A 118317-nucleotide genomic window follows, 5' to 3' on the forward strand; every position below is an offset into this window, starting at 1 on the left:
GGGTAGTAGTATAATTATATGTGATGATATCTCATAGAAATGTCAATAATTGAGGAGTATGGTGTACAATTGATAAGTTTATGAGAAGAGAAAAACAATATGATTTTTATTAATGTGTTTAATAATGAACAATGACTACAATATATAGGAGTTCAACAATCTCTAGAAGATATATATTATTATTAATACTTATCTAAAACTTATTGAAAATAAATCATAAGATAATATTTGCCTAAGATAATATTATATCCAAACAACTAATATATCCTACCGATATTTATCATATCTTTAGTATCCTACTCTATCTCTAACAAGAATTCAAATATTTTCGATAATATTACATAAAAAAAGTCAATAACATAAGAATACTATACAGATTTGTTAGAAAAATTTGCAAAAAACCACCTTATAAATTGTACTTTTTGCGAAAAATTAAAAAACAAAGATTTAGAGCCTTGCCGTAGACTTCCATTCATGGGTCAAATTAACATGAAAAATGTTTAGACGTTAAGCCATCCATCTCAATAAAACTTGGTCAGCTGTGTCAGATCAGACGGATAAGATGTGGGGTTTAGCTAAGCTTAAAGAATAAAAAACCAGCAATTTCCACTTAAGGGAGTAAGCTTAGTATATATAGTAACATACTAATGAAAGTAATAAATAAACTAGTATAAAGTTCAAATCTTTTGATTTTCTTCACGATTTTTTTTCAGAAAAAGGAGTGGGAAGAGAGAGAAAAATGGGAAAACTTCCTTGTTTATATCTATGTATATGTCTGTTATCAATTTCTACCGCCATAGCCAGCAGAGCTCGCCCACTTCAAGATAATTTTAATGACAATAAATTGGTGTTTACTTCAACATTTAATAATATCTTTGATACTTCTAAGTATGGCAAAGTTCAGCTCTTTAATGGCTTGGCTCTCACTCCTCAAATGGGGTAATTATATTTTTCTCTTATTTTCTTTAATATTTATGATTATTTTATTTATTTTTTATAGAAATGATTATTTAATTAAGATATGTTGAATACCCATAATTTATTTTTTTGTGGGAATATGATGTATTGAAAGTTGTGGGATAGACTTTTTTTTGTGTTCATTAATCATTATGATTTTATGTGATCAGGAGTTTTGGTAATTATCTGGGTGAGAATTATGGTCAAAGATGTTAATTTTCTGGTTTTGATTATGGAAATGCAAGTTCCTTTATTGGTCAATGCTGAGTTGTGCAAAAGATTTTTTTGGTTACAAGAATATTATTTAGGGTGTTGGATGATTATGTAGTTGATAATTGATATTGATAATCATACTTAATGGATTTTGTCAAGACTAATGATATGATTTAACGTGATGATGAACAGGTGGAATAGTTGGAACTTCTTTGCATGTAATATAAATGAAACAGTGATTAAGGAGACAGGTATTGATCCCTGAAATTGGAATTTGTAAATTTGTTTTTGTAGATTGTTAAAAATGTAGTTTTGATCTGCTGTGGGAAGAAAAGTTGAGATATGAAGTGAGATTATCAATGAATGATTTGTTCAGTTTATTAATCTGTTATAGTTCTATTATCTGCTGGGTTACATTCTAATTGAGGAAATTGGCTTTGGTTTCTGGGTGTATAGGATATTAAGTTCTGACTTTGTGGATTCTTTGATAGTTGACGAATTATGTTTCAATTGATCATATTTGAAAGCTCTCATTGGTTGGATAGAGAGCTCGGAATTCTCTTCTTCGAAAGAGTAAGGCAAGAAACTAGAAATTCTCTAATTAGAAAGGCAAGTACTGTTATGTTTAGAATTGTGTCACTTGACCTTTTTAACGTGAGATTTGGAATGGGGAACAGCTCCACAGTACACAATGTAATAAGAGCCAGAGGTATCACCTTATATAGGATTCTGATTTTTTTGTGTTTGTCTCGAGTATCAGGGAGATACTTGTTTAAGGGGTTGGTAGTGGGCTGGATGTTGGGTCTTGACTCTGAACGGTATTTTCTGATTGTATATACTTGAGACCATGTGACATGACTTTTTGGAGGTTGGATTGTGTGGTTTACTTTGGCCTGGAGAGTGCAAGCTGTGCAAAAGATTTGAGACTTTGAGCATGCGTAGCAAATACAAGGGAAAGATATGAAATGGGGTGCTAAGCGCCAAGTTTGAGTACATCAATCAAGGAAACAATTGAAAATTAATGTTGAACCGAAAATAGAGTTTGATCAAAAATTGATTCCTTAGAAACACGTGTATTTGAAAGTTTTAAGTAGGTGTTAAGTTTTCAATTGATACACCAAGATAGAGGCGTTTTTAATTTGATAAAGCTGCTCATAGCACACTCTACTTTGCAGTTAACTCATACTCCCTCCGTTTTCATTTATTTGCTACATTTTCCATTTATGGGTGTTTCTTTTTAATTGCTACATTGTTTAACCTTTCCTTATTTGGAGTACTTGGCCCACCATAAAGTATTACTATAATGCTTGTTTTTCTCTTTTTCCACCCAAAAGTACTACTTTTTCACTTTTCTCCATTATTTTACATTAAATGGATCAAAAAGTGCCCTCCTAAAAGCTTTAAAGTGACATTATCTAAATTATTGTTCATACAACAGTGTAGCAATTAAATAAAAACGAAGGGAGTATAACCTAGAAAACTTAATCTAACCACAAGACCACATCTAAGAGTACACATGCAGGATTTAACCAACAAGCATGGCTTAAAGACCTAGAAAGAATAAGGCAGACTATAACTCTATTTTACCTGGTTCATTGATTACCATGATCTTGCTTTTGACCTAATCTGTGTTGTTTCTCACATACTAACATGGAATTGCTCTTTACTTTTTGCAGCTGATGCATTAGTTTCAACTGGACTGGCGGATTTAGGCTATGTATATGTAAATATAGGTGTGCAATATGTGCTCGTTTTACACACATTATATGTTATGACCGTGGAACCATAGTTTGACTCATTTCACGCAGACTTTGTATAGCCGGGTTATTTTTCTGCCATCCTTTTGTTTTTCTTTTTGTCATTCACTTATGCAGGTGTTTAATGGCAGATGATTGCTGGTCCAGTGCAACACGAGATTCAAAGGTCTATAAGTCCTATTTACAGTTCTTATCTCGCTGTTTTTAAATTTCTTTTACAACTGTATAACTCCAAATTCTCACCCTTTTATGGAGTTGCATCTTTACTCATAGTAGGCACGTTTTTGGGCAGCTATGCCATTGTTTTGTTACATGTTTCTCACATCTCGTGCTTTATATGCAGGATCAGTTGGTACCTGATCCCAAGACTTTTCCTTCAGGAATAAAAGCTCTTGCCGATTATGTTCATTCAAAAGACCTCAAGCTTGGTATCTACTCTGATGCTGGGTATGCTATTATCTGTACTTCTGTGAACATATATTAAGGTTCAGAGAGTCGTTTTTCACTATGCTTTCCCAAGTTGGGTTCATCTGAGTTAGCTCTTAATATTGTCACAGGGCTTTTACATGTCAAGTTCGACCAGGATCGATCTTCCACGAAAATGATGATGCCAAGCTTTTTGCTTCTTGGGTTAGTATCTAATTATGCCAAATGTCGTAGCTCTTCAGCATTGTGTCTACTCAGTGGTTATTTCCGCAACGAGACATGCGGATGCAAGTAACAAATATGAAAAGTTATTAAGGTGCAAAAATAGGTAATAGTGACAAAAGCCAAATATATGTTGCAAACCACTCCGCCCAGCTGCTTTCCTTATGCCAGCCACCAGACGGATGTGCCAAATGTTGCACAGATGTGTTATCCCTATTTTCTTGCCTATATTGCTTCACGGTGACTCAACCTGAGACCCAAAACGTGTTTCTTGGCCACCATGATGTTGGACTTTTTGAGCTTGCAATCCAAACAACTTTTGATGCTCACCTTATTCGTACACGAAGTTGCGAAATTGTAAATTATTCTGATCCACTTCAAGTGCTTTAAAGCCTGTTAGATGCCATAAAACTTTTACTGGTGGCCATCTTGTAGATAATAGAAAGCATGTTAGATGCTAGAACAATGTGTGATAAGAAGGGAACCTAATGTGAGTGTCTACTAAGCTGACTAGGTCCAACATACTACCTAGAGAGAGGTATTAAGCAGCTTAACTATGCCAATACTAGACCTGTCTCACGTGGCCCTAGAAGGCCTTATCTTCTTTACTTAACTTCAAATGTCAAAACTATAAGAATTGTTGTACAGTATGAGCCAAGTATTGAGGAAAGCTGTTTGGCTATGCTTCTATTGGGAAAGCTTTAACGGGTATAACGACAACGCATGTAAAGTATTAGCTTCATATAGTTTTATCTTCAACCCCTTTAAAGGGGGCAACTGAATATCAAACATATATGACATAGCCTTTGTTTGACTATCTCAAACCCCTGATGTGTTTAAGCAAGTGATCTATAACTCTCCCTTATATGTCCAGAACTTCGGTTAGGGTCATACAAGAGTGAGGTGATCCACCATCACTCATCACTCATCACACATGCACATAATTCTTTTATGTAGGACACCCGGCTAAAAGCATATAAGTGGTTAGAAGTAGTAATTAGTAGGTAAACACCTCATGAAATGCCATCTCAAGGAAAGCACAGTATGATGCGCCATCTCATGGGAAGGCTAATGACTTATATCCATTTAATATATAATTGTCATACATGTACATTTAAATTTTCTACAGCTTCCTCTAAACTCCTTCAGAAAGTTTTGGGTCAAATTTGTGTATTGATACTTCTATTGAGTTATTCTTACAGCGAACTTTCCTTTATGTATGCTCTTCCAGGGTGTCGATTATTTGAAATATGACAACTGCTTCAATTTGGGTATACCACCAAAAAAGAGGTCAATAGTAATAATATCAGATTTTAAGCTACCTCCTAAATCTGTATTGAATACTTCAGACATGACTTGTAAATCTGTAAATTGCAGATATCCTCCCATGCGTGATGCACTAAATGCAACTGAACGTCCAATTTTCTATTCCCTTTGTGAATGGTAATCTAAGAATCTTCTTACAAAGCTGTATATAACGGTAAATGGGAGCAAGTACATCTCAAGAGAATTCGATTGGTACTCATTTTGATTTTACACAGGGGTGTTGATGACCCTGCTTTATGGGCTGGAGAGGTTGGGAATAGCTGGAGAACAACAGAGGACATAAATGATTCATGGGCAAGGTTAGCATTCTCTATCGTAATTCTGGTCATGTATGTCAGATTCTGCACTTTTCTTTCCACATACCAGTTAAAAGCAATGACAGCTTTGCTACCATCTCACTATCTTAAACTGAAGCATGATTGGCCTGAAACGGAAGAAGTGACAGATTACAGATAGTTTAATCCCTGGAACCATTTTGTACAAAAACTTTATTTATAAAGAAAGTCGGAGGCACAATATTTCTTCATGAGTATGCTTTTCGAAGAACTTGGGTTCTTTGCATACTCATTTACGAGCTTCCTGTGCTGACAAGTCTTTTCTACTTTTTTTGTTAAGCATGACTACTATTGCTGATCTAAATGACAAGTGGGCATCCTATGCCGGCCCTGGTGGATGGAATGGTAAGGGTCACAATTGTAGACCTAAGATCTTATTCCGGTAAAATACCTACTTTTGACTTACATTTGTATTGTAATTCTTACCAGATCCAGATATGCTGGAGGTGGGCAATGGTGGAATGACTTACCATGAATACCGTGCACATTTTAGCATCTGGGCTTTGATGAAGGTGACGTAAACTTTTTTGTCCTTTACTTTTGAATTTTTATAGTATTCATGTTAACTTTATCAGCACTACTCCAATTCCTCTCAAGAGACTCTCAGCTTAAAGCCTTACCCTGTGATAACAAGGACACTGTTTCTTTTAAGACTCTTGAACTGAAATGAACATGTCTACTAGTTCACAATTAAGAACAGCATGGACATTTTAATTTGTGTCATTCTGATTTAGTCCATTGTAAGCCAGAGCCAAATAATACTGAATCTTCAAGTTATTAGATCTGAATTGCTTTCTTCACAATCTTTTTGATTGATTGTATCGTCAGTCAACTAATACACTTGGTTTGATTATTCTTTTTACCTTTCTTAGCACTCCATTATTATTCAAACACTGACTTGCCAGTTGCCATGTTGTAGCCGTGACTTCCACTTGATTCTTTATCTGAACATGGGTTCTTGGGTTAGTTGGGTATGTTCGAAAATGTGTTGTGGAACTGTCTATCAATTCTGACACATCTGAAGTGTCCTAGTAACATGGCTAGACCTCGAAATCCTTTATATGGGTATTGATTGCTCATTCCCTATTGGCTAGACTTCTTATGCCTCTGTCTCTTCAATTGATTTGTTCTCAATATCTACCTTTTCTTGCATTCTCAACTGGTCAATTGATCCACTAATGTTATTGTTTCCGTCTATTGCCAATGCTGTGGGTACTGGCTACTAGTCATGTTTAGTCATATGTATATGCATTCTGATCTGCATTCATTTTCATTTGCAGGCTCCTCTATTGATTGGCTGTGATATAAGAAACATGACTGCTGAGACATTGGAAATTCTTAGCAACACGGAGGTGATTGGCGTAAACCAAGGTACCACTATTCTCTGTCTGTGGAACAATTAATTACCTAGCATCATAACTTTTTGATAGAAGTATAAAGAATCCTGATGCTTAACATTTCCCTTCGTAGATCCTCTTGGTGTCCAGGGAAGAAAGGTTCACGCATCTGGACCAAATGATTGTCAGCAGGTAATTCTCTGAAAAAACCTATAATGGCTCTCCCTGTTTGGCTGTCTCATATGCGTGTTGGAAGAGTTTAAATGTTCCGTCAGTACGTTCGAGTGACTGGCATGATTATCATTAATAGTACTCGAAGAGAGAAATAGTGAAATACTAAAAAACTTAAATTTCTTTTTATTTGGGTGAGGAGGGGGGGTTGTTGCCTTGTTAGCTTTGTCTGATTTGCAGTATATTGGGATTCCAGGTCTGGGCAGGTCCTCTGTCTGGGAATAGAATAGCTGTTGCTCTTTGGAATAGGTGTCCGAGTGCTGCTGTGATTACTGCTGGATGGAATGTACTAGGGCTTCAATCTTCAGTCAGTGTTTCAATACAAGACTTGTGGCAGGTACTTGAACATCTTTCATTTTATTTGTCAAGCTAAAAAGTCTTCTCCAGCAACAAGACTCTCTATCATATTTAATCGTTTCATCGAGTCAGTTTTGCGACTGGGGCCACATAGCATCAGACTGTGTTACACTTGAGAGTTACAAGAAGAAAATTTAAAGGATGTGTAGCTGTTAAATTATTTACAGATAACCAACTTTTTAAATGTGCATAACCAATGTTAATTTTGCTGCAAATCGACACCAATATATAATTTTGATAGCTGATAGCTTAGACTAATGATATATTGGTTTTGTTGATGGCAGCACAAATTAATTGCCAAAGATGCAGTATCGTCTTTTGGCGTTCGGGTGGAGTCTCATGACTGTGCAATGTACATATTCACCCCCAAAATATCACAGTTGCACTCTGCCATGTAACTCAACTTGGTTTCTGTTGCAAAGCCTGGAGCAGCTGTTGTATTAATCAGGGATATAGAGAACTTGAGTCATTTCCAGGTGCAGAATGGTGATGTGATATGGATTTGGTATATGATGTAAATTTGTAAAGTGGAATGTGAACTGGCAAACTCATTTGAAGCGATTTCTAAACCAAATATGACATTCTTGCTCTTTTTTTATTGGTGAAAATCAATAAAGCTTGTACCTTGAGATAACATGAAAAAAATTATAGCCTAAACAAACTCTTGCAAAGTCCAAAGAAAAAAGTTGGATTTATGGATGTGCAGACCATTGTATGTTGAAATTCCTTTAGAAGTTTTAACTTACATCGAACAATTTTTGTTAATAAATGTCATGTTCAATTACCCTTCTCAATTTGAATAAGACAATTATTAATATACCTAATAATAATATTATAGATTTCAGTTCACCAATAATATTCAGATTTTAGATATAGATTTAATAGTAATCCTAAAAATAATCTCACTTGACAGAATTACAATATGGATTCAAATAAACCTTAACTAGGTTCACTTATAATACTCAATTGGGAGCATCATTCTTGATGCTGGTATATATAGTTTGTCCAATTGTAGGGAAAATACCAAAATGCTTATGTCTTCCCATCCTTAAAAGTGAACCGAATACTAAATGGATGGTTTCCCAAGCATAATGTAAACAAAAAGCAGCTTTTTAATACTAAAAATTAAAGGCTCTTTCAAGATTTTAAATCCAATAACTTGTTTTTGTCCTAATGAATTTTTAGAGCAGAACATGCTCTGTACCTTTTAAATTGTTTGCCAAAACAACTCAATGAACATAATGGCTCAAATACAAGTATATAAAATCCTCTCGAACTCGAAAGACTTAACTTCCCTGGATTCAACAAACAACTATACCCAAAAGTTCCTTAGCACCTCATTCTAAGCTAATTGCACAAAATGCCACAAAGTTTACACAGCCGCGGCTTCTACTTCAATGGTAAGTTCAAACCAGCGATCACTAGTTTCTTCACTTTGATGATCATCATATAATTCAAATTAGCGTGCAACTTCCGATCCTTTTTAATATCAATCAGAGCCATAAACACTTTCCTGTCAGTCCATCAGGTATAATCTAAAGATTAGTGTATTTTTTTTCTGTTTTAGTACCTTATGTGAGCTTCAGTTCCTCTCTACACCCCCTTATGCACCTCTTTGAAGTCTTTCTTCCATTTACGGCTTTTTTGTGATTTCAAACATGTGCGAAGAGGAGGGAATTCTTTCCTACTAAACATTATCACAGGTTCTGGAGGTCGGCTTAGAGGAGGAAACTCCTTGTCATCTTCCAGCTGCAGCGGCTGCACTGGGACCGCCCTACATTTCCAAAGAGGGAGAGGGGAGGTCAAATGAACTTCAAATACAAAAGCAACTAGATCTAAAGGGCATAAGAAACTCATACAGTTGTTCCTCGCTCTTAGATGAATTTTGGTCTTCCACTACTGTCTCGGTTGTTGGGTCAATCACTAAGCCCAGAATATCTAAAACATCACAATCTGACTGCTTGCCAGCTTCTGACTGTGATAGAGATCTCGGTGAGGAATTTTTAGAGCTAGCACACTCGAGGCTATCCAATGAAGCTGATGTCTCTTTGACCTCATCAGGATCAAGGGAATCCGGTTGGCTGACCTTAATAGGTATGGGCTTACTACCAGGAAGAACAGGAAATTCATCTATGGAAAAATTGAAGATGCCAACATTTGCACCCTCATCGGAAGACAGATTTGCCTCTCGCGGAGTGCAAGCTGGAGAGTCCACTGTTTCAACCTCCTTTACCCTTTCCTGTTCCTTTTCACTTTTATGTTCCTCTTTAGTAGCCTCCAAAATTATATTCCTCCGGATGAGATGCTCCTAATTTCAATAAGATCCAATAATGAATTAGCCTTAAAAGAAACCGGGGGGAGGGGGGGGGGGATTCTGAGAAAATTAGAAGAAAATAACCACAAAAGAAAAGAAGTATTACAAGATGGGGTATGTATGTCCCCGTTCCCCTCGATTTCCTGTTCTCTTTAACAGAAGCTGCTTCAGTTAGTGGGATACTTCTAAGACCATTCACAGAAGATGGTGGGTTTTTATTGATACTGTAATACACGTTTTGATCGAACCGCGCATTATGACTCCTTTCCACCCAACGATAATTTAATACTTGATGATTTACTGATATATTAGGCTGTGCAGGATACATAACGCCATAATCATCGAACCACAGACCATACTGAATTCCAGAAAGAAGATGATCGCCACCATTTTCGCCAGAAGATATTTCAGAACCATATGCTGATACGGGAACTACAACATCTGCCCGCCATCCTTTTCCATTTCTCTCCAGTGTATCCTTGAAAAACAACTCGAGGCCATTCTTCATATTTTCTAGGGGTAACATCAAAATGTCACCCAACTTTTGAGCACCATAAGAGAGAGCACTTCTGATTCGGTAGAAGTTACCTGTTAAAAGTATCACAAAGGTTATTGGAGGAATAATATGTCTAAAAAAAATTGCAGGAGACTTTGACGTTTTCAGCACAGCAGTACCCTTGCTAACAGAGCGCCCTAGGTTGTTGTCTTCTCTAAGAGGATCCAAAATGTTGAGAAACTTTACAGGAAACACTGAATTTATGGTTACAACAACTCCCATAGAAGATAAGATTGCTTCTCTAGAACTCCTCAGAAAAGCATCAGTCAGCAGTAAGTCATCAGTGTCATGTGGTAGTTGCACTGCGAGGTGAAAGCACAAATGATTTGTCAGCAGAAAAGTGAATCATATTATAGCAACACTACAGACAGAGAACGAGCAGATATTGATGGAGGAGTAATTACCCACTATATTTGGAAGGGACGATATTAAGACAAGACCATCAATTCCAATGCAATAACTGTTCCAATCAAATGTGCTGTAGTATTCTAAAAACTTATACAAGACCTGCAAGAAGTATAAACTCCTGAGTTCTTCAAGAACACTCCTTTCAATCCAATTTAAGTTGTTCCAGCCAATATAAGATAAGTTATTCAGCAAAATCAATGCAATATTACATGTCAGCTTAAAATATAGACATAACATTCGTCATTTTGGAATATTAATGCTAAATGTCAATTTGTAATGCCAGTGCAGTTTCTACTCTATAGAACCGAATACTCAATAAGTGTTGAAATGGCTAAAAACCTATTTATTCAATCAGGAGTATTTCCTTGGCAATTAGTTCTTCAGTAATACTGGAAAAGACATGCACTTCTCAACTTATAATACTTACTGCTAAAGGACAATGTAATGAAGAATGGTAGAGATTGATAACATGTAAGACCATAGTCTCCAAAGCATATGTTGATATTAGACCATGGAATCCACCAAGTATCCGGCTCTCGTAATAACACCATGCTTTGATCAGAATCACACTGCGCTTGAAGAGATGATTTTTGCCAATATATCTGTCAACCTGGTCAATAATCAGATCAAGTAAAGGATGTGAAAAGTCAAAATTTAATGCAGTTGAAAAATATTCCTTAACCGTGTCTTAGCTGGTGCAAGGTGGGGGGGAAGCTGTTTTACAGGAAGCAAATTAATTTTCAAGCAGGCTACCCTAATAGAAATTAGTAATAACGGAACTATAATGTCGAAAATAATAATAATGACCCACAGGCCACAGCTATATGCACAATCAGCAAATGACTTCAAATCATATCCAGAATGCATAAGAATAGAGAGGAGGAGAAAAGATGAAGTCTCAAAGTGGACATACTTCAAACATCAAATAAATGTAAATATTAACTAATGGTTATCTAATGAAATCAAGGTCTTACAGCAAATCTTGCGCAGCAAGATAAAGGTTATGAATAGAAAGAATAGGTGAATATGCAAGAAATTTGAATAAAGGATATACAACTGAACCTGCTCAAGGAAGTACAAGGCACAAAGTCCGGCTGTTTGGTTGAAGGATATGTCTACACAAATACCACCCACTGTGCATTTAACAACTTTGACCTGCAATGACCATAAGAGTTGCACATGTTCAATACAATGATCAATCTGAATATCACTTCATGGTTTTTGAAAGTTTAGAAAAGGATATCTTAATATGCAAGAATAACACTTTGCTTGCACAGAAGTACAGTTTGGAAAAAGTAATATATTTTTGATGAAAGAGAGAAGAAAATCGTTTTGTACAACTTCAGTGGCGTTAAAGCACTTAAAAGATGGATCAGCAGAAAAAAAGATAACAATGGCCTTTGAGTGTCCTTTACCAAAAAAACAAATTGTAAAGGACTGAGAAAATGAGTTCCTGATAAAGCAACTTTGTTGGCTTGGACATTTCCAAAAAAAAGTCACAATGCTAATCATCATAATGAATACATCAATATTAGAGAGACAATCTCATTGAAAACAGGACCCCTTGCAGTAAAATGAAAGCTGCATAATCTCCGTTCAACAAGTCCATATGAACAAGCCTAAGGCCAACAGAATCTACTCATAAACGCATATACTACTGTGCTCAGATGAGCCACATCCACATAAACATGCATGTGGGTACACAATGGTGCACTTGAATACATTTTATTACAAAGGATTTGAAATAGTTGGACTTGAGACATAATGATAAGCGACACCAAAGATTCAAATCAATACTGCTTATATTAGTGTAGCATATCAAAACTACTTTAATCACAAATAATCTGAGTCAAGTAAACACTGATTATGTTTTTCAGACATGACAAGTAGCAGAATTTGCTTATTTCTTTAGGCACAGAGGAACGATAGCACGAGACAGCAGGAGAGAATTGAACTACTTTCGTCCTACTAAGCTAATTTAAGGATCATATAAAAGTAACTATGCTACTCCATGTCCTTGTATGGTGTAAACGAAGAGAGTCAAGAAGTGAAACGAATATGTAGCTCCTAGCAAAGCAATGGGGAGGACCAAGTAGAGCTAAGCACAAGGAGCTAGAAACTATATCCAAGCTCAGGAAAGGCAACAATAAATTAACTAGAACGAACAACAGCATATTAGCACAACAGGATCAAATGTATCTCCGAAATGGATAGTAGATCCCACAAGCAGGCCAACAATGATAGAATTAATTCATTGATGCAATCAATTAACACTAAGATTTCCTGATTGAATGCAGGGCTCGACACAATTTAATAAAGCACTACTGATTCATATCAACAAGATGCCAGAAGCGGGAACCAATCACAAGACGTACATGTTGAAGTTACGCAATTTAAAAAGAATGAGCATCGAGAGGAAGTCCATATTCCCTTGTAGTATCAACTTTTGATTAATCATATCCACATGCATATTCAAACCTTAACTTTTTTCCCTAACATAAATCAACGCATGGATAAGTAAAAATTATATTTTCCTTTAAGTAAAAACCAATCACAAGACGTACATGTTGAAGTTACGCAATTTAAAAGAACGAGTATCATGAGCATCGAAAGAATGTCCATATTTCTTTGTAGCATCGACTTTTAATTAATCATTTCCAAATGCATATTTAAACCTTTAACTTTTTTTCCTAACATAAATTAACGCATGGAAAAGTAAACATTATATTCTCCTTAAAGGGAAGTAAAAGCTCAAAAAAGCAGTGAATAGAAGCCAAACAAGCAAGAGAAAAGTATAGATCTACAAGCCTTTGCCACAGACAGACGTGTACATGTACTTGTGTCTATTTTTGTTCAAATTAGAACAAGAGGACACACTTGTAGGTCCACTTGTGTGTATTTATGCCTTCTTTTTTGGGCCAAAAAAAAGGAAGAGGTCTCAAATGAAGTAAGCAATAATGTGCAGCATGGAGTAAATCCAATCCTCAAAGATAATCAGATAAAAGAAAAACTAATACAACAATGATACCGTGTTCAAGAAAACAATGCCCTGGAACACGACATGGGAATTTATCCTCCTTCGAAAAGCTTCTAAAATTATCCAGAAGAAAAGCTACTAAAGCGGGGGACAAACAAACTATGCACCGATAACGCCAAAAGACCCTATAACTTTTTACCCAAAATTAACAGCGTGTTTGGTTAGGATTGGAAAAGAAAGGAAAGCATCCAAATGAGTTTATCATCTTTGGTTCTAAATATTATTTGGAATTTTATCAGAAAGGGAAGGAAGTGATGGGAGAATATTCTTATAAAATCTTCACTTTCCTTTCGGAAATTGTTAACTAACATTTCCATCAAGTTACAAGATATACTTTCTTTTTATATCACATAGGCGCCTCAACAAAGATAGTTGGACATATGATACGAAATGCAAATTCAACAGGAAAATGCAAATTGAGCTAGGACTCACTCTGTTGAAATGTACACTTGTACTATATACTATCAAACAGTCGGTTTGAGTAGAGAAAGTAAAGTATTCTTAATACAGCGCCATCAACTCGTACAAAAAAACAAAAGAAATTATGAGTCATAACTACAAAGAATTAGAGAGGACATTAAAAAAAATTATTTCTTCTGATAGAACACCAATTATGAAGCAATTAGTTGCAGTCTAGGGGGAGTGGGAATTTGATCGCGAGCACAATCTTACGTCTATTGAAGAAAAAAATGAAGTTTCATATATTAAATATTAGTCGTTGGGTAAATTTGGATATTGCCAGGTTGACATAACAGCTTCTATGTGAAAGATTAAGCTTCATATGGTATTTGCAAATAAAGACCATGTGACCAGGAATCAGAAGCTTATATTGGAGTACGGCTTAAACTTATAAATTCAGAGCGTGCTTACATAAAAGTATAGACCAATGGCATCATCAAACATCGAAAGTTCCCCTGATTCAGACTTCTTTTATCAGATCTCGGATTAAAGATTTCTTCCTCAATATTGTTTGTTCTCCTAAAGTTTGGACCGGATTTGGATTAGATTTGAACCTAATTGCAATAACTACCCATTACGGCAGGGTCCATTGAGGTCTAGATGTACCCTGAACCTCTAAAGTCATAGTATTAGATGTAGAGAATACATGCATTGATGATAAAATCATAAAGATAAGATAAATGTGTAAGCACCTATTAGTGTTGGCCGAATAAATTTTTCTATGATTAAACAGAGGATAAATTTATGACAGCTTATAACTATTGAATCTAGTCATTTATGAAAACTACAGGTATTCCAAATTTTCTAAATACCCCCCCCCCCCCATTAAGTTCACTCATCCACATAATTTAACAAGAGTCAAGGTAGATATCAATAATGAGATATCTATTGCCAAACTAGCCAACCTTCTGATTGAGGCCAGTTTATTTGAATTTAAAGTTAATAAGTTTCAGCAAAGATCAATCCATGTCGCCAAAAACCATTTCGGTTTAGACAGGGTCATCTTAGTTCACACATGACACATGTACAAGATATTTAATTTATCTACAATAAATTCCGTAAATGAATCAGTTTAGTAAAATTAAAACATTCAAAAAATTATTTCATTATAATTAATATTGTAATAAAAATTACTATTACTATTAACAACATTTATTGATTTCTTATTACTCTCCCTATTTTACTATAAGATAATATTGTCTTGGCACACAAAAAATGGTAGAGGGATAGATCAAAAGAAAAAGTAGATCCACGGGATAGGAAACAGAGAGAGAGAGAGAGAGAGAGATCAATAAGGTAAAGATGCAATTGTTATGGTTACTTTGAAGCAGTGTTAAGCTTATTGAGAAACACATAGAGCAGTACAATCATTCATTGGTCTGCCTGCAACTAAAGAATGAGAATGAGAGCTGTGTTTCTTTTACATAATTAAGGTAAGCTTCTCTATTATTGAACATGGAAGTTCCTATATAGAGCATTTATAAAACAGATAATGGTTCTCAAGAGGAAAAATATCAACATTAAAGCTCTGTTCTTCTCACTTATTAGAATAAATTTCAGCGAATATAAGTTCAGCAAAAATAAGTTTAGTTCAGCAAAGACAAGTTCAGTTAAGCAATGACATGTTAAGTTCAGCAAAACAAATTGTAAGAATAACCTCCTTAATCTATCAAGCTCTAGAAATGTAGATGCATATGACTAAAGGTGAACTTATTTAAAGGCTAATAGCTAACAGATAGCCCTAAAATTTATCCCAAATTCCATATATGAGCTAACATTTGACATAAAGAAAGAGTGGAGTGATAAAAATCAATTTTATACCCTTGAGAACAGCTTAATATATTGGGTAGATTTAACGGTTTCATGCTTCACACCAATGCACCATAAATATCTCTAAGCTTGTGATTTGAAAGACATACAGCAGTTGTCACTTATAAACAATAGACCATATTAGAGTGACAAAAATGACATATTTTCAGTACTTAAACTTTGGCAAATATACAAAAATACAAGAAACAAAACTACACAAAAGCGTATTTTACAAAAGTGCAAGAAACCAAGATACACAAGTCACTGAATTAAAATATAATGCAAAGTTTCATATAGGAAATTTCAGCTGTCATTCAAGTACTAATAGTTCAATGTTTAGTGCAAGTTCATTCACTATTCGAGGATAAGGCCACATATACATTTTACTCTCCCAAACTGCATCTTTGGTAAGATCCTTACAAGAAATCCAAAATCTGGCTAGACTGTATATTCTGCTTCTGATGATCCTGTTGTATAAACATCAAATCTAATTACCCCAAGGCTCACCTCCCCCCCCCCTCCCGAAAAAAGGACGGAAAGAAAGGGGTTAGGATGTTCTTCCTAGGACTTTAATAAGAAGCATATAGGTATGAAAATATAGAGCATAGCAAACCTTTCATTACATCTTCAGTGAATGGTAAATCATAACATAAGGTCAACCTAGAGGCAAACCTGTGCAGGAACACAAAGCACATTCTTCACTTGGATACCAGTGTTGTTCTTCTCTTCATTTTCTAAGAGACTGCAGATATCTGCAGCTAAGTCTTGGCTACTACTAGAATGACTTACTGCAGTCAAATCAATGTCTCCATGAGGAAGGTAAGTTTTCAGAGGCACAGAACCAAAGGGAAAGACCTGGAAAAGTTCAAACAAAGCATTGTCACTACTTTCACCACACTGAAACTCTGAAGGCTATGATAAAATCAAGTTACATCTGGGAAGAGAAAGGCCAGTACAGCAGATTATAACAGACTGTTATTAACATGCAGCTATGCTATCCTTTTCTAGAGTTATTTCTACCATGACTGCCATAATGATTTATAACATATTCTAACAATATCCTCTTGTAATATATAGCCTTAATACCAGTCTTGGCTAAGTAGGGGCAACTGGGCAAGGTTTAGGAAGCATGTATGTTTATCAATGCCAATTACCAACACTTAACTCAGGTCTCAACTGACAAAATTTGCTGCTGTTGTAGTCAATTTTAGTTATCAGGTTAAAAAAATATGCAAAAAACTCCCAACTTTTCAGTATATATATACAGATTAAATAAACTGCAATAAACATACTGATTGACAATTTTGATGTGAAAGAGAGCACTAAATATTATAGGAGTTAACTGTTCAAAGTTTTCCTATTCTTTGAATGCTTATGCAAATACTCCCTCCGACCCATATTAGCCTATACACTTTCCACTTTCGTGTGTCCAGCATCAATTGATACGGTTCCTAAAATGACCAAGTCCCACAAATTTTATATTCTCTCTCTCTTTATGGCGGATCCAAACAATAATAAAGAAACAATTCTCGTACTCACCCCTCAAAAAGTTAAGGCCACACAACCGACTAACTACAATAAAAACATATTCCACCAACAATAGAATAAGAAGTCAAATATAACACCTAAAACTTTGTGTCAGTCAAAGTGTATCAATAAATATGGACAGGAGAAGTATATCAGTCTATTGTCGAAATAATTACAAAAATCATCTCACATATGATAGCAACAAAAGTTTACATTCAAAACTGAATCTTCATGGGTCTGCACAATTACTCAAATGTACTAAGTCAGCAGCCTGATCTTTTGCCAAGCCTCAACGCTCGAGGTATGAATCTCCAAAACAAATAGCTTGCAATAAGCAAGACCACCAACTCTCCACTACCCTCATCGATTAGATAATATAAGATCCCTCATCAATATTCGGCTCACTCCAACTTTTGGGACAAGGATAAGCGAAACCCTCCAAAACAACCACCAATAGAACGAATACTTACTCCATAAAACTTATAGTGGAGGTATAGATGATTCAGGTAAAAGCAATAAACTTTTATTTTTATTTTTTTTTGAGGGGAGCAATAAACTTTTATATATGAACAAATTTAATTCGTTTATGTTTTCTTAGGCAGTGGCGACAATTATTGAATGTAGGAGAAGCAACTCTAGCTGTTTCATCTCTAATTTGATCAGACCAACCAAGCAGATGGGTCTTGCTACCTATTAAATGCTTTTACTTCATCCCAACTAGAGTGAAATTGGTACGTTGATTAGATTCTTCTCATCAATACATATCAATTTTTGCTTAGCGTCCTCTATCCAAGTCATCTTTAGCCTCCCGGTTCTTCTTTTTCGTTCAATTTAAGAAATCTTAACTTTAGACATTTAAGAATATAACGAGCCTGGGTAGACACCTAAACAATATTATATGGACACTCTTGATGTAGAGTCTCATAATGATATTATGATTCCTCACAATGAAATTTTCCATGGCAAGGTAAATAGGAAGGGTAATAGGATTACGAGAGTAAAGATCATATGCGATAGAAAGATTATGCACATCGTTGACCTGTTTAAGTGGCGCAGATACAACGCATAGACTTCCTCGTATCAAGGGTGTGGATAGGCGTAGTTGCCTTAATTGTTAGGTGATACCAGGGAGAGTATAGCTACTAACCATAGACTTCTAGTGTTAGATGTTCGTACAAGAGAAGTTCAAGAAAAAATTAAATGTCCATGCGAGCCTAAAACAATAAAGTGGAGTCCACGAGAAGATAGCGATCACGAAGTAGTTTAAGAGGCCAATTAAACCGCAATGGAGAACCCTCCCCAAATTCTGATAAATACAAAAAACTGTTTGTCTAGAGTAGCCAAAGAGATCTTAGGAAAATCAATACACAATGTACAGATGCAGAGAGTGAGGGACACAACATAGTGGAATGAAGAAATAATAGCAGCGAATAACATGAAAAGATAAAACTACTCGACTTTAAATAAAATGTATGATGAAGAAAATTTTGCAAATTATAAAGACATTAAGGTGAAGAGGAAAAAAGAACCCGGCAAGAAAACTCAAAGGTTATAAAAAGGTATATGAAAAACTAGACTCAAGGGAGGGTGAAAGAGAAATCTATGAGATAGCTAAAAGAAATTATGTCCCGAATATGGATCTCATTATTTTCACTATGGTGGAATAAGACACTAATCCAGGATAGAGAAATCAAGGAGACGAAGTAAAGATTTTGTGGAGTTATTTGATGAAAGCCTGAATGCTACGGTGACATCTCTGTTAAGGAGTGGGAAGTATGCCCTGAGAGAAAATAGAGATAAAGAAGGCATTGTAGATAAAAAAAACTGAAGAAAGAATCTGCCACATGGTATCCCTAATGAAGTTTGGAGATATCTGGGGAGGTTAGGTAACTAGGTATTGATTAAGATTGGAGAAACAGAATACTAAAAGAATGGAGAAAAGGCACCTCTGTATTAATTTAAATTAGAAACAAAGGAGTGATAAAGACTACTCAAATCATCGAAAGAGATGAAACTTATGAGTCGGGCCAAGAAATCATAGGAGAGACTAATAGAGTATGAGGAAATCTATAAGCATCTCCTAATTGGGTTTATGCCAAGACGATCTGCAATAGAACATCATTCATCTTATGAGACAGATGATGGAAGGATCTGCACATGACTTTCATTTACCTAGAGAAGACTTCTAATAAAGCTATGAGAGCCGTGCTTTGGTGGGAAATGCCAGAGAAGGGTATGAAATGTAAATATAAATACTTAGTTAGGGACATGCATCGCGATGTAAATGTCAAGATGTATGGAGGAGCATTTGAGGAATTTTCTGTTATGATAGGACTACAACGTGGACCAAGATAAAGTCTTTTCCTCTTTGCAGCAGTGATAGATTAGATAAGAAAATGGCCTATCGAAGACGAGATCCCGTGGTGTATGCTGTTTGCGGATGATAAAATCGGTCAGTGAGACTATAAATGGGGTTAATGCAAGGAAAATGTTCAACGTCACACTTTCCCATATCTCAAGTTCTTAATCATACGTCATTCACTTAGCATAATCAAGAGATCGTCCCCCTTTACAGCATCACAAAAATGATATCAAATACCATTAATTATGTAAGGTTGGTGATGAAGTGAAACACGTGTATGACTCTAAAGAAGAGTGAACATCAGTAGAACAAGGGTGTGAGGCCTGTGGGTGACTAATTGCCATGTTTCGGCATGATGGCATCAACAGCTTAGCAATGAAAAGGCGCGGATAGCCAAATAAGCGAGAAATAAAGGGGGAATAATTTAAACATGTGTTGCCTAAAATGCAGGACCTACCGACTTTTTTACCGCTTTAATAGGTTATCAATCAAGTGAGACCAATCCTGCATGACCCACCCCAAAATTGGAATGATTTAGAAATAGATGGAACTTGAAATCAATAATAGAAGACACCCTAAACTTGGGATCAACGGTGTCCATTTTTTCTTTTAGTTTTTAGTCTTTTAAAAAATTAGTCATAGGATGCATTATTTTCTTTGTCCAAAAACAAGTTCTTTGATTGAAGTCTGTTACAATTCATTTTAGAGGGTTTTCATAGCAACCACCTTATCACCTTATGACTCTCTAAGTGCTAAGTAAAGAAATTCATTAACCAAAACTAAAACCACAAGTGACATCTAAGAAAAATTAACATACATTATCTCATGTTTCACCCATCTTCTTGAATTACTCCCTCCTTTTAATCACCATGAATAAATCCAAATTTCAGAACGATCGTTACAAAATAGTCTGAAGCCTACATTTTCCTTGTTTATCTTAATTACTTTTAGGTCTCTTATACACAGGACAATACCAATTCCAATTATTTTAAGAACGCGAAACCCCCCCCCCCAACAAAAAAAAGAAATAAAGAAAAACTGCTTCGGTTTTTTTCTTGAATTATCAGTGAGTGGGATTATTCTAAGGTAGGTGGAACAACTGGAACTTAGCATTGTTCATGTTGTTATTCATGATAATGAAAGGAGAAAAACATATAATGAAACCAATGCATGAATGATACCCAAAAAAAAAGCACAAAGAAGAACAAGAAAACAATTTGAGATTGTCCATACAAAATATGAAACTTTTTACAAATTTAAGGAATTAACTCTCTTTTTCATTTTACGTGAGCCTTTACGGGCTCAACTCTAAACTGTAGCTAATTTCTGTCTCTCAGAAAAACGAAAAACTTGATCTTAAATCATTTAAGTCACCACGCAGTGAGCATCATATGGAAACAGCAACAAGTCAGCAAAGACTAGCAAATTGTCAATCCCAACCCAAAAGACAAACACACACAAGGATATAAAAAAAATGAAATTCAGACCTTAATTCCAAAAGCTTCTTCAATAAGCGTCTGAAGATATTCAATGATCTGTTTCCTCCTATTCTCAGAATCTGCATTAGCCTGGATGACAGACAGTATCTGCCCAGCTATTCTTTCACCCACTTGCCATCTTCTGACACTAATCGATAAAGGATGCAAGTCGCAATTAGAGCTCGAGGAAGATGAAAAAGATGATGGAAGAGGTGAGCATAAACCTTGGATATCCATCATATCCAAAAAACTGCGAACTTTTTCCCTAGGAAAAAAATCAACAAATTTTCAAACACGAAACCACCAAAACCTGTGCTAATCAAATGCAGATAGTGATGTACAGGAAAGCAGGTCAAAATCTTACTGAGAAAAAAAAATTAAATAAGTATAAGAAGGGTATTCGCTTTCTGCAGCATGCTATATACATTAGAAAGAAGCAACTAAAGCAGTGAAAAGCACGTCAATTAATTGATTGAGTTAGAAGGGGAGTGCAAATCATATATCAACAGCTCAACCTAAAAGTTTGAAGCAGCTCCACAGCCTCTTGACCAGAATGGTGAAAGAAAGTTACGGAGTTCTGTGTTTTCTTTATGTTAACATCCCCAGCCACTGTTTACTCTCTATGTTTAAAAATTAAAACTCTCTACTGTCAGATAGCAGTTTCTGAGTAAAAACTGTTTTGAGAAAAAAATGAGCAGAAGAGAATTTGAAAAGAACATGCTACTCTTGAAGAGATCCGCAGATTGTCAAATAAGTGCTATACATAGTGAAAGTGTGAATAAATAAGAAAATGGAAAAAAGAAAAAACGCAGAAAGAAATCAGGAAGATTAAAGTTGAACTACAATCTCACTGAATTGTCATGATGGAGTCGGGTGAAACCAAATCAAGAACGTACAAGTCAACATTTTCACCTTTAGCGAGAAAGGTCTCTACAGTTGCGGAAAAGAAAGTTTATCCTTAATGAAGTGTGAAAACTGACACAAAGAGACAAAACTTTTATGGTAGATAATATTACTCATGGGAACCAAATCACTAATATCAAGCAAAGGAAATTAAATTACTTTCAGAATCCTTTTGATAGCTCACTCACCACTGTTATTGCCATAAATGCACTCCTGTCTGATTTGAAAATTTTCTTTACTTTATTTAATACCTTAATAAACCCATAAATACATAAATCATAATCTGTTTGGGTATGCTGCTACATCAATGCTTACAGAACTAGACGTTAGACCCAGGTTCACTTTACTTTTTCTCGCAACAGGCGCCAAATTTTGCTTCTACTTTTCCACTGGTTAACGGCAAGGCTGTGTGCATCAAAAAACCCTAAAGGTAGTAGCAAATTCACTAAATAGTAGTGGGTTCACTGCCATGTATGTTTTACGTTTGGACCATGAAGCAAAGTTCAGCTGCTAATTACAGAATGGCCAAGCTGTAACAGATATTAGCAATTTCGTCCCAGAAAACCCCGTCACAAAACAATGACAAAAATCATGTCCTTCTCTCCATGTCAACCATTACATAATGGTGACTCACAGCAATAGAACGTTTATTCTGTTGCATCTAAGAAATTATATACCACATATATTTTACTAATTAATTATGTAATTAATGTAAAAACATTTATTTTAATAATCATTCAGTTACCAAATACATAACTCACTCACATTCTCATTGCTGTGGAGTTTGGTCATATTATGTTGTAAGAAAACTTCCTATATCCAACAAACAAACAAAATGCAAATGAGCTCATAAACTCATTAATGTGGATTTCTTGAACAGATTCACTCCCTCCATCCTTTCAATTTATCAGTTACACGCCACTTCCAAGACAAACATAACAATTACCATGAAAGCATTTCTCTTGGTTTGAACACAATTGATTAAGATGGCTGACTCAAACTAACTTCTACACCATGAACTATTTTAGGGTGAATGAAAATAAAATTTCATCAAACATTAAAAATTGTTTAGAAACCAATAGTGAAATAGAAGTAGCGTACATCAAAATGTTAGCTCAAACTAGAATCATAGACATAGTTTAAACCTTCTAAAGACGGTTTCTAGCATGAAAGTATTTTGTGAACCTTTTATATCAATATTTACTATATGAAGAATTGTCCGATACTATACTATATCACATATACATTAAGGTGCAGCCAAACATCGTTAGGATTGCAAGCCCAATAGTCTAACACGGGAAGTGGGGTCGGGAAACACGAAGAGAGTTTCGGCATTGGACAAGGTAAGTTCCTAGGCAAAAAACAAGAAGCAAGCAGAACGCTTCGAAGCACAAGGAAACTGAACCTAGGAAGCAGTGAATATGATACGGCCACTCCTACTAAATGGGACTGCCTGATCCTGTCTCCTCCACACGGGATTTTTTTGTACTGTTCTGTTTATTGCTCCTTCATTATGAAATTTCCTAGTTTAGTTGAGTTTGGATTCTTAGAGATTATTTACCGATTAGATTATAATTTAATAGGAAGATATATATATATATATATATATATATATATATATATATATATAGTTTCCAATTATTCGGTCTCATATTCTAGATTTCGTTAAAAGTGTTATGTGATTCTTGGAGAAGGGGTAGAACTCTTGTACTATATAAAAGGGTCTTGGGTCTTGACTCTTTCATTGATCACAAAGGCATCCAAACATGGAAAGAGATTACAAAACCTCATCGTTTCAAGATTAGAGTTCTTGAGAGCAAATGTAATTCAAGGAGTTTGTGAAAGTTGGTCACCAATATTTGTTGATGGATCAGTAATAGCTCGGTGGGGTTATTCCCCCTCTATCTTGTGAGGATATTTCTACATCAAATTGTGTTTGTCATGGTCTCTTATCTTTCACTCTTGAGACTTGATCATATTGTTTTTCTCGCTAATCGGTTCCACAAGTCCTTACAACATCTACACTTCACTACAAAATGCGTCCTGAATCTCATACAACACTTTTCCTCAACTCTACGTGAAGAAGAAAAGATCCATTTAGATACTCTATAAACAGTCATCAATTATTTCCAATTATATACGAGGAAAAAAGTCATGATAAATGACCAAATTGCCACACTCTAGCTTTATGCAATTTCTTCTACTGGATCCACAACGTTAATTTTTATTTATAAGTAATAAACAAGAAAATTAGAAAGACACTAAGGTGTGTCATCCATGTTGAGAAGGAGGGCTAATTTATAAGTAAACTAGCTTTATATGCACACTATGCGTGCGAAAGCATATAAAGTTATGCATAAAAATACATAAGGTAAAAGTTATGAAAAGGGAGAAGATGAAGATAGTGAAAGAACTGTGAGATGTATGTAACAATAATTCACGGGAGTTGTGCCATTAAATTAAGGTTCTAAAATAACAAGAAAAATATAGTTGATTTTAGAAGCATCTGACTTCCACATAAATTATTCAGTAATGTTGTATATTTTTTTTATTCAATTATGTTCTTAATTTGCTTTTTTTGGGTTTTTTTAATGTCCCCACCTCTTCCAGAACAGAATATAGATTGATGAATCAAAAGAGCAAAGTAGGACTATCAACAAGGATTTAATTTCCTTAAGATTTGGAGCACTTAATCACAAAATAAGTTTGAGTATGTCAAAACAAAACAACTTGTCAACAGACAAAACCAATTATTGGTTTCATAGTCCACCACTAAGATGCAATAAAAAATAAAAGTTCTTCAAGAGGATCCTAAGGATCTTCACAAAAACCATCAATCAAAAGCCTTAATGCTTGCATGATATATGTTGAGTGGCTGAGTGAACCCCACGTTCATCCAAATTGGACTTTTTACTTAAATTAATGAGTTTCTTATTCCTCCAATTCTTTAACTCAAATGTAATGTTTTCTTCCCCCCTATAAAAGTAAAGAAGATGTGGATGATATGTAAAAGGTGTTTGATTCCTTAAGACATTACTCACAAAGAATTCCATGCAAAGACCTCCAGAGGGTAACAACATAGAGAAGCAGGATAATACTCCCTCCATTTCTTTTTAATGCTTACACTTCACTTTGGGGGAGAACCAAGGAAATTCGGCGAAAAACAAGGAAAAAATACAATAAAAGAATGGTTTTGGGAAATGTAAGCATTAAAATAATGTAGGAGAGAGAAAAATAGGATAGGTGGGAAAGTTTTGGGTGGATTATTAAAATGGGTGGTGGGGTATATGAGGTGAAAAAGTGTGAAAAGTTAATGTGATAGGTTACCATATAAGGAAAAAGTAGAAGGGTAACAATTAAAAAAAGGAACTAAAGAGGAAAGCGTAACAATTAAAAAAAAACGGAGGGAGTAACTCTCTTTCAAAGGCTTGATTAGAATACCTACTTTCTAAACTTATGTGATTCCTATCCACCTATAGTTCCCACAAGAATAGCCAACCAGCAATGAACCTTCCTCCCCTTATTTTCTCCCTAAAACAACTACATTTGACATCCGGGTGCAACAAGATGATGGAAGTTCCAAATTTTAAACCCTCTCTTCTACAGTTTCCAACCCACAATGATTCCCAAATTTACCACTTCTTGAGCACATAACACATCACACGAATCTTGACCTTTTGGGGACCTTAACTTAGCAACATCCAAGACGATGGTCAACCTGTGCTTTCTCCATGACCAAACAAAGAAAAATCTCACAAAATCATTGCCAAAATCTTACTAGCACAAACTTAACAACACCTATCCTGAAGGATAAAAGAGCGACAAGTATTACAAATTAATACTAGACAAACAAGATTGGACAAGACTAATGTCCCTGAAAAGAAAAGTGTGCCTCTTTCCTGCATATAGTCTCATAAAAAATCTACCATGTGGTCCATCAACTAACAAAGCTACGGACCATCCTAGTGATTTTTATAGTCATTATTGAAACCCCAACAAACAAGCCTATCATACAAAACACCAAACCCTCATCCTCTTTTCCAAATAGCAGCAACTTATTCCTCTCATTTTCTCATATCCCTCTCTCCCTGCCAAAAGAACTGCATTATCCCCAATCACCATCTCTCTCAGACCCCCACTCCAGTAAACTCCATCTTCTTTATCAAATCTCAAAATCTTCTTTTTCATATAATTTAGCCCCAAATCATCTCACTCACTTTCGGCTGTCCTGCTATAGGAGAGGTCCGATTGGTTGAGGGCAGGGAAATACCCTCATCAAAACACCAGTAAGGACCTAAGAATCCAATTCCCCATAGGAAACTGAAAATAGTGATGGTGCACTTTAGCATGTCTGCAAGGAGAGACAGAGCGAGAAAGAAAAGAGCAAATTTTATGCTAAGCTCGTGTGCTTCTAGCCTTAATTTTCCCTCTATCCTTTTGCAGGCTTAATTAGGTGTCCTCTGCATAGTATTTTGCATCAGTCAGGCACTACTTCAGTCATTTCTAGAGGACATTATAAATTTGACATGACTTTCTTTGCATTTAGGAATTGACTTGTTTGGTTGTTCTGGAAATGCGGAAGTACAATGTCCCAAGATTTCTGTGCTTAGCAAGACAATAACAATATTTCTAAAGTTGCAATGATCAGTAAGTAGTTGAAGTATCAATTGCAGTTTAAAGAGAAACAAAACACCTTTACTCGACCCTAAGACTTTTTAAGTTTTAACTCAACCCAAGCTCACCTGTAACAATAAGTTGACTCAAATGTGGAATGTTCTAGTACATGGAACCAGTCCAGAACGTGATTCACAACCTATTTATATCAAACTAATCGAAAATTTATTAGCTGTACAATGTGCCACGTACCGATTCGCACATTCTGGATCATGGTCTGAAAGAAAGGACTCGCAGATTAGGTAATATTGTCTCCCTTAATCATCGGGAGTCAAGCCATACATGATAATTGATGTCTTGATGATACACACTCTCCAAGAAAAAAAGGGAAAGTGGACAAAAATAAAAGACATTGCTTTAGCAAGACCATGCTGAAAATCTTCATGATGAACCCAAAACATACAAGTAGTCTAGTGTTGCATCAAACATAAGCATCCAGAAGGGAAAATTAAAAAAACAATTACAAAGTCATAAGTAACTAAAACTATTTAACTTTATAGAGCAGGACCAAAAGAAAACACATATAATAACAAAGAAAATGCTGATTAATGGAGTAGAAACCAAAATAACAATAACCAGACTTAAGGCATTAATAGGAGGGGGAAGAATACCAACCAGGAATTGGACATTTGTATCTACAATTGAGTAACTGAAAGTGCAATGCTAAAAATTCTGATACCAAGGACTCAGTAATTCTTCCCACTCTATATTGCTGAAACAGAGTAAATAGTGGGATTAGTACCAAAAACCTCACTCAAAACACACACCCAAAAAAAAAAAAGCTCAAATTTAGCACAAAATTTTACCAATAATCACAATTAACAACATGGGTAGTCCAAAATAAATGGGAAAATTAAAAAAATGAGAGTGAAAAGGGTATTTAGTATTTACCCATCAAAAACCCTAAGTTTTTGCAGTGATGAAAACCCAGAGAATGAAAAAGCTTCCACATTTGGAGGTGCCCTTGTAATAATTGGGTAATAATGAAATTTCTCCTTCAGCATATCTTCAAAGAACAAAGCAGCAGAAATAGAGACATCCCATGAAATATGAAACCCATAATAAATACAAATGATTATGATAATAATGATGATGAAATCAAAAGGGCATGAGAAAGAGTATATCATGTTTAATGAATGAAATTGTAATTCCAAAATAAGGGAAAGAAAAAAAAAATCATAAGGGATTTCTCTCAAGATCAAAGTGAATCGGCTTGCAAATTCTTAATTGGCCCTAATTTAGAAGGAAAAATGTTCCATAAAGAGCAATGAGTGTGATCAGTTATTATGAAACGTTGAAAGCTGCCATAATTAGATAAAATTTTCCATTTAAAACCCCTTGTATTAAACAGGGAAACAACCCAAAGTGGATCTTGTACAAGGCAGCGTAAGTTTGGGACCCAAAAAATTGTATAAGGCAAGGAAGTAGAGGGTTTTGGGTGAAGTCTAGAGGGTTTTGGGTGAAGTAGAGAGGGTTTCGATAGTGTTTTTTTTGCTAGGTACGTCTCAATGTATTCAAGTGATAATAAGCCTGATCTATTTACGAATAGTTCGTGATCGTTTCAGTTAAAACTCGGTTCGTGGTAGCTTGACTCGAAACTTTAACGAGTTGAGCTGAGCTAGGCAAATCTCGGTTCGATTATACTTTTATATAGAAAAATTATATATTTATATATATACATAAACATGTTAACCTAGATACACACAATAATAAGTTAATAATTTCATTGTTTAAAAGAAGATCTACAAATCTAAAATATTAAAAAAGGAAAAACAAAGAAAAACATGTAAAAACTAGGGGAGAAAAGAGTCAAGTCTGTTCGTGAACAATTTGAGCTCGACTCTTTTAAATTTGGTCAAAACTCAACTCGAACAAAGTTCGTCTCGTTAAACTCAAATAAACTTAAACGAACACAAGCCGAGCAGACCACGATTCGGGTTCGACTAGACCGATAAGCAGCCCTACCTGATGACAATGTGAGTTACGTGAGTTTGAAAATGTATTGATTTTATCATTTATATATAAAAATAATTAAAAATATAGTCATGTAAAATTTCATTAGATTCGTTTATCTTCTCAATCTGTATTTGAAGAATATCTATCTTTCATAATATTATCAATCTATGATTAATATCTAATTGTTTTGATATGAATTACTAACTCCGTTTCCTAAAGAGTGAAGATCTTTTGGAAACGCACTTAAACGGAAAGAGGGAAGATTTTTAGGAAACGGAGGGAGTATAAAGATATTGAAAGTCTAATAAAACAATGAATGTCATCTAACTTAATTGGTAAAATCATATAGGATGGTACTCAAAATTAATAATCGTATTTCGTTTATATTAATACACTTAATTGCTCTTTAATACTACAAAAAAGTACAATGTGTAATACTATGAAAAGACGTGAAGTTTGAAAATAGGTTAAAGGTTGGTTATAGGGTCAATAAGGTCAGAATTGTTTCTTTCCTCTTTCTTTTTCCTATGTACTTAGAGTACAACCAATGGTTGTCCTATAGTTTGTGGTCATTAATTATTTTATTACTTTCTCACTCTTCCATCTACCCCACTATATGTTCTCTCTCCTCCAATTCCTTCTTTGCTCCTCTTTTTCTTGGTCCATCATGAAGAGCTGAGCATTAGTTTTTAGGCCAAATTTTTTCTCTCTCCTAATAAACTAATACTTCCTCTGTTTCTTTTTACTCGCTACACTTTCCATTATGGGAAGTTTCACATTACTTGCTACATTTCTTTTTTGGGCAATAAACTCTCTCTATCTCTCTCCTCCCACATGGGTCCCTTTTCTTTTTACTATCTACATCTCTCTTCTCCAAAAATTGCCTAGGAGTCCGTGAAATGAGAAGTGTAGCGAGTAAAAAGAAACGGATGAAGTATTACTTTTATACTCTCTCTCCTCATAACCCATAAGGAGGGCAACGATTGGGAGTACTCTTAGTTTTGTAGTCTACTTATTGTTATTGATGTATATTTATACTAGTTTATGGACCCATTTAAGTTGTACGAGATATTTTTTGTATTTTATATATATATATTTTGTACTAGTTTATGCATAAAGATCTTCCATTTAAGTTTCTTAAAGATTTTCCCTCTTTCCGTTTAAGTGTGTTTCCAAAAAAATCTTCCCTCTTTTACTTTATTCCTTATTTGGATTTTTTTTTCCTTTTTATCCTCTCATGTCCATATCACATGGTCCACCATTACATTATTAATTCAAATTTACTCCCTTTCTCTCTCCTAGTCGTAATAGATTAAGGCCCTAAATGGGCAAAAATACTCATAACTAATATTGGTTCTTTTTGATCTACACAATTTCATTTTCACGTTTGCCAACACAAAACATTGGCCATTAAATAGTTGCGACAAATAAAAATTATAAAAGATAATTAGAAAATATTTTTTGACATGAATCTAACAAGATCCCACATTATTATATTTTTCGTTATTTAAAAATCACAAACAATGATAAAAGTGAACTATATATATATAGTGCCAAACTACTAAGTATGTAGATTAAGGCCTTGTTTGGTTGACAAAACAAAACATGGGAAGTGGAAATCTCTAGGAAGTAGAAGTATATGAAGTTGTCTGGTTGGCCATGGGAATTTGCACTTCTTAGGAAGTTATACTTCCTCCAAAATGGAGGAAGTTACTTACCTAGGTCCCCCTAGGTAAGTAGAGCTTCCCATAGAAAGTTATACTTTCCATTATCAACCAAACACAATTTTACACTTCTTAGGAATTTCAAATACATGGAAAAAATAACTTCCTAGGAAGTATGATTTCCCATATACAAACAAACAAGGCCTAAAAAGCAAGGAAGTGAGTATTTGAGTGCATTCATCATACACCAGGGTGTACCATGTGCATATATGGTACACTATGGCTAGTTTTTGTTCATTTGCTCATTTGAGACCTCTAATTAGGATAGTGAGAGCTCCAAATAAATAAATGAGTAAAAAATAGCCTTGGGCGTTCCATGTTTATGGTACACCCGAATGTATGATAAATATTGTGTGAGTATTTTAACCTAAGATGTACTAGTAAAAAAAAACTAATATCTACTTTATAAATCTTGCAAGCCATTTTCAGTGAAAGATATTTGTAGTTTTTTTTCCATCCATATGAGCCATGAAGCAGTACAAAGTATAAAAAAGGGGAGGGACGACTCGAACTTGTGACCTATTGTTCACAACACCTCAATCTTAACCACTAGGCTAAGACATCCTTGGTAAACCTATCTTCGTTACACTTTTTTTATTATTATTAGGAAAGATAATTGGTCTGAAGACCAACCTCTGCTAGGCTACTAGCCTGCATGACACACCAGCTCAGAGACGGGGTACAAGGCTAAACAATCCAAAAATTAAATTCTCAAACATATTGTTGGGATGAGAATTCAAACCTTGGACAATGCCCTAAACTTCGAGTGGTACTCCATTAAGCTATCAGCTCTTCCTCATTTTTGTTACACACTTTGTTGTGCTTAATATTGCTCCAACAAAATGTAACTTTTTTTCCTTCCAAAAAAAAAACAACAATTTTTTTTTTTTTACTGAGGTTAAAAAAAAAAAAAAAGACCAAACTTTACATTTTTACACTTACCTTGTTTTGTTTTTGGCCATGTAATGAATGTTGTCTTTACACCGTTCACTTATATCCCACCCGCCAAAACAAACCATACAACCAAAACCAATTAACCAAGATAATAAAACTCAACCCAACCAACAAGCCAACAACCACCAATTTGATAAAAATCTCCCGCCAATTTGATAAACTAAACGTTATCTCTTCAAAACACACAAAAAAAAATGCCAATTCTTTCACTCTTCTCCTCTTACTCTCATCCAACAATTCTTGCTTCCCAAATTCCACCCACCTCTTCAAAACCCAAAATCACCAATTACCAAACTGAAAGAGGCCTTCAATTCCAAGTGGGTGATTCTTTTTTCCGCCATGAAAGCTTCATCGGCCGCGATCTCGGTGTTCTCGCGGCCGCCCATTACAAGCGTTCGAACCCCGAATTACGGGTTCTTGACGCAATGTGCGGATGTGGTGTGCGGTCTATTAGATACTTGGCTGAATCTAAGGCTGATTTTGTACTTGCTAATGATGCAAATGAAGAGAACAGGGGTTTGATTTGTGGGAATTTGTCCCAAATTCCAAAGTATTTAGATGGTGAAAAGAGATGGGTAGTTACTCATTTGGATGCTAATAGAGTTATGAGTGAGTGTTATTTACAAAGGGATTTCTTTGATTTTATTGATGTTGATTCATTTGGGAGTGATTCAAGTTTTTTGAGGTCTGCTTTTAATGCTCTCAAATTGGATGGATTGGTTTATGTTACTTCTACTGATGGTTACTCTGCTGGAGGACATCGTCCCCATAAGTAAGTTTATCTTTGTCTCTCTCTATCTCTTGTCAAATTATTAGTTATGTGTGTGTTTAAAATGTGTGTGTTTTGCCCACCAACTGTTTGTGAAATGGTCCCTCTTGTTTTAGGGTCATGAAATTTTTTGTAGTATTTGTTGGTAGTGTAGGTGTTTGTGTAGGGGCGATTTTAGGGAGGTGTTTCGGTGCCACGTGTCTCACTCTAAAATAAAGAAAAAAAATGATGCTGATTATAGACGCAACTATAATGATAAGCTATTAAGGATGTCTTGGCCTAGTGATTAAAGTTGAGGTGCTGTGAACGATAGGTCACAGGTTTGAATCTCTCATTCTTTTTTTTATATTTTGTAGTTTGTATTGCCTTCATGGTTTATATAGATTTACAAAAATACAATGATAAGCTACAACACTTCTAGAATTATGTGTCAACTCAGCTTTTCAAACAACAACCTTATATAAAGCTACTTTAGAATATCATCATGTAATTTAAAACGGCCCACTTATATGAGCTCTCCTCTGAAAAATAAAAAGATCTATGGCAAAACTACTAGCTCTACAAAGTCAATATATATATATATGAATTTGATGCTTTGTACATGTCATATATATGAATGCATTGCTATTTGTCATTTATCAATTTGAATTGTTTTGAAATGTCCAAATTAAATATTGTTTTTAGTTATTGTGAGATTTAATGTTACAAAATATTCGGTTGACTTTAATGATTCTCAATAATAAATAGTGATAACAAAATTTAAATTTTAAGTGATCTGTAAAAATAATTTTAATTTAGTTCATCTATAATAGATCGGTAGCAATTAAATATTTATCAATGTACTTAAAAAAAAGAACATTCTTAACTTAACCTCTTAAAAAAAGAAGAAGAGCACAAGTCATTTAATTTATATCATATATATTCAAATCATGGTAACTTAACCTCCTAAAAGAATCTTGATAATTTAAATACTTGATTACCCTTAGATGTCAGAAATATCACTTTATACTCCCTCCGTTTTCTAAAGATCTTCCCACTTACTGTTCCTACAGATACCAAGGAAAATCAAGTTGTGTGGGGCATTGTGTGAGTAAAGTAGGAGAGAGAAAGGGGAAGATAAATATGATAGAATATAAATCTATTCCTGGGGCCTCAACCATCAGCTTAAGCTTTTGGTTGAGTTGGTCCTTTGACATGGTATCAAGAGCCAGTATGACATAAAGGTCACGGGTTCGAATCTCATCACCACCTCATTGCTAAGTGGAATATTTAGCGCCAGGTAAGAGGGAGACCTGTGCTGCATCCACACTTCAAGCCCAAAGGGCTCTTGCATGAGGGGACGTGATAGAATATAAATCTATTCCTGGGGCCTCAACCATAAGCTTAAGCTTTTGGTTGAGTTGGTCCTTTGACAAAATAAACAAATAAAAAGGGGTTAAAGTAGGAGAGAGAAAGGGAGTAAAATTGAATTAATAATGTAATGGTGGATCATATGATAGTGACATGAGAGGGTAAATAGGGAAATTTGTTTGCAAATAATGAATAAAGCAAAAGAGGGAATATTTTTTGAAAACACCCTTAAACAAAAAGAGGGAAGATCTTTAGAAAACGGAGGGAGTATTTGACAAGAGAAGTAATAAAATTATAGAGTTGATACGTGAATGACTTTTTTCATTCATATTTGAGGTCTAACTCTTTACTTAAATGAGTCTAGAACTCGTATTGTAACTCTTAATCTTATCAATGTTTATAATGTCTTTTTAATCATGGTTCTTTTGTTTCACTAACGTAATTACACTTTATATTTAAAAATTAGTTACATACTCCACTTTGACCATCATTTTTAATATGTACTCCCTCCGTCTTTTTTTATTTGCTACAAGCACTTTTTCACAAAGACCAAGGAGGGAGTGGGGACCATTGACATAAATGGAATTAACAAAAAAGCAAATAGGTAAATTGTGGGACCTATGTATTATATATGGAACATTTACAAAATCAAGAGGGGAGTGATGGCAAATTTGTAAAATAAAGTGTGGACCTATGTACTATATATGGAAATATTTGCAAATGTAGCAAATAAATTGAAACACCCCTAAATGGCAAAATGTAGCAAATAAAAAAAGACGGAGGGAGTAACAAAAAAATATACTCCATGTTAAATCTTAAGATTTGTTTTAATTTGTACTTTCAATGTACCAAATGTTTATGTTTTTAATACTATACAATTAAAAATAGTGATATTCAAAATTATATGTCGGCAACGTGAAACTTGAAAGGGTAAGAATTTTAATGAAATAGAAGAGTATGAATTTGATTGTAGTAAGACTATCTAAAAGACACGTGCCGAATTTACTATATATATTGTCTATGTTTTAATTACAGTGTAGATTCAGTATTTGTTGATGTCTCGATGGTACCAGTACCATACTACCATTTTGAAAGAAGTTAAATAAAAAGAAGTTTGAACTAATGAAAAATATTGTATATTATAATTTTAATGTTGGGGTTAATCCTATTAGGGGTATATTAGGGGATAATCTCCTCCTCTTAATCTTCTTTTCTTCTAAGGTGTTTAGTCTGATAACTTACCTTGAGTTAATCTACAAAAAATTTCTAACTAGTTGATTTTTTTTTTGACAACAAGAAATCGTATATTAATTTAAAAGTGAAAGTACAGCTTAATGCTAATACTAATACTTCCTCTGTTCCATAATAAGTGAAACACTTCTCTCTTTTTATGTGAGAGCTCTTTTACAAAAGTGTTTCACTTATTATGGAACAAAAGAAGTATATAAGTTATAACAAAATAGTACGATACAATTTATTTTAATGTTGGGGTTAATCCTATTAGGGATATATTAGGGGAGGGAATCTCCTTCTCTTAATCTCCTTTTCTTTTAAGGTGTTTAGTCTGATAACTTACCTTAAGTTAACCTACAAAAGATTTATAATTAATAGAAATTTTTATCTTACCTAAAGAAAATTTGGAAGATTTTATTTTTGATAACGAAAAATCGTACATTAATTTAAAAGTGGAAGTATAGCTTAATGCTATACTAATGTATGACAAAATAGTACGATGCAATTCATTTATTTTGTTAACATAGAACAAAAAGTGTTAGATAACGTAAAGGAAATTATATTTGTTGTTATGTACAAGTACAACAAGTCAACAACCCACGTGAACCGTCAAGTCTCCGTAGCTATCATGCCACGGCTCGATTGAGTGAGGAAAAACGATTTCGGTAGATATTTCCATACCAATCAAACATGAAATAAGAAGGTTGGTGCTTAATTTTATTTAACATATTTCTTTAAGTTGGTTAATACTTAATATTACAATTTGTTCGGATAGAAAGAAAGGGGGGAGAAATGGAAAGGGAATGAATGAATTTCTTTGTTTCGATAATGGATCGGGAGAAGGAAGGAGAGGGAGAGAGAATGATATATTCCTCCCCCCCCTCCTCTTTAATAAACATCATTCCTTTTAAATTGGAGTGATTTTAAAGGAAAATAGAGCTCTATTTTTCCCCTCTCATGCCTTTTCTTTCCCCTCTTGTGCCTTTTCTTTCTTTCGGTTCCTTTTCATTCTTTTTCCTTTTATATTGCTATCGAAACAAAGCTTATAAATAAGATCATTAAATCGTATTATAACAAAACATAAGTTGCTAAGTAAATTGAAAGTCTAGCTCACACAAAGCCATTATAGTAGCCTACTAATTTAAACACTAAACTGTAATAAATCTAATACTTAATTTATCTTATAACACTAATATAAAATAACCAAGTTACTTTTTAGTCACGCCTCAAATAAAAGGGAATTTTTAACTAATTAAAATAATGTAATACTTACTAAATACTTACTAATTCTCCCTCATCCCATAATATAGTGTTGGTTTTATTTTTAGTGGGTCAACTGTCAATCTTTAAAATCTTTGACCAAATATTCATATCATTTTTCAAATCTTTTATTAATGAGAAACTGAAGATATTAAAGGTTAAAAGTCTGTCTTAGAGACCGTATAAAAAAAGCACTATACTAAACAACGGAGAGAGTAGTTAACAATAATGCATCATATGTACATAACTTACAATAAAAAAAAAAGTTTACAAACAACTAATAAAGCTATATAAGCTTGTATGTAACATTAACAACTCAAACACACTTGTTACATATTTGTTGGGTTATTTTTTGTAATCTTTTGATTCTCTTAGTTATATGGAAAATTATGTTGATGTGGCTACTATATACTCCCTCCGTTTTACAATATAAAGCACGCACGATGTTCGAGGTCGAACTTTGACCGTTAATTACTCTTAATTTATGTTGATAGAAATTTTTTAAAAATAATATTATTATAGTATTTTTCAAGACGAATCCAACGGTATAATTTTTATTTATCGTATTTGAGAGATATTTGTGGTCAAAGCAAATTTTCGTAAAGCGTGAATGCCTTATATTTTGAAACAGAGGGAGTATACATCTTAGATGTAAAATCCTAATTTGAATATCTTTAGCTAACAGTTGAATTGTTTTGCTTATTTGTTAGTTCTTTAGCTTCATATGGAGCTTATATTCGGCCAATGCCTTATGCAAACGAGATAGGGTTAAGAATGCTTATAGGTGGTGCAGTTCGTGAAGCTTGTGTGATGGGATACCAAGTTACTCCTCTCTTTTCATATTACTCATACCATGGACCTGTTTTTCGAGTTATGTTGAGATTTAATCGTGGAAACCAACTAAGTCATGACATCAGGTAATGCTTCTCTTAACTAAGATATACTAGCTCCGTACTTTTTTAGTTGCACCATTTGGTTTCGTGGCACTATTCATCAATCAACTTTGTTAAACTGTCTCGAATTATTATATAAGAAAAAACATAGTTAAGTGGGGTCTTGTTAGATTCGTCTCAATGCGAGGATCCTAATAAAAGATATTAACGTTCAAAAAATCGTCTCGACAAATGTAAAAAAGCAAATGGTGCAACTAAAAAAATACAGAGATAGTAGAAGCAAGTAGTGTACATAATACTATTACATACTGTATGTCATATGTGCATTAAAGCTTGTGGTACGTTTTGATTTTGTCTTACTTTTATAATGGCAGCCATTATGGATTCATAAGCTATTGTCATAATTGTGGAAATTCTCAAGCATTTACTTGGGGTGAACTTGGGAAGATTTGTTGCTCCAATTGCAATATTGTTCAGGTATGGATTTGTTCTGGGTGCTTCTTATCATTTCTTTAAGTTACTGTTAATGGTTAACGGAACTAAAATTGCACAAGTGTTAACCGAACTAGATTTGCACCCGTCATCTAAAAAGTCATATGAAATTTTATTAGATTCTTTTTTATTGCGAAAATATTAAATTTTGTGAAATATATAACTCAAACTATTATGCATAACTAAGATATTAATAGTTAAATAAATTTGTGTAGAATTCCTTGAAAAAGTAAGTATAAATAAGGTCCATACTACTACTACTAGGATTTTGGAGGAAGGCCATGTTTATGGTGTTAAATTGATTACATGAAGAATTGGTTTTTTTTTCTCAGCTGTAAACAATGTTATTAATGTATAGACAAGATAATGATATGACATTAATAATGTATAAGGTTTGCAAAATATAGATGTGCACCTAGAATAGTACCACAAATTTTTCAATAGAAACCAATTTTCAGATCACATGCATACATATCTCTATATCAGCTTCTGCTTTGATCTTATCTTAAATAGTGTTTAATGACTTTGTACCTTTCTTAAAAAATGGAAGTTGATTGATATTTTATTCATTCAACCTAATTAAATAGACTGATATTTTTTTTTGTTGAGAGCTTTCGTTTGTTCCTCGTTTTCCATCTGCTCTTGAAATTGGTCCCCATAAATTTGTGAGCAGTGTTCAGTTGTGGACCATTGTTGGGTTATAAAAAAACAAGAGAGAAAATAGATGTTTTTTGGACCATTGTTTAGAGAGTGGTAACTTACTAACTTCTATCCAAGTTTAGTAAGAGATATATCTAATGGTCGTGTTTTCTCATACTTGCTCCGTTCTTTTTCTATGTTTATAAATTTATAGTTGAAATCTTTTTAAACAAAAAAAAAATATTAAAAAAGAATCGAGGGAGTAATATGTTAACTTGGAGTCGGTCAAAAATCTAAAACTGGTCATATATTTGACTGATTTAGAACCAAGTGAGAGCATGGCAACAATTAGGGGTGAAGGTTCGGTGTGCGGTTTGGATTAGGGCCTAATCCAATCCGATCCAAATAAAATTTGGATTTCAATTTTTCAATCCGAATCCAAACCAATTAGGGTTTGAATCCGATCCAATCCAATCCGAATTTTCATACTCTAGATTGGATCCGATCCGAAAATCCGATTTTTTTTAGAACTCTAGTTTTTCGATTAAATGAATTAAGCACAACAACAACTTAGTAGATTTAGGAAATGAGGAATTAAGTGCACTTTGTGTTTTAGGGGAAGGGTTGAAGTGCTATGTGTATTGGGCTATGGAGTAGTTTTTTTTATAAAAAAAAATCAGTTAAGCACTTAAACCCAATCCAGATACATAATACAAGGCATATTACTATTTGGTTATATTGGATTTTTAGATCCGATCACCCTCAATCCAATCCGATCTGAAAATCTAATTTTTCAAAAAATCTCAATCCGATCCAATCCGAACACAGTTCAAATCCGATCCGAATTACTAATTCGGATTGGATTTTGGATATTATCCGAATAACTTTCACCCCTAGCAACAACACCGCCTTCCTTCCAACTCTTATCACCCAATCGAATGAACTAATATATTTTGTGACCCAATTAGAAGAACATCATTGTTACTTTTGATGCTTTACTAGAAATGTCACTGGAACCTCTTGAATCCCCTCCATCTCCCCAAAACTGAAGAACAAAATAAATCTTGATTAATGTATCAAAGAAACATACTTCATTTCGTATCTTTAAAAATTGTTACAATTTGACTTTTCTACTATTAAACGTATCTCACTTTGTTTTGACGTTGTATCTTCTAATTATTACATCAAATGTTATTGTACTTGTCTCAATGTGTATTTTTGGAACATTAACTTTTTTATAATTAAAGAATATAATTGATCAAAGTTGTACATTTGACAAGCTTACAAGTCAAAATGTTGCAATTATCAGGAAGTAGGGTAAGTACTTCAAAAATTCGTTCACTTTCGTCTTTACAAAAGTGTATTGTATTGAAAACAAACTAACTCTAAATTTATTCTATAATATTCTTTTACAAGATTGGGTTCTAAATGTTTCTCCCTGTGTCATATGTGATGGTATAAATAAATGATCAACAATACAAGCTTTGATTCAAAATCAAATGCAGTCTGTTGTTATACCCACCAAAAAAAAAGAGTGATATGGACTTTTCATCTTGTGTTATCAGCATCCTGGTTCGGTAGTTGTCTCAGGACCCCTTTGGACTGGACCACTACATGATGGTGGCTACCTTGCAGAGTTACTAGACTTGGCTCAACAATGGGGTTGGATAGGGAATGGCGTCGGCCTCGATTTGGAGAAGCTAATTAGACTGATGATTGATGAAAGCAATCCAGATTTACCATTTGGCTACATTAAACTTGATCAGGTTTCTAAAATTTCTTTTCCTAAATCCTACATAATCATTTTCTCAAAATGATGAAACTCTTAGAAGTTTTAAGCACTTGTTTGTAACTTGGTTACTGATTTCTGTACAATACTTACCAGATAGCTAAACGTGCAAAAGTGAATTCTCCTCCCCTCAGAAGTTTCATAAGCACCCTGCACCAGGTACATATTATTGTTATCTTTATCTAATGTACATGTACGTAAAATTTGTCGTCAATGTACTTTCGGACTGGATTGGACTTGGCCAAAGCCGAACTTACACCCTTACACTAGCCCTCAATCCACAATTTTGTGATGGCTTCTGCCCCTCATTTGAATCAAAGTCCATTATAATTTCTAGGATAACTTGATGCATTTGGAAATTAGCTGCAAGAACTAAATGAACAGAGCTTTACCCCAACTTTATCTATGTGACAAATGTGTTGTTTGCAGGAGGGTTATGCTGCAAGTAGATCCCATATAAGATCAAATGCGATCAAGACAAATTGTCCGATGACAGCATGTGTTAAGATTGCGCAGGACTTTTACAATCACCGATTAATTGACGACGGTAAAGTATAAATCATGTCTCCATAAAATTTTCGTTACCAACCATTACCACGCTGGAAGATGGTATTAATTGGTGCCACAAATTTTTCAAGGTAAAGACATGTTTTTGAATTAGACTCCTATTACATGGATATCGATATGAGGCCTTTCTTACAAAATCAGATCAGAACTCATTATCACAATCAGTATTACCAAAACAAACTATAAGTTTGTGTTGATCAATGATTAGTCGTGGAATCGGGAGCTCTAAGGAGAGATGCAAGATAGCGGAGTTTGGGGAACTCCCAGGCAATACAATTCTTGTGCATAAGACATAGGTGTAAGCCAGTTTAGAATAGAAGTGAATCTTGATCAATGGAAGTGATATTGAAAGGACATTATTCACTTTAGAAGGTGCAAAGGACTCCAACACTAGGCAATGATTCCATGATTATGTTTGATCATTCTTTGTTATTTACTAGAGCAATTGTAATCCTATATTCAATGAAGTATGTAATTGAGTTGTTTTTATGATCAACAGTATTTTGATTGCAGACATTTGACTTTGGTGACATATTATGAATATCAGCAAGGAAAATGAAAGACAGGAACAATAAGCTTGGAACTTGAAAGTGTAGTTTCTTGAATAAAAAGTACTAGTTTCTTTCACCAAATTAATCATAGAAAGTACTAGTTAAATTTTGGCAAATCGTGCATTCTTTCAGAAGATGCTCTTAGTCACTTCTCCGTCTAAACACTCCTGTGACCTCTCGCATCAAAAACTACTCTCGAAACCTCTAACCGTAGGAACTCGCCAGAGTTCCGGTACCGCGTAGTTCTTCGACGGGTTCTCCGACGAGTTCCCCTTGTTTTTTCATAGCTTTTCTCTCGTTTATCTTCCCTAGTTTTCGGCGGGTTATCCAATTCGTCTTTATCTGTTTTCCTTCGCGTCGCTCCGCTTCCGTTTGAGTCGCCCCGTTTGAGTCGAGTCTTCTCAAGCTCCTTCCCCCTCCCCTCGTTGTGCGTTGGGTACCACCTCCCCTTCCCCTGTTTCAGTTTGTTGGGCACCCCTCTCCCCGTCCCTTGTTTCAGTTTGTTGGACACCCCTTCCCCTCCCCTAATTTTTGCTTAAGTTTTAGTTTGTTGGGTCTGCCCTCCCCTTTCCCTAGTTGTTGTGCGTCGGACTTCCCCTCCCCCTCCCCTGGTTGTGCGTCCGGGCTTCCCCTCCCCCTGTTTATGTTTTTTTGTCGAGTCCTCCCCCCCTTAATTGGTCAAGTTTAGGTGTTGGGCATCTCTTTCCCTAACCCCTTGGTGGTTGGAGCTCCCTTCCTAGTCTATGTTAGCTATAGCTCTGCTGTTTTGTTTCCTAGTTTATGTGGTAAGTGTTGGTGTTCGTAGTTGGTTATGCAACGCAAACACAGTTGCCAGTTGCATAAGGATTGGTGGAGTAATTTTGTAGTCAAAGAATATGTTCTTTTAGAATCTATGATGAATGAACAAGTTACTAAAGAAGATGAGAAGTGTGAGCATGGTCGAGGCGACAAAAAGTATTTCTGATTCAGACATGTGTTTTCTTATTTCATAATCCGGAGGTGTGTTCCAAAGCTCAAATTGTTGAGTTCCTCCTTCTAGCTTGGCAACGATCTTATTGGTCCTTAACTTGAAAAATTCAAATAGACGGCATCCCAGTTTCATTTGGTGGATTTTAGCATGCCCTATTTCTCCTACTTTACTAAGAAAACTAAAATGCTCTCAAAAGAGAGTTATGAGTCACTTGGGAACGTGATTCTTCAACAAACCATGAGCCTAGAATCCCAAGCGTCAGAAGTTCGTTGGGATTGCTCATGCAGCAAGACGTGAATCTTGCCTTTGGTTGTCCGTTATCCGAATCGCTAACGACATTCAATTCTACCAATTCCATCAGTTATCAAAATTTTAACTCCACCAAAACAATCGACCAGCAACGCCATCCTTAATCGGCAACTCTCCGTCACTCATAAAGCTCCCTTAGTTATTACTTTGTTTTATGTTTGTTTGTGTTAGTATTATGATATACTTTGTTGTTTAATTAATGCACATTTTCTAAATGTCAAAAAAAAACAGAGAAAAAGATTGTTTCTAATACCAAAATCTCAAACCAAACCTACACTAAGATTGGATAAACAGAACAGAGCAAATGTATAATGTTATCAACCAGAGTAAGCCCCAGCCACTGGGCGTATATGCATAGGCAAACTCAGTTTATGTAAATACCAACCCAACTTATTGCTGCCTATAACATATCCAGGAAATACAAGATCCTATACGTAACACATTGAAAGTGAGGCAAACAAACGAGGAAACAAAGAAAAGAGAGGCAAAACAGATGAAGTAAACAATTTGAAGCATTAAACTTTGGATAACAATCATCCCCATTCAATTCTAAATAAAGACAGCTCAAGCATAGAGTTGAGGTTTACAAAAATCCTGAACCAAAACTTTGAACTAAAGTTCACAAAATCTATGAAATAAGCATGGCAACATTAAGCTTCAGACGAACGTGAGTATCCCTTATGCACGGGCTCCAGCAGCAGGAGCACCAGCAGGTCGAGCTCCAGGAGCACCAGGCCTTGGTGTGTCCTCCTGAAAGCCATAAACCAAAGTTAGCTCACCAGAAATATTACAGCAAAGCTAGATTACAGTCAATTATAAACCATATACACTTGAAACCAGAAAAAAAAAAAAAAAAAAGCTGCATTACAGTCAATTATATAAACCCTACAAAATTTACTTGGAAGTGTCAAGGAAGATAGTTATCTCATTAAGCAGAAAGCAAAAAGAAAAGTCACCTACATGACATTTTCTTATCATTGTTCTCACATCCCATATCTGTTGCCAACCAAATTACTAACAAGGGGGCAATGAGAGGAAGAGATACCACATTTTCTTAGGCTTGGATGCAGGAATTGTCAATCCCCAAGTAGTTGCAGTTCTTATGACTTAACAAAAGAATGCTTACTGACTACATATAGCAACACTCACAAACACATTTCAATTGCCAAAGGAGGCTACGGAAACCACTGGTGGTTCCCATGTCAGAAAGACATTTGTCCTAAGATGACTTCATTGTGGATTTGTTGGTGGCAAATAATGATGGTTTCCACATAATCTAAAAGTAGGCAAAAGACCATGAGCAATGAGCATCTCAAAACAAGAAAACCATTACTCATTATGCAACTTAATCTAGAATGATGTTCATAGCATTATTATAATAAGAAAAAAGAAGGTAAAGATGAACATTGCAAGTATAAATGTTTTTGCATGTACAACAAGCTTAAGGCTGTTGTCAATAAAAATCTACCCCACACAAACATATCTAGAACAGATAACAAACAGAAATGCAGATGACTCATATCTGCCTTGGGGGACATAATATGGCAATTTTAAGTCCTCACCGATTTCCGCACCTTTTTCTTTATAACCTATACTTTACAATGCTCTTTTCCTTGTATAACAATGGGTACGCACTCAGTCTGGTATGCTTCAGGTTAAAGGTCCTGAGTTACTTAATTTTGAGAGATATCTTAATTTGTTGATATGAAATATGTAAAATGATTTCAATGTTCAAAGACAACTAGCATGGACCTCTATGACAAAGTCTACATACTATTGCAAAAAGAAACAACAGATGTTTTTAACACATAAAATTCAAAGACAACTAAACCATCACAAATACACTTGCTTTATGAGTAGTTAAAATTGCAAAGATAGGATATGTCAGATAATAATACCATCCCACAATTCCCACTATAATCTGAGTTAGGACAGGAATAAAGAATTACATCCATCACCAACAAAACCAAGAGTAGTAGCAAACCCATTTATCATCTCATATCCACAAGAGACAGACAGGGAACACATTAAGGGTTAAAAGAACGATATAAATTAATACATTAGCAAAAGAGATGAATACCTTGCGTCTAGGGAAACGTTGTGGTGGGTCACGGTTCCTCCTGTTAGTAACAGATCGTACCCTCACCACGTGGGAGTGGATAGCACAGGAGACACAATATTGCATCTTGGTGTAAAGCTTTGGGAGCACATACCCTTCAAAACATATAGATAAATGCCCACAAAAGGTCAGCCAAAAGATCTTCAGCTCACATACATATTCAACACTATAACATTACACTTAAAAGGGAGGGTTACCATCATAGACACAAGCTTCTTGAACATCACGAACAGCTGCTTGTTCAACAATGTTCCTCACGATAAATCTCTTGATGGCCTTGTCCTTTAAAAAAACCAAATCCAAAAAAAACCATTATCATCTTAAAAAATATCAACTCGAGCATATATGCACATATAACAATAAAATTAAACACATATATGCTTGCCCGCGTTTGATCTTAAGAATGTGAAATAGCACTGATAATATGATTCTCTGAAACTTAAACCATAAAAATTTGTGCACATTCATCAAAATACAAACATAATACTTGTCCATAGCTATCAAAAGACCAATAATGTACAGGCATCAAAATCCACATCAACCGATTCATCAAGCCAAAAAAAAATCTCCTTGAATTTGCATTTGTTCAAAAAGAAAAAAAATACACCTTTTTGCATATGCAACAGCAAGGAAAAGCATACACACAAAAGAATATCAGCGAATTCTATCAGAAAAATTCTAATTAATCTGCAATAATAATAATAATAATAACAATTTCAAACTCTAATCAAAGCATAAATTACAAGCACATTCAAATTTATCAAACCAGCGACTGAACGAGAGAAAAAGCGAATTAACCTAGTTTTGGCGTTAATTTAAAGAAAAAAAAATCAACATCTGAATGAATCATACGATCTACAAATTTAGCGTTCATAACAAACATATCCGATATACAAATCACAAACAATAATCAATTCATACTTACAGAAAATCAAATAATATCGAAAACAAATCAAATTTTTGAAGGAGAGAGAAAACGAAGGTACCTTAGGGCAGCATTTACCGCAGTTGGAGCAACGAATGAAGTTAACATGACCGCGGCCATGCTTGTTGCGACCTCCGTTTCTTCTCTTGAAAGTCTGCGAATAACAATGGAGATTCATTCAGTTAACAAAGAGAAACACAGATTGTAGAAGAAGAAGATGATAACGAAGAAAGAAAATGTTGTGGCAAAGACTCACCATGGTTGAAGGCAGGCGAGGCGAATTTCTCTCTCCTCCGACTGTGGCTGCTGCTGCGCTCACTAGGGTTTGGGATTTTGATGAAAAGAAGTGGAGAGTAATTTCGGCTTATATAGTGGAGAGGGTTTTTATATTGCATATTTATAAACATGCCCTCGCATTCTTTGGTGACTAATTTTAATTTAGTTTAAAGTTTTTTTTATCAAATACTCCCGAGTTTTCAAAAAATTCACGAGTATCTTCATATTTTTTAAAATTCACAAGGTACCCTAAGTTTCATAATAATTCACATAAATACCATTAATGATTAATGATGTCGTTAGTCATTAATCTTAATTTAGGAGATTTCAACTCTAATTAACTTATAATTCTAACCCTAACCCATACCCTTACTTTAAACCCTAAACCTAACCCTAACCATCCCTCCCCCACCCGCCCACCCACACCCCTGCAACCCCAAACCGCAGCAGCTACTACCCCCGTCGAATTCCCTCATCCCCGTTGAATTCTGCACCCCTCCTTCCATTGACTTTTATGAAACTCAAGGTTAGGTTCGGGTTTATGGTAAGGGTTGGGATTAGGTGTTAATTATGGTTCAAAAAATATTACCATATACCCCTAACAAAAAAATTACACCATATACCCTTTCAATTTTTCAAATTGACCATATACCCCTCACATTAAAAAAAAAAATACATTCACTTACCCTTGATGACTAACGGAACTAAACTCCATTAGTCATTAGTTCATAATCCTCTCTTTAATCTTAATTAACTAACCTAAACTACCCCTAACCCTAACCCTAGTACCCTAACCCTAACACCTCCCTAATTATTTACCCACTTCCCACCACCCCGAAGCCCTCTTCCCCCACTCGCAGTCGTGCCCCCTCCCCTTCCCCGACTGACACCCCCTCCCCTTCCCCTGCTGTCATGAACCCTCCTCATCTCCCCTTCCCCTACTATCGTGAAGCCCCTCCCCTCTTGCAGTTGGGCACCCCCTCCTCTTTCACTGCAGTCTCGCAACCCCCTCCCCTGCAACTCAACTGAATTTCATCTCCTCGCAACTCAGTAATAGGAACATCCGTCGACAAAAGGAGGGTAAGTGCAGGGGGTCAGTGGGGAAGGGGAGGGGGTGCACAACTGCAGGTGAGAAAGGGTGGTTCGCGACAACAGGGGTATTCAAATTGTAATGGACAATAAATGACATTTATTCTAATATGAAATGAGCTAGAAATATTCCATATGTTTGTTATACTTATTTTCTTTCAAATTTGAAAAGAGCGTACGACTTTTTAACTGCTCAAAGAAATGTATAAATTTAAGATAATATTCAACTCTCAGAAAATTTATATTCCTACTATTGTGAAGAAAAAGCAATAAATTGCCATAAAATAAAGCAATTAATAAACAAAAAAAAAGAAATTAAAGACATTGGTTAATAATTCTACCTAATGTTATTATATATTGTTTATTTGCTATATGACTACCTATAAATCTCAATTGTTACTTGTAATAATGTTCTATAATCATCACCCATAATCTACTCCAACCACTATCCGTTTATACAACCACTACTTTACCAAAATACTCGTAATTTTTTGAAAAGTAGCGTTTTGATCTTGTCCAATTCATACCCATTACCTAAAATGCTAGTGTTAAACAGGGTCGGAATCTTGAGTGGACCTGAAACCTAACTAACTCTATCACATAAAAGTTTGATTATAACAAATTAAATTTATGTTATACAAGAATTGACTATATCATTTGGTTGGGATTTTAGGGAGGGTGGGTGGAGCATGATGGTGTATGGTTGTAAAGGGGCTCATATATATATATATATATATATATATATATATATATATATATATATGAAAGGTGTTTAAATCATACAAAACTAACTATATAAAATAAAAGCTGATTATATAATACGATACCTAGTGCATAGTAAGTTATTATGTACCGGGTCCTGGGGTTTTTTCTTCACATGACTTGCATTTTAAGAATTTGTTCTTCACTGTAATACTTCTTGTTTCTTAATAATATAGATGCATTTGATACTCAATTTGTCTTTTCACACTATTGGAAAACTAACTTCTTATAATTATTTATAAATATCATGATTTCGATTGTGATTGGGTCAGTATCAAATACTTATTTAAAGTGTTTTGGGTTGTATTATTGTTTAACTGATAGTGAAATATTGATTAAGCTATTCACTACTTGAAGTCAAAAAGAGGATAAGCAATAAAACTTTGTATTTGTGCATGTCTAGAGTATTCAACAAGATGTTTTGGGATATATGGTGGTAGCTGGTGGCTTTTCTTGGAACCGTTTTGATCAACATGCTCTTCTTTATTTTGTATTGCCGATAACGATATCGATTCGTTTGATGACACAAAATTATGCATGTTGCTCTGTCCTTAAAATACTATTTTTTGATGGATTAACTCGTTCATTGTCTGTAAGGCATGACTTTTTTTTGTATTATCATGTTAAGTAGTTGATTATATCGTTGTTTTGGATTGTATGTCCTTAGCTTTGTATGATTTGAGCATGGCTTGTGCCTAAATGATCATGTGACGACCCATTCTTACTTTCATATTGTCAATGAGCATCCACTTACACCAATTGGTCATATAATTGTTTTAAAGTTGGAGATCGCGATGCATCTCGAAGTGTTGAGTTCGGTTAAGTTTGGTTGGACATGATTAGGTATAAGTCGTTAGTTAACTTTTATTTATTAGTTTAGGTACGTTATTTGTTTTCTACTGCAAAATTCTGAATGAATCAAAACGTTTTCACACGTGGTGTTAATTGTAGGCATATTTTTATTTAGGTGAGGTGGGCGCGAATTTGACTAGATCATTGCGCAGAGTTTTAGTTCTGAAATTTGTTTTGAAAAAGATGTCGCAAACAAATTTTTAAAGAGACTCATAAACCTAACTAAATATTAGGAAACCATAGGAACATATTAGGAACTTATCCAAAGTTGATTTTTCTGTCATAACTTCATAATTGGTCAACGAACAAAGATTGAGTTCATGAATGAGGGAATGAATATGGTCATGAATCAAATTCGTCATTGTTAGCCTCTACTTAATATCGTTAACAACCAAGCAATGTGTTTAAGCTTTCTAAAATTTAATTTACAAAAATTTGACAAATAAAAACAACCTTATATAAGTAACTTTTTGTCAAAAACAACCTTTTTAATTTTTTTTTTGTCAAGAAAAATCTTAAACCTATAAAACTTTGTCTGAAGAAACCTGATGACATCTTTCCAACTGACATATATAATCCGCCATTGACTCACTTAATGATCCTAAAAATTTGCGAGAAACAACCTTTTACAATGCCTTTTTTTGTCAAATGCAAGTGCGGGTCCATATCGAAAATAGTTTAATCAACACTGAAAAATTAAGTAAGGTTTCATCGCACAAAATTTTTTTAGTGTAAAGTCTTAAACTTGCAAATAAAAATTATCAAGATGGGATGAGTTTGGGGATAAAACTTCCGCGTTTTTCTACAAGAGCGTCAAAGGGAGATCTTCAAGGAACGAAATAAGAGCTCTTAAGGACGAAGGGGGGAATTGGACATCGGACCAAAAGGAAATCAAGTCCCTGTTTTTTGAAAGCTTTAAAAAGACCTACCACAATAGAAGTGTCGACGAGGCTCATCTCCAACCTGAGGATCCTCTTTTTTCCCCGATTGCTACCCTGTCTCAACAAAACTTGGACACTCTTAATTCTCCTTTCACTCATAAGGAAATTAGAGATGCCTGTTTCAGTTCTAAACCTCTTAAATCTCCTGGCCCTGATGGTATCCCGCCAGTCTTCTTTCAACAACAATGGCAATTAATAGGACCAGATGTCATTAGAAGTGTCAACTCCTTCCTGCATTCAGGGTTCCTGTTGAAAGAGCAAAATAGGACTTTTATTACTCTTATCCCCAAAAAAGATCGGCCTCAAGAGACAAAGGACTTCAGACCTATTAGCCTTTGCAACTCTTCGTACAAAATTATTGCGAAACTGCTTGCAATCAGATTAAAGCCGGTCATGAGAGATCTGGTGGATAAGTACCAGAACGCTTTCGTTCAGGGAAGGCAAATGACGGATAATTGCTTTATTGCTCATGAGATTGTTAGCTGGGTTAGGAAAAGGAAAAAGGGTAACTGCTTTGCTGGGATTCTCAAGGTTGATTTGAGTAAAGCTTATGACAGAATAAGATGGGATTTCGTGGAAGCTATGTTGAAGAAAATGAATTTCCCTCAAAAATGGGTGGTTTGGCTCATGCAATGCATATCTACTGTTTCCTACTCAGTGCTGGTTAATGGGGAACCCTCTGAAGACTTCTTCCCCTCTGCTGGTCTCAGGCAAGGAGACCCCCTTTCCTCTTATATCTTTATCCTGTGCATGGAAGTTTTATCGAGAAATCTCTCGCTTCTTCAAGAGTCAAATGAGCTGGAAGGTCTCAAGATTGCTAGGAATGCTCCAAAGATCTCTCATCTTTTCTTTGCAGACGACGCTCTATTCTTCTTCAAAGCTGTGCCTAAGAATTGTTGGGCGATCAAAAACATTCTATCTTCTTTCTGCGAGAAGTCGGGAGAAATGATTAATTTTGATAAATCCCATGTGATCTTCAGCCCTAACACTCCTCAAAAATTCAGGAAATTAATGAGGAAGCTCTTGGAGTAGAGGAGAAAACAAGATTGGTTTATTTGGGTTGTCCAATGGAGGTTGACGGTAGATCTACGGCAGTTTTCAACGGAGTTACTTCAAAAATAGTTGATAAAATTTCGTCGTGGAAATTTATCAATTTATCTCAATCTGGGAAACTTATTCTGATCAATACCATCTTGACCTCGCTAGCGTCAAACATCATTTCAACTAAATCCTACCTCAAAAAATTGCTCTGTCAAATTACTTAATTCTCCTAAAATTCTGGTGGGCTTCTGCAATGGATAAAAAGCCAATTTATTGGAGGAAGTGCTCTTTTAGAAAAACAAAGTCTCAAGGAGGATTGAGCTTTAGGAACATTTCACACATGAATAAAGCTCTCTTATTCAATCAAGCCTGGCGTATTCATAATAGTAAGAACTCCCTTCTGTATCAGATCTTTGTGGCAAAATATAAGAAGGATCCCGTTCGGTTGGCTATGGATAATGAAAACCCGAAGAATTGTTCCTATGCATTTAGGAGTCTTTTTCGAGCCTGTCAAAGCTTCAAGGAGGGCCTTTATAAGAGACTGGGAAGGGAAGTCAATCAGATTGGCACTGATAAATGGCACCCTATTAGTAATCTCAAGCCTCGGGAGTTGGGGAACTTCAGTCGCAAGGGTTCCGTCCAAACTTCGGATCTCATGGATAACAATAAAATGTGGAATTCCTCTATTATTTGGAGGCTTTTTTCCAAGCAGGACGCGAAAGAAATCTTAGCTACTCACATCCCTCGCGAAGATTTAGAGGATGAGGTTAGCTGGAGTTACACTAAAGCAGGAATTTTCATTGTCAAATCAGGCTACTGGTTCTTGAACAATGCTCATAATAACCTCGCTCCTGATATTCTTTCTGGAAGCTTTTGTGGAAAGCTGACTTTTTTCCGAAATGGAAGTTTTTTTTTATGGAAGATTTTCAACAACGTCTTCCTACAGGGGATAATCTCATCAAGAGATCGATCTCGGGGATTAACCCATTGCAGCTTGTGCAAGTCAAAAGCAGAATCTCTTTCTCACCTTTTTAGAGACTGCGCTGTCGCCCAAAGAATATGGTTTGGTTCCATGGGTATCACAGAAGTAACGGAAACCATCTGATATCCAGCAGTGGATTAAAAACTTTTTTAGTCTATTCAAGCATAGGAAGAAGGAAGATAGAGTTCCCATGGAACTAGAGTTTGTTTCGACACTTTGGGGTATTTGGGTACACAGAAACGAAATCATCTTCAGGAAGGTGCAACCAAATCCGGAAAGAATCATTCTCATAATCAAAGATCACTTTACGATCGATTTCCGGAAAAAGAACAAGAGTATAAGCTAGACAAGAATTCTCAAAGATTGCATCTGGATCATGGAAATCACCATCAGCATGCTTGGACGAAGGGAAGTATGGTTAATATCAGTGTTCAAACAATTGTAGTTGATGGAGCTTGGAAAAAAAATGCAAGTACAAACCAGTGGAGAGCAGCTATAGCATGGAAAAATGTTAACAACGATCCTAAGGAGGAAGCTGCCACAAAGATTTTTGCTACATCGGCAGTTCAGGCAGAAGCTTATGCAATTCTTAAAGCTTTATCGGATATGGAATGGCGAAGTCCGGGGCTGTTAATCAAAACCGACAACACAGAGGTTATTATAGCACTGCAAAAGGATTATACCACGAATAAGAGTATAGATAGTATCATCAGAGATATTAAAAGGATCGCCAATAGTTTTTTGTTTGTATCATGCGTCAAGGTAAGTAGAGAAGAGGTTAGGTTAGCGCATATCCTTGCTACCACAGCAAGGGAAAGCTAACTCCCTCCCTTGTTTCTTGTTTTCTCTCTGTCAAAAAAAAAAAAAAAAAAAAAAAATAATAAAAATTATAAAAGGTTATCTCTGACAAAAAAAACTATTATAAAAGGTTGCTAACAAATTTCTAATTGATTCAATGTGGAAAATATTGGTCAATATCAGAATGACATCATCAAGTTTCTTTTTACAAAGTTTTTTATGTTTAAGGTTTATTATAAAAAACTACTTATAAAAGGTTATTTTTGACAAATTTTCCATTAATTTATGTTGATTTGTTAAACAAGCAAAAAACTAACTGTGATTATGTCATTTAGATAATCAAATTACTGAAAACTTAATCATATTGTCGAAGGTATCTAACTTCAATGTTAGAAGAAACAATTATTTAGGTCTTTTATACACGAGTGAATTCTACTTTCTAAGAACAATCAGGGCTGAAGTTAGAGAAAGACAGAAGACATAATATGTCTTCCTATCCTCACCCAATGATGCAACGCTCTCACACCAGACAATAAACTGCTGAACGCACCACTAGGTTTTTAATCTACAAGCATGGTTATTACTAATCTAGATAGCTATATAAAGCTCTTCTAATAGAAGCAAACAAGCGTTGAAGTTGAACACAAACCACAATACCATATAAGTTGCAACAATCAACAGAACTTGGGAAGTCAAAAAGCATAAATATTAACACAAGATTCTGCACACAATCTACATGAAATAGATTTCAGTAAGTGAGACAGTTGGTCAATTTGTTTCAAGAACGAGATACTGAAACGAGAGTATAAGACCCAAGGGACAAAAGCGGTTTTTTTTTTCTGGGACGGATACAGCAAAGCAGACCTGCACAGCACGGCTTTTCTCTCGTTCTAAACGATTTATTCCTCTGCTAAGTGATGGTATACAAAAACTCAGTGGCTGGGGACCTCTTTTTCATACACCTCGCTTGCATATTTCCAGTTTATAACCTTCCAGATGTTCTTCAGATAATCAGGTCTCACATTCTTGTACTGCACAAGAGAAAACACCAGATATGCCAGAAAAACCAGAATCAATATCCAGATTACATAATGCACTGAAAGAATGCAGCAGATCTGCACGTGTATGAACAAAGACCAAAAGGACATGCATGGAGCACAGAGGATACTAGAAGCCCAGAAGTACTAGTAATTGCAAATCATGTTGGAAATAACATACTCAGGAAGCAATGAGATTGCGGATAAATCTTCAATATAAATTCCTTTTTTTATATATATATATATAGTGTTCTCTTATACTGTTATACATGTGGAATTGATTTGATTTTTCTCTCTTTTATGGCTCTTCCTATCAATGCATAACCCCCCAGCAAATGTGTATTGAGCCCCCATCCGATTAAAGTTGTGTCCTGAGCTGGAAAGCATATTTGATCTAAATTTATCTCGTTTATGGCTCTTCCTATCAATGCATAACCCCCGCCAAACATATAGCGCGTCCCCGTCCAATTGAAGTTGTGCCCTGAGCTGGAAAGCATACAGGCCGTAATGTTTCTTCTGGCGCCTTGTACACGTAAACATTAGTGGAGTGCATTCATGACATAAACCTATTCGATTAGTGACAATTAGAGAGGCGATTTACTAAAGACATCAGTCTCCTCGGTCAGTCATCCTTTTCTTATACTTCATCAAAGTATGACGATACAAGGGCAGTTCTTTTAAGCAGGTTCCAGCTATTTACATATACAGCTTGACTCCTAGACATCAATCAAATAAGTAAGCAGAAAAATATATCGAATATTCTTTTCTATATGTAGCGTTGCTTCCTACCCATAACATATAAAATAAATCATATGCCTATTGCCCTACCCCCGCCCCCAAATCAAGTTCCAGTGGGTTTTAGGTTCTTAAAAGTCTTTGAGCCACCAGGCAAGCATCACAAGAATGAAAGCCAACTTTAAAGCTGTTACTCCCAGTCTAGCCCCATAAAATCCCTATCAAAACCCCAACAATTCGCCATGAAACCATACATTTTGGTCACAATCAGGCAAACCACAACAATGCCAAGAACAAAAGGATAATGAGAGAAAAATTTGTATGTAGTCATTGCTACATAGATTTGTTCTTAAGCTTAAGATTCCTAGGCTCTTTTCGCACAGTACTCCTTGTTCCCTAGAAATTGAGAACTATAAGGATGAAACATCATATTCTATAAGTTAAAGCTCTACAAAGACAATATTTCATATGTCATACACACAGGTTCCTTGCAATGCATAACAAATAAATATGACATTTTAATAATACTGTTTATACTTTAGACTTTAGAGTCTTTCAATGCAAGCTTTAAAATCCAAGTAAGTGATAAATGAGTTACATAGTGCAAGCAATAGAAACACAAGAATCTTCACCGGGTTTTTAGGAAACAACAAACAATGAAGTTTTTCAACCGTATACAGGTTAATGTCTCATTACAGACCAAAATGCTCAAATTTAACAACAAAAAAAAAAAGAATCACCTGAAGGTAGTACGCATGCTCCCATACATCTATACCAAGTATAGGAACCAAGCTTGGTCCTTTAGTTACGAGTGGGTCCTGACACAAACATCACTGTCATATAACAAGCACATGTACACAAACGTATAGAGTAGGCCAATTTAATGACCGACATGCAGCACAAACAGGAGGAGGTTACTATCACTCCAGTTAAATTCAAGTACAAAGAAATTTTCTTCTTTTAAGTACATAATGTTAGGAACGCAACTACACAAGAAGACCAAGCTTTCCTTCTATAATTAACATTTAAGCATGTATTTTGAATATTCTGGGCACTAACCTGATTTGGCGTGGTTTCGACCACAAGCTTTTTTGATTGCGTGTCGAGTCCAAGCCACTGCTCCAAAGAATGCAGATTATCACACAAGAGAAAAGGTGGAAAAAAAGGGTTAGCTAAAGAAAGGAGTCCGTAAAACTTACCACCCACCCAGAACCCTGTACAGCAGCTCCTTCTGCATTCATTTTCTGAATAAGAGCTTCCAGAGAACCAAAGTTTGAATCAATAGCCCAACCCAGTGAAGATTTTGGAGGCTCACCACCTCCTTCCTGCAAAAGTACATTGATATCGTCTGTTACATTTAACTTTACAATGACAAGAAAACAATCTCAGCATTGCTACTTACATTAATTGGAGCAAGGTTCTTCCAGAAAATTGAGTGATTCACATGACCTGCCATCAAATCACCGATATCAAACAAATTGATTTGCAGCAAAGTGTTTCAAAAGGAGAGATATCTTGACGTAGGTCTGCCTTTGGCCTACATCAATTTTAAAATTAAATAGAGACATATAGTCTCTTTCTTTCTGCTTAAAGAATCCAATATGAAACTTCATACACTTAAATATGAAATAAACTACTGATCAAGATGTACAACGCCAAGGAATCAATGAAACAAATTTTTGTGAGCACTCATAAAGACCGACGACAATCATTGGAATTAAACAACATACTTGCTCTCCTCGACCAACCAAAAAACGCTGTATTGACATAAATGAGCATACTCAGATTCCCCAAAGATTGGAAACCCCAAATAGTTCGAAAGACACATGCAACTATACCAAACATTAGATCACAGATGAATACTTCAGATTCAACCACATCAATCACGCAAACACATTTTATACTCAAAGAAGTCAACGTCTAACAAAACTGAAATTCTTCATGTTACTTTGAATTACAATTTCACTAAGCCTCATCTGTCATTGTCTTTGTTTAATTAAATTTTGAGACAACCAATTGCCAGTACAAGAAATTAATTTGCTTCATGAAATTCGAGATGAATAAACGACGAAACCATAACATTTTGCAAACAAAAAGAGATACAATCGGAAACAGATCATCGCTAAAAGTATCAAATACACAAGCAAAGATCTCATGTACATCACCATATGATAATTGAGACCACAATGAAAAGGCGGTCCACCAAATCCAAATTTCTCATCAATCATCACACCATTTTATCTAGCCTTTCTCAAACCACATAACACAAAAACGACTAAAAATCGAAAAGTTAAACAAATCATTCAACAAAACCTAAAAATCTCATCAAGAAACCTAGCTGAAAATGCGACACACTCGAGCACAATCAAAATCGATGAAAAAACAAAGCAAAACACAAAACCACAAAACAAATCGAAGAATAGAGAAAAGAGAATCGGACCTCCGCCATTGAATTTAATGGCGCTTTGAAGCTTAACGACAGAAGAAGCGTCGCCTTTAGCAATAGCATCATCGAGTTGTTCAAGAGCTTTATTGTAATTAGTGATGTAAGTCTGGTGATGTTTCTGATGATGAATCTGCATGATTTCGCCGCTAATGGCGGGCTGAAGAGCACCATAGTCGTAAGGAAGGTCAGGGAGAGAGAAAGTCTGCAATGATCGACATTGAAGAAGGCCTTGCTTTGCAGAAGCTAGGGTTTTTCTTGTCATCAAAACTCGAAGCGCCATTTTTTTTTTTTTTTTGAGGTGGTGTGATTTTTGGAGGGGATTATAAAAGTAAGCTGCGCTTGTGAGTTGTGAGGTGAGTGACGAACCAGTGGTGCTGCTGGCTGCTGGTAATTGGGGAGTATATAGTAACTAGAAAGTAGTAAGCTGCTAGTTTTAAGGTGAGGTTCTAGATGAGTAGATGGCAGCCGTATGTTGTGTCACGTCGTTTTACTTTTTTGTTTGTAGGAAATTATATTTTCATATTGTAATAATGAGCCTGACAAGCTTACGAGGCTACGAGCAGCTCGGCTCGTCAAAGCTCGTCTCAAGCTCGGGCTCGGCTCGAGATTTATACGAGCCGAGCCAAGCTAGGCAAAGCTCGTGAACAGCTCGATTATTATTTTATACTAAAAAAAAATTTATGTCAAAAAAAAAATTTATATTAAAAAATTGTTTATATATTAAAAATTATACTTCCTCCGTTTCAAAATAAGTGCAACATTTGCATAGTGTTTACTATTCACAGTTTAAACTTTAATTAGCTTTGGTGATTTACATTTTAGGAAAAACATAGTCATGTGGGATCTTGTTAGATTCGTCTGAATGTGAATTTTTTTAATATCAACTTTTTATAATTTTTACTTATTGATAATTGAATATATTAACGGTTAAAATAATGCATTGGCAAACGTGAAAACAAGAAGTGTTGCACTTATTTAGAAACAGAGGAAGTATTAAGTATTTCTTTTAAGATATTAAGTAAGGTATATAATAGAAGAAAGATAAAAAGAAAAGGTAAAAATAATTAAAAAGAAAACAAAAAAGATAGATAGAGCCGAGCCTGAGCCTAATCGAGTTCATGAGCCGAGCCTAGCCGAGCTCGAACCGCAAATTCTAATCACGAGCTCGAGTCGAGCTCGGCTTCCCCAAATGAAAAGTTAAACGAGCTCTAGCGGAGCACAGTGTTATTCGGGCTCAGCTCGCTCGATAAGCACCCCTAGTACCCATAAGCTTACGAAAAAGTATTGACGTTTCATAGTGATAACATCTCACGTAAAAAGACAAAATAAAATCGATACCAAAGCTAAGTTAAAGTAGTACCAAAATAGAGTACTTTGGTACCAACTCTATTTTGATACCAACTTTCAGTTCGGTACCGAGGTTATATTTTGATATCGTGACTTTATTTTAATACCACTTTGACTTAACTTTGATACCAATTTTTTTTTATTTTTGTATGAGATGTCATTTTGGCATCTCACTGTGAGACGTCTATCCAAACTCTAATCTTACTGTATATCATGCAAAATATCATTATTAATATAAAATCATACCCATACCTCACTCAGCCTTCAATCTTTAAAAATCATACAACAAACTACAAGCACCTAACAAGGTTAAAAAAATTGAACTTTATACCCATATGGCATATGGTAAGAAAGTCTAAAAATCTAGTGCTTGGTATTGCGTATAAGGGTATTTTGTATACAATTTAGAAAGTTTAAGAGTACAATGCGTAAAGTTCAATAAGGTCGTATACAATGTAGACTTATGTTAAAAAGAAGGGTGCTGCATTAAAAAACCCTTTCTTTTAATAAGTTTGAAATTTAGATTTGTGTGATTAATAAGGTGATACTTTGATTAATGAATGAGAGTAAACTTAATTTCGTGCGAATTTTCCCCTAATTAATTGAGGAGGTATATTGTATGGTAAATATAACCAAGCTTGCTTGATGGAAGTGATGGGGAACTCACCTCGTGACTTTAGGATTACAAGTTCGAACCTCACTATCTACTTATGCTCGGGGAATAGGAATTCCCTTATACCCCTACTCCCAAGTGTTGATATATGTAGCTCGAATGGCTAACTTGCGAGAGATGTTGGTCCAGCATGGTCCTTCTTAACAAGGGGTTCCTAGCGGGGTCCAAAAGAAGTTGTATGATATCATTTTATATTTTAATCGTTTGTTGTCATGTAACTTAATATTTTTTTTACTTTATTTTCCTATTTTTTAAAGCTAATTAACAATGACAGTAAAACGACGTGGTGCTTGTCAGTCATTTCAACAAATAAAGGTACAAATAACTGCAATGATCATGATGAATTTGAGTTAATAGTTTTTAAGTAATTGTTTATGTCCAACAAATTTTTCAAAGGATACATGAATAATTATGGCTTACACATATAAAATTCAATGGGATTTTTTTTTTGACAGAAGAAGACTAAAATAAAAATTCAATGGGATTTGAATGATCTATATATCTAGATTAAAATTTAGATTTTATGGTGACTTGTATTTGGGGCCAATGAGGGAAATGAGTCAAAGTTTTGAAGAAGGAGAGGCCAAAAAAACAGTATATAATTTGAATTAGAAATTTTGACCCAAACATCTTATGAATTTTTTCATAAACAGAATCTAAAATTATTAAAGCTTTTTTTTCTTATATTTCTACCTCTATACATTTTTATACCTAGGTTTTATTTGATTGGATGAAAAATATTTTTTTAATGAAATTGATTCTTCATGAAAAAACATTTTTTCTAAGGTAAAATGCAATTGTAGACTACTTTTTTTGGTTCAATTCTCGCCTTAATGAATTTCTAAAGTTTTTAAACGACAATCCACCTTTTGTAGGTTGGCTCAATTCTTGCCTTAATAGAAACAAAGGGAAGAATGAAAATGATAAAGAGAGGATAGAGAGTAGGGTAGAATGGTAAGAAATATAGAGAAAGGGGTCAATTAGCCAGATAAACTTAACACTCATTTGTTACATGGGTATTTATAGTAGCAATGACAATATATCGGCATATTTACCCAGAAATTAACAAAACGACTGATTGGATTGCTAATGTTGGTCATTTAGTAGATAGTCAATTGTGTATAGAAGATTGTACTTTTTCCACTCTACAAAACATCCTTGTAACTGATAAGGTGAGAGCTCTCTTCGTACAGAGGATCCCCTAACCTTCTTTTTCTTACCTTTCAATAAAAAAATATAGATATTATACTTACATTCAGGCGACATTTAAACCACTTTTGCGTGCATGCATTATTCACCTCTCCCTTTTCCCCTACTTTTGTCAATTTTCTTTCGTCTATAATTTTTATTCATGTAATGCTATTTTCCACTATCTTTTTTTTGTCTAATTTATTATTTCTCTCTATGTTCAACCTAACTAACGAACTGAAAAACTTTACAAGTGGTTTCCATATTCAATTCAAATTACTCGTGGTTTAGAATTGGGTAGTAAAATTGTTAATGAAGTTATTTAATTTATTGCAAATTTTTTGTAACAAGGTAAGTTGAAGTCTCTTGCAAGGGAGAAAATGGAAGTTGGTCTTGCTATCGCACCACGATAAAGAAAAACATTCCATAGCAAGTTTCTTGTCAACATAACAATTTTCTACAATTCCTTAGAAAATAATAAAACTACAATTTCTTGGGACGATGTACTTTTCTACATCCAACCAAACGAGCACTTGTTTTCTTCTTACAATATCAATATTTGTCTTCTGATTAAGCAATTGAGCTAACATAAAAATGTCAAAAGAATATTATAGAGACAAATAGAACTTAAAAAGCTGAAAGGTATTATGAATTTATATCAAGATGATATTTATAAAATCTATGATGACATTTTGAACTATATTAAGAACAAGACTAATGATTATCTATGAGCATGCCAAACAATTATATGACAAAAATGGTGATAATGAAGGGCAGTTCTTCAAACTCAACTAACAACTGCCAAGCTATTACTGAAAAGCTCCTATATCACCAGCCCATACCTGTTGATGATGATAGCATTATATGAGAATCCCAGCTAACTCTATTTATCTTCACATAAGCAGTTGTCCTAGTGCTCATCAATGGCATACAAAGACGACGATTCCGTCAAACACGTAACCTTCAAAGTTGTTTCGAGGCGCCTCTGTAGATTTCTGATTAGGTAGACCCCTTCTCTCCACTTTCCAGATTTACTAAAGGATCAGACTCATCTCCCTTAACCTAGATCAATTATAGATAAGCCTCAATTATAATTGAAAATGCTCATTGATGAAATGATACAGATCACAGAGAAAACGTTTTTGTATCACGGTCAGCCAGTCAGTTTACACTTCTTGATTCCAAGATATCAATAGTCATAGACTCGTACACAATAGACTATACATTAAGCTAATCATACTTCTCATAATCAAGTAAACTGGAAAGTACTTTTTTTTTCTAGTATGCAAATTCAATTTTGTATTTTTAAAAAAGATCTGAAAACTGAATACGGATGTCAGCAATGAACTGGCTCTAAAAGTAAACCATTTGAAAAAAATAAAAAATTAGGAGAAAGCAGTACCTGATTTAACGGTGCCGCTTCAGTAGCCTTCTTCTGACCTTCTCGGGTACAGTAGTAGGAGTAAATAATCATGCCCACCAAGGCAATCAAAATTCCCATAATGTTCCTCCAGCTAAATGGATCATGAAGCAAGATGTAGCCAAATGCCAGAACAAGGCATGTTTTCAGATGTCCCAGCACTTGATATGTGACAGGGGATGTCTTTCCAATCACAAGGAAAGTACTGAAATTAACGGACACAGAAATCAAACAGGAAAGAACGATGAAAATCTGCAAAATAACAAATGCTTGTCAAAGATATAGTTACACAGAGAAAAGATCAACTGGAAAGAGGTATGCACTGAAATGCATATTTTATTTCTTACCACTACTTGTGTTGTATATTTAAAAGCAAAAACATTTTGATTCGTCAAAAGATTATCTAGAAATGGCCCGGAGATCAACAATGTTGCTGCCTGGTAAGGGCTGGATTGATACAAAAGCTGAGTTGAAGAGACTTTATACTTCTTCTGGATGGTATTAGTCATCTAGTACAATATGGTTAAGATCTTAAACAAAAGATACATAGATGCAAGACAAAAGATACATAGATGCAAAGACATACATATGTTCACTTGTCCAGTAATCCAGACAGCTTACTCTACCATTCATTTATTAAAGAGGGGAAGGGTGCAGGGGAGAGGAATAACATCTACAACATAGAACTCTTGTCCATATCCCTGTTCTAGACACTAATGATAATACAAAGGCGCAAACAAAAAGGTCCTCATAAACAAGTATCTCAACATATTACAAGTGAAAAGGGATTAAAACACTGACGCCAGTATCATACGAAATTGAAAAGCCTTTTACAGATCGACCAAATATCTGCATCAAGCTCAGTCTACAGAAAACGAAATGATGTCCACTGAACTTAATGACTAATGGTGGAGAATATAACATTTTGCTACAGAAGGTTAGGAATATCCATGAAATGATATTACCAATTCTATATTTTCCGATTGCCTAGACTTTCTATAGTTATCAATCTCAGCAATTATAGTCAAGACTCGAGAGTGTTCACAGGTGTAAGACCAAGTCCCTCCCCCAATCCTCGCCCTGCAGCCCCAAAAACATCCACCAAGGTCAGAAAGAACATCCACATAGCAGACATCTCAGGTATACTTAAAATATTTTTTTTACCATATTCCTCTCATAATCAAAAAAATCTTCATGTCAAGATTCATGATCACTTTGCAATCTAATATTCTGAATATGCTTTGCATATTTTTCCAAGCGTTTACTCCCAAGTCTCCAACATTCTACCCTCAATATCTCTTCACTTAGAATACCTATAAATTCCAGTTTGTTCATACTTCATACCCAAATATCTCTCAGAAGCTCATTAACCTGAATACTTGAGAGAAGACCTAAAAATAAATACCAGCATCATGCTATTAACATATCAGAGGTTTCGCAATCATTAAGGTTCATCCTATATCTTCAACAGCAAGTAGAGAAGCCAAACAAAGGAAAGGGGAGGTTTTTGCAACTCTCTGAACTCTGAAGGCGACTTCCTTTGGTGAGGCATGCTATTTGGAAGAGTAAAGAAATGGTGATAATCTGCTCATGCAATGGCCTGTGAAGTGTGGTTTCGGTTCTTTTTGGTGCAAAGTGAAGAGTGGATTTGCCTAACTATAATCACCCATATCTACAGATGAACTATATGGGTTTGGATGAGACAATTAGCATAAGATCTTGGCCGAAAGAACTCATGGAAATTATGTGGATGTTGTAGTCAGGAGACACGGAAGAACATTTTTAGAGAGCAGCGTCTGCTATTGTGTACAGAACTGACTGTTGTTTGTAACGGGGACACTATTTTGTACACATTACTTTCGTAGGGAGTAACACAGATCTATCAAATAATATTATGTAGTTTGACTTTATCTATAAATCATATTGAAAATTGTCAACCCTACAGCGTCATAATGAAAGCCTTGGCAGCTGTCCTTTAATCAGTCAAACCATCACATCCAACTAATTCTGATTTCGAAAAGATTTAGCTTCGAACCAACTTATCTTTAAGGGGGATTTTTTTTTAAAAAAACACAAGAATTTTAGTAGATATTGGAATGAGGAGACATAAGCATAGGAAATTCACTTACCAACTTGACTAATGACAGAGTACCCTAAATCCCCCATGTAAGACCTCAGTTGGTTGTAAACATTCTTGTAGAACCTAACCCATATAGCAACAGTAAAGACTCAAGTCCAACCTACATATAGTTCCTCTAAACAACTTTCACTTGAAACTCGGTATGAATATCTACAAGACTCAAACAGCAATGGAAAAGAATGTAGAAGATCTGCAGTATTTGGCATTATGCATGACACCCATTCCCCTACAAGAAGAAAGAACAGGAAACAGAGATCAAATACTGAAATTAGCTACAAAAACTGCACTTCTGACTTCTGAAGTAATTTTTACAAACTGCATAATAACAGCTTTTCAAATTCTTGAAAGAGCGCAAAAGAATTATTACACTCCTTGTGCTTTGTAACACCATCTTTTAAACCCAAAGGAAAAACACAGTGGTTCAGCATGCCCTGCCAAAGAAGAATCCGCCACTAAGGACTCAGCAGTGCAGAGTGCAGACAGAAGGAATACTTAGAAATTGCATAATTTATCTTACAGGCACTAGGATATCTCCCTCCCCCAGAGCCCCTGGTTTTTCCCACTCTTTTTTCTGCATATTGCCTCTTAGTTATGGATCAACAGGAATTCATCTTAACAGCCTTATAATATCTACAAAATGATTTATATGAATAAAAGTCTTCATATACTTCTCTATCTGATTAATTTAGCACCAAATAAGCCCAAGAAGAAATACTTAGCTATTGCATAACCTATTACAGACACTAGGATTCCTCCTTCCCCCCCCCCCACCCCCCCCCCCCCACCCCCAAAGCCCCTGAGTTTCCCACTCTATTCATCTAAACAGCCTTATAATATCTACACAATGATTCATATGAATAGAAGTCCTTCATATACATCTCTATCTGATTAATTTATCACCAAATAAGCCCAATAATTGTACCAAAATTTCCTTTTAGTTATGCATCAACAGGCATTCATCTTTTTCTGATCCCCCCAGCCTCTGATTTCCCACTCATTTTCTGCATATTTCCTCTTAGTTATGCATCAACAGGCATTAATCTTAACAGCCTTTGCCCATTGCTCTTCTAAGCACGTTCACCAAATCATAAAAGAACTAGGACCATGCAAATTGTCAACAGAAGATTTTACGAAATAACCAGAGTTTTGACTTTCATGATCAAAGTTATTCAGCTTAATACGCTTCCATCTATCACTTCCAGAAGGTCTACAGAAGTTGCAAATTGCAAGGACCCCCCTAATATATTTTAATAGTTGATTGAGAAAACTGTCGTCCAGGACACATTAAATTGCACAGAAAAGACCAATATATTTTTCTCCAACTCAAGGAAATTTATAACAAGATTTATGGCAATGATCTTGCTTTGCATCTTGAGATAAGTATGAAATTTGGCACCTGTCCGCATATGTTGTACATATATGAATTGTGTCTATATCTTATCAACTACTTTGTTCTATTAAGAAAGCTACTGTGTTATATAAAGTTGAATCAAGTAGTCATAAAAATCATAACCGCATGTTCATTCAGAAATAACAGAAAGGTAACGGCATACTGCAACAGTTTTAGAAAGGATACAATCTGTGCTACACAGGTTGTGACCACGGCAAGGAAAGATAAGAAAGATCCAAGAGCATTCAGCTGCAGATCTGTAACAGTGGCAATCCCCACGCCTATAAGAAGCACAGCAAGAGAACTCTGTATGCTCCGGCTGCAAGAAGGGACAGTAAAAAACTTCAGTACAGAAAAAGCTATATACCAACACCAAAAGAAGACCATATTCCAGAGAATAGACAAAATCAGAAACATTAGTGCATCTCAATTTCCATGGTAAATGCACAAAATACTACTGTTCTTAGAAATACTTGTACCATCTCTTTTTGGTGAGGTGAGGCCCCACTAATGCACTATTTCACCTACTCTCTCTTACTTTTATTAATACTTCTGCCACTGATCTCTTACTTTTATCAGTACTCCTACCATTTATCTCTTACTCTAATAACATCATACGGGTTCAAGACAATTATATATATATATATTTTTTACAATTGAAGTCCGTGCCATTAAGAAACGATAGAAATATTAAAGAGCACAGGGAGTAATATTATTTATTCTCAATCTCAGCAAGATGTCTTAAGAAGCATTTGACAGTAAAGTAGTGGCTAACCAAAGTTGATACTAGTGACTGCTTGCAGCTTTTTACGAGCCATAGAGTGCTAGTAGACCCAGAATTTAAGTATGACCTATCCTTGATTCTAGATCATCTCCAACTACAACACTTTGGATTTTTGAGGAGAAGAATCTGTTGTATTTTTCCAAAGTTAATACTAACGAGTAATGACTGTTTGCAGCCCCTAGGCTTTAGGAGACTCATAAAAGGCTATAATACACTGTGTTTGTGTGTAATTGGATCGCGTCCAAAAGCTACTTTAAATGCATTCTTTGCTATCTATTTGAGTGTTATAGTAGTAAGAATTTAGATGGATATGTCAAAAAAGCAGTTTAGAAGAATAAAGGGGTGCTTCCTTTGCTTCCTCAGGAGTCAGGACCAAGTATTAATGTTACTTCCAATTCTAAATGTCTGGAGGCAGTGCAGAAACCATACAGGGTTCACATGCTCAAATTTCTTTTTTTCAAGGCATAATGCCTCCATCTTACACTCAAATCAGATTCGTATTTGAAGGCATCACACCTCCACTAGACAATCATCTACTGCCTAACATCAAACAATAATCCCACTACCGATTCTCCTGCAAGGGTTTGGACTATAAAGAGACGAAAGGATATCGAGATTTAATGAGATTAATTACGATAGATCTCAGAAGCTACAATTTTCTCATAATGTATCAAAACCATTGATGAATGCTGCAGTTAAAATCTCATAAGTTCACCCAGAAAATAGAAGTTTCCATTGCTACTGTTAGATTCTGAACTGACCTGAATTTCTTCTTAAAAAAGACCGTTTCCAGAAATACAGTGCATGGGATGATCGCAAGCTTTGTCATCTGCATAACAGCATTAATAAAAGAGCTTCAATTACTATTTTTCAATAGCAAAACACGAGAAAACGAAACAAAAATTTCCATCTTATAACAGGAGCCAAAAAATCACAACTGAATACATGAGCAGCCAATAAATGTATCAACTGTAACAAAATCTATGATTTATTGGTTTACATCAACAAAACAATAAAGCATAGCTCCAACTTTTACGCATCTCTCGAATTCTTACCCTCTTCTTCCCTATGCTCCATTGAGCACATGGGATCAAGAAACATGAGAAGCATTCCAGAACTTAATAAATACAATAAAATATATGTGTCATTGGTTTACAATGTTTACATTAACAAAACAATTAAGTATAGCTCCAAATTTTATGCATTTCTCAAATTCTTATCCTCTTTCTTTCCTGTACATTATGCCAATAGGATCAAGAAACATGAGATCCACGTCAGACCTTATTAACCCATCTAAGCTTCTCTATTTCAATACAACTTTCAAAGGAGCAAAGCAACAAATGAAAAAAACTATTAGGAAGCTCCATACCTGATAGAAACCAACAGAATTGAAGCCCAAACTGAGATTTAGTAGTCCAATGGAAATTCCATTTAGAATGCCAAACCCCAAAACAGCTTGTCGTTCAAATGATTTGTGTTCAAAAAATTTCATTTTCAAAGCTATATGAAGAGAACAAAAGGTAACAAGCAGATGCCAGCTTGTCAATGTAGTAGCTGCAGATAAACAAGAAACGAACAACGGTTAATAAACATCGTACTCAAAAAATCAAAATCTTGGGCACTTTGGGCAGCTTGTCAAATTTATAATCCCCAGATAGACACCACGGGAGCATTATTAGCAAACATGTAGTGTTACTCTAAAATTCTTTTTAGAAGAGTTGCTCTAAAAATTATTACAAGGTAGTCATTTCAAAAACTGGTATGTATCAAATACTTGCCCAAAAGTTAAGTTTTTGAGCAAAGTAAAAAATGTTGTGCATTTAGGGCATGACATGTCAAACTTTTAGAATGTCTATGACTCTATGATTTCTTGTTATACTAGTTTCTAGCTTTGTCCCTGCACAAGCATACCATCCTACTTCATAGTATCACTTAAAACCTAGAAAGAATAAAATCCTTCTTTATTGGACCGACTAAAATTTTATCCCTCCGAAATGCTTTAAATTTTCAGTGAGACGAGAATCAGATACTTTACCCTGCAACATCTCCAAATGTCATAGAACTAGACAAAACAATTATATAACTAAATTGTCATGTAAACTATACAACTACCAGATCATACAATTTCTTTTTCAATACTTCTCCTGTCATTAGTTTTAATTAAAGAGTATTCAAGTGGAATAGACTTAACTTGCTGCAATACCAAGAATCATTGTGGTCTTGCTTATGCCTCTAGGATGTCAAAAACTTAAAAGCCATCCGAACATTTTTGTCTTACCAAAATCAAGGAATTCTAGGAATTAATAGGAAAAGAATACATCTTTGAAACTTGAAATAACAATATGTTCATGAAGGTTGTTGAGTTAAAATCAACTCTAACAAAAACACCGTCATTTTTACTTCATAGTTTGTAAAATTGTGGAAATTCGCTTCTAAGTCGTAATTGTTACCAAAAATGTTTTTGCTCCCTTCTTTCAAGGATGGAAAGGAGTAGGGCTGTAAAGGTGCTAACTGACAGCAGCCAAAGGGGAATACAAGCCACAACCGATATTCAACAAAATATGCATCTACTAAACAACACTGCAATCCATCTATTGTGGCAGTAACGAATCAATCAAGTTACTAATTTCATACCATGGTAGATGGCTAGACAGAGTTATGACATCAAACCACGAAACTCCCAACACAATATGCAGGCTGCCAAGTACTAGACGTTAAAAGGACAAACATGTGATTATTGTAATTTATACATGTATGTGTGTGTGCGTGTGTATCCCACTGACTCTAGGGAGGGTGAGTATGTTTCATCGTAAATTTTCTTGGTATCAAGGGCCTAAAAAGACCCTAGAATAAAATTCTCAAACACTATCAGAATTTTCATTCTTGTGTGATTTAACCGTATTTCCAGGTACTTACAAGGTGTAAGTAACTCCATTCACGGAGCAGCAGGTGATAACCTAGTGGTATTGGCATCACCTCCGATCCCAAAGTCAAGGGATCGAGTCTCACCCCTTGCAAGGAGGGATCCCCAATTTTCCCCCTTACTTGCAAGGAACTTCATCTTATCTTTGAAAAAAAAAAAAGTAACTCCATTCACGGGTTGACATTACACAAATCCAAGCATCACTCTTTGGTCATGACCTAGGTCAATGGTAATTAGGCAGTGGCCGAATAGTTCCCGGTCTACTCTTGGATATGCAAGCTTCCAGGGTCCAAATCTAATCTCATAGTGCTAAAAGAAGCAACCAACTGTTCTTAAGTCCTATACTGATGCAAATAGCCATTTGTTTGTCCTCTATTAGTGATGTAGGTGCACTACATTCCCATGGAACTTACGCTCCTATTACTTCTTTATGATAATGTTGCTTCCCAATCTAATGCTTCATGTCCACTGTCAGCACATTAGGGTGTCTGATAGAATCAGTCATGGTGATCTTGTTACTCTCTAAGTTAAGGTTGGCTAACATATATATAAGCACCAACTCTTCATCCTATATAACTTCTCACCAAGTATATATACATATATACAAGCACCAAATCTTCATCCTATGTAGTCTCTCACCGCACTTATGTACTCTCATTGTCTACAAGCCTCACTAACAAGGATTCAGGTTATGCCATTCTGATGGAGAGATCGCCATATAAAGCATGGAAATATAATCCCACTTGACATTTTCCCCAATTCCCACATCTCATAAATGCCAGAGCCCTTTCTAAAGTAAACCATAAACCCCTTTCATTCCGAAACAACTCCAGTTTCTTTTCATTTCACCAGATAAGATCATCAACTCCCAAGTAATAGACTTTCTCAGCAGACACCAAATCAACAACAATTCAGCTTAAAGCAGGCCACATTTATGCATTAAAATAACATTAACAAAACATAACTTTCCATCATGAATATAAAAAAAAACCCAAAAAAATTCATAGATTATGAAAAAAAAATCAGAACTCATCAACCACACAATTAAACTAATAAGAAAAAAAACACCCAAATGTAAAATTTAGAAGAATTTACTTACCAAAATGAAAACCCAGAGAACTCATAAGGGCTTTATTGCATATAACAATAGAAACAGAAGAAACAACTGAGAGACTCAAAGCCCCAATTGTTCCAAGCTGAAATCCTACCCTGCTTTCACTCATTTTCTTTATTTATTTTTTTTACTTTTTTTTTTCTCGTCGGTGATGATCACTGATTAAACCTCCACTTCAAAGTCTACCCACAAAAAAATAAAACCAAAATTAGCAAAAAGAATCAAACTTTAAAGATTTAAGACCAAAAAAAACTAGTACAACTGAAAATCAAGTAAACCCACCTCAGATTTTTGTGAAAGATCATGAAATTTGGCAAATTTGAGGAAATGTAGAGCAGATCTGATTGGAGTAGGAAGAGGGTAGCAGTAGGAAGGTCATGAAAAATGTAGTAGTATTTATTAGTAATAAAATTGTTACAAAGGAGGAAAATAAAAATGGGGGGAGGAAAAATCAGAAATTAAAATAATCAAAGGGGAAGAAAAAGAAAAGTGAAGATCTTGCCTTAAAATGAAAGTTAGAAATTCCGAGTAGAACGTTGAGGTTGCGCTGTCGATCTCAAAATGTTGGTAGTAGTAGAATACTACCTAACACCAACTAGCCAAGGATCTTCTTTTGGGTCTTTCTAACTTCTTTGCCTCACTATGCTTAGACGTGGGGAGTTGCTTAATTTACATATTTATATTATATTTCGTCCTCTGTTTCTATTTGTAGTTCTTATATGAAATGTCGAATAAGTTTTAGCTCAAGTGGTGAGCAGTTTGATGTCGCATAAAGGATATCTCAAGTGAGTTCGAGTCTCGCCGTATGTAGAAATTCTTATTGGAGACTCACTCGTCCATAACAGGTGTGCGACACAGGTCGATCCGTATGAAATCGGAGCTAAGCTCTGGAGCTGGGTGTACTATGCGTAAGAAAAATTACTTATATGGAATGTCTCAAACCTAGAATAGGAAACTCGTAACTGTATAATAGTGTTTCTCGGTAATGTTTAAGGAGAATAGTATTTATTATGTGGGATCTTTTTAGTACTTTTGATGTGTGTTTTGGAAATATTAATTTATCATATGTTTTATAGATAATGTAATAAAAGATACTAATGGTTAGAGTTTGTCTTGAAATTGTGAATAAGCAACTAGAAGTAACAAAAAGAATTTGGATGGAGTATTTGAAGGAAGTGTAACGAAACGTAACTTAATATTGATGGAATAAAAAAGAAATCTGATTTTAAGTAGTTGAAAATTTTATGTATTTCATTCTTTTATTGTTAGAAAAAAGATGATTTGATTCCTTTGAAATTCAGATTCTCTCTAGTTTATAATTGGAGTGTAGAGATTTCAGTTGATTCTTATATATTAAAGTCAACATGAAAAATAATAGGGAAATTCTATATGGTGACCCTCAATTTTTTTAAATTCTATTTGGTAGACAATTTTTATCTTTCCTCTATTTGGTAACCCTCTACTCTATTTTTTAAATTTTATTTAACCTTATTGTATTTTAAAATCATTTTTAAATTTAAAAACTGATTTTTTTAATTACAAAAAACTGATTTTGAAATTTAAAAAAAAAAACCCAAATCCTCCCCCACCATTACCACCCATCCCACCCTCCTTTCCCCTCCCTTACCCTGTGACCACCGCAAATAAAGGCCACCCCTACCCTTCCCTTCTCCATTTACGGCGCCCACTCAATGTTTCCGGCGACGCCTCCCTTTCCCTTCTCCATTTCCGGCTCCCCCTCCATGTTTCCGGCGTCCCCTCCTCTTCCCTTCTCCATTTTCGGCCCCCCTCCATGTTTCCGGCGTCCCCTCCTCTTCCCTTCTCCATTTTCGACCCCCCTCCCCTGTTTCCGGCACCCTCTCCCCTTCCCTTCTCCATTTTCGACCTCCTCCCTTATCGAAAATAACCCCCTCCCAGAATCCACTCTCTTTCCCTACTCCTGCAAAACCACCTCGACGAAACCGATTCCCTGGAACCTTAACCTACAGGAAAAGCGGAAATGGAGTAGGGAGTTGGGGAGGGGGTCGAAATTGAGGACGGGGTAGGGAGTTGGCGTGGCCGAGGTCGGAAATGGAGAAGGGAAGGGGAAGGGGTGCCGGAAACAGGGAAGGGGAATCGGAAATGGAGAAGGGAAGGGGAGAGGGCGCCGGAAACAGGGCTGGGGCTCCGAAAATGGAGAAGGGAAGAGGAGGAGTCGCCGAAAATGGAGAAGGGAAAGGGAGGAGGTGTCGGAAATGGAGAAGGGAAGGGGAAGGGGTGCCGGAAACAGGGATGGGGCGCCGGAAATGGAGAAGGGAAGGGGAGGGGTCGCCGGAATTTGTTGTGGTCACAGGCTAAGGGAGGGGAAAGGAGGGTGGGATGGGTGGTAATGGTGGGGAGGATTGTTTTTTTTTTTTAAATTTCAAAATCAGTTTTTGTAATTGAAAAATCAGTTTTTAAATTAAAAAATGATTTTAAAATGCAATAAGGTTGAATAAAATTAAAAAAATAGAGTAGAGGGTTACCAAATAGAGGAAAGATAAAAATTGTCTACCAAATAGAATTTTAAAAAGTTGAGGGTCACCATATAGAATTTCCCAAAATAATATTATATTAAGAAAAGACAAAAAAAGGATATGACGGGAAATATAATGGGTAATATTATAGTACTTCATCCGTTCCAAAATGATTACAACACTTATTTTTGACACGGAGAGGTAGGAGGGAGTTGGAAGTTGGGTAATCGTATTTGTGCTACTATTTATGTTTTTTTTTTTTTGACAGGATACTATTTATGTTAAATTAAGGAGAAAAAATTTGTTTTGTGAAAGTTGTCTCATATGTCGGTATAACTTTTTTCCATGTATTGTTAATTTAATTAAAGAACTACTAAAAAAAAGTCAAGTATTGTAATAATTTTGGAACGGCGAAAGACAAAAAGTACATTCAAAAGAGATAAGATTAAGTTGAGATAGTGGACCTAATCCAAATACGGCACACTAAAATGGAGTAATAGAAGTTGAAACTATCCTTTAAAGGACGGAGGGGGATACAATTTATTGTCAACTTTCATCAATGTATTTTTACTTCGTTTTTATCCATAATAAGACAAATAATCGATAAATAACCCAAATACGTTACCAAACCACCGTAATTTAAATGATCAAATATTTTTTTCGCTCGCTTTAGTTATACTAGCTAGCTTTTAATGCACGCAATGCGTGCGACGACATTTCTCCCAAATCAAACCACTACTCCTCCAATTACCATACTCATATTTCTGAATTTCACGCAATATTTTTTTCTCTCTATTCAATTATTGAACATCATTTTCATCAATTTCCCCCAATTCAAACCATACATTCGATTTTTTCTCTCTCTATTCAAGTGAAACCGTCGATTATTAGCTGAGGATTATCTCAAACAAGTTGTAGAGTTGGCTTTGGCGGTCATGGAATTGGCTTTCGCGCAGCCCGTCATGGATCGCCGAGCTTACTTGCGGTCATGGTCCAAACTCTGCAGATTATGTTGTAATTCGATTATGAGCACAATTTTTTGATTTTAATATATGGGTTTAAGTATTTTTTTTTATATATTTTCCCCAAATTCGAGTTCTCATACTATGGCTCAATTTTTTTAAATATTTGGGCATGAATATTAAAGTTATATTAACGAAATTTTATTTTTTGATTTTAATATATGAGTTTAATTATTTTTTTTCTCAAATTCTTTTTAACATATGGGCACAAAAACAATTCGAGTTCTCATATTTTTTCTCAAATTTTTTTATATCCAGGGCACGAATATTGAAGTTACTTTTGAAGAAATTTCATTTTTTTTCGACCATTTATGATGTAATTTTAATTTGAATTTCAACTATATTCGAATTAAATTTTAAATAAACTGTAATTTAAGTTAATTTTTTTTTTTTGAAAAAAAATGTAATACAAGACATATCCGTAAGAGTTATTGTAATTTGAGTTTAGTTTTACTTGAACATAGTACATATTTTTAAGATTTACTGAACATAGAACATCACACATAATTTCATTTTCAATAACGAACCGCGTACCTGATTTACGGTAAAGAATCGGCAAATTTCAGAATTTTGTATTTGAGAATGTCGCGAAGCTGTAATCTATGAATAGAACTGATTTTTTTGTTTGTTTGGAGTTTGTGTTATGAAAAAATTGATTTGAGAGGATGTTATGCCGTGTAATTATTTTTTTGTTTTTTTATCCATATGAGCCACGAAGGCAGTACAAATAAGGGGATGGGGGATTCGAACTTGTGACCTATCGTTCACAGCACCTCAATCTTAACCACTAGACCAAGACATCCTTGGTATGTAATTATTTTTTTTGTTATTGTATATAGTATTAACGTTTGGTAAGTTCTTGATTATGAATCTTTTTATTGACAGGTTTATATGATTGAATCTTATATGAGCTCATTGGGTTCAAATTTGATTTGATTGATATTTTTGTTTTGGCAAGTTTATGCATGAAATTGAGTTGATTAGGTGGCCAGAGAGGCATTTAAGTAAATTCCAAGGAGGACGCCATTGCTCTCCCTTAACTTATATAATAGAGATTAAATATTTTTTTTGAAAGATGAAAAACGAAAGACAACTATAAATTACAAACAAACATAGGACACATAGACTTCACACATTGTCTAGCAATCGTGTGATCTTGATGCACATCTCTCTGATCAAACTTAACAACCATGCACCAATCAAATTCCTTATCAAGCGGTAGAATTTGAGAAATTGTCCATAGAACTTAGAAGATTGATGGCCACCTGTTGTTGCCCATGTAAGAAGAAAACAATGTTGGTATAATCTAAGATGAGGGAGATATGTGTAAAATGTTGTTGTTTAGCCCATATTAATGTTTGGTAACATGTCTGGGCTTCAGCGTCGATAGCAGAGTCAGCTGTCCTGAAACTACCACCCCCCTTTGTTTGTAGATAAGTCTTATGATGTATGGACACTCTTTACCGGTCGATGTTTCCCGTTTCCGACACTTTAAACGTTTCCGACATTTTAAGACATTTTTAGAAATTTTGAATTTTCTTTGAAGATAAATTGTGAATTGAAATGAGATCGACAAGTTTTTTTTATCACTAGAAGAAATATTTTCGACTCAACCTTACTTTTTCCTTTCAATATCTTTAAATCTCTCAAAATGTAGCCTAATCTACTATCAAAATTGTAAATTATGTGTTTTCTAACGTTTCCCCCACGTTTTCTCACTTTAAAAATTTGTGTTTCCCCGTGTCTACATGTCCCCGTGTCCGTGCAACTTAGGATAAGCCTAGGTTGCGCACTTGGTTGTTAAGGTATCATCTTATACCCATACATCTTGTACGCTTGTTCCACGCACCATCAAAATGAATTGTATGAGTAGAACATCCTCTAAAAGGACACCAGGGGAATGAAGGAATTGGAGCTCTCGACATTGAGCATGATCTTGCAAAGTAGCCAAATCATTAGAACAATATTCGATCAAATATTTAACCTTCAGAAGAGTAGGTAACTCATGTCGAAAACTTCGATGATTCCGATGAAGCCACAAACCCCAAAAAACGATAATAAGTTTGTGTAATCGAGGTTTTTCTACCCACCCTCGCTATAAAAGTGCATGACATCATGACATGTTTTATGAAGTTACATAAAACATTGTTTCATTTAGATATGTTTTTCTTTTTTATATTATAATCTATTAAATTAAAAAATTCAAAGATATTTTCAGTTCAATTATATGACTATTTTACGAAACAAAAAAAATGATATTTACTAATAATATGTTTCTTTCTTTTTTCTATTGTTTACTTAGTTAAGTAATCCATGGAAAACAATGAGTGGTTTCACATTAGGAGGAGAAAATAATTCCTTAAATTTTCATATTAGCAAGCACGTAATTTATGAGCCTGTCAAAAAAAAAAGTACGTAATTTATGAGAGATGAAAAAAAGTATTAATTATTAAGGGAATAAAGTAAAAATAAGTAGTACTTCAAAAACTGATGAATATGGGGAGTGAGTAGTCTTATAAACGAAGATAGTGCATGATATAAGGAAAAATATGCGATTTTTTTTGTTAAATGTATTTGTCATCTTAATCGTTCGACGTCGTTTATTTATTAAGACACTATTTTACTTTAAAGTAATTTTCATACATTATGAAAATGGTTATGAGCAACTTAAGTTCAGGCTAAATATTGATCTTTTTCGTAAAAGATCTAAAAAGCATGTTTAGCCATGTCCAAATTAGTGGGCTTTGGCACAAAAAATTGGCTCGAGATTTTGACGAAAACGGGCTATATTTTTTTTTTGCCTAAAGTCCGATCTGATCTAAGATGACCTCTACTCTAATTTATAGGCAAAAACATGACCAACAACATGCTAGCGTGAGGTGTTTTCATATCATCGTCATCCTACACCAAAAGTCCAAAACCATTCACATTGGTTGTTGCATAACGAAAATCCCTTTGCTGACGTTTTTTTTGGTTTAGACACTTAGACCCAGAAAAATTAAAAAATTAACAAAAGTTTCATCTAGATTCCCGTTTTTGGTCGAACCCAGAAAAAAAAAAAAGGAAGAAAAATAAAATCAGGGTATCACGGTCAATTGGGGTTACAGATTTGACAAGGTTGGTTGAGTAAATTCAGCGTTTTTAGACCTTCATTGATGCTTCAGTAGCTTTCAAGTCATTCTTTATCAAGTGGGTATTTCACCTTTTTTTATCTTCTAATTGTTCTAAAAAAAGGGATAATCTTTGTTTTAATCTTTAGGTGTTTGATATGATTCGTGTTATTTCTTGTGAATTGAAAGAATTTTGGTGGCAAATTTTGTAGGGTTTATGTTTATTTGAAGTAAAATCATGGAGAATATACAAGATCATAGTAATAGTGAGTTAGATGGAGAAGAAAGAAGAGATGTGGGTAGTACTTCAACGTCTTGTAGCTCAGTTTACCGGTTATTTGGGAGACAGAAACCGATGCATCAGATAATGGGAGGTGGCCAAGGTAAAATTTTTCTTACATACTTGACCAAGTTTATCATTAGTTTCTTGATTATTGAAGTTATGGTTTAATCTGTGAGTTTTGACTGGTGAGTTTTATGAATTATAGATGTCAATTTTCTTTTAGCAATATATGTGTGCTGATTTTGGATTGTGAATCTTAATTTGTGTGTTTACCTTTCCCTTTTAATTTTTGTATATTCACTTATGAATTAGTTTTATTTGTTAATGTCACTTTTGGGAACTCTTTTGCTTAAGGGCTGCCAAAAAGTGGGTTACAGTTTTTGTATTGTGAAACTTTGGTTCTTCTAGCTGGAAGAGTTTGAATGGGAGAAACAGATCTATATTAAGCTTTTCATGTTTGAATGTATTGATTGTGTTATAAGACATATTTCCCGTAATCAGAATCAATAAGATATCTTGTCTTTGTGTACGTTACCGGGATTACCTATTATGCATTAACACTTGTGCATATGCACCTTAGAGTTTGGTGTAAGGAAAGTGAAACCCATAAAACTTTGTACATTTTAGTTTGCTCTAAGATCATTCTCCTTATACTGTCTTTAAGATCGGGTCTCGGGATTTGATGGTTTTGGAGAATCTATTGAAGAAAGGATGATCGGAGTAGGATAGTCTGGACTTCTTTTTTTCTTGATATGAAATTGATGAATAACTGTGTCGATCCTGCCTTGAATTGGCGTTTCGACTGATCCAACATGGGTGAAGCCGTGGAGGTAGCTAATACATTGTTAGTGAACTACATGAAGTCCAGTTTGTTATTTGTTTATTGATTTCCTTTCTCTTTCTTGTATCTGTTGTAAGTCCATTCACTTTACTTTGAGGGTTCCTTTATACATCAAAATTATGTCAAACTTCAGAGGCCTGGGTTGTGTAATCGACATGGAGACTTCTTAGTTTGAAAATTCAAGATTTCAGGACTCCAGCGTATTTGTTTCTGTTATCCTGAAGTTGCATCTGGTTGATTTACATTTCGTTCTCTGTGCTTAGCTGCTGATGTGATCTTGTGGAAGAGTTGGCACTTGTCATGTGGGGTCATTGTTGTTGCTACTGTCGGATGGCTATTGTTTGAGCAGTCTGGGTTACCATTCCTATCAGTTTGCTCAGATGTTCTGCTGATATTGATAGTTTTGCTGTTCCTTCGTGCCAATTTTGCTGTCATGACAAATAGGTTTGGTTTCCCCTCATTTCTTTTTCTTTTTGGATATTTATCTATGCATATTCTCCTTGTTGACCAGCTCTCCATGTGTTATGACTTACTAGTATTACATGTTTTTTTAAATTTCTGCAGACAGTTGGAAGAACTGCCTGAACTAGAGTTGTCAGAAGATTTGGTTATCTCTGCTGCTGCATCATTTCGTGTCAAAGTTAACTATTTTCTGTTGATGGCACATGATATCACTGTTGGCAAGGACTTCAGACTTTTCTTTACGGTATGATTTCAAGCTGTCAAAGCATCAATAATTTAATATAATTGATTAATATCCTCAGGCTGAACCATTCCTAATTAGCTGTATAAATTGGTGTAAAGTGCCTAATCGTTGTATCTTTAAGAAGGGATAGGACTAGAAGTTCATCTATGCAACTTCCCTAGTTCCTTAAGCTTCTCCTGTTTGCTTACTCTGCTGCATAAGCTCCCTATGCCTCTTCAAAGCCTCCAGACAGGCTTGTATTCTATTGAAATTTCCGGAAAGAACCAGTATAGTTTTGGTTGCATAGAGCGTGATCAAAGCATACTATGTCACACATTTGTCTCCCCTTTACTCATTATGAATGAATTAAACGCTATCTATCTCGAGCTTTTTTGGGCATTCTGATGCTTATCAGTAAACATTTGTAGGTTCCTTATGCATCTTGTGCACCTTTTGATTTCCTTAGTCACTTATGGATGATAGTGGCTGATTAGGGAGTAAAGCTGCTTACCAAAATGTTTTTTAATCTCAGGTGGTGGCCGCCTTATGGCTCTTTTCTGTTGTTGGTAGCTTATTTTCTTTCTTCACCCTTGCTTATACAGGTATGAAGATTTATCCTTGCTTTTATCTTGCAATTTTTGATGTATCTTTTTGATGCTTTACTATGTGTGAAGTTGTTAATTGTGTTTTTTTTTAATCTCAGCATCTGATGTGATAGGCTTAATGATTAATGTCATAATAATCTACTGTTTTAAACATGGCAGTTTAGAATTCTTCTATGTTCCTGGTAATGTCGTTGACAACAATAACAATTAGAAAGCACCACCTAGCATTGATCATGTCATTGGCAGCATCTGGGGAGGTCCTGATGTAGGCATCTTACTCTTGTCCTGATTAGACAATTAGTAAGCTGTGAGACTGCCTGAGTAAGACCAAAAAGAAAATTCATTTCAGTTCATGTTTCTGAAATTACAAAATTATCACATGCCTAGCATAGTATTTCTAGCTTTGCCAAAATCATGACAAATTTGTTAGTTTTTGTGCGAAAAGCCATGTTTCCGGATCAACGAAATATGATTGCATTTCAAGCATGGTGAAATGCAAAATTTGGTGCTTATGTCCTGATGATTCTGATATGAAGAACTGGTGAAACTGGTTTGCAATTAGATGCTACAGATCATATTGTGGTGGAGACTTGGAAACCCAAGTGCAGTTTTGTTTTTCTTATGTTTGTTTTCGTTGATTAGTGATAATCGTGCTTGGTAGTCTAGTTAATAGCTGTTGCATTCTTGTGATGGCACTTAGTTCTTGTGGCGGAAGTGTTTGGGCATTTGAGGGGAAATTTAGGTTTTTCTAGGTCGAATCTGACCATTTTTGAAAATGCACATCAGCTCTTTACTTTTAAGTGGTTTTCCAGCCTGTTGATAGCTTATTGAAGCTGTATCATGAAGTTTTTGAATATGTTTAGGTTTCTTGACTATGTGGTGGCTGAAGATAGCTTAAGGAGCAGTTTGTAAAAAAGTTGGCTTTTAGGCTGCTATGGTATATGTAGCAAGGGAGCAATTATATTCGTCCTGTTCTTTTTGGTGGAGGAAGGGGAAGATTTATATCTAGGTTAACAGACTTGGGATCCAGCTGCTGGTGGGGTATGGCGAGGTCATGATCATTGCAGTCTTACCAACTAACATTCTGTAGGTAGAAATTCCTTGAGATGACATTCCGAAAACTGTCAAGGCTGACAACATATAATATAATGTGAGAAAATTATTTGTTTGAGAGATTGAGGCTTACTGAGGCATCATGATTCATGATAACTTCTGATGCTGTAAGGCTATGATTGATTTCATGTTTGAGATTGCTATTTCCCGTACTTTGGAAAGAATAATCTTGGTTTCAGCTTGCTCATAGCTGAATAAACACACGTTATAGCAGCAATCTTGCTCTGGAAAATAATTTGGTTTCTGGGTTACATAAATTCCAGCTATCTTGTACTTGAAAGCGATTGTTTTTTATCTTCAAGAAGTTGAAAGATCATAATTGTGATTTTCAAAAACACCTCGCACTTTGATCTGGACAACACTTATTCAGGTTTTATAATGGGAAGAGAAGATGATATCATGTTTCATTGATAACAGAGATGAAGGGCAATAAGGCATCAGCAGCAGCAGTAAGAATTTTTCTTTGGCTTTTATTTGTTGTGAAGTGTATTTAGATAGGCTGGCAAAGGACCTTTATTTTAACAAGCGCAAAGGAATATTAGCGCTTTTAAGCCACTGAAGAGGACATTAGTTTTTGTTTTTATTTTTGAGTCAGACATTTTAAATTATCCTCAAACTTATTTTGGGTTTCTGGCGTTGGGTGCCTACTCTCTTCTTAACTGTCCATGGAGTCCCTCATCATATAAAGGATTAGGATATTAACAAAATTCACCAGGCTGAAATGCAATGCAATGCCGGCTTTCTTCCGAGCAGCAAGCACCCCCTTCTGGAATTATAGGTTGATGTGCTCAAGAAATAAGATGTTTCGCGACCATTTTCATCAGTCCATACTCCATAGTTTTGATCAATGAACACTGGATATCTTGAGAACATAGGAAATGTAAATATGTGAACATGTGTGATTTGTGATGGGTAGCTTTCCCCACTGGGTAGAATTGTTCAGCACGATTTTACCTGTATGGTAAGACACCTGGGTATCAAAAATTTGGTTATTCGATTCACCGGGAAATTAAGATGTGGAAGAAAACCCTTGTATCATATGACTTTCACATTCATAAAAACCAAAAAATGGAAATTGACAATGATGTCGAACCGGCCTTAAGCTGTTCGTGAAATTAGAATTGATTAATCTCTAAAATTCGGTGCTGGAAGTCCTTTATGTGAATCTGTTTCGATCATTTAACCACTAAGCTCTTTTAGTCTCTACATCTAGAACTTTTTTTTTTATCATTTGAACTATATTTATATTTGTAGAGCTATTGTCTTGTTATATGTATTTTGCCTATGCATCACTTTTTTACTGATAAATCCCCTTCTTGCTTGGCTTATCTTCTTGATTGATGCCTGATGATGAAGATTTTGTGCTTATTCTCGTAATGAACTTTCCTGCTGGCTCTATTGAAGTGCATGCTTTTTTTACTCCCTTCGTTTCACAATAGCTGTTGGCCTACGACATTGATGTTCTCCAAGTTAAAGGTCCCCCTTGGAATGGGATCTTAATTTGTGGTGATTAAGATGAGGAAGAGGGTATCTTGCAAATGTTTTCTTCTCAAATACAAGGTTCTATTACCTCCCCACCGCAATTACTTGAGGAACTTTTTGAATGATTACTTGGAGCTTCTTGATTCAGGGCACAGGATCTTGAGAGCGCTATGTTTAAAGAGTCTTGTTAATTTCATTAGTTATGATGAACATGCATTCTTAATTAATGTCTCAAGTGTGCCTATTGACTTCAGATATCACATACTAATAGGAGCGGCTTTTGGTATTTCCTCACTTCTGAGCTGTTTGTTGTTCACAGGCACAATCATTTTTGTTACAGTTCCAGCTTTGTACAGCCGATATGAAGAGCATGTCGATAAATTTGCAGGAGTTCTACACCGGAGTTTTTCTAGACAGTACAAAGTTGTTGATGAAAATATTGTTAGAAGACTCCCCCGAAGTATATCAAAGGACAAAGATGAATGAGTGTTGGTTCAATTTGTATAGGAGGTTGGTAGGTTTTTGTCAACATAAGAACTAGATGTTATTTGTAGCTTTCAAATATCTTTCTAATGCTCATTGCTAAGTACAATTCTGTGATTACATTCTTTCAAACAACAAGATAACGAATGATGTACATTTCTGGTTGCGCGTTGAACTTTTCCCTTTGACACTGACACGATGCTAGTTCAACTAAAATAAGCTCCGTGTAATGCCTTCTATCCCTTATTCCCTTCTCCAACAATCTTACCCTTCTCTTATAAATTTGCTGAACCGAAAACACAGCATAATATGTGATGTATACAGACATCAGTTTATTTAGCAGCTTATTGCAGAAGTATACATTTACATTACGACATGAGATATAATGAGCACACATGTTGACAAAGATTAGCAGAGGGGTGCAAGAAGCAGACATCAATTATGGCAATTAACCATAAACTAAGCTTCAAACCAGAAAGTATTACAATATAGTTTCAGTTCTTATTTATGAATGTGTTTTCTCACAGCAGCTCAATGCTAGACTTCAGAGCCTTTGTTGGTTATACAATCTGAACATACTAGATTCAAGTACAAGTCTGTAGTCATGAACAATAACCCTATTTTTCAACAATCGCCTTCGCTTTGTCCAACCAAACATTGTATATGTCATCTGAGAATAGTACAAAAGAAACCTGCATACAGGTTGAGATCGACCCTATTAGTATTGTAGTGCAGCAAAGTATAAAGAATCCATTCTCACACAATGCCATACAGCTTACAGATGTTTTATTCACCAAATTTTAATATGAATTACTTGGCTAGCTATACAACTAAGGTAGCAAGACTAGCAACCAAAAAGGGTGAGGATTTTCATTATATCATTTTATTTTGGGGAGCGAGGAGCCGGGTGTAGAGGAGAAGATTATTGAAAATTGGACACATGACTCTAGATCTTGAAGCTAATTACTTATACAAGTATACAACAATATAAAAGGTGAATTTGAGGAAAATTGGATTATCATACTCATACCCAAGGAGAAAGCAGATAACTACACGCAGTAGTTTCTTGAAGTAATTGATAAGAAACTACTAGGAAAAGAATCTGACAGTCGTTTATAGAAACTTGGTACCTCCTTAAAGTCGTTGGCAAACTCCTCAACTGTGGATACGGCTATGGTGGCTGCTTCATCAAAAGGATATCTGAAATAGAGAAAATATTTTCCAAGTTAAAACAGTAAAGAGTGGCTAATATTTTTGCAGACTAGAGAGATTCATGAAGGTTAAAAATTTCAATTAACTGTGTGGTACAATAATCAAACTTCCATTGCAAAACATCAGCCTACTTTAAAAATGTGGTTCATAATGTCAAGTCACAAACTTCGGATGTAAGCAAAGGAGACAGAGCATATACCATCACGAGCATCACACACTGGAGTAGTTAACAATGACTAATAGCAATTGTTACTTTAAGCTGCTAGGATGAGTAAATCTATGAATCTGTCATCGCATGTTCTGCGCAAATCTTTCTCCAGCACTTACAGAAAATTCGAAACAACTTTTTTTTTTTTTTTTTTTTTGAAAGGAATTCAAAACAACTCTAGGAAACATTATAATGGTTGAACTCAGACAACTTACCCATAAACACCACAAGATATTGCAGGAAAGGCAATGTATTGAATATTGTTCTCCTTTGCAACCATCAAACTATTTCTGCATGGGAACCCATGATGGATTCAGACAATTTAAGAAGACATAAACACAAAGCTGACTGATAGCACAGACTGAAGCAAAAAAGCTTACCTGTAAGCATTCTTCAGCAAGACCTCAGGATTTTGTACAACATCATATATAGGCCCAACTGTGTGGATTACATGAGATGCAGGTAATCTGAAACCACTGCACGGTGTCGTGAATACTTTAGCATATAAAATGGAAAAACACGAAGAAGATAAAATTAATTCATTGAAATACAAAATAAAAATTAGAAACTTATGATACACACGGAGTAATCCTCGCTTCTCCAGTGGGACAGCGAACTCCAGGTCGAACCTCAGGTACTTTATAACATGCTTCTTTAAGTTCTGGACCAGCGGCTCTGTGTATGGCTAATCAAAGAAAAATATGCAGTCTTAAAACATGTCCAAAGGCTCATCTCGTTATTTTAAAGCACTGCTCAATGATCGTAGACTTATGGTACCTCCATCTACACCGCCACCACCCAACATTCTCTCATTTGCAGCATTAACCTATAAAATCACGGCTTCTTTAAGAACACAAAAACCGATATTTGACTCAAGGTAAGTATATGTGTAAAGCACCACTTAAAATTTAGAGTGAGAAGGGACAGAGCAAGTCTAGATCACCTATGATTCAACTATTTAAGTAAATGATTAAATGCATTTAAAAACTTATCTCCAGAAGAGGACATTTTTTGCCAAAACCTAACACAGACGAATTAGTTTGACATCGGTTTAGAGCAACCGCATGCGTCCAAGAGTACCAAAGTTTCAAAACAACTCCATTATAGCTTCCTTCTGTACATTCTTGTCCCGACATCTACAAATTTTAGAAAAGAATCTCACTATATTTTTATTACAATGTTGTTCATGTAGTCTCTTTCTGTAGTAGTTAGGAGTTCTCTAGTATCATATCGTGTTCGATTAACTACAAGAACTTTGAAATGAATTTAGAGCTGGAGTAAAATCAATGACAAAATTAAACTAGCAGAAAGAGAAAACTCCGCCAAGCAACAAACTTGTAATCTCCATGGCAAAATCAATGAATTCCACTCAACATAATCAAGCAAAACAAAAATTGATCTTTCTTAAGTTAAACTAAATCACATATTCCACTCCATGAACATTCAATCCAATCAATGACGGAATAATCAACAATGACGAAATGATGAAATCAAACATTTGATTATTTGATAAGTAAAATTATAGTCATGTATGGTCTCAATTTGTAGATTCATAGTATCAAATTCTAAATTGGATGGAATAAGAGATATTGACGCTAAAAAAACAGCTCGAAAAATGTGCAAAAGCAAATGTAGCAAGTAGATAAAGACGGAGTAAGTAATATTTAAGTAGCTAACCAAAGGAAGCTTCAGATAACAAAAGCAAATAAATTGCAAATTTTCACACATTACTACAGTATTAACACGCATATACTCAAACAACGATCAAAACTCGTAAATCAAAAAAACAAAAGCGAAATAGAATCAAAGATTAAAGCAATAATTAGAATAAAAAGAAGGATAAAAGGGACTAACAATGGCGTCGGATGAGCCATCGATGGACCACTGAGTGATATCGCCCTTCTGAATCTTGAGAGAAGATGAAGGTGATAAAGCCAATTTAACGACGCCATTGTTGTTATCTCTTGAACCTGCTTCAGTTGACATAGCCGAAACCCTAATTTTTGAGAAAATGACGGATGAATTTATGGCGACGAAGGGAGTAGGGAAGGAGAGAGAAGAGGGAGGAATTGAGAGCGAAGTTGGAATGGAAAGGAGTCTGAGTAGTGATGTTGTTGATCTCATTTTCTCATTTTCTCATTTTCTCATTTCATTTGGTATCGAATTTGGACAATGGTGGATATTGGAAATTTGGAGAGTGATACTTTAATATAGGGCTCGCAATGAGTTGAGACAGCTCGCGAGCTACTCGAACTCGACTCGGTCAAAACTCGGTCAAAGCTCGACTCGAGTGAGCTCGACTCGAGCTCGAACTCGACTCGACATGTTAACGAGTTGAGTCGAGCAACTCAATACTCGACTCGAAAAGCTCGTGAGATACTCGAAAAAATTATATAAATATTCGAAAAAATTATATATATATATATATATATATATATATATATATATATATATATATATATATATATATATATATATATATATATATATATATATATATATATATATAGATTTGGGCTCCGGTGAGAATAACATGGTTATGTGAGAATACATATCCCTGCCCTTAGATCCCTCTAATCTCATGGCTGAAATTTATCTCATCATTAATCCAAAAACACTCTCGTGCTTCCTCGACCTACTGATACAAGCAAATTTAGCGATTTCATCCTCCATGGAAGCTCGAATATGGTAAAGTAGCTCGAGCTATAGCTGAATAGCAATTTCGTCCTAAATTAAAGCTCGAAAAAAATTCAAAAACCCTCATTAAAACTCGGAGAAGATTCAAAATGGTATTTTCTCGAATTTTTTATGCTCTATTTTTCAGTTATGAAATTGAGCGGTGGCAGATGTGATTCTCATTAGATAGCAATTTCGTCCTCAATTGAAGCTCGGCCAAGATTCGAACTCCTTCATGAAACTCGAAGAAGATACAAAATGGTATTTTTTGAATTTTTTATGCTCTATTTTTCAGTTATTTCTCAGATTTTAGGGTTTAGTTTTCATAATTTTGATGTTGTTACTATGAAATTGAGCGATTGAAGACGTGATTCTCATTTTGCTTATTTGTTTTAATTGTTTCGTTTTGGATTTAGAACTTTTGAAGGTAAGATTTGTCTGGAATTTTGTTGAAGGGCTCTAAACTTCCATTATTTTTTTGTTACGTGGCGTTTATGTGTTTTGGTTTAACTCCATATGTTTCATTATATTTTTTTCGTGTAGAACCTCTCCCCTAACTTCCAATTGCAACAATTTGGAAGCTGCAAATTTGTTCCCCAGGTATGAGGATGAAGAAGAACCCAAATTTCGATAATTTTTGTTGGGTGGTTCATTTCTTTCATATCTACTTAATATTATTTGGGTGTTTATCTTTTCTGGGTTTGTTTTTTATGTTTTGGGTGTACTTTTTATTGCACTTAATCTTTTGTGGAGCTATTATTAATTTAGTGATGATATTCTTTCATTGTTTGTAGAAGATCACTGGGTAGTTGTTGCTTTTTGTACTTGGAAGTGTAATTTTGCTAGGTAATTTTTTACCGTATATGATTGTGGCAAAAGTTGTTTATTTCTCTTGATGGGAAATTTAGGCATTCTTGAATCGAGTTAGATTAGATTATGATTGTTCCTGCATAAGCATACAATAAGTATTAGGAGCATGCTTTAGTGGACAATGCATCAACTTGAGAATATTGCAAGCTGTACGCTAACAATTAACCTTCATGGGATTAAGTTAGGAGTTGAAACTTTTGCAAGTTTTGAGGCACTAAATATTTCAATGTGATTCTTGAAGTATAGGGGACATGATGGTGCAGTGGAGAATTAGTGATGTACTTTTAGGCCACTAATAGTGATGTACTTTTACAGGAGACTTGTGATGTGCAGTGTAAATATTTCAATATGTTTTTGATTCTAAGACTAAGCATTTATAATTGGTGATGTACTTTTAGACCACTAGTGATGTACTTTTAAGCTATTGGTGATGTATCTTTAAGCCATTATTAGTTATATCAGTTCATAATGAGTCATGGATAATTGATGAGTATTTTGGAAATTTCTTTTTAAACGTTGTGGATACATCTTGTTATCTCCTCCATCTTTCCAGATTCCTTCTGAACACCTCTACTTCCAGAACTAGAGCTTCATAGAGCTCCATTGCAGCAGTACATAATCTCCTGCTTACATGCGTTGGCAATGAAGCAAGAACTCAGAAACATGCGCTCTTTATTGATGTAGACATGCAGTCTTGCTTTTCCCAGCCAACATAAAGACTTCGTAGCTTAGTTTCATCCTTTCTTGAACCTAAAATACGGAAACAGAGGCAATAACACATAATCTCTTGCATACATTAATATGTGTTGGCAACAAACCTAAATTCAAAATCAAAGACTTTGCGTGTATAGACCAACTCCTTAGTTTACTGAAGTTCGCTTCAAGGAATACATAGTTAGTTAGAATGAAGAGGATAGAAGATATGATCTTTCAAAAAAAAAAAAGGATAGAAGATATGAGAGAAAGTTCGCGAAGGAGGTCATTTAGAGAAGTAGATTGAGGCTTAAAGATAGAACCCTACAGATGTTTAAAGTGTCTTTAGAGAGAAATCTATATATTAATATGATTTTGTATCTTTTTGAATGCAGTTTGCCCAAGGAAAAACATACACAAGCCCAATACAAAATTGAATTTGCAACCATGCTCGGATTTACTTTTTGGGTTAGTCGATCTATATTGCAGCCAACCATCAAGCCCATGAAGTACAAGCAGTATAGAGTATATTCTTAAGAAATTGACAGATCATTTACCACCTAAAGAAGTAGTAATCGTGAAGCACAACTACCTTTCATCTCTGGAGTTCATTGATCCATATTACAGTCCGCCGTTAATCCCACGTAGTTCGCGGTACTCTCCCTTTTCTCCGACTAAGGCAATGCGAGGCTACTAGTTGTGCATATTGAGAATCTCATGTGTATAAGCCTTTTTTGAGAATTTTAGTTGTGCATGAAGTGCCATAACACAATTTGGTCTATGTAAGACATATTATGTTTTTTATGCTTATAGTATATAAATGATGATTCTTGACTAAAATTTCCTTGTGTCCTGGTAGTTATGCTTTCAATTAGTGATGTACTTTTAAGTCATTGGTGATGTACATTTAAGTCATCAGTGATGTACATTCAAATCATTGGTGATGTACACTACAACTCATTGTTATATTATCCTTATAATTTGAAGTTAGTTTCATTGAGCCAAGCTCACACCTCATGTATGTATTATAATTGTACCTCACATTTCAAAATGAGTTATATATATAGTTTTAATTAATCATATTTTACTAACTCTCATACTGGATAATACAATCAAGTTCGATATTTCTAGAGCAACATACACATTGAAATTGGTTCTAATTTCTTCCTTTGAAATCCCCTTACTAAGAAAACGAGCATGAAAATAGTCCCTGACCTACATTGCACAATACATACACTATATTAAGCTTTTTTCCCATTAGTTTTTTTTCCATCAATTTAGTAGTGAGCTAGTTAGATATTTAGTTAACATTTCCATAATATTCCTATTATTTTGTATTCAACTTCAATCAGTGATGTACTTTTAAGTCATTGGTGATGTACATTTAAGTCAGCAGTGATGTACATTCAAGTCATTGGTGATGTACCTTACAACTCATTGTATATAGCCCATTTGAAGTTAGTTTCATTGAGCCAAGCTCACACCTCATGTATGTATTATAATTGTACCTTACATTTCAAAATGAGCTATATATATAGTTTCATTGAGCCAAGCTCACACCTCACAACTAATTTAATGTTGCATAGTTCATTGTTTAGAACATTATTGTATTAATTTGAGGTCACGTGATAAAATCTTATACATTCATATGAGATCTTGATATATTCTTTTCGAAATATACTTTTAAAGTATACACTTGTTCTAATTTTTTTCCTATAATGCAATTCATTTCTTGACTCACTTTCCATTACATCCATTTTAATTAATAAATCAGTAGTGGGATTGAGATTTGAAAACAAGTAAATATATGTGATGTACATTCAAGCCATTGGTAATGTACATTCAAGCCATTGATTATGTACATAAGCAAATTAGTTCAACATAATAAATTTAATCATCTTTTATAGACAATTCATATGAAAATCAACCACTTCAAGACCAAAAAATTTCGATACATAAAAATTCTATTTAAACCAAAAAAAAATACAAAAATTCAGCCAATTTCTCCACATATCGCAAAAAATTCAACAACAACAAATGCACATCTCTAAAATTCTGAAAGAACCAGCTTCTGAGCCGGATTTCTTCGGGTGGAAAATCTCTAGTGCCTTTAGGTGGATTGACATTGATCTTCTGTGACACTTCAGTGATTAGAGATGGCGAAAATCTCTTTTGCAACCCAAGTCTTGCTCATGTTTAGGTGATGGCAGCATAAGCGCCACGTTTAGCTTGGGAAAATCGCAACCCTTAGATTTCTATGATCTAACAGTTGTGATTTATTCTCACATATTAATCTATTCTCACGTAAGAGTTCTCCTTCCATCGATGTCTACATGATGGGCACTCGAAGAAATCAGTATGTCCTTCATCTGTCGACCTCGTCTGTTGTGTCCACACATTTGAGTTAATAAAGAGCAATCAAGATAAACTGATAAACAATTAAGTTAATAAAGAATACATATGGCAAACATGCTCTTAGAGCTTACTTGTCTTGAATCAACCAGCTCAACACGGCTGGGTCCACACATTTCACATGGTTGGTTAACCTACAAAGACAATTAAGAGAACACATACATCAGAATTACATTTCCCAGAAAATGACTACACTTTAAAGGTTTCTTGTTAGCTCTACTAACCTGTTGTCTTTCAACTTTCAGATCACCACCAATCACTCCATCCACCTTCACAAATGGCTCCATTTGTAATGCTCTTCTAATATCCTATAAGATTAATACCAGGGCAGTGTCAGCAAAACCCAAATAGATGAAGAAAAACCTATCAGACAGATACTTGCTTGTTGTCTTCAGTTTTTTGTTTGTATTTGGCTGGACAGAGAACATATTCAAATATGTTTTTGTGACCACATATTCAACGGGAACACAATTGTCAATTACTCTCCTTTGTTTGGTTCTTGAACGGAAAGTTAGCGAGTAAAGAAACAATGAAAATAAAAAATTAAAGGAAGATATAATCTAACATTGTAAGAAGTATTTTCCAGCATATTTTTCACCAGTAACAAACTAAACAAAAGAAATAGGAAATCCACTTATTCTGGATAATGTTTCTGCTAAACCAAACACTCTCTTATAGCTAGACAACTAGTGTAAACTTACAACCAAAACTGAAAGCTAGTAGTAATACCAAATAGGTACAAGATATGAAGTTATTGTCAGACAGAAGCAGCCAAGAAGACCCTAAAATGTATATCTTCAAAATTCAACTAGAAACAATGACAAAACATTTAAACTAAAGAAGCGTTGCTAGCATCTAGTAACCAGCGAAAGCTCCAACCTTAGAAGGAAGACTTGCCTAATAGGCTAATAAACTGATTAAGAAGTGCCCAAAAACGAGGCAGCGTATATATAAAGAGCACCCGTGGACAGTGATATACCAACTTAGACCACAGTACAAGACTAGCTTGAAAAAAATAGTTCAAGGCTGGTTATAATGCTACACTAGACAATAATAACACCACTCTTCACCCACTACTGGCCTCGTCAGAAAAGGTGGGAAAAAAACATCCTTTTCTTGAACAGAAACATGTCTTTAGGAATTATCATTTCTAGATATCAGAGAAAAAAGTTATCAAGGTGTAAAAATGGTGACACTAGTCATTGCACCAATCCCCTAAACATACTGCTAGTCAGTGCTCTGAGTATTACCACCACATTGTACATGTAAACAATATTCTGACAGAAGCAAGTTCATACAGGAAGATTTTATTTCTCTTCTAAACTACTAACTCTTCTAAACTTACCATTGCACTTCTCTCCCTACACCTCTCTAAGATTTTCTTTCTCTTATATTATTTTCTCAATCAACTTGTTTCCTTCTATGCAATATAAATTGCCAACTCGTACTTAATATTGTCCTTGAGATTTAATGTACTTCTAGTGTAGCAATAATGTACTTTTAGTGTAGCACTAATGTACTTCAAGTGGAGTTCTATGTATGATTAAGAAAATTAGAGTATCCAAGGACATACAAATATCACTCAACTAAACTTTTCTGAGCATTATGTAATAGATCTTTAATTAGATGTGATGACTTTGCGAACCCTTCAATTTTGCTTTGCCAAATTTGGCGCCATCATCGTAGAGAGAATCAATCCTTAACCAAGCTAAGGTGGTGGCAACTATACCTTAAGAGTGATTGGTCATATCTTCTTTAATTTGTGTAGTTCCATTTGAATGGACTGTTAAACTTGTACTATTACTTTTAATTAGTTTAAAAATAATATTTAGGAAAGTAACGCATTGAGTTAAAGGGTGTTTCTTTATCCTTACAAAGACGTACAAACTCTGTAACTTCGCAGTAAAATATTGGCATTTTTCACCCGGATATGTTAAAAATCGAGGTGAGATACTCAAGATCACAACAATCAAATAGAACAGCAGGTCTCATACACAACTCGTGTAGTATACACCCAAAAAAATTACTTTTTGAGAATCAATAAATAAAATAAAAAGCATTCAACAAAGGTTAGCAAGATAGCAACAATTAGTAGAATTGATTTAGCTTAGAGTTAAGCACAATTCAACCCAAATACTCAAATCACAATAAAACAGACCCAGAAAAATAAAAATAAAAAGAAATGATCTTTACATTCAAAGAAAGCAAGGCAAGGTGATTAATTTCTGCAACTAAGCAAGTAATGATCTTTACATTTAGCCATGGCGGAATATCAACAACAACAAAAAAAACAAATTTCATTGTTACTAATTAATAAAAATTATGATCAGAAAGCTAATTTAACAAGAAGAGCATAATATTAAGAGCAACAAACTTGGAAAACAGATTGAAAGCAATCAAAATTTCGTACCTAATAATGATTGAATTGAACGATTAAGCAGCACCCAATTTGATGAATTGAACGATTGAGCAGCACCAAAATTTGATGAATTGAACAAACTTTTGATGGATGAATCAATCGATGAAGAGAGAAGATTTCAGATTTTTGCTCGCAAAAAATCGAACGATGAAGAGAGAGATGGGTTTTCAATTTTCCCATTTAGCTGTCGTGCATTTTAAACGCTACAATGATCACTTGTTATGAAAAATGATGGGTTTGGTTATTAGAGCTTGGGAAAATCGCAGCCTTTAGATTTCTATGATCTAATGGTTGTGATTTATTCTCACATATTAATCTATTCTCACATAACACTTCATTCTCACGGGATCCGGACTATCATATATAATATTAAAGCAAGAAAAAATTATCCTATGCGGCATCTTCATATTCTTCAAAGCCTCTCATTGCTTCTTGGGTTTTCGAACCATCTCATTCATTTGCCACGTGTCATTGACATAAATGATATCTTGCAAATCCTGTTGATTTAAGCGTGATTGCCAATCATTTTTTCACAAATTGACATAGAAGGAAAGAAATCAATTATAACCAAATATGATCCGTGATTATAGCAAAGAGAATATTGGCAATCAATGAAATAGTATCTCACACAATTGTGATTTGTAAATCAATTATATCAAAAAATGATTCCTTAATTTTAGCAAATTAAATATAAACCGTGGCATTATATACCGGCTATGTAAGTAGTACTTTTTATTTATATTACAATTTATATACTACTATTAAATAAGCAAAATATGTTTCTTATGTTCGGTGGATGACCCATTACTTAGGCCTGGGGTTTCAAATATAGATTTTAGCCATCATCCATATATCAGCTTACATAATTAGAACAAAAAATTAATCCTCACTTACATAATTAAGACAATATTCTTCTTCATAAATTGTCAAATTTAATACATACTTACTCCGTAGCTAAATACTATACCCACTTTTTTGTGCTTTTGCCAATGCACTTCTTAGACCTTGGATCAACAACTATAACATGAGGAGAGGAAAAAAAAAATTAATGAAAAAAAATTAAATTAAATCGAAAGCTATTGAAAAGTGAAAAACCTATAAACTTAAAAGGTAAAACTAAAGTCGGGAGGACTTCAATACCAAAAAAGAATTGGGAAACAAGAGGTTCGGGTACTCGAGGTACCCATTTATTGTATATATATGGCCCATCACTCGACCCGGTTCACGAATTTTTACCCGGCCCGACAAAAAAATCAGATTTGATACCCGGTTTTTTTGTTGTGGGTCATCAGATTTTTCGGGACGGATAAGGGTGGGTTTTCCTAAACACCCCTAAATTATACCCATTTGCTAAGTTCATTGGTACAAACTAAGTATATATGTGAACATTTAGTTTATTAAGTTTATCTCAAAAAATTTGATGATGGTAGTCATTATCCAAAATGGGTCACTTTTAAGTCAATATTGGTCACTTAATTAAGTAAAGGAAAAATTGTTAGAAACTACCTATTAAAGACACTTTTTTTAAAAAAACTACCTTATATCATGTTTATTTTACAAAACTACCTTATAAGTGGAAAAACTTTAAAAAGCACTACCAAATTCAGAATTTACTAACCATGATTAACTATTTCCTCCAATTATCACTCTAATATAAGATTACTAAAATACCCCTTAATTTACCCCAACCCCTCTTTGTTAATTTCCCTCACAGCATCATTTAACTATTGAATACCCCTTAAATTGTTTGTGTAATTTCTTCTCCCAACCTTTTGCTTTACCAATTAATTCTTCATTATGAGTAACAAAAGCAGATACAAATTGGTTTTTCGTCATGAATTGATGTCGTTGATGATGATGAAGAATATGGTTTGATGATGGTGCAAAGCTTACTCTACTAGACACTTTTAATGCTTGTTTGTTTTTGGGATTGACTTTTGAGGAAGAGAAGGTGTGTTTGTGCTTGCCACATATATTTGAGAGATAGAGCATCAAGTGATCAAGAAAGTGATGATATCATATTGTAACGTACATAATTTAGGGGGTATTTTCATAATCTTATATTAGAGGGATAATTGGATAAAGTAGTTAACCATATAGTTAGTAAATTCTGAATTTGGTAGTGCTTTTTAAAGTTTTTCCACTTATAAGGTAGTTTTGTAAAATAAACATGATATAAGGTAGTTTTTTTTAAAAAAGTGTTGTTAATAGGTAGTTTCTAACAATTTTTCCTTAAGTAAATAAGTTGTCTTCATATAAGTATTGTACCTGGTGAACTGTTGATTATATATAAAAACATTATTTGACAATCAACATAAAAGAAAAATTAGGAGTCAATTGAAACGATTCAGTTAAGAAATATTTGATATAAAAAACTATTTCAATGTTATAGCTTATGAAATTAATAATAAGACATCTTATAGCTTATAGTTACTTGAAACATTTTTAAAAACTTGATAAAAATGTGTGGCAAAATAAGAGATACATAGAATAAATGCATATATTGGACGAGTCTATCTAAATCTAAATTAGTAGTCCTAATTTTAATTAATTTACGTGCAACATATATTATAAATCTTTATAACTAACTTAATATCGATCCTTCTTTTCAAATTTCATGAACAAAATTCGTCGACGACTAGAACTCCATTAATTATGTAACCAGTTTCGAGAAAATAAAAATAAAAAAAGACAATCATATAATAACATGTGTAGTCGTGCAAACCACTTTATATACGCGTGTAAAAAGATAAAGTATATTATGCTTGGAATGGCGCAACAGAATCATATGAATATCACAAAGTACACGCTTTTACATGAAATGAGTAAGTTTTGTGCGCAAAAGTATAGTTAAATGCAATGATACAATTATATGATCAATTTTTTAAAAAAACATCCTTAAACCTTTTAAAAACATGGGGTTAATATTAAACATGGAACAAAACATTAGAGGTCAATTTATTCTAATCGAAATTTATGGGTCTAAATTGCACAACTGGTTTTCAAATTGGGAGAATTCGATTTGCTACATAAAGATGGCCATGTATTTTGTTGGGTGAAAGTTAATATTAGGCTAAATGAAAAAGTATATCATATACTTTAAACGTCTAATTTCTTTTAAGAAGTAAATACATAGTTAGACAAAGGAGCAGTTAATGTCTTTAATAAGTCAATCACTTTATAAATTTATATAACATAATCTAAGGGGAAACAACATCGAATATACGATTCATTATCTTATAATTTATCAACTTTTGACGCAAACATGAAATATATGCACGTATTCAGTATTGTTGGAATGTAAATATTCTTACAAAACAAAAAATTCCCGTGCATTTTGCACGGGCCAAAAGCTAGCTAGTATATATATATATATATATATATATATATATATATATGTATCTATTATATAAGGGAAGGGGTGAGCAATGGTGTCCTCTTTTGAAGTGCCTATTTTGCCCCCCTTTCCTTTCTAAATTACAACTTCATTTACAAACTACAACCTATGAAAAAATTGACTTGAAATCAAAGTCTCCACTTTCTTTACAATTTATGAAGTATTGTACTTAATTCAAAAATCAACTAAAAAATTATAATATTAGAAATCATAAATAAATTCAATAAAATTTCTATTTTGTTCATAGAATTTAACTTTGAAAAGTAAAAAAAAAAAAGAAAAAAAAGAATGGTGAGAGACTTAATGACAAAAACTAAACCAATCAAATTTTGCAACTAAAAATAATTATACTTCGTATGTCTAATGTTCAAATTTTGACTCTTATGCCGAAGAAAATCGAGTTTATATTTCGAAAAAATTCAAGCACGCATCGCGTGTAAAAAATTCTAGTATATATATGAGAGGCAGAAATCGAAAGCACACGGCGTGCGGTGTGCCACATAAGCACACCAATTTTATTTTTTTCATTTTAATAATATTGATATTTTTTTTGTTTAATTTTTTAAAATGATAGTAGAAAAGATAAAATTTTGATTTTTTCTAAAAAATATTACTATATTTTTTTGCTTAATCTTTTTAATTTTTTTTTTTGATAATTTGCTTAATCTTTTAAAATGAATTAAATGATAGTAAAAAAAATAAAATCTCAATTTTTTTTAAAAACGTAACAGGAAAGATTATACTCAGAAATATTTTCTTCATATTGAAATTTTTTTAACGCATGTCAATTTTTTTTTTTTTTAGATAAGCTTTGAATTTTTTATTTAAAAACGTAACATGTAAGATTGTAAAATTTTTGTTCAGATTGAAAATTATTAACGCAGGTCAAAATCCTCTTTTTTTATTTTTTTATGACAAAATTTCAAATTTTTTTTAAAAACGTAACAATAAAGTTTATTATCCTGTTTTTATAATTTTTTTAACATCTTTTATTTCTAAAAATATCAATATATATTTGAATTTTTTCCTTGGATAATGCAAAAGTGGGTTTTAATCCCAAAATATGCCCAAAAAAATTAAAATTCCCTGCGTACCGTCCACGTAGGACGGCACGCGAGAATTTTTTTTTCCAACTTAAGTAAAACCGCTACTTGAAGTAGCGGTTTACAAGTGCCAAGAATAATTTTTTTTTCAACTTAGGTAAAACCGCTACTTTAAGTAGCGGTTTAAAAAAAAATAAAAATTTGTTGTTGTTGTTGTTGTGGTGGTGTAAACCGCTACTTCAAGTAGCGGTTCATTAATCAAGTGAAACTGATATGTGCTTACCATATTTTGCGCAGGTAAACCGCTATTCAGAGTAGCGGTTTATAAGTATAAACCGCTACTCAGAGTAGCGATTTATATTTATAAACCGCTACTTGAGATAGCGTTTTATGTGTATAAACCGCTACTCACAGTAGCGGTTTATTTTAAAATAAACTCTGAGTAGCGGTTTTCGTTGGATAAAACAAAAAAAAAACAGTTTCTCGCGTGCCATCCTACTTGGACGGTACGCAGGAAATTTTAATTTTTTTGGGTATATTTTGGGAATTAAAACCCACTTTTGCATTATTCAAGGAAAAAATTCATATATAATTTTAATCTTTTAAAATTATAGAAAAGATAGAATTTTATTTATTGATTTTTTTCTGATTGAATTATTTTCTTTTAATTTAAATATTTATATTAGAATAAGAAATTGTAAAACGACAAAGTTTTAGTTCGATAAAGATAAGAAAATTGAAAAAAAAATTATAAACCGCGTTCAATTATCATATCAGTATGTTAATTAATTATGTAATAAAGAAGAAAAATAATCAGTATAGATGAAAGAGCATTCAGATTATAATACTTTTTTATTTTTTTTGAGAGGAATTATAATACTTTTCTAAAATGATAGAATTTTTACCCTTTTTATGAAAAAAAAGATAAATTCATATCAATAACGTTCAACATCTACCATTGAAATCAGCTTAAAATAAAATATGAGCATGCGAATTAGAGTATTGAATTGTAAAACGAATAGACTTTTTACTTTTTTAACTACATAAACTAGAAACTTAAATCTGTATAGCTTAATTAAAATAACTTTTGTTACATAATTCAGAAAAATACACCATTTATACCACTAGATCAACTTATAATATATATACACTTCAAAACATATTCTATATATACATTTTTTTTTGATAATTTAGGGTATTATTAAATATAGCTTAACAGTTTGGTCGAAAAGAGAGACCATTACATTACATCTCCTGGGCCGATGCAAAGCCCAAGATAAGGATGGATCAGAAACTAGTACTTCTGTTGGATTTTTATGATAGGATAGCATGATGGTTCAACAAACTGTGAATCAAAGATTTGGAAAATGCTTGCTTGAATTAAGTGGAAATAATGCTATAATTGTCATGGATGATGCTGATATTAAGTTGTCTGCACGTTCTGTTCTCTTTGCGGCTGTTGGTACAACTGGTCAGCGCTGTACAACCTGTCGTAGACTGGTAATCACATAACTATTATCCGAGTGACAGATTAGAATCAAGAGACTCACTCATAGTTAATCTTACGTTCTTTCGTCCTATTTGTTTAGTTGCTTCATGAAAGCATATACGAGAACGAGAAGGTACTTGAGCAATTGCTTGATGTATACAAACAAGTGAAGATAGGGGATCCACTGGAAAATGGTACCTTCCTTGGGCCATTGCATACTAAAGCATCAAGAGATAACTTCGTGAAGGGAATTGAGGTCATAAAGTGCAGGTATGACTCTTATAACCTTACTTTGGATTTACCTTTTCCTGATTTTTTCACAACTAGTGGCTCCAAATACTTCTTAGTTAAGGTCGTTCAAGGGTTTTGATTTAAGCACCAAAGTCTTACCTTGGTTTTGTCCCGTGATGATAGATTAGTCCCTTGTCTCTATGTATATTATTATAACCATATGTCATGCTTTATTAAACTTTTATAAAATTCTATAGGTACATCAAGGAGAGGAAAATGTATGACATGAAGAACAATTGCAGTCGCACGAATGACAATTTTTGGGCGGTGGATCTCGCTTAAAAGTGGAGCATGGTTTTGGAATTAATTAGGCAACTAGCTAGTAATCTTATTTTTTGGGAATATATTTACGCTAGAAGTAGATATATTTAGGTTGGAAGTAAATATATTAGGTGATCAAACTTCTTTTGGGATTTGATATATATACGATAGTACTATATATATTAAGTACTTGGTGTTGGAAATTGTCGAACGATTGGATGACCTTGAATATATTTATGGGCCTTTTTGGAAATCTAAATTTTTATCATTATGTTAATGAGATACCATAGAGGTGTTGCCTTAAACATTGAAATGTGTTGCATCATATGTAATGCAATGGTTCATGGGATACCATAGAGGGGTTGCATAAGACTATGAAATATGTTGCATCATATGTAATGCAACGGTTCGTGGGATACCATAGAGGCGTTGCATTAGACAATAAACATGAGTTGCATTAGTACTATTGCAACGGTTATTTGGTGTTGCAACTGCCCGTTGCATTAGGTGTCCAAGACTGTTGCATTAGAGCTAATGCAAGGGCAGCAACAACAACGGTTGTATGACCGTTGCAATAGCTCTATTGCAACGGTTATTGAGTCTATTGCAACGGATTTTAGGTGTTGCAATAGCTCATTTATGTAGTAGTGCTAACATGATACTCCCTTCGTTTCCTAAAGATCTTCCCTCTTTCCGTTTAAGTGCATTTCCAAAAGATCTTCCCTCTTTTACTTTATTCCTTATTTCTCTTTTTACCCTCTCATGTCTCTATCATATGGTCCATCATTACATTATTAATTCAATTTTACTCCTTTTCTCTCTCCTACTTTAACCCCTTTTTATTTGTTTATTTATCTTAACTTCTTTCTCTCTCCTACTTTACCCACCCCATACCCCACACATATGGATTTTCCTTGGTATCTGTAGGAATAGTAACAAGGAACATCTTAAGGAAACGGAGGGAGTATGATAATGCAAGGCTAAAGAGTAGTGAAACAAAAATGGCTTACAACCATGCAAGGAACTCGTCGCATCTGATGATTCCTCTTTTGTCGAGGGCATTTGCAATCATGTTTGCACCTCTACACTTGTGGGAGATTGATAAGGAAGGGCATTGGCGGAGAGCATTGCGGATATAGTTGAGATGAAAGCTTATGTTCCAGGGCCCATCGGAAGGATTGTTGCACCATTGCACGACATTGGCCGAATCTGACTCAATAATTAGTGACTTACATGGAAGAAGATTGTAGGATGTTGAGATTTGAATTGCTCTCTTAATGGCGAATATTTCAGCTAAGTTAATTTCAATTGATGGAATAGGGGAGGAGAACACACATTGAAAGTGCCCATTGCTATCACGAAGGACGCCCCCGATTGCAGCTTTACCTCGAATTGGATCATAAGAGACGTCTACATTCCACTTCAGCAACGGGGAAGGTGGCAGTGACCACTCAATTGTCTTGGGTACTGTAATGATCCGGGGAGAAGAACAATTCCATCGCAGGCAAGGAGGGTTTCTCAAGACTTCAGTTTGAGTGGAAGGGAAGCCATCTTTCCAGGCAGATATCTACCAAGATAGACGGAGGAGCACAAGTATCTGCAATTCAGGGAGAGAGCACGATTTATTGTTGAAGATACAATCATTTCGCTCTTTCCAAAGAGACCATATGATAACAAAGAAGCTAGCAATCCACACTTTTTTGAAGAAAAGGCCATAGGATCCCATACGCCACTGGTCAAAGGCGTCTTTTAGAGACAAGGGGGACCCATTTGATATCCCATAAATCAAGCCACAAGCTCCAGAGTCTCCATGAATAAACACAGTGCAATAAAAGATGATCACAACTTTCCGGGTCAAAGCTACATAGGAGGCAGTAGGATTCAGAGGGGGCCAGAATTCTAATATGGCACAATCTCATACGAGTATGAGTTCGGCCCAATAAGGCCATCCATACAAAGATTTCTTTTCGAGGAGGAACAAGGCCACACCAGATGCCCTTAATGATATCAAGATGAGGGGGAGATCAAGATGATTTTGCCAGTTCTAAAGAGGCTGATTTGACTGAGAATTCGCCTGATTTTGATGGCATCCAAATCAGCTTGTCATGACCATACTGGGAGAGGGAGACACTGTCAAGGAGAGAGATGAGATTCGCTTTTTCCTCTTCATCACGGATTCAGAGGGGCCTTAACCAAGAGAAGGACCATGACCAAATGAGGCCATCCCATAGGCCCATTGAAGCAATTGAACAATTAGGATAGACTCTAGAGCAAAGAGTCTTGGAAAGGCCTTTTTTAAAGGACTGGGCCCAATCCACACGTCATGCCAGAAATAAGATGTCGGCCCACTTAATACTTTTGTGCGAAATTTTGAAAACACCAACTTCTGGGCCTCAGGGTGCTTTGAAATAATATTGCATATATTGTTCCATGGCTCAATGGCAGATGGAGGGCGTGATATCAGGTCTGAAATAATGGCATTGTGGGAATAGGCATATTTTTGAAAGATAATCCAACGCCATAGAGCACTGGGTTCATAAAAGAATCTCTACAACCACTTTATCAAGAGAGCAAGGTTCCTCTGAAGTAAGTTGCCAATCCCTAAGCCTCCAAGAGCCTTTGGTAGTTCAATGATTTGCCACGAAATTGGTGGCAGTGGGCGTTTATCTGAAGTTCCACACCATAAGAATTTGGCGCTGAATTTTCACGATTTTAAGGACAACACCTTTGGGGATCGGATATAATGACATGAAATAGAGGGGCAAACTTGAGAAAGAGGCCTTTATAAGGGTTACTCGACCTCCAAGGGAGAGAAGCCTCCCTTTCCATGAGGCAAGCTTTTTTTTTTCATTTTGCGGATGATAGGATCCCATGAGTTGATTCTAGAGATAGAGCCCCCAATAGGTAGACCCAGGTATGCGTAGGGGAGAGAACCAACTCGACACATGAGAGAAGATGCTGCAGTTGCAATCCAATTTGATTCGATATTTATGCCAATAAGAGAACTCTTGTGAAAGTTAACATGTAGCCCAAATGCAAGATAGAATAAGATTAGAGTTTTCTTGATGTTCAAGAGTCCTTCCATGCTCGGTTTGCAGAAAATTATGGTGTCATCGGCGTACTGGAGGTGGGAGATATGAAGTTCCCCCCTGCTTACCTCGATTCCTTCCCATAGATTCATTTCAGTGCCTTTAGAGATAACTAGGCTTAGACATTCAACAACCAGATCAAAGAGGAAAGGCGATAAGGGATCCCCTTGCCTTAGGCCGCGTTTTAATTTGAATGGGGGCGTAGGTGATCCGTTGAGGAGAATGGATGCTGAAGCAGAGGAGATACATGAGATGATCCATTTCCTCCAAGTAGCAGGAAAGCCAATTTTTCCCTATTTTTGTATGTCTTCAATGGTTTGATCCTCAAAGAAGACAACATCTCTGCTTCTAATAATCTTTCTTTCAGCAAGATCCATAACCTATAAGCGAACTCATCTTTGAGATATCCAAGCAAAACACATTGTTTTGTCTTGCTATCAGGCTTTGATTTCTCATCCCTCGGAATGTGAACGAAGGCTCTACATCAAAACACCTTTAAACTTTTGTAGTTTACTTTTCTTCCATATCATTTTTGGAACTTCTCCATCAAGTGGGACTGAAAGAGAAAGATTTGAGTAATTTTGCGTGAGATAAGATCGAATGGATTTTCTCAGTGTAAGGGGCTGGATCAGCACCTCCCACGCGGTCCTCACCGAGTGCTGTCATTTCGGCTCAGATATTGGAAGCAAAAAGAGGTCAACAATAAACAAGCAAGTTGGAGTCGCCAATGAGTTTTAAGGAACAAACTCATAAACCACATATTGCGTGATTTTTCCCGCAATAACTCCATTAATGGTTTATGAGCCATAGCGTGGATTCGGAGAACATGGTACTAATATGATAGAATGTATCATTTTAGCCCGCAAGTCGGCCTCTACTTGGTTCGATCAATAAAATTTATCAGTTTTTTAAAATCAAGCAACAATAATATTCAATTTACGATAAAAATAATAGATCTAAGTTATATGAACACAAAAGACTACTTTTTTAGGTCAAATCAGATTAAAGAACATAATTTTAATAATCAAGGAGCCTAAACATGCTTAGATTTTTCAAATTTTTTTGACTTTACGTGATTGATCATGCAATTTCATATTTAGTTATTTAGCAATAATGATAGTAATTTAAGGGGGATTCTCATAAATTACCAAATATGCCTTGAGAAGTGGGAGGTTGAACGCCTTTGAGTATGACCAGCCCTTTTTGCCATAACATCTCGAAGAAATCAGATTCATAATATTCTAAATCCAAAAAGAAAAATGACTACAATTTTCCTTTTGTTTTTTATTATTATTTTAGAGAATAAAAGAAAATAATTTTTTTATGATAATTGATGATTGCTAAATTTTTTTAGATGAAAACTGATGACCAGGATTAGGGAATCCTATTTATAGGGAAAGTAGTCCTACTAGGAATCCTAATAGATCTAGATTTTTTTTTTTGAAAATCTATCTTTTTAAAAAGTTGACATAAAATATTCCAGATCTGTTCTGAAAATATGACATAAAATATTCTAGATCTTTAGGAATCCTAATTTGACTACGAAAAATATAGAACATAGGATTGAAAATAAAATAAAATAGAAATAAAATAAAGTAAAATATAATATAATATAATATAATGTAAATAAAATTAAGTGAATAAAAATAAAGTAAAATAAAAATAAAGCAAAATAAATTAAATTGAAAATAAAAATAAAAATAAAATAATTAATGAAAAATAAAAATAAAACATATTTAACAAAAAAAAGGCCTCCACTCATTGTACATTCCTGATTATGATTTGGCAGTTGTAAATTGTTCATCATAGAATATCCGGCCTATGGCCCATGCCAAGCCAGTGCAAGTGCTGATTGGTGTAAAGACAATAATGTTAAAAAGTGAACATTATTGTTATAAAATGTTGAAAGTGGCATTAAGAAGGTCAACTAAAGTAGTTGACATCAACAACAGGCAAACTTCATCACCGACTACGCAAATGTTAATACAACGATGATGTTGAAGTGCCTAAACAACCATCGAGACGTGTTGGTCCCTAAGTTGAACAAAGCAAGTGACTAATTTAGACGACAAAATTAGGCGTCTACACTCAATGATCGTCCGGTTCAATCTTTCAGCGAGATGATTTTGTTAAGGAGTCTTTGGGACAATCTTCTCGAGCTTTACCCCATAATTCTTGCAATAATATTGTTCAAATGGACCTCTATACTCACCACCATTATCCGATCTCACACGTTTTAGTTTCCTACCAGTTTCTCTTTCAACATTTGCATGAAACTCCTTGAATGCATCAAGGACTTGGTATTTAATTTTTAAAATAAAGACCCATACTTTCCTGGAATGGTCATCAATGAATATGATAATATAAGATGCACCACCAAGAGATTATTTTGTCATAGAACACACGTCTGTATGAATTAAATCTAGAACTCGAGATCTTCTAGATGGTGGACTCATTTGGAATGAAACTCTTTGTTTATTAGCCAAACAATCAACATGGGATTTCAAATGAACATCCTTCAACTGAAGAATCTTCTTTTGAGTGAGGATTTTTGATCCCTTATCACTCATATGTCCGAGTTGTTTATGCCATAGCTCAGTAGAACATTCTTCAGCTACATTTAATCGCGAGTTGAGCTTCCCATTTGTGACATAAAGGGTTTGTTGCTTTGTTCCGTGAGCAACAATTGTCGAGCCACTAGTTAACTTCCACTTTCCATTAGAAAAGTGATTTGCATACCCTTCATCATCGAGTACGTTTACCAACTGATATCAAATTCAATCGAATATCTAGAACATGCCTAACATTATGTAGTGTTAGCTTGGACCTTGAATTTGTTTTGAAGCATACATCTCCAATACTAATAATTTGGGAGGATCCATTATTTTCAATTCTTACATAGCCTAGATGTAACACCCTGACCCAACACTGGGCCAGGCCAAATGTCACCAATGGGCATCCTGATAGACTAACCCCACAATCCAACATGACTCCTTTCGACGCATTTTGTCCTCACTCATGTGCATCTTGATAAACTTCCCATGAGGTCACCTATCCTAAGATTGCTCCCAGCCATGCACGCTTAACTGCAGAGTATCTTAGCATCCGAGCTCCCTAAAAGAAAGATGCATCTTGTGAACATCAGTAGCTTACCAAATCCTCTTAATCCAAATTCATGGTTGTTACAATAGATCTTCGCTTATGTAGTAAGATGATACGAAGCACCTGTATCAATCACCCAGCTACAATTTTCATTTGTAAGGTTATAACATGAGTCATCACCTACAAAATAAACTTCGTCACCAACTGTTGTAGCCAATACATGTTTCTCATCTTCATTATCACTACTCTTGTCATTCTTTGATCTCATGTCCCGCTTTCGTATTCTACATTCACTTTGTTTATGTCCCGCTTTATGACAATAACAGCAAGTGAACCTCTTCTTGGATTTCGATCGATCTCTCGATTTATCTTAGCTTTGGGAGCCTCTAAATGTTGGACTCCCCCGACTTTGAACAATGTGTGCTTCAGTTTGTTTACTTGAAGAGAAAAATTCTTTCCTTCTAGCTTCTTCATTGAAGAAGTTATCTTTCACCATGTCAAGGGTGAGTTTACCATTCTGAGCCAAATTGCTCAACGAGAAAATAAGAGTTTCATTCCCAACTATTGGGTAATGAGCTGAGGAGTAATAAGGCTTGGACTTCATCTTCAATTGTCATGCTAACATTAGTTAACTGATTAACAACACCTTGAAATTCGTTCATAAGCTCCGCCATATTTTTACCTTCTTTGTATAGAAGACGAACCAACCTTTTTACTTGTGTAGCTTCATCTAAAGTTGTGTTCCTCTCATACATTGACTCAAGCTTTTTCCAAAGCGTGTAGGCAATTAGCAACATTCTGAAAAAAATGCTTTGATCAATATGTTGTCGAATCAACCCGACTGCCTTACGGTTCTCCAATTTCCATACATCTTCGGTTTTGTTTTCCGGCTTATTTTCTTTTTCAATGGGCTTATACAAATCCTTACAATAAACGATATTCTCCATTCGAGACTTCCACATGGAATAGTTGGACGACTTCAATTTAATTATCCCTAGTAGGCTTACCATCGAATCTTCTACTTTTTTTTAATACAACATGTATGTGTGTATGTACGTATGTATGTGTATACGTATTCGGCTCTTATACCAAGCTGTTGGGAAAGATAGCAAATATTCTGGCAATGGAAATAGTATTCGTTTTTCCCTTCGTGTATAAACAAAATAAGATCGCACTTTTATCTTTATAATACAATAAAATAACTCACAATGTAATCTTATATTCGATGGTATACTCTCAAATAAAATATGCTTCTATATTTCTGCATATGATTGCATTACGAAAACTTAACAAGATTACAATAAAATATGCTTCTAATGAATAAGTGTTGTAACTCTAAACCAATCGTGTGGTTGAGATTCATTCTCATTTCTCATGTAAGGAGCATTCTCATGTGATCTTGCCTCTATATATAGAAGTGAGTTCATATGAGAATGCATACTTATATGAGAAATGAGAATGAATTTTACACGCTATAACTCTTATGAATAGGTGACGTAACTCTAGTGAAAAAGTAATGTAACTCCAAATAATAAAATATTTGAAAAAAAGAATTAAAAAAAAAATAATGTTTTTTTGAATTCAAATTTTTTTTAGAGGGATACAATAAAATAACTCACAATGGAAACTCCAGCGATTTAATTATCCCTAGAGTTACAACACTTATCCATTGCTCCCCCTTTCCCTTATATAATAGAGATAGATGGAAACTCCAGCGATTTAATTATACCTAGACGATTTGTAGGAATTGCTCGAATACAAGCTAAGACGGCAGGGATGAATTGCCTGAACATGAGAAAAAAGATGTTGACACAATTGAAAGTGTGAGAGACATTGGGATTCAAGAAAACTGAAACTAAGGGCCTGTTTATGTTAGCTGAAAACAATTAAACTGAATTGATCTGATCTGAATACAGCTGAATACAACTAAAAGTAATATTTTATGAGAGAAGGAAATTGAGAGATGAACTGAATTGAATTGATCTGAACTGAACTAAATTTAAGCTGAAATATATAGGCCCTAATTAAAGGGTTTTAACTTTTGGAAGCTCAGCGCTTAATTGAAATGAGAATTTTATTTTCAGCACTCGCACTCACTTTTTCCATTTTTTATTTAAATAACTTTAACGACAATCAATTATTTACTAAGTTTTTTTTTTTTTTGAAAGAGAAATTTCATTAATTGAAGGTCAAACGTCATCTACAATAGGTATTAAAGAAAAACAAGATACAATTAAACAAGGCTAAATCAAATTCGTCTTCGAAGGAACTACAATGAACCAGATCGAGCGATACAACGCAACCCCCTTGTATTTGCTGAATCAAGCAGCTATTAATGAGAAAGTCTATCATTTTGATATAGTTTGAGAAGAACTTTCTTGATCGAGTCATGTTGACCGCATCCGAGATTCCAATACCTTCATGTTGAGTCTCGAACTTCGACCAATGAGAACAATTTCTCATACCTAAAAACAAAAAAACCATACTCACAACTCCCATAGGGGAGAAGGAGATTTCCAAAACAGAAACTAAAAATCCCATAACGGGGTTCGAAAAGATCTCATAAAGAGAGACTAATTTATTAAACAAAACAAGAAAATAAACTAAAAACTGAAAATAAAAGGGGAAAAGGGCTTACCATGGATAATATCATCCATGGCATCCCCTAATTGAAGCAGAAGGCCGGGTACGGGAGGCTAGGGTTTGAGAGAGAAAGAGAGAGGGGGGAGGCTAGGGTTTTCCCATTCTCTGATCTGATCTCTTTAGTTGTTTATCAATTATTTACTAAGTTAAACCCATTAAGTTCGCTCCTCACATATAGCGGCCTATCTCCAAAATCTCTTGCTAATAATAACAATTAACATCAAAAAATTGATATGGTCGTTATTATTTTGTTGTTAAGAGAGTAAATTGTAGGATTTTTTGTACGGAACCCCTTTATGTTTGTCAAATTTTGAAAAAAAACCCCTTATGATTTTTTTAATTAAACCCCAAACGTTTTACCCATTTTAATTTGCACCCCTTAATGCAAATTCCGTTAAAAAATAACGGAGAGGGGAAAATAATGGACAAGCGTCAAAGGCTTATTGGATTGTTTCTTTCTCTCTTCCTTACTGTTTCTCTCTCCTCCATCCCCCTCGTCACGCAAATCAAGGCAAACCCGATTGTTTTTTGCAAATTTCGACCTCAAATCCGATCCTTTAAGGATTAAGTGACCCCTAAAACATTAATCAGACAACTTTTTTCGGCACGCAAATCAGGGAATCTTTATAGTAAACCTGGGTGTACCATGCTCATGGTACACCCAAGCCTATTTTCGCCAAATGAGCAAAATGGGTAAATGAGCAAAATGAGTAAATGAGCAAAATGAGTAAATGAGCAAATTAAGCAAATAATCAAATGAGCAAATGGGTAAAATGAGCAGATGAGCAAGTATTTCTACTCATTTAAGAAAATGAGCAAACTTGGTGCAAATGAGCACTTACGAAAACGAACCAATTACAGGTGAGCAAAAAAAGAAAATGAAGAAAGAGATAAAATGAATAGAAAAAAAAGACTAGAGCAAGTATAAGAGTTGACTAAGCAGCAATAATCATCCAACACAAATTATGCAAATGAGCACATAATCTTCAATCATTCTAAATAAGCATAGATGCTTGACTCATTTGAACATTAGAATTCAAAATTATTGCAAAATACATTTGCTCATTCCTACAATGATAATTCAAATCAGCACCCTCATTTTGTTCATGTTTCTGATCATGTAAAACAACCAAAAACATCTGGTTTATGCAACACGAATAATTGAGAGAAATGAGAAAAACAACAACAACAAAATAAATGAGCAAAAACATAATCAGATCTGGGTCGTGGGTCTTCATCATCGTCGTGGATAGGTTGTGGGTCTCTTCAGTCGCCTCATCATCATCATCTCGAGTCCGCGTCATCATCATCTCATCGTTCATCTCGCGAATTTCAGATCTGGATTTTTTTTTTTTCGCGAATTTCATATCTCCATTGTTGTGTTTGGAAGGTTTGGAAGGAGGAGAGAGAGAAAAATTGAAAATCAGATTTTCTGATGAGCAAGAATTGAGAGAAATGAGCAAGAAAGAAGAATTGGATTCAAATTTTTGCTTTTTGCTTTTTGTCATTTATTGCCCCGAAATTACCAGCGTGCCCCTTAACTTGCAATTAATTACATAAATGCCCCTGGGTGTACCATGAGCATGGTACACCCGGGTGTACCATGAGTGGACTCCTTAAATCAAGGCAAATTATGTCGTTTTATGCAAATTCCGACCTCAAAACCGATCCCTTAAGGTTTAAAGTGACCCCTAAAACATTAACCAGGCAACTTTTTTCGGCACGCAAACCGTGGCGATTTTTCGACACGCAAATCGAGGCGAATCCAGCCGTTTTTTGCAAATTCCGACCTCAAAACCGTTCTTATAGGTTTTAAAGTGACCCCTAAAACGTTAACCGGGCAACTTTTTCGACACGCAAAAATCGACAGAATTTGCCTCGATTTGCGTGTCGTAAAAATCGCCTCGGTTTGCGTGCCAAAAAAAGTTGCCCGGTTAATGTTTTAGGGGTCACTCTATCCCTTAAAGGTTCGGTTTTGAGGTAGGAATTTGCAAAAAAACGACCGAATTTGCTTCGATTTGCGTTCTAAAATTGCCTTGATTTGCGTGACGAGGGGAATGGAGAAGAGAGAAACAGTGAGGAAGAGAGAGAAAGAAACAATCCAATAAGAACGTGACACGTGTTCCTTTTGGGCCCCTCTCCGTTATTTTTTAACGGAATTTGCATTAAGGGGGTGCAAATTAAAACGGGGCAAAACATTTGGGGGTTAACTAAAAAAAAAAAACATAAGGGAGTTTTTTTCAAAATTTGACAAACATAAGAGCATCTACAATGGGTGGGTTGATCTTAATTGGTCTTTGAGTTTTTTTTCTCTCTCCTTTCCTCCTTCTTACCCCTCACAACCCACTAAAACTCTCACCAACTCATCTTTTTTTTGTCACAATTGTTTGGTTGGTCTTACTTGGTTTTTCTATTTCTCTCCTACTTTTACCAAACCACACCATATACTCTATCTCCTACTTTAACCAAACCCCACCATATACATTGTTATTTTTTATATAATATAGATGATTTAAATTAATAAAAGCTAATTAGATTACGTTAAATTAATTACTAGCTCATCAACTTACGTTAAATTAATTACGATAAACTAAATTACGTTACAAGCTAATTAGCTAATTAGCTTACGTTAAATTAAATTAGCGTTAACTTGAGATTATAGTAAACATGCGTTACTTAGCTTACTTTAAATTAAATTACGTTAACTTGACATTATAAATTTAAAAAAACGTACACATTAATTACATAAGATAGATAATTTAAAAAACACACATACATAAAATTTGATACATAAAGATAGATAATTTAAAACACAAATACATGATAGATTGTGGGTGGCTTGGATTATTTTGGGAGCAATTAGGATTATTTGAATCCATAATATTGACTTAGTTTAAGTAATATTAGTAAGTAGGAGAGAGTAATTAGAAAAAACTTATATTTAGGAAGAGGTAGGTAAGAGAGAAATAAGAAAAAAAATATATTAGGAAGAGGTGTGGTAAAATATATTGTAATTTGGGCTCAATTTATAGATAAAAATATTTTATAGTCATTATTGTAATTTTTTTTAACCTGATTTTTTTTATTAACGTTACAAATTTTGTAACGTTAATAAAATTACTGTTGAAAATTTCATGAGGGAAGGCCTGCTGTTTTCATGAAAATTCAATAAAATCTGCCAAGAACACACGTGGCAGCGTGTCGTTAGCTGCTCAGTGGGGACTGACGCGCGTCAGACCCACTGACAGCCATGCTTTTATTTTTCTGATGCTTCACCCGCGTGGCAGCATCTCAGCCTTTCCTTTCTATCTTCCTCCGCGTGGCAGCATCTTACTCAGCGTTTGTTTTTTTTTTTTAAAAAAAAAATGCGCCAGCTTTTTTGCCACTTGTCCTAAATCCTATTAGTGAGTTTAATAACATTGTACACAAACTAGGCATTCAAGTAGAGTTGGATAACTGAAAATGAGGTTATTACAAATATTTCCACATCAGCTTTCTCTTTAATTAATTCAGTTAGAGTGGAAACTTGTAATAAGCTTTATAGGCTTAGTTGCATTCTTACTATCGTCTCTTCAAAATAAAATTGAAGCTTTAACAATGGAATTCCAAATTTACTCAAATTTCCTTAATCCAACCTCAATTTTCACTCTTTTCTAATATTCTTTTTCTTCTTCAAATTCTTTCTTTCTCCTCCCCAAATTCTTTCTTTTTCCTCCTCAAATTCTTTCTTTTTCCTCAAATTTCCACATCTATGGATGACACTAAACAACGATCCTTTGATCTTAACCAACAAGAAAATCCATTTTCTTGTGTTATTGCATTTGCACAAGGTCTAAGTTTCCCAATTCAAGCACTTACAAATGATGAGTTTAATGAAAGTCGAAATGCAAGGTTAGATATCACTGAACAGGGTGTCGAAATTACCGTTCGCAACGCCAAAACAGAAACTCATGCTCGTCTTTTCTTGAAGGCATCTGGGTTCATGTACTTCCATTATAGCAACTCCATTTATGGCAAATTCATTAATCTTGATCAAATAAAAAAGATAGTGGTTGAAGCACAGCCCCGTTTCTGAGATACTGGAGGCCCAATAGTGAGCCTAGATATTAGGCCCCTGAATAAGTCCAAGTTTTTTTAAATGTTTTATTTTTCGATCTAGACCAAAAAATAAACAATTTTTTGGTCCGAAATTTTTGAAAGAAATGTTAAAATAAGGATCTAAGTACTTGATCATTTAATATGTCAATCAGAAAAACCCAAAAAAAGAAATTGAAAAGATGCACAATTAAATTATTAATAAAATTACAAATAAAGTTACAACTATCCATTATAGAAGGACCAAAGGCGGAAAAATTTAACCTGGACCGAAATAAAGTGATAAAAAATAATTGAAATTTATATTAGATAATATCAAAATTTTATTAAAAAAAAATTATGGATTAAGGGTATGTTCTTTTTAATTAATTTGCTTCGCACTATTTTTAATAAAATGTTATGAACTAATCTAAACTTATTCAGAACAAAAAACAATAGCGGTAAAATTAAATTTATCATTTTATTATTCCGATTCATTATGCAGTTCTACAATATACAAATACCAAATTTTATATTAAACAAAAATACAAGTGGGAGTATAAGACTAAAGACTAAAGAAAGATTGAAATTTATATGCATTAATAACCTTTAAGGGTCTACAACATGACATAAAAATAAAAACATATTTTCATGGCCTAATCTGTCTACTTCTATGGCCCAATCTATTTTCGAGTTCAGTCGTTCATCAAAATCAATCAGCAACAATCTGATTTCACAAAACTTATTCAAGTTTTCAGAAAAATTAAATTGATTTAATGTATAATAATTAGTTACTATGAAAAAAGTGTCATTGAAATTCTCAAATAATTATAATAATTCTTGATCGAAAAAATGAAGTAATAAAATTCAGCATTTGCAAAACCTAAAAAAATCGAATAAAGAACAAAAATTGCAAAGAAAAGAGAGAAATTACCCAAAAATTTTGAGCGTTTGACATTGAATTGAAAAATAAGTGGGAGAATTGAATGAGAAACTTAATTCGCAATAAGCTTAATTGTCGACAACATTTGCAGTTTTGCAGTGATCTTTTCTTTTCCAATTTTTTGTATTTTTCCTTTTATTCTCTTTTACCTTTACTTATTTGGGCTATGTGTTTCGGAGCCTTGGGCACCTGCCCCTCTCGCCCATGCCCAAATATGGCCCTGTTGAAGCAGTGTTGTTTGATGATAACATTAGCATTTCTCACGTGGAGGCTTATGATAATCTCACATTTATTCTGGGTATGTAAGTTCTAATGTCTTATCATTAGTTGAGGTTCTGTTTTTTTGTTCAAGATTATTGTTCAGTTACCCTGTTTTAATTATATTAAGAATGGTTCTTTAAAACTGTGTATTGTACGTACTCTGCTTTAACATGCTTATATTTTAGAGGTACAATCTTTTTTTGTAAGAAAATTGTTGAGCAAAGAAATGAATAATTAACTTTTGAGTAAGTAGTTGCCTCTAAACTCTCATAGGTGTCTTTGATTTTCTTCAGATTGTACGGGTAATAGTTCTGATAATTTGGTTTCTACTTGAATGTTTAACCTGATAGGTCTGGCTCTTGGGAGTGATATATATCCTAATTTTGAGCAAATAATACATGTAATATAGATGGATTTATCTTTCGATGTGAATATGTTGGATAATATTAGGCAACATTAGCTTTGATTTAGCTTTGTTGTATAGATAAATATGCAAGTGAATGATAATGTGACTGAAATGTGGCACTGCAAGTCTATTCAGCGCATAACCAACCCATATTACCTTAGGATGTGTAATCACTAATTTCGCATATATACCTTTTACAGAGTTTTGTTTGCATCTGACTAATATCAGCTTGAGTGAAAAATTGATCTTTCACCTCGCAATTAGCTGCCAATACCAACTACAGTCCAATGGAGCTGAGGCTTATACAAAAATAGACTTAAAACTAAAGATTGACAGTATAATAAGGTGGGTGTTAGCTGTGATAGTATGCGTGTTTTGTGTAGGGATCAAATTGAGGACCAGGACCAGGACCATGACCACCTATTCTTTAGATGCTCATACAGTCATAACTCATAATAATTAAGGTGTTGCAAGAGGTAATGGGGGAAGTGAAGATTAATGTTGGGAGTGATACTTGCATTGTGCTGCAGTTAGGGGTGTTCATGGGTGGTTAATCGTCCCAAAAGAATATTCTGGTTCGGTAACCGAAGGTTTCAGTACGCTCTTTTTGCGAACTGTAACCGTTCAGATCGGTTACCGCCTAAACGGTTAACCGTTTTTTCGGTACGGTTGTTCGGTTAACCATTAACCGTTGTTTAAGTTATACTATTATGTTTTACTTAATGCACATATATATTTTCAATTTTTGTGTGGATATATTTTAATATTATATATACTCTAATATAAAATGTATTATAAAGTGGATAATAAATCAATTGGAAAACATAACTAACACTAAGAATTCACTTCATTTCCTAATTACAGTGTTTATATTAGTACTAAAATTTCCAAATAATTACATACTTCCTCTAATTGTTTTAAATTAGCAACAAATATTAGAATTAATGTAATTGTTTGAAAATGTTTCACAACAATTAAATAGAGAAAAAAAATTCGGTATTTCGGTTAACCGCTCACTCAAAAATCATAACTGTAACTGTACCATTTAACCGCTAATTTTATCGTTTCGGTAACCGTACCGTTCGAACTTTTTTTTGTCGGTACGGTAACCATCCATTTAGTCCGATTTTTCGGTATGAACACCCCTAGCTGCAGTATATAGACAAGTTTATAGTCTAGTGAATGTTGGATGCTGCTGTCTATTTGATATGGACAGCTAGGAATAATTTAACTTGGAAACAGATTGAATGTAATAGATATTGCTATAACTGTACAGCAGGGTACGGTGTGTAACTGAAAAAATTGGACCCAGAACCAGACCCTTAGGGTCTGGAGGGTCTAGAGGGTCTGGAGGGTCCATGCCTAAATTTTTTATTTTGCCAAATTTTCAGCACTATTAATATCAATAATTATCTAAAATTCGTATGAAACAAACAAAAAAATTGCATGAAACAAACACAAATCTATAAATTGAAAAAAACGAAACAAACACAAACTTATAAACTAAAACAAACGAAACAAAACACAATTCACAAACATATAAACTGAAAAAAAACGAAACAAACACAAAACCATACAAACTAAAAAAAACGAAACAAACACAACTTACATAAGAGTTCAAAATGGGTGTTTTGGTATTCTAGTTTAGGTTTAGTCTTTTAGAAAATCAATTTTTTTTTAAAAGTTAAAATGTATATATTAAGTAATTTTAGGGTCTAAGCGTAGGGTCTGGGTCCAAAATTTTAAGACACGGACCCGGACCCTAAAAAATCCACTTGGACCGAGACCCGAACCCTTAGGGTCTGAAAATGTTTGTCATACCATGATGATTATATTACATTCCTACCCATATCATACCATGATGATTATATTACATGAAGAATCAAATGAATGTTTGTCAACAACATTGTAAAGGTATTATGCAATTAACTATTTATTTTATTCCTAAAATATCTATTGTATACATAATTATTTATATTTTTCTTTTTCATATATCTATAGGATAGATCTTATTCTTTTCTCCATGAAGTTAATTCTATTAAAACTAATCGGAAAATCAAGGTTTGCGATTGTAGACTATTTCAGGTCACAAATCATTAAAAAAAGGGAAGTTTGATAAGTCTTGATGTGGTAATGATTGATGAAGAGGTATTTTATTTATCTTTAATAGTATTTTCAATTATTAGTAGAGGTTGATTTTATATTTAATTAATCTTATTCATGATACCATTATTATGATCTTCTTTTTAACTTTTCCATCTTCCATTTAATAAGCCATAGTGTTTATGTGTTACATTAAAAGTTGGAGTTGTGACTGATATTCATGTTTTTCTCTATTTCTGCATCTATTCAATTAGTATTCACTAGTACAGAAATAACGATTTGCGTCGAATCGACCTGGGACCACCATTTGCGTTGGACATCGGTCCGACGACACAAGTGTCGACGCAAATGATAGAGACACATTGTGCGTCAGATTAGGATACGATGCATATTATAGTCTATTTGCGCCGGACACTAAGCTACGTCCGACGCACATGATCTGCAAGCAGCACCCATCAACACCCATCTGCGTCGGATTCTTGGCAAAGTGCGACGCAGATGAAGAGCATTTTCGTCGTACTTGGCCAAGCATGCGACGCAAATACTTTTTTGTGAAAACAAAAAAAAACAGTACCAAAGCGTGAATGCTTTATTGCATTCGAGGAAAAACAAAAACGCCCTCAAAGATCGATTACAAGTCAACAAAGGAAGCGATTAAAAAACGATTGTCAAATCATTAGAAGAAGCGAACACAAAACAATAAACCAACAGAAATCCATTATTCCATAATTTACCACTCGAACACAAAACAATACACCAACAAAATTCCTAAATTACACTTGATCTTAGCCATAACTCATAACTGTACTTCATACATATTAACTCCAACTACAATAATCATAACAGACTCCCAATTCTATGATTATGATTTCCATCACATCACCAACCACGACTATCCGATACTACATCTTAACTATAATAGAGATGAATAAATTATTCACTAAACAACCTGTAACCACATCACTTGTTCCAAATCAATAAGCTTTTCTAAAATCATCAACAGCTTAGCTTTCTTAACTCAACTAATAAACTACTATAACAACACCAGAACAAGACAACAACAATAACAGCAACGCAACAACAACAATAACAACTCCACCACAACAACAACATATCTCGACCATCCCCACAACATTAGCAATCGCTATTTAATTACATCTCAATAACCACAAACTAATAATTAAATTGCTCACGAAATGAGAAGTTAATCTAACTATCCTCTTCTAATATAATCTTATCATCAATCATTTAACTAATAACATAACTCTGATTTAGTGAACAATATCACCCAAACCTAGCTAGCAATCTTAATCCCAAAATCATAAAACATTCCTCCATTTCAGAATAACACAACACCCTACAACAATTAATAACTACTACTCCAATAATTTAATACAACAACAATAACACCATCAACTATACCAACGCAGCAATACCACCACCACCACCAACAACAACAACAGAATAACAACCTATAGCAACTACTCCACAATTCAATAAACCATTTTAACAATAAACCACCACAACATCATTACCCCAAAATCCATTAAGAAACATTCACATGAAAACATTCAAACTTAAAACACTCTAAACTAATATATAATTTATTAATTTCAGCAGAAACTTAAAATGGGCATAACTTCCTCATTCGAACTCCGAATCAAGCGTTTCTTGAGCCTAACTTGAGTAGAATTTCGATACGAACAATTTCTGTGAAATAGTATTTTTGCTAAAAATGCCCGTAAATTGCCTAAAAACACAAAATACGAACCTGAACTGGTAATTCTACGAATTACAGCACACTATATTCACTTGAACATTAACAAGCTTCCTACTATTCTAAACTAACTATTAAACTCATGAATGAACATTCAACTCAATAAATTCCACACCCAAACTAAAAAAAATATCAGAAATCCCAATTCAATTTCAATCTAAAAACCCTAACTTTATAAACTTGAGAAAAACTGAAATTAAATCATGAATTCAACTTACCCACAAACAAGGAAGATTAAGAATGGAGGATGAGACCCACGAGCAACAACAACAACAGCACCAGCTCACGGCGGTGCAGGCGACACCCACGAACAACAAGCATCGACGAAATAGAGAAGGGGAGAGTGGTGCGGATTTTCGATAGCCTCGGAAAACGCCGGCGAAGCGCGACGCAGGCGAGCGAGAGAGAAACCGAGAGTCTGATGGGGAGGAGAGAGAATGGGTTTGGGGTTTTGGATGGAATGGGTTTTCACGGGGAAGGGCAAATGAAACAAGATTGGATTTCTTAGAGTTTGGGTTAGTTTCACTAAACCGACAAAATAACAAGGGGGGGTTTGGTTTTTTTTTTGGGTTTCTAAAAGAAACTGACAATATGAAAGATTGAGAACCCGAATTCGATTTCGATTTTCTATTTGGGTCAAATACCGCTCAACTAAATGCACAAACCCAAAATATAAAATAATATTAATAATAATAACCTTATGAAATTAAACATATAAATATATTACAAACACGACGATATACTTCAACTCCAACTCAAATAAGAATTTCCGAAACATAATTAACTTAATAAACATAATCATCTTTTAAATAAACGCTCTTAAAAACAGGGCTATTACATATATATATATCTAAAAGAAAACATCTATTTTCCTTTTCAAAATATAAGTGATATACTACTATTAAGAGTTTACATTAAAAGTAATTCCACTAAAATATTACCATACGATTAACTAAATAAAGAATATGAGCTATTCACTAATTGCATAGTCGAACTCAATTTCTTTTAAATACACTCGAGAAATATTATTATATAATACGGCTAGTAATCATACTTAGCACTTAATAAAATACACTATAAAATAGGGGTATTACAATATACCACCCTCGCAAAAAGTTTCGTCCTCGAAACTTAAAAATAAACAAAGATAAAAATCCAAACATTTAAAACCAAGAGCTCTAAACTTCGGAATTAAGAGTCAAGCCTACATTTTGCCATCATCTTTGTGTCTCGCTTCAACTCAATGCCTAGGTTCATCGAGGAGCAAAAACTACAAAGGGGCAAACTAGTTGGCATTGAACTCTAATCATTCCATTTCGAGAGATCTCGTTTCAAAACACATCAATTCATTTCTGAACCAAATCAAACTCTTTACTACACAACTTTGAAGCAAATAACTCCACTTTCTCATCATTTTAAAACTAATATTTAGTCATTTGAAAGATATAACAAACTTTCAAACTTCAATCGGATAAATTCTCCTTCTTTCAACCCAAACAATTAATAATAATATAATAGAGCTTTAATCTGAATCAAAGCTATTAAACTATCCCCTCCTCGAAAAGAGTTTTGTCCCCAAAACTCTTACCATGCTTACACCGCACACTCTAACTAATCCTTAAAGATAGAGTCACATATTTTCACATAAACACATTATTACATGGATGAATAAAAGCCATGTAATCACACAAAGCTCAAAGCAT

At 34.6% G+C, this 118317-nt stretch overlaps 9 protein-coding genes across 19 annotated transcripts; 4 read left to right on the forward strand and 5 right to left on the reverse strand.

Moving 5' to 3' along the window:
* Window positions 1-531: 531 nt before the first annotated feature.
* LOC104887650 (alpha-galactosidase 3) lies at window positions 532-7806 on the forward strand. The gene is made up of 15 exons (XM_010672333.4): window positions 532-939; window positions 1363-1421; window positions 2847-2903; window positions 3059-3093; window positions 3271-3374; window positions 3485-3557; window positions 4807-4865; window positions 4953-5018; window positions 5117-5200; window positions 5517-5581; window positions 5666-5748; window positions 6517-6607; window positions 6707-6765; window positions 7001-7141; window positions 7446-7806. Exons 1-15 carry the CDS (start codon window positions 740-742, stop codon window positions 7557-7559), a joined length of 1290 nt encoding a protein of 429 aa, XP_010670635.1. The 5' UTR covers window positions 532-739; the 3' UTR covers window positions 7560-7806.
* Window positions 7807-8250: 444 nt separating this feature from the next.
* On the reverse strand, window positions 8251-31452 carry LOC104887647 (uncharacterized). 7 transcript variants are annotated; one of them, XM_019248052.3, is made up of 13 exons: window positions 31311-31447; window positions 31111-31225; window positions 27580-27694; window positions 27304-27400; window positions 21121-21376; window positions 16417-16599; window positions 11502-11594; window positions 10867-11049; window positions 10436-10538; window positions 10151-10333; window positions 9582-10063; window positions 9021-9469; window positions 8251-8935 (listed from the first exon to the last, which is right to left on the reverse strand). In XM_019248052.3, exons 4-13 carry the CDS (start codon window positions 27315-27317, stop codon window positions 8755-8757), a joined length of 2127 nt encoding a protein of 708 aa, XP_019103597.1. In that variant the 5' UTR covers window positions 27318-27400; window positions 27580-27694; window positions 31111-31225; window positions 31311-31447; the 3' UTR covers window positions 8251-8754. The 7 variants fall into 7 exon arrangements, with proteins under 7 accessions (XP_019103597.1, XP_048494114.1, XP_048494115.1 ...); XM_048638157.2 differs by lacking the exon at window positions 27304-27400; XM_048638158.2 differs by lacking the exons at window positions 27304-27400; window positions 31111-31225 and having other exon boundaries at window positions 31311-31452.
* Window positions 31453-31516: 64 nt separating this feature from the next.
* LOC104887648 (tRNA (guanine(26)-N(2))-dimethyltransferase) lies at window positions 31517-40826 on the forward strand. Its single transcript, XM_010672332.3, has 6 exons — window positions 31517-32094; window positions 36645-36851; window positions 37202-37304; window positions 39524-39724; window positions 39844-39906; window positions 40177-40826. The coding sequence occupies exons 1-6, from the start codon at window positions 31517-31519 to the stop codon at window positions 40303-40305; spliced, it is 1281 nt and encodes a 426-aa protein (XP_010670634.1). The 3' UTR covers window positions 40306-40826.
* A 1812-nt stretch (window positions 40827-42638) lies between these two features.
* Window positions 42639-45601, reverse strand: LOC104887646 (40S ribosomal protein S26-2). Its single transcript, XM_010672328.4, has 5 exons — window positions 45445-45601; window positions 45250-45342; window positions 44461-44545; window positions 44225-44358; window positions 42639-42894 (listed from the first exon to the last, which is right to left on the reverse strand). The coding sequence occupies exons 1-5, from the start codon at window positions 45445-45447 to the stop codon at window positions 42823-42825; spliced, it is 387 nt and encodes a 128-aa protein (XP_010670630.1). The 5' UTR covers window positions 45448-45601; the 3' UTR covers window positions 42639-42822.
* A 6959-nt stretch (window positions 45602-52560) lies between these two features.
* On the reverse strand, window positions 52561-56554 carry LOC104887645 (superoxide dismutase [Mn], mitochondrial). The gene is made up of 6 exons (XM_010672327.4): window positions 56142-56554; window positions 55104-55150; window positions 54901-55026; window positions 54761-54817; window positions 54442-54519; window positions 52561-52960 (listed from the first exon to the last, which is right to left on the reverse strand). Exons 1-6 carry the CDS (start codon window positions 56425-56427, stop codon window positions 52862-52864), a joined length of 693 nt encoding a protein of 230 aa, XP_010670629.1. The 5' UTR covers window positions 56428-56554; the 3' UTR covers window positions 52561-52861.
* Window positions 56555-59982: 3428 nt separating this feature from the next.
* Window positions 59983-69784, reverse strand: LOC104887644 (hypothetical protein). Of its 2 annotated transcripts, none has more exons than XM_048638161.2 (8): window positions 69629-69784; window positions 69112-69308; window positions 66459-66643; window positions 65851-65918; window positions 64492-64624; window positions 61123-61284; window positions 60758-61027; window positions 59983-60417 (listed from the first exon to the last, which is right to left on the reverse strand). In XM_048638161.2, the coding sequence occupies exons 2-8, from the start codon at window positions 69233-69235 to the stop codon at window positions 60355-60357; spliced, it is 1005 nt and encodes a 334-aa protein (XP_048494118.1). In that variant the 5' UTR covers window positions 69236-69308; window positions 69629-69784; the 3' UTR covers window positions 59983-60354. The 2 variants fall into 2 exon arrangements, with proteins under 2 accessions (XP_048494118.1, XP_019103596.1); XM_019248051.3 differs by lacking the exon at window positions 69629-69784 and adding an exon at window positions 69409-69604.
* Window positions 69785-75512: 5728 nt separating this feature from the next.
* LOC104887642 (reticulon-like protein B16) lies at window positions 75513-81420 on the forward strand. Of its 4 annotated transcripts, XM_019248050.3 has the most exons (7): window positions 75513-75832; window positions 75966-76136; window positions 77141-77321; window positions 77442-77583; window positions 78095-78164; window positions 79651-79729; window positions 81082-81222. In XM_019248050.3, exons 2-6 carry the CDS (start codon window positions 75992-75994, stop codon window positions 79689-79691), a joined length of 579 nt encoding a protein of 192 aa, XP_019103595.1. In that variant the 5' UTR covers window positions 75513-75832; window positions 75966-75991; the 3' UTR covers window positions 79692-79729; window positions 81082-81222. The 4 variants fall into 4 exon arrangements, with proteins under 4 accessions (XP_019103595.1, XP_048494119.1, XP_010670624.1 ...); XM_048638162.2 differs by lacking the exons at window positions 79651-79729; window positions 81082-81222 and adding an exon at window positions 79031-79644 and having other exon boundaries at window positions 75514-75832; XM_010672322.4 differs by lacking the exon at window positions 79651-79729 and having other exon boundaries at window positions 75515-75832; window positions 81082-81420.
* Window positions 81421-81665: 245 nt separating this feature from the next.
* Window positions 81666-84855, reverse strand: LOC104887643 (uncharacterized). The gene is made up of 7 exons (XM_010672324.4): window positions 84520-84855; window positions 83443-83491; window positions 83248-83350; window positions 83046-83141; window positions 82881-82955; window positions 82376-82445; window positions 81666-81937 (listed from the first exon to the last, which is right to left on the reverse strand). Exons 1-7 carry the CDS (start codon window positions 84787-84789, stop codon window positions 81863-81865), a joined length of 738 nt encoding a protein of 245 aa, XP_010670626.1. The 5' UTR covers window positions 84790-84855; the 3' UTR covers window positions 81666-81862.
* Window positions 84856-97480: 12625 nt separating this feature from the next.
* LOC109134491 (aldehyde dehydrogenase family 7 member B4) lies at window positions 97481-98430 on the forward strand. The gene is made up of 2 exons (XM_057393062.1): window positions 97481-97675; window positions 97765-98430. Exons 1-2 carry the CDS (start codon window positions 97505-97507, stop codon window positions 98032-98034), a joined length of 441 nt encoding a protein of 146 aa, XP_057249045.1. The 5' UTR covers window positions 97481-97504; the 3' UTR covers window positions 98035-98430.
* The last annotated feature ends 19887 nt before the right edge of the window (window positions 98431-118317 follow it).

Source organism: Beta vulgaris, chromosome 2 (assembly GCF_026745355.1).
Source record: "Beta vulgaris subsp. vulgaris cultivar EL10 chromosome 2, EL10.2, whole genome shotgun sequence".
NCBI lineage: Eukaryota > Viridiplantae > Streptophyta > Magnoliopsida > Caryophyllales > Amaranthaceae > Beta > Beta vulgaris.

What these genes read in the sequence shown, in the direction of transcription:
- LOC104887647 (XM_048638156.2), bottom strand. Translation starts at nt 27,815, where the DNA reads ATGATATACTCTTTCTCATGCCCTTTTGATTTCATCATCATTATTATC. An exon ending in AAACTTAGGGTTTTTGATGG is followed by an intron (nt 21,377 to 27,579) that starts GTAAATACTAAA and finishes TTTTTTTCCTAG; the next exon opens with GGAAAAAGTTCGCAGTTTTT. An exon ending in GGACATACATACCCCATCTT is followed by an intron (nt 9,470 to 9,581) that starts GTAATACTTCTT and finishes TATTGAAATTAG; the next exon opens with GAGCATCTCATCCGGAGGAA.
- LOC104887645 (XM_010672327.4), bottom strand. Translation starts at nt 56,427, where the DNA reads ATGGCGCTTCGAGTTTTGATGACAAGAAAAACCCTAGCTTCTGCAAAG. An exon ending in AGAACCTTGCTCCAATTAAT is followed by an intron (nt 55,027 to 55,103) that starts GTAAGTAGCAAT and finishes GTACTTTTGCAG; the next exon opens with GAAGGAGGTGGTGAGCCTCC. An exon ending in AGCATGCGTACTACCTTCAG is followed by an intron (nt 52,961 to 54,441) that starts GTGATTCTTTTT and finishes TCTCTTGTGCAG; the next exon opens with TACAAGAATGTGAGACCTGA.
- LOC104887642 (XM_010672322.4), top strand. Translation starts at nt 75,992, where the DNA reads ATGGAGAATATACAAGATCATAGTAATAGTGAGTTAGATGGAGAAGAA. An exon ending in ACTTCAGACTTTTCTTTACG is followed by an intron (nt 77,584 to 78,094) that starts GTATGATTTCAA and finishes TTTTAATCTCAG; the next exon opens with GTGGTGGCCGCCTTATGGCT. An exon ending in CTTCACCCTTGCTTATACAG is followed by an intron (nt 78,165 to 81,081) that starts GTATGAAGATTT and finishes TGTTGTTCACAG; the next exon opens with GCACAATCATTTTTGTTACA.
- LOC104887648 (XM_010672332.3), top strand. Translation starts at nt 31,517, where the DNA reads ATGCCAATTCTTTCACTCTTCTCCTCTTACTCTCATCCAACAATTCTT. An exon ending in GCTACATTAAACTTGATCAG is followed by an intron (nt 39,725 to 39,843) that starts GTTTCTAAAATT and finishes AATACTTACCAG; the next exon opens with ATAGCTAAACGTGCAAAAGT. An exon ending in TCATAAGCACCCTGCACCAG is followed by an intron (nt 39,907 to 40,176) that starts GTACATATTATT and finishes TGTTGTTTGCAG; the next exon opens with GAGGGTTATGCTGCAAGTAG.
- LOC104887646 (XM_010672328.4), bottom strand. An exon ending in GCGGTAAATGCTGCCCTAAG is followed by an intron (nt 44,546 to 45,249) that starts GTACCTTCGTTT and finishes GTTTTTTTAAAG; the next exon opens with GACAAGGCCATCAAGAGATT. An exon ending in AACGTTTCCCTAGACGCAAG is followed by an intron (nt 42,895 to 44,224) that starts GTATTCATCTCT and finishes TATGGCTTTCAG; the next exon opens with GAGGACACACCAAGGCCTGG.
- LOC104887643 (XM_010672324.4), bottom strand. Translation starts at nt 84,789, where the DNA reads ATGAGATCAACAACATCACTACTCAGACTCCTTTCCATTCCAACTTCG. An exon ending in GGAGAAGCGAGGATTACTCC is followed by an intron (nt 83,142 to 83,247) that starts GTGTGTATCATA and finishes GACACCGTGCAG; the next exon opens with TGGTTTCAGATTACCTGCAT. An exon ending in TTGCTGAAGAATGCTTACAG is followed by an intron (nt 82,956 to 83,045) that starts GTAAGCTTTTTT and finishes GTTCCCATGCAG; the next exon opens with AAATAGTTTGATGGTTGCAA.
- LOC104887650 (XM_010672333.4), top strand. Translation starts at nt 740, where the DNA reads ATGGGAAAACTTCCTTGTTTATATCTATGTATATGTCTGTTATCAATT. An exon ending in TTCTATTCCCTTTGTGAATG is followed by an intron (nt 5,019 to 5,116) that starts GTAATCTAAGAA and finishes GATTTTACACAG; the next exon opens with GGGTGTTGATGACCCTGCTT. An exon ending in CGGCCCTGGTGGATGGAATG is followed by an intron (nt 5,582 to 5,665) that starts GTAAGGGTCACA and finishes AATTCTTACCAG; the next exon opens with ATCCAGATATGCTGGAGGTG.
- LOC109134491 (XM_057393062.1), top strand. Translation starts at nt 97,505, where the DNA reads ATGATGGTTCAACAAACTGTGAATCAAAGATTTGGAAAATGCTTGCTT. An exon ending in GTACAACCTGTCGTAGACTG is followed by an intron (nt 97,676 to 97,764) that starts GTAATCACATAA and finishes CTATTTGTTTAG; the next exon opens with TTGCTTCATGAAAGCATATA.
- LOC104887644 (XM_048638161.2), bottom strand. Translation starts at nt 69,235, where the DNA reads ATGAGTGAAAGCAGGGTAGGATTTCAGCTTGGAACAATTGGGGCTTTG. An exon ending in TTTTTTAAGAAGAAATTCAG is followed by an intron (nt 64,625 to 65,850) that starts GTCAGTTCAGAA and finishes CCCTTCTTGCAG; the next exon opens with CCGGAGCATACAGAGTTCTC. An exon ending in AAGCGGCACCGTTAAATCAG is followed by an intron (nt 60,418 to 60,757) that starts GTACTGCTTTCT and finishes TAATTGATCTAG; the next exon opens with GTTAAGGGAGATGAGTCTGA.